The sequence below is a fragment of the Carcharodon carcharias genome, chromosome 2, assembly GCF_017639515.1.
Source record: "Carcharodon carcharias isolate sCarCar2 chromosome 2, sCarCar2.pri, whole genome shotgun sequence".
Classification (NCBI taxonomy): Eukaryota; Metazoa; Chordata; class Chondrichthyes; order Lamniformes; family Lamnidae; genus Carcharodon; species Carcharodon carcharias.
In genome coordinates, this window is record NC_054468.1 from 124,154,982 (window position 1) to 124,299,160 (window position 144,179).

Below are 144,179 nucleotides of genomic sequence, written 5' to 3' on the forward strand. Positions count from 1 at the left end.
TCTTAATTTTCAAGTATCTTGGGAAGTTATCTAAGTCTTCTACAGTGACAACAGAAACAAAATACCTGTTTGATATGTCCACCATTTCCGGGTTTTCCATTATCAATTCCCCAGACTCAGCCTTTGGAGGACCAACACTAGCTTTAGTTACTCTTTTCCTATCTAAATGCTTGTAGAAACTCTGTTTTTATATCACTAGTTAGCTTTCACTCAAAGTGCAGAAATCTCCAGCGAGTTAGAGGGCTGGAAGCGTTGACAGAATAGGACAGGCAAGGTCATGGAGGGATTTGAAAACAAGGATGAAAATTTTAAAACAGGGAAATTGGTTCCAAGTCCAACAACGCAGGTCAGTGAGCACAAAAAGTGTTGGATGAACAAGAGTTAGTTTGAGTTTTGGATGGCCCAAGTTTGTAGGGATGTAAAGTGGGAAGCCAGCAGGGACAGGAAAGGAATTGTCAAATTTAGAAGATGAGAGTCTCAATAGAAGCTGAACTGAAGCCAGGGTGCGGTTGCAGCATGGTACTGAAGTGGAACTAGGCAATCCTGGTGATAGACAGGGTATGGGGTTGGAAGCTTAACTCAGGAACAAGTAGAAGGCTGAGGTTGCAAATAAAGTCTGACAACAATGATAATAAAGAACAGTTTGTGGACCAGAAGAGTATATCTTGTTACATGCAAGTAAAAAACATATCTAACCTAATTCTGTGTGGGACTCCACAAAATCCAAAATGTCAGCAATCAAAAATTGGCAACTGCCACCTTTATAAAATGAACAATTAAATGGGATTTTAGAAAATCTTAAAAAGAAAAAAGTTTACCTATTTAAAACATTAATGTTATAGGTAACCTAGATTATTGCTTCAAGGTGCTGTAAAATAGGACTAGAGCACTTGTGAAAATGAGTGAAAAGTAAATTTAAAAAGTAACCAGGAAAAACAGTTAAATATTTGAATAATTTCTCAGCCAAAACATTTGGGATTTCTAAAATACAGTAATAAGATAATGTTCATGAATGTTAAGCTTCAATGGACCAGCCCTATTTTTATGCTGCTGATAATGATCATTTACAAAGCATATTGAGAACCTCTGGTGGCAATAAGGAAGATTACATAAAATACCTCATGACATTACAGTGAGTGAGGCTCTCTTGCCACCAGCATCTCTACTGCTTCTCAATCTCATTCTACTGCTGCTGCAAATGAATCTCAGACACAATGAGCTGGTGAGGACAGACAAGAAGTTGGTTGATAGAGGGAGCAGAGAGAGCAAAAAAAAGTCAAGGAATCAGGTTTATTATAAATTTTAAAAACAATTATAAAAATACAAGATGTTCAAATCATCATAAACCAATGGCCCCAATATATAGCATAAAATTGTATCATCCTTTAATTTAACAGAAGATCCATAACTAAACATCAAAGAGCCAGCCAGGCACAATGGGTCAAATGGCCTCCTTCTGTGCTGTTTCATTCTATAATACAGAAAAAGTTGTATCAAGTGTGTGTTTTGTCTGACTGGCCTGTATATCAGCAAATATTGTCACATTTGCATCTGAATTACATCAAAACTCACTTTCATATAGCAGCCAGTCACAACTAATCTGGCCGAAACTATCCTACTGAGACACAGGAACAATATGAGAAACTAATAAGGATACAAGAAAACAACAGGACAAGCAATTTATTTTCCAAGTTGTTTTCCCCGGGCTTTATACTTCTCCACCAAGTTGAGAAATGGCTTTGGAAATAAAGTTTGAAATTATTAAAACAACTTCAAAGTGTTCAAGAAGTTTGGCAGCTGTATTTTTAACTCTGTTTTCTGTGGTTGAACTGCTTGTCGCAATGTTTTCCATAGGAGCCCTGTGCTAAATAGAGAAGCCCAAGCATTAGATTTCTACTGGTTCCCAGATGTATTACTATTGGCAAGAGACGAGTAGAATGCTGCTCCCTTGATGCATCTGTGTGCAACCTAGGGGTGCAATTGTCATGATGGACAGCAAGATTGACCATTCACAGAGCATCCAAGGACTTAGTTTTCATAAGGCCTGCACCACCAAAGGACTTAAAGCTTACTACGACATCTGCCACCAAAAATAATTGCAGTAATATCAATGGGAACACCATCACCTCCACACTTTCCATCAAGTTGAACTGGATTTGGATCACCAGTGTTTCACAGTCTCTGAAATTCTCCACCCAACAGCATTTTGGGAACACCATTTCCAAAATGGCTGTAGCAATGGAAGGAAAAGGCAACATTTCACCAGAACAAAAACAGAATTACCTGGAAAAACTCAGCAGGTCTGGCAGCATCGGCGGAGAAGAAAAGAGTTGACGTTTCGAGTCCTCATGACCCTTCGACAGAACTTGAGTTCGAGTCCAGGAAAGAGCTGAAATATAAGCTGGTTTAAGGTGTGTGTGTGGGGGGCGGAGAGATAGAGAGACAGAGAGGTGGAGGGGGTTGGTGTGGTTGTAGCGACAAACAAGCAGTGATAGAAGCAGATCATCAAAAGATGTCAACAACAATAGTACAATAGAACACATAGGTGTTAAAGTTAAAGTTGGTGATATTATCTAAACGAATGTGCTAATTAAGAATGGATGGTAGGGCACTCAAGGTATAGCTCTAGTGGGTTTTTTTTTATTTTATATAATGGAAATAGGTGGGAAAAGGAAAATCTTTATAATTTATTGGGAAAAAAAAGAAGGGGGAAACAGAAAGGGGGTGGGGATGGGGGAGGGGACTCACGACCTAAAGTTGTTGAATTCAATATTCAGTCCGGAAGGCTGTAAAGTCCCTAGTCGGAAGATGAGGTGTTGTTCCTCCAGTTTGCGTTGGGCTTCACTGGAACAATGCAGCAAGCCAAGGACAGACATGTGGGCAAGAGAGCAGGGTGGAGTGTTAAAATGGCAAGCGACAGGGAGGTTTGGGTCATTCTTGCGGACAGACCGCAGGTGTTCTGCAAAGCGGTCGCCCAGTTTACGTTTGGTCTCTCCAATGTAGAGGAGACCACGTTGGGAGCAACGAATGCAGTAGACTAAGTTGGGGGAAATGCAAGTGAAATGCTGCTTCACTTGAAAGGAGTGTTTGGGTCCTTGGACGGTGAGGAGAGAGGAAGTGAAGGGGCAGGTGTTGCATCTTTTGCGTGGGCAAGGGGTTGTGCCATAGGAGGGGGTTGAGGAGTAGGGGGTGATGGAGGAGTGGACCAGGGTGTCCCGGAGGGAGCGATCCCTACGGAATGCCGATAAGGGGGGTGAAGGGAAGATGTGTTTGGTAGTGGCATCATGCTGGAGTTGGCGGAAATGGCGGAGGATGATCCTTTGAATGCGGAGGCTGGTGGGGTGATAAGTGAGGACAAGGGGGACCCTATCATGTTTCTGGGAGGGAGGAGAAGGAGTGAGGGCGGATGCGCGGGAGATGGGCCGGACACGGTTGAGGGCCCTGTCAACGACCGTGGGTGGAAAACCTCGGTTAAGGAAGAAGGAGGACATGTCAGAGGAACTGTTTTTGAATGTAGCATCATCGGAACAGATGCGACGGAGGCGAAGGAACTGAGAGAATGGGATGGAGTCCTTACAGGAAGTGGGGTGTGAGGAGCTGTAGTCGAGATAGCTGTGGGTGTCGGTGGGTTTGTAATGGATATTGGTGGACAGTCTATCACCAGAGATTGAGACAGAGAGGTCAAGGAAGGGAAGGGAAGTGTCAGAGATGGACCACGTGAAAATGATGGAAGGGTGGAGATTGGAAGCAAAATTAATAAATTTTTCCAAGTCCTGACGAGAGCATGAAGCAGCACCAAAGTAATCATCGATGTACCGGAGAAAGAGTTGTGGAAGGGGGCCGGAGTAGGACTGCAACAAGGAATGTTCCACATACCCCATAAAGAGACAGGCATAGCTGGGGCCCATGCGAACCCACCGACACCCACAGCTATCTCGACTACAGCTCCTCACACCCCACTTCCTGTAAGGACTCCATCCCATTCTCTCAGTTCCTTCGCCTCCGTCGCATCTGTTCCGATGATGCTACATTCAAAAACAGTTCCTCTGACATGTCCTCCTTCTTCCTTAACCGAGGTTTTCCACCCACGGTCGTTGACAGGGCCCTCAACCGTGTCCGGCCCATCTCCCGCGCATCCGCCCTCACTCCTTCTCCTCCCTCCCAGAAACATGATAGGGTCCCCCTTGTCCTCACTTATCACCCCACCAGCCTCCGCATTCAAAGGATCATCCTCCGCCATTTCCGCCAACTCCAGCATGATGCCACTACCAAACACATCTTCCCTTCACCCCCCTTATCGGCATTCCGTAGGGATCGCTCCCTCCGGGACACCCTGGTCCACTCCTCCATCACCCCCTACTCCTCAACCCCCTCCTATGGCACAACCCCTTGCCCACGCAAAAGATGCAACACCTGCCCCTTCACTTCCTCTCTCCTCACCGTCCAAGGACCCAAACACTCCTTTCAAGTGAAGCAGCATTTCACTTGCATTTCCCCCAACTTAGTCTACTGCATTCGTTGCTCCCAATGTGGTCTCCTCTACATTGGAGAGACCAAACGTAAACTGGGCGACCGCTTTGCAGAACACCTGCGGTCTGTCCGCAAGAATGACCCAAACCTCCCTGTCGCTTGCCATTTTAACACTCCACCCTGCTCTCTTGCCCACATGTCTGTCCTTGGCTTGCTGCATTGTTCCAGTGAAGCCCAACGCAAACTGGAGGAACAACACCTCATCTTCCGACTAGGGACTTTACAGCCTTCCGGACTGAATATTGAATTCAACAACTTTAGGTCGTGAGTCCCCTCCCCCATCCCCACCCCCTTTCTGTTTCCCCCTTCTTTTTTTTCCCAATAAATTATAAAGATTTTCCTTTTCCCACCTATTTCCATTATATAAAATAAAAACCCACTAGAGCTATACCTTGAGTGCCCTACCATCCATTCTTAATTAGCACATTCGTTTAGATAATATCACCAACTTTAACTTTAACACCTATGTGTTCTATTGTACTATTGTTGTTGACATCTTTTGATGATCTGCTTCTATCACTGCTTGTTTGTCGCTACAACCACACCAACCCCCTCCACCTCTCTGTCTCTCTATCTCTCCGCCCCCCACACACACACCTTAAACCAGCTTATATTTCAGCTCTTTCCTGGACTCGAACTCAAGTTCTGTCGAAGGGTCATGAGGACTCGAAACGTCAACTCTTTTCTTCTCCGCCGATGCTGCCAGACCTGCTGAGTTTTTCCAGGTAATTCTGTTTTTGTTTTGGATTTCCAGCATCCGCAGTTTTTTTGTTTTTAACATTTCACCAGAGATTACTTTAAAAACCAGAAACCTGTGCGCTGTATAATCTACTACAACTGCAGTCACCAAGAACCAAGGAAATACCTCACGTGAAGAGAAAAAGATTCGGGCAAAATCAGTTCAAGCAAAGTCTTAACATTTTGTCATCCTATGAGTGGTTGTAGAAGGTTTTTTATTTCACTCGAAAGCCAAAAACAGCCATTAAACATTATAAACTTCTGGAAAGGCTATTCCTCACATTTGGAAAAAGGATTCCCAAAAAGAGCTGCGAATTTAACCATAAATAAACAAAATGTTTTACTAATATCAAGTACTGTTGCAGAGATAAATAATGACACAAATATGTTTAATCTTTTCTTGAATTTGATAAATTTGTCCCCTTCACAATTAAAATCCTCACTTTCAACAAATAGGCAGAGAATTTTTTTATCCACTTATATAAATTACCTGATAGAGGAAACATAACTTACATCCCAGGACCAACCTTTATCACTTACATCCCACAAGTCTGCCAGTTAATTTATTCAAAAAATAAAACCACACTACAGAATTTGTTTTTAAATATAGCCACTGTAACAACTTACTGAAATCTTTGTGGCAACATAGCTTTAAAACTTCAGATTCGATCCTGCACACATGCTCATATTATTTTTCTTCATACGGTTGAAAGCAGATTCACTTGGGTGGATCTTTTTCCTCTGCACTTGACTGATGAACACTATCATAGCCCAATTTTTGTCGGTAGAACTTGAGGATCTCTGAACTTGCTTAAATCTGGGTTTACCCTTGGAAAATCCACAAAGCTCTGGAATTTAAGGCTTAATGGATAAGCTCAACAAATCTCCCTCCCAGCTTCAATTTTCTGGCTTTCCGCTGAATCCTTAGGTTTTATCTAGGTTAAAGGTATCAATTATAGTCTTCAAAATTTCAACAGGCCCAATTTTAACAACCTTTTGTGGAATAAGTTCCAGATTTCAACTATCCTTTGAAAAAGTACTTCCTAATTTCACTCTAAAATGGCCTCACAATAACTTTAAATTATGCCACCTTGCTCTGATTCCCCAAGTAGAGAAAATAAGGTTGGTGGAAAGAAGCCATCATATTCATTTATTTGAATTTTTTTTAATTCACTCATGGGATGTGGGCTTCACTGTCTGGGCCAGCATTTATTACCCATCCCTAAATGCCCTTGAGCAGGTGGTGGTGAGCTGCCTTCTTGAACCACTACAGTCCATGTGGTGTAGGTACACCCACCATGCTATCAGAAAGGGAGTTCCAGGATTTTGAACCAGCGACAGTGAAGGAACGGCCATATATTTCCAAGTCAGGATGGTGAGTGACTTGGAGGGGAACTTCCAGGTGGTGTTTTTCCCATTTAGCTGCTGCCCTTGTCCTTCTAGATGGTAGTGGCCGTGGGTTTGGAAGGTGCTATCTAAGGAGCCTTGGTGAATTCCTGCAGTGCATCTTGTAGATGGTACACACAGCTGCTACTGTACATCAGTGGTGTAGGGAGTGAATGTTTGTGGATGTGGTGCCAATCAAGTAGGCTGATCAAAGGTGACCTGACCTTGATCGGATCACCTCTCAAACATGGCCTTTAGTTTGGGAAATAATTAAACCTGTTCTGACGGTGCAACCCTTAAGCCCGGGCATATTGCAAAACTGCACTGTAACGCCTCCAAGATCTATATATTTGTTCCTACATTTCAGTACCCAAACTGAACACAGTACACAAGATGGAGTCTAACCACGGCCTCGTAAAACTGAAGCATCACATCCTCACTTTTGAATTCCAATCACTTGAAACAAAGGCGAACATTTGATTCGGCCTTTTGATTACTTTTTAAATTCCTGGACACCAGCTTTTAGTGATTTTTGTGCATGGGCACCCAAATCCTTTTGCTCCTCCAGATCATTGTGCCTCACTGGTAACAAACTAGTATTTGTCTTCCTCAGATTCAAAATGCCTCACATTTCCCCACACTGAACTTCATCTGTCATAGTTTTGGCCACTGACGTTGAAAAGTGAGACATGTTGCCAAAGCTTTTTGTCTTTCACTCATCAGGACAAACACAAGAATGCCAAATTTCAAATAATATTAACTTACGCCGCAGGAGAAAAGGGTGCTGATTGGTTGGCAAGTTGACTCTGTTTTAACCCTACCCCCAAGTTGTTGATAAAATCTGGTTCGAGACTGAGAACATTTTGTTTAAAATTTGAGATTTAAGACACTTGCTCAATGAATAAGACTACAAGATTCCACAATTGTTAAACAAACAAAAATAAATTTTACTATACAAGGTCACACAGAAAACAATTTACAATATCTTATACTCTAACATGCAGGCTAAGTGAGTTACATGTGAATTAACAAGCCGACTGCGGTGGAACACACCACAATATACAATAAATGCAGATACGACCAAGGAGTCCATTGATTTCTCAACAACCCACCCAGATGTCAATAACAAGGTGAGTCAACCAGTCGCGCTGAAAACTTTGTCTCATGAGGGATTCCAATCTTTACCTTCAAAGGATCTTGCCTTGAATTCTCTCCAAAAGTCGCTCCAACTCAGCTGGCACCAATGATGGTCCACCTCGCAGGGTTTAAACTTGTCCCCCAAAACTCCATTCCCCTGGATTCCTGAGTCTGCACCCAAGCACAACTTCAGCTTTTTGGCCACTCCAATCTGAACACTACTGCTCCAAAAGGGTACCTTTGCCCCAAGAGCCCGCTGCATGGAGTCACCAACCTTCAGGTGCCTTCTTGGATTTTCACAGCTTCTTCCAAGCCCTCTTCAATTACCGGGGCTTCCCTTCAGCCTTCTTTGCTTAAAAAGTCTGTTATCCGCAGCCTTTAACCTATTTGGAGCTTTTTCTCTGCTCCTCTCTTTTTAACTGAACTGGGACTCCTTCCTGTCCCTGAACCCCCTCTGGGACTCTTTTGCTACCTCTCCCTGCCTCCTACCTCCTTTGCGATCTGTCCCTTCGGAACCCTTACATAAGTTTAACAACTTCATTTAGGCACTCAGTTCATTTCAGAATCTTTCTTCCATGGTCACTTACTGGTCTCCCCTTTGGCACCTCTGCCTGCCCCTCTCCTTGCCCCCTGCCTGGGACTCCTCTTGTTGATGGCAGTCAGCTCCTGGTCATCTGACCTGGGTTTTTGCACAGGCATCATGGGCCCAAGTAACTTAAAAATGTTGATCTCGCCATGTGCCACCTGTTCCCAGTTTGATAATGTGCAAAAGCTCCAATGCCCAGCTGGAGTTGAAGTTCCTGATCTCTGCTCTCAACATTAAGGCAAGTTTGACTTCCATAACATCTTTCCCTTGAAACAAAACAAGCTTCACTACAGTGAAGGTTTCTTTTTAACAATGCCTTTACAATATCTTTACTAGTGCCTAATATCCTTCCAACAGATAGCTTATTGCATCAAAGACAGATAACCTTTTCATTTAGTTACACAATTACACATACCGTATTATAGAGTAATAAAGATTTAACCAAAACAAAAGCCAAGTCAGAATACAAGAACTTAAACATCATAGAATTCTAACTCCGAACCTGTCTTTTTTCCTACAACCTTTTTTTTAAAAAGATCTGAATAGAACACCAATAATAACATGGTTTTTGGCCATAATCTTATCATAGTCAACCAAAGGACGTGAAGATACTCAGCTCCCAACCTCATTATAGCCTTAGTTCAAACATGGACAAAAGAGCTGAGGGGTGAGGTGAGAGTAACTGCCCTTGATATCAAGGCTTTTGTTCTGGTTAAATCTTTCTTACTTTATAATACGTTATGTGTAATCATGTAATAAAATGAAAAGGTTATCTGTCTTTGATGCAATAAGCTATCTGTTGGCCAAGTGTGGCTTCAAAGAGCCCTGGGAAAACTGGAATCAATGGGAATCAGGGGAAAACTCTCCACTGGTTGAAGTCATACCTTGCACAAAGGAAGATGGGTGTTGTAGGTCAATCATCTCAGTACATCACTGCAGGAATTCCTCAGGGTAGTGTCCTAGGCCCAATCATCTTCAGCTGCTTCATCAATGACCTTCCTTCCATCATTAAAGTCAGAAGTAGGGATGTTCACTGATGATTGCAATGTTCAGCACCATTTGCAACTCTTCAGATACTTCAGCAATCCATATCCAAACGCAGCAAGACCCGGACAATATCCAGGCTGGGGTTGACAAGTGGCAAGTAACATTCACATCACGCAAGTGCCAGGCAATGGCCATCTCCAACAAGAGAGAATCTAACCATCTCCCCTTGACATTCAATGGCATTATCATCACTGGATCCCCTACTATCAACCTGGGGCTTACCATTGACCAAAAACTGAACTGGATAACCCAATAAATACTGCAACTTTAAGAGCAGGTCAGAGGCTAGGAGTCCTACAGCAAGTAACTCACCTCCTGACTCCCCAAAGCCTGTCCACCATCTACAAGGCACAAGTCAGGAGTGTAATGGAAAACTCCCAGGAGTGTAATGGAAAACTCCCAGGAGTGTAATGGAAAACTCCCAGGAGTGTAATGGAAAACTCCCAGGAGTGTAATGGAAAACTCCCAGGAGTGTAATGGAAAACTCCCAGGAGTGTAATGGAAAACTCCCAGGAGTGTAATGGAAAACTCCCAGGAGTGTAATGGAAAACTCCCAGGAGTGTAATGGAAAACTCCCAGGAGTGTAATGGAAAACTCCCCACTTTCCTGGATGAGTGCAGCTCTCACAACACTGAAGAAGCTGGACACCATCCAGGACAAAGTTGCCCACTTGATTGGCATCCCTTCCACAAACATTCATTCCCTCCACCACTGACACACAGTGGCAGCAGTGCGTACCATCTACAAGATACACTGCAGGAATTCGCCAAGGCTCCTTTGACAGCACCTTCCAAACACTTGACTGTTACCATCTAGAAGGGCAAAGGCAGCAGATACATGGGAACACCACCACCACCTGGAAGTTCCCCTCCAAGCCACTCACTGTCATGAAGGGATTAATGTCTTTAATGTTATTGGGAAATATATTTTTAAATAGAGTTTAGTGGTATCTGGGCCTATATGTGTTATGTGTGTGTGTCTTAATTGGATTAAAGCCAGCTAGTCTAGAGACTTTGATGTATAAAAAGTAGGTTTAAAATGGTAATTAGATAAAAATGGGGAAGTTTAGAAAAATAGGTGTCAAGGGGGCAATTTGCATTTTTTAATGAAGCATTCAAAAGGATGGGTGAAATATTGTACCTAGCTAGAAGACACCAAGCAACAAGTTTATATTTTCAGCTTACTAAAAAAATTGGCGGCAGGGACTGGTGGCAAAGGGGGAGAAGTATGGACGAAGGCAGGGACCCGAGGGTGGGATGGTGAGGTAGGAACCCGGGGGATGGAGGGGTTGAGGGGGAGTGTGGTGAGGTACCGGGGGTGGAGGGGGGGGGGGGAGTGGGGGGTTGAGGGACCGGGAAGAAGGGGGCTTGGTGGGGGGTGGGGAAGGGGGAGGTCTGGGGGGCGGAGGAACAAATCCAGGGGGAGCCAGGAGCGCAGTGAGGAAATGCGGCGTCGCCTGCACCTACCCGCAGGATCCCGGCCATTTTCTCAAGCAGGACTTTGAAATCTTGTTGCGGCAGGTCAGGGTAGAGCTGGTCCTTGAGCATTTGCTCAGTGATGCCCGGGCTGTGATAGTAGATGAGCTGAGCCAGGCCGCCCAATAAGCCGCTGAGGGACTTGGAGCACTGCTCCGCCATGATGCCCTGACGTCACGGGTTGACACGGACTAACCCTCCGCCGACCTTTCACTTCTGCTGATCACTTGAGTCTTGCATCTGCCTGCAGCGCCCCTGCGGGTTCAGAACGGCAACTGCAGCGACCCTGCCCCGAAACTCAGCCGCTGTCAACAGCACAAACTCTGCCTGGGATTAGCATCCAACAGTAAAATGAGTAAAGCAGATCGCAAAACTTGCTTTTATTCCTGAAGCCCTCTTTGGGCCGAGGGGCCTTTTTCTGTGCTGTAGACCTCCGTGACTCTATAAATGAAAAGGGATGTCACTTTTAAATAACATCTAACCTTACGTGATAACACGGAAAATGTCATTTTAGTGTAGTTTTTATGCAGCAAGTTGATCTGGAATGCAGTGCCTCAAACAGCAGTGAAAACAGAATCAATGGTAACATTCAGACTTAAAAGGATAAAGAAGTTCCGCGGGTACAGGGAAAGGGTAAAGGCGTAGGATTAATTGGATAGTTCTTTCAAAGAGGCACAGACACAATGAGCTGGATGGTCTCCTTCTATGCTGTAAAACTCTATGATTCTATGTTATGACAATCCAGCCTAAGCAACAAACAACACAGGCATGGTAACGATGTTTTAATTGACTTCTTTTGAGAATAAGACCGTAAGATGTAAGATCCCATCGAGTCTGCTCCGCCATTCAATGAGATCATGACTGATCTGATAATCCTCAATTCTACTTTCCTGCCTTTTGCCCATAACCCTTGATTCTCTTGCTGATTAAAAATGTCTATCTCAGCCTTGAATATAGGTAACAACCCGGGGGGAGGTGATGGTGTAGTGGTATTGTTGCTGGACTAGGGTAATGCTCTGGGGACCTGGGTTTGAATCCTGCCACAGCAGATGGTGGAACCTGAATTCAATAAAAATCTGGAATTAAAAGTCTAATGATGATCATGAAACAATCGTTGGAAAAACCAATCTGATTCACTCATAGCCTTTAGGAAAGAAATCTGCCATCCTTACCTGATCTGGCCTACATGTGACTCCACACCCACAGCAATGTGGTTGACTTTTAAATGCCCTCTGAACTAGGTAATAAATGCTGGCCTGACCAGCAATGCCCACATCCCATGTATGAATTTAAAGAAACAGTCCGCTACAGTAAAGAATTCCACAGATTCACTACCCTCTGAGAAGAAACTCCTCCTCATCTGTCTTAAATGGATGACCCCTCTCTCTCAGGTTATGCTTTCTGGTCCTAGACTCCTCCACCACCTCCCCCCCCCCCTCCCCCCCAACACAAGGGGAAATAACCTCTCAGCAACCAACCCTGTCAAGTCCCCTAAGAATCTTATATGTTTCAAAAAGGTCGCCTCTCATTCTTCTAAATTCCAATGAGTACAGCCTAACCAACTCAACCTCTGCTCATAAAAAAATCCCTCCATTCCTTGGATCAACCTAGTGAACCCTCTCTGGACTGCCTCCAATGCCAATATGTCTTGCCTTAGATAAGGGGACAAAAATTGTTCACAGTATTCTAGGTGTGGTCTAACTAGTGCCTTGCAAAGTTTTAGCAAGAATCCCCTATTTTTATACTCCATTCCCTTTGAAATAAAGGCCAACATTCCATTTGCCTTCCCTATTACCTGCTGAACTTGTATGCTAAATTTTTGTGATTCGTGTACAAGGACCCTCAAATCCCTCTGTGCTGCAGCTTTCTGTAGTCTTTCTCCATTTATCTAATATTCAGCTCCTATATTCTTCCTGCCAAAGTGCATAAGCTCACATTTTCCACATTATATTCCATCTGCCAAGTTTTTGTCCAGTTACTTAACCTGTCTATATCCCTCTGTAGATTATTTGTCAACCTCACCACTTGCCTTCCCATCTATTTTTGTGTCATCCACAAACTTGGTGATAGCACATTCACTTCCCTCATCCAAATCATTAATATATCAAAACATAGGATCATAATTCACAGAAATGAACAAAAACCAAGCATTTGCACAAACTAACAATAACCAAGGTTACTAATAAAAATTGCAGCACATCCACGTAGGCACCTGTGAATTATAAATTTAATAAAGCATCAGTCACCACTGAAGCAAGACATTCATAGAGCAAGGAGCACTAACAACAATTTATACTTGTATAGTACTTCACATGAGCATTATAAAACAAAGTATGAATCCAAGCGACATATGGAGATGTTCAGTCAGATGCCCAAAAGCTTGGTCAAAGAGATGGATCTTAAGAAGTGCCTTAAAAGAGGATCGTAAGGTAGAGAGGCAGAGATGTATGGGGAGGGAATTCCAGAGCTTAGACCCCAGGCAACTGAAGGCACAGCCACCAATACTGGAGCAACAATAATTGGGAATGCCCAAGAGGCCAGATATCTTAGAGGGTTGTAGGGCTGGAGGAGATTACAGACATAGTGAAGGAAGAGGCTAATGAGGAACTTGCAAATAAGGATCAGAATTTTAAAATCAAGATGCTGCTTTACCAGGAGCCAGTGTAGGTCAGTGTTATGACATGGCAGATGATGTGTGCCAGGCAAACCAAATGCACAAGGGAAACTTGGCCATGTTATCACAACAGCTTTGTGATTTGTATTTATTATGAGAACCAGAGAAAAGTTATGGTGCAGAAAGAAGCCATTCAGTCCATCACTTCTTTGTTGGCCAGAAAAGGATGAAAAAGAAACAAGAATGGAATTCCACTAACCCCTTGACTATAAGCTCTCATCATGGTTTTTAAAGTTAGATGCTGCCTTTCCAAAGCACCTTGTGACTCAGGATGGTAAGCTGTTGAGTTAAACCATTTTATCCCCAAACTATTCATCACTTGCTTAAACAGCTATGACATGAAATTTGAACCCTGATCTAATTGTATTTCTTTTGGCAAACCATATCTTGTAAAAAGTTTAGTCAACTCTTCCACAATTCTCTTTGCTGCAATATTTCGCAAAGGTATCATTTCTGGAAACCTTGTAGACACATCCATTATTGTCAGTGTGATGACTGTCACGTTAAGATTAGGCCAACTGAGTAGGGGTCATGTGATTTGTTCAACCAATGTGTGGCTAGCACAGGAGAATAAATTCTAGGGAGGGGTTTCCTTTGAAAAGAAGGTTGTATGAGGGGGGAAGGGGGCTGTATACAAGGAGCCCCGGAAGCTCTCGTGTAACTAAAGTTTGTTTGACTAAGAAGCTTCCCAGAGTGTGTTTCTATGGTCAACAAGTACTGATTTCCACTTTTAGTCTTAGGGAGGGGTCCTACACAATCAGTCAGGACCCTAGTAAAAGGTTCCTCAAATGCTTGAACTGGAATTAAAGGTTCCGGTTTAATAATTGTTTGTGGTTTCCCTGTCACCTGAAATGTTCTACAGAATTTGACTACAGCTTTATGCAATCCAGGTCAATTGAAATGTTTTTGTATTTTAATATCTTTACCTGCTCCACCCAGTACAAATGGAAATACTTGCCCTTCACATACAAAATCTTTAAACATTTCTGCAACCTGCTCTTCAGAACTCTCTTGGGTAAATTGTGAACACATTTCCAATTCTTTACTAATCATTGATTCTTCCTGCTTTACCTGTACACAAACTATTGGCTTTTCCTGTGCCTGGATCTCAGATCCCACTATACTTTTACTTCCAGAACTTTTCTGTGTTCCAGGATTTTCCCTGTAGCCTCCAACACATTGACTTTGTGTGCCCAACCTTATTATACTTCCAATTCCTTTTCATGTTTTCTTTCTCTCTCCTGTCTTTCTGCTTGCTCCCTTTGAAATGGCCTTTCCTGTCCTTTTCCTTTTCGTCTGCCTCTAGCCTTTTCAATTCCAGGTTTTTTCAATTCCATTGCTTGTTCATGTTCCAGCTTCTTCATTTGAAACTGAAGTCTCACTACCTCCAGCTGTGACTCACTGATTTCAAGTATGCCCTCCAACTTCAAATGCTGTGCTATCACTTCAATTATGTCTGATTTCTTTTCCCCTACATGTAACCTCAACTGCAACTTATCCATCAATTCTGTTAACTTACCTTTAGATAACTTTTGTAACCCAGTCAGAGTTATATCTACTTCCAGAGAAGTTTGAGCCATGGATAAAGCCATTTTCGCAGTCTCGCCACTTTAAAATCCCTCACACCAACTCCTGAATTCAAAATGGTTCTCGTACTCGTAGCCTTAAGATTCACCAACTCCAAACCAATCAAGGAATTTCAACCATCCCAGTTGAGCCCCCAGTTTTGTTATGATGTGGCAGATGTTGTGTGCCAGGTGGACCAAATTCACAAGGGAAACTTGGCCATGCTAACACAATGGTTTTGCAATTTGTATTTATTATGAGAAGATGTGTGCACTGAATTCAAAAGTAATAAGTCCACTAAGACCTTTAGAGATTTTAAAAATTAAATTATTTATTAACAAAATAAAAGATTTCAAGCACATCCATGAGGCTACAATTACTTAATACTGTAACAACTCCTAAAATTCCTAATTAACCTGACTCCCAGTAACAAACCCCCTTTAAGGCAATAGTCCAAAATAGGTTTTAAAGTTTTTAAAAATGAAAGTTAACTTAGTACCCACTTGACAGTGGAATTTCAAATGGCTTTCTCCAACTTTTACTTGGCACAACAGATGTATGCACAAATGGCCGGAGGCTTCTTCAAGGCTGTTTCACACGCTCCTATTAAATCTTACATGGCCCCTAATATGGCCTTTCATTCGACTTTATATATGTTTCTCTTGCTTTAATATGTAAATTCCATTGTTCCATATATCTTTGGAGCTGTACCTTTCCCATAATATAAAAACTTTCATATTCCCAAAATTGTCAGTAACCTTTGGGAAAAATAAACACTCTGCTTAGCCTTGCTTATCTGGCTAGTTGTAAACAGACTAATATCCCTTTGAAATCCAAACAATCCCTTCACTTATCTAAAAATGCAAATTCCCTTTACACCTCACATGCTAAGACAGCATCCATGTTTACTCATTAGCACTTCAAGTACATTTCTATACCTAGCTTCTTTTGATAATTTCAGCCATGCCGTATACCTGACTCCAAATGTAATTAAATCACACACAGTACCATCTACGCTCACACCCATAAACCTACTTTACAACAAACCAGAGAAATATTATGAAAATTATTATATCCAGTGTCAGTCAGTGATAGGGGAATGAGATTTGCTGTGAGTCAAAACATGGGCAGCAGAGTAAAGTTTACAAAGGGTAGAATGTGAGAGACCAAGTAGCAAATTAATTAATTAATACAGCATTGAACTAAAACTTAACGGAGCAGTAGATACACAGATCAATTCACAGACCAGCAGGCAGACCCAAAAATCAATAAATGAATGAAGCAGCGGGCAGCAATTAACTAACAGAACAGTAAGTACCAGACAATCAATATAGTGCTACAGGAGCTGGCACCAGTGCATTAATAATAAGTTCATGTCGCAGCAGGCACACCAATAAATTAATGGAGAAGGGGCACACAAAAGATCAATCGTATAAGAGAAAGTCACACCAACAAGTTAATAAATATATGGAGCAATGTGCACCATTAAATTAATTAATTAATGTTGAAACTGCAGGCCCCAATGAATTTATGGGTTTTGTTTTGTATTTGTTGTCAGTATATGCTGGTAACACTGGGCAGAATCTTGCCCTTGGATGGCGGGCAGGCCCCACCGGCTTGGCAGCGGGTGGGCAGCTGACCCCCACCACTGAAACGGGGCCTGCCGCCATTTTAAGTGGGCGGGCCAATTAAGGCCCACCCAGCAGCATCCCCGACGGGAAGCGCTATGCGCTTCCAGTGGGGGGAGGGATTCCCTATCTGTCTAAGTGCATGAAAGAGTGCACTTCTCCCTGAGGCAAAGTCCTGTCTCAGGGGTAATACTGACAGTGGTTAAAAATTTTAAAAATAGAAACATTAAAAAATTGTCCCCCTCATGTGACAATGTCACACGAGATGGGACATGTTAATAAAGAACACATAACTTTATTATTTTTGTACAAAACGGACATGAAACTTCATCCCACCAGTGGATGAAGTTTCATGAATAATCAGAAGTCCGCTGGGGCTCCTGGCCTGCCCGCCAGCCAGGCAGGTCTTTAAGTACTTTAACTAGCCTGTCAATGGCCTCAATTGGCCATTGACCGGTCGGCGGGCGGACAGCTGATTTCGCTGTCCACCTGCCTTCCTAAATATTTAAATGGCCTGGGATGACATCGGGGATTCCTCCAATGTTATCCCGCATCATTTTCCCCTCAGTGACAGGGCCCCGCCCCCAAATTGCCGAGGGGAAAATCCTGGCCACTATTATGGTTGCAAATCTTTAATGCTCTGGTTGGCTTCATAAATCATGAATCAGGACATTAAGGGTCAACCACATAGAGTGGGACTAGAGATATTTGTTGGTCAGATCAGATAAAAGTGGGAGATTCTCTTTCTTGAATGACATTAGTGAAATGGTTAGGTTCTTACAACAACCCAGGTGCTTTAGTGGTCATTTTTCTTGAACAAGCCCACAAATTACCAGATTGATTGAATTTAGTTCACAAGCTGTCATGAGCAGATTTAAACTCATGGCCTCTAGTTTGCTACTCCAGAACCATTACATTACACTACCATATACTTAACAAATCAAATTAATGGAAAACAGGCACTGGTGAATTCATAAATTAATGGAGCATTGACCCCACAAACAAATCAATCAGGAACGCACCAGCATATTAATAAAGTTATATAACAGCACATCACTGAATTAACACAAAAAAAAATACTGCAGATGCTGGAAATCTGAAATAAAAATCAAAAATACTCAGCAGATCAGGCAGCACCTGTGGAGAGAATCGGAATTAATTTTTCAGGTCCATGGACCTTCATCAGACTGATGAACAGTCATGAAACTGAAATGTTAACAGTGTTACTCTCCATAGTTGCTTCCTGACCTGCTGAGTATCTCCAGCATGTTCTGTATTTATTTCAAAGTGTAAGTTTAATGTCATTGCCATTTCCTTATTCCTCATTATAATTTCTCTGGTCTCAGCCTCTAAGGGAGTCACATTTCTTTCACTACCTTTTTAAAATTTGCAAAAGCTCTCATCACCTGCTTTTATATTTCTTGGCAGTTTACTCATTGCTGGACATTTCATCAGATGAAATCCCACTTCTCAATGCCCACCTTAACACTCCCACCATCACTCACCCAATGTGTCCATCCTCACTGTGCCCGGTCTTCCCTCTGTAAATGCAAAGCCAACAATTTGTGAATTAACTTGATGATTGTTCACTCTCCAACAGCCTTTTATTTCCCAGATTCTGTATTTTTATATCAAATATATGAAAGTATTTAACAAAAATGAAAGCCCCATAATTTTCTGATGCCCAATGATTGATTCTGCAGGGTAGCTGACAGCAGCAGTCTGGAGATTAATCTTCAAATCCGAGAGACTCCAGGCCATTTAGGAGGGATGGTAACCCTATTATAGTTGTCCTCTTTTGGGCAAAGAGGTCACATGACTCCCACCAACACTCTCAATTAGTGAAACTGTTAGAAACATGTCCTCCTCTTTCAAAATTTGGAATGACAGTACACTATTTGGACACTTGGGATTTTTTTAAAAAGGTCATAAGTTCACCTTTGGAATGTGAAGAAGCATGCCTTTGCAAGAAATCACCTCACCAGCATGGCACTTGGGTGGGGAGAGTTGTGTGCTTGTTTCAACAGAAATTACTTTAATTGATGAAAAAACTGTTTAAAGGCAAAGGCCACGTAACTGAAGTCACCTGATGTAAAGTTTTGTCTTTTTTTAAGTTCTGAACTGTTTTTTGAACTCAGTTTGGAATGGACTGAGAAAGTGAAGCTGTCCAGCTCGCACTCTCCTTGTCTTGCCTGAAATAGAGTGGTTATCAATATCCAGCTCAGAATCCTCATCTCAGTGATACTTGTCTGCCTTTGGAAACCTGAGAGGCTGAGACCAGAAGGATTGATTTAGCTCCATTTTCCTCCACGCCAAACTCCATTGGTGAGAACCTCCAGTTCATCAGTTGGAATTAGCTATCTGGCTTCACATGAGGGAGCTCCAGATTGAAACCCTGTGAACTTTATCCTTTGTTTCATAAAGTATTTTCTTCAACAGCCCATCTCTGCAAAGACTCTACCTGTTTGTCCTTTGTTTGTGTGTGTGTGTGTGTGCATGTATGCTGGGGAATTTTAAGAGGGATAGATAGTTAGACTTCCAGATTCCAAATTATGTGTTAACCAGTTCTTGTGACTTGTTTAAAAATGAAGTTTTGTTTTATTATAAATCAATCCTTCTGAGTTTATTGAAAGAAGCCTGGTTATTGTCTCTTTTATTGCAGTCTAACAGTAGTGATGGTAAATCATTGGCCATTTTGGTGAGTGAATTAAACTTTTAAACTAATGGTGTGACCTCGGAAAGAGTAGATAAACTGCGCTCACCTCCCATCCCAGTCGTAATGAAACAGATGTACATAACGTTTATTTTAATCTTAAATGTTCAGGAAATATTTTTGTTTTTAACCATCGTTTGAAATATTAAATGAAAACAAAGTGCTGGAAAAACGTGGCAGGTCTGGCAGGATCTGTAGAGAGATTAACAGAGTTAGCGTTTTGAGTCAGACTTGTTCAGAACTGAAGAGTGGCAGAAATGTGATGGGTTTTATGCTGTTAAAAAAGGGGAGAAAGACAGGTGGAACAAAAGGGGAGGTCAGGGATAGGTTAGAGGATGGGGAGATTAAATGACAAAGATGTCATGGAACAAAAGGCAAAGGAAATGGTAATGGTTGTAGTAAAGGCACAAAGCATTGGACCAGAGTAGGTGTTAATAGCAGCATAAAGGTCAGTGTTGTCTGACAACAAAATATGAGAAAATATGAGATACAGATTGGCACATAGGGAAAAAAATACAAAATGGAGGACAGAGTTCACAGTCTGAAGTTGTTGGACTCAATGCTGAGTACAGAAGGCTGTAAAGCGACTAATCAGAAGATAAGGTGCTGTTCTTCAAGCTTGCCTCGAGCTTCACTGGAACATTGCAGCAGGCTGAGGATAGAAAAGTGAGCATGAAAGCATGATGGTGAATTGAAATGGCAAACAACTGGAAGGTCAGGGTCAGGCTTGTGAACTGAACAGAGGTGTTGTGCAAAGTGGTCACCAAGTTTGTGTTTGGTCTCCCCAGTGTAGAGCAGACCACATTGTGAGTAACAAATACTGTAGACTAAATTGAAAGAAGTACAGATAAATCGTTGCTTCACCTGGAAGAAGCATTTATGGCTTTGGACATTGAGCAGGGAGAAGATAAAGGAGTAGGTGTTACACCTCCTGCAATTGCATGAGAAGGTTCCATAGGAAGAGAATGAGGTTTTGATGTGATAAAGGAGTGAACAAGGGTGTAGCGGAGAGAATGGCCCCTTGGGTATGCTGACAGGGGAGGGGAGGGGAAGATGTGTTTGGTAGTGACACCATGCTGGAGTTGGCAGAAATGATGGAGGATAATCCTTTGAATATGGAGGTTGGTGGAGTGGAGGGTGATGATAAGGGAACTCTACCATGGTCCTGGGAGGGAGGGGAAGAGTTATGGGCAGAAGTGTAGGAAATTGGTTTTTTGATGATGCTGTCAATCACAGAGGAGGAGTGGGGGTTGGAATGTTTGCTTGAGGAAAAAAGAAGATATATCAGAAGCACCAGAGTGGTACATAGCATCACCAGAATAATTGTGATGGTGACGAAGAAACTGGGAGAATGGAATGGAGTCCTTACAGGGAGCAGGGTGTCAGGTGTAGTCTAAGTAGCTGCGGGAGTACGTAGGCTTGGAATGAATATTAGTAGTCTATCCCCAGAAATAGAGACAGGGAAGTCAAGAAAGGGAAGGGAAATGTCAGAGGTGGATCATGTGGAGGTGAGGAATGGGTGGAAAGTGGAAGTAAAGTTCCAGATGAGAGCCAGAAGCAGCACTGGTACAATAATCGATGTACCAGAAAAAAACTTGTGGAAGGGGGTCTGACTAGGACTGGAACAAGAAACATTCCACATACCCCACAAAACGACTGGCAATAAGGCCCACGTGGGCCATGGCCACACCTTTTTGGAGGAAGTGAGACGTTAAAGGAGAAATTGTTCAATGAGAGAACAAGTTCAGCTAGGCAGAGGAGGGTGGTGGTACTATTTGTGCCTCTGTTAAAGGAAGAAGTGGAAAGCCCTCAGACAAGGCCTGGTGGGGGATGGAGGTGCATAGGGATTGGATATCCATAGTAAAGAGGAGACAGTTGGGGCTAAGAAATTGTTGAAATGACGTAGGGTGTTGGAAGAATCATGAATGTAGGCGGGAACATTCTGGGCAAGGGGAGAAAAATGGGAAAGGAACAGGCCGAAATGATGTATCAACCAGGACTATCCTGTTTGAGGATTTTGGGAATGAGGTAGAAGTGGGCTGCACGGGTATGGGGGACTATGAGGATGGATGACGGGGATGGGAGCCTGAGAGGGAATTCAGATAGGAGAAATAAATACCTGGCAATGCGAAATAGAAACAAAATTGGAAGGCAGCAGAAACAAATGCCAGCATCAAATAGAGTCAAAATACAGAATAATGTTAAAAAGGCAGAATTAAAGGCATTCCATCTGAATGCACACCACAAGGTAGGCGAATTGATGGCACAAATAGAACTAAATGGGTATGATCTAAATGCCATTAAAGAGATGTGGCTGCAAGCTGACCAACATTGGGAATTAATATTCAAGGATATTTGGCATTTAAGAAGGATAGGCAAAAAGGAAAAAGTAGGTGGGGTAATGCTGATAATAAGGGATGAGATCAGTACATTGATGAGAGAGGATCTTAGACTTGAAGAACAAGTTGTAGAATCTGTTTAGGTGGAGCTAAGAAACAGCAAGTGGCAGCAAACATCAGTAGGGTTGTTTATAGGCCACCAAACAATAGTGGTGTTACAAGGCACAGTATAAATCAGGAAAATAGAGGTGTATGTAACAAGGGTAATGCAATAATCATGGGGGACTTCAATCTCCATTTAGACTGGGTAAATCTGATGAGCATTAATGCTGTGGAGGATGAATTCTTGGAATTAATACAAGATGGTTTTCTAGAGTAGTATGTTGAAGAACCAAATGAGGGAACTGGCTATTTTAGATCTACTATTATGCAATTGGAAAGAGCTAATTAATAATCTTGTAAAATAACATTTAGGGAAGAGTGACCATAATATGATGGAATTTTCCATTAATTTTGAAAATTATGTAATTTAATTCGAAACTATAGTCTTAAATCTAAACAAAGGAAACTATGAAGGTATGAGGGGCAAGTTCAATCCAAATCTAAATGGATTGGTAAATACATTAAAAGGTATAATGGAAAGCTGGAAATAGCTAGTACTTAAACAATTAATACCATGGTTTACAACAAATATGCATTATTTTAAGGCACAAAACCCCAATAGAAAAAGTGAGTCAACTGGAGGCTAACAAAAAAAAAAGTAAGCTCAAGGACTGGAAGCATTTTAGAATTCAGCAAAGGAGGACCAAGAAACTGATAAGGAAAGGGAGAATAGAATATGAATGCAAACTAACAAGTAACATAAAAATGGTCTGTAAAAGTTTCAAAGGGATGTAAAAAGGAAAAAATTAGCAAAGACAAATGTGGGTCCATTACAGACAGAGACAGGAGAATTTATGATGGAGAATAGGGAAATGGCAGAGAAACTAAACATTTACTTTGTATCCATCTTCACAGAGGAAGATACAAGGAATCTCCCAGAAATAATAGAGAATCAAGGGACTAATGAGAATGAGGAACTGAAAGAAATTAGTATGAGTAAAAACTAGTACTAGAGAAATAAATGGGACTGAAAGTAGATAAATCCCATGGACCTGATGATCTATATCCCAGGATGTTGAAAATGGTGGCTATAGAGACAGTGGATGCATTGGGAGTCATCTTTCAAAATTCTATCGGTTCTGGGATGATGTCTGCAGACTAAAAGGTTGCAAGTGTAACCCCACCATTTAAGAAAGGAGGGAGAAAGAAAACAGGGAACTACAGAACTGTTAGCCTGATGTCTGTGGTAGGGAAAATATTAGAATTCATTATAAAGGATGTGATAACTGGATAGTTAGAAAATAATGATCTGATTGGGCAGAGCCAACATGGATTTACAAATGAGAAATCATGTTTGACAACCCTGTCATGAGTTTCTTGAGGATGCTACTAGCAGAATAGATGAGGGAGAGCCAGTGGATGTGGTGTATTTGGATTTTTAGAGAGCTTTCGATAAGCTCCCACACAGGAAGTCGGCAAACAAAATTAGAGCACAGAGGATAGGAGGTAATATTGTGCCGTTGTTTGACTGTTGTTAATGGACAAAAAACAGACAGTAGGAATAAACAGGTCACTCTCAGGTTGTGACTAGTGGCGCACTGCAAGGATTAATACTTGGGCCCCAGCTGTTCACAATATATATCAATGATTTGGATGCGGTGGACAAATGTAATAATTCCAAGATTGCAAACGGCTACAAAACTAGGTCTGAATGTATGTTGTGAGGTTGATGCAAAGAGACTTCAAGGGGATTTGGACAGGCTTAGTAAGTGGGCAAGACAGTGGCAAATGGAATATAATGTGGTTAAATGTGAGTTTATCCACTTTGGTAGTAGGAATGGTGTTGCAGAGTATTTCTTAAGTGCTGAAAGATTGGAAATGTTGATGTCCAAAAGGACCTGGGTGTCCTTGTTCATAAGTCGCTGAAAACTAACATGCAGGTGCAGCAAGCAATTAGGAAGGCAAATTGTATGTTGGCCTTTACCGCGAGGGTTTCAGTATGGGAGTAAAGATGTCTTGCTTCAATTGTATAGAACCTTGGTTAGAGCGCACCTGGAGTATTGTCTACAGTTTTGGTCCCCTTACCTAATGAAGGATATACTTGCCATGAGGGGAGTGCAGCAGAGGTTCACCAGACTAATTACTGGAATGATGGACCTGTCCGAAGAGGAGAGATTGAGGAGACTGGGCCTGCGTTCACTAGAGTTTAGAAGAATGAGAGGCGATCTCATTGAAATTTACAAAATTCTCAAGGGGCTAGATGCGTAGATGCAGAAAGGCTATTTCCCTGGGCTGTGGGGCAGAGTTGGAGGGCGGGGAGGAGGTGGGGATGGGGGTCTAGAACCAGGGGGCAGTCTCAGAAGAAGAGGCAAGCCATTTGGGACTGAGATGAGGAGGAATTGCTTGGAATTCTCTACCCTTGAGGGCTGTGGAAGCTCAGTGTACATATCAGATAAAGAGCGATAGATTTCAAGATACTAAAGACATCAAGGAATCTGGGGATATTTGTAATTTGGACTCCATTGCTATCTCAATGGTGATATCTTGAACATGAACTGTTTATTGTTAGTCTTTAACTATTTACAGATCCCAGGTTACTGTCTTGCATGGTGTTGTTACCATTTAAGTAGGCTGCTTTCAGAGTGTTCTCTCTAGACTGTTCTCTGAGTCTATTACCATGTGACTCTACACATCATACTGTGGGCGATGCTATTCCCCAGTCCCACATTAGTCCTTGCTCTTCCGAGCACCTTTACATTACAATGGTATGCGGGCAGTACAACATCCCCTGTTTGTCATGAAATAAAACTTTTCTTTCCAACAGAGTATACCTATTTGTAATACAATTTTTACTTGTCTCAAGTCTCTGACTTCATAAATTCAGACAGCCTTGAAGCTTAAAAGTTCTTCTACATCATGGCCTGTCATGTTTGGAAGAATGGTAGTAGTCCTCTGTGTTTCTGGTACTTGGTTATCTCCTTTTGACTTGCTTTTTGCATTTCTTTGAGTTACATTTCTCTTTATTAACAACTCGTCTGCTTTTTTTGGACACTGTGAGTTTGTCCCATTCCTTCCGAAGGGAATGTGCCCTGCATTCATTCCTAGAGTGGCAATGAACTTTGTTTTTGCATGGTGTCCGCCATGTTCTTGCTGGATGTATACTTTTTGCAAATGGAACCTTAATTGCCACTTGTCTCACAATTTCAACCAAACATTTGTTTGCTATTTTATTTTCTAATCCTTTTGCAAGCTTATGGATCTTCTCATTCAGCTCAGCTTTTTCTTCTTCTAGTGCTTTGTGCTGTAGTGTCAGAGTTACATTTTCCTATCTCATTTCTGTCTTTTCTTTCTCTGTCTGCAACAGAACTTTGTCATTGTTCTTCATTTTGGATTCACTGTTGGCCAGGTCTGCCTCCAGTGAAGTTGAAACTTGTTTCAACTCTAATTGTGCAATCCATGGCTTCATTAACCACTCACAGTTTGGAAAGTTTGATGGCTTCCTTTCAATGCCTCCTCTTTTCCAATCAACTGCTTCTTCAGCTCCTCAGTCTCTTTCTTGTAGCTTTCAGCTTCCTCCTGGAATATTGAGCATTGCTGAGTTGGCTCCTCAGTTTGTTCAGAGTGACATTAAATTAATTTTCCGGAGGAATAAACTTTGTCCTAAGGAATTTGAGTAGCGCGAGGCCTTCCTGTTCTTGGCAAAGCTTGCTTGCTTCATCTCGACCTTTCCCGCAATTCAGCATACTGAATGGGCCTGACCACTCCTTGAGTTTCTTCTGCTGTGCCTCCATTCTGCTGTTGAAGACAGTCTTCATTTCTGATTCCTTTTGCATTTGATTTTGAAGGACAATCAATTGTTCATTTTTTTGTTGACCTCTTGCCAACTCAGTATGGGCTTCAGTGCAAACTTTTTTTTATTTGTTCATGGGATGTGGGTGTCACTGGCTAGGCCAGCATTTATTGCCCATCCCTAATTGCCCTTGTTCAGAGGGCATTTTTTTTAAGAGTCAGCCACACTGCTGTGGGTCTAGAGCCACATGTAGGCCAGACCAGGTAAGGAGTACAGCAGATTTTCTTCCCTAAAGGACATTAGTGAACCAGCTGGGTTTTTACAAAGATTGACAATGGTTTCATGGTCATCATTAGACTTTTAATTACAGATATTTATTGAATTTAAATTCTCTCATCTGCCACGGTGGGATTCAAACCCAGGTCCCCAGTGCATTACCCTGGGTCTCTGGATTACCAGTCCAAACCACTACGCCACTGCCTCCCCCCCATTGTTTCGTTGCTACTGATAATTCCAATGTAGATTTTTCTGAAGTAATATTAGCATCCTTTTTAACTCTCCATGTTTTTCCATGGCTACATATTGATTCTTCATGGAGTCTTTCAGGGTTGCAACTTCTTTGTGTGCCTTTTCTGCCTGCTGTTGTACATTTAGTTGAGTTTTCCCAACTTCTGCTTTGATTTGCCAACTGTGGAATTGAGGGTCATTATTTCCTCCTGGTACCTTTGTGTCGTCTCTGAAATTTTTTTGTTCAGACCTCGAACAGCTTGGTTCATTGAAGACTTCAGTTTATCGTGCATTTTCAAAGGTATGTACACAGCTTGAATCTTGCACTTCAAATCTTCCAGTTCAGCTCTGATGCGAACATTTTCTTGTAGAACAGCTTCATTTACTTTTTGCACATTTTGCTTCTTTTGAGTTACCTCAGATAGCTTTCCTTCATCCATAGCAATCTGAAACTCCTCACTGCTATCTGTCTCCCTTACTTGGGGTCTTTTGGCTCTCTCTCACTGGGGCTGTCTGTCACCCTCTCTCTGGGGTTTTTTGTTACCGTCTCCTGGGGTCTTTTGTTGCCCTCTCTCTGGGGTCTTTTTTTGCTCTCTCTCTGGGTCTTTTTTGCCCTTGGAGCTTTATTGAAAGTTGCCCCTCTTCTGGGCCTCTTGTTGCCCTTGGAACTTTAATGGGAGTGTGCTGGACTTTCTTCTAGGGTCTGCACTCTCCACAACTTGAAGTTTAAAATATCTATCAAAGCCTTTTAATATCTCACTAAATTATGTTGTTGAGTATTGATCCATACATTGGCTGTGGAGTTCTTCACCACCAAATGAATCAAATATGAATAAATACTTGACGACTTGTACTTCTTCTGATCCCTTATTTAATCTTGTAGTTCCTCTGTAAATTAAAAATTGTCTTCCCCAAGACTGCCACTCTTGGGTCTGGTTTAGCCCTTCCCATAGCACAAATGCATCAAATTTGCTGTCTATGGCTGTTATTAAAGTTTAGAAGTTTTACTCCTGCTCCTTTGCTCCAGTGGAGGCTGTACAGGAAAGATGTGCGGAGGAGCTGCAGTCAGTGACAGAACAAAAACAGAAACAGAAATACCTGGAAAAACTCAGCAGGTCTGGCAGCATCATTGGAGAGGAGCACAGTTGACATTTCGAGTCCTCATGACCCTTCAACAGAACTGTTCTGTTGAAGCGTCGTGAGGACTCGAAACGTCAACTGTACCCCTCTCCAACGATGCTGCCAGACCTGATGAGTTTTTTTTCCAGTATTTCTGTTTTTGTTTTTGTTTTCAATTTCCAGCATCCCCAGTTCTTTGCTTTTATCTCTGCGGTCAGTGACAGTCCTGGGAACAAGTGACTTGATTTGGTGGTTTGGTGGGAGGTAGGAAGGAAAATAAGAACAAAAAAACTGCGGATGCTGGAAATCCAAAACAAAAACAGAATTACCTGGAAAAACTCAGCAGGTCTGGCAGCATCAGCGGAGAAGAAAAGAGTTGACGTTTCGAGTCCTCATGACCCTTCGACAGAACTTCGAGTCCAAGAAAGAGTTGAAATATAAGCTGGTTTAAGGTGTGTGTGCAAGTTCTGTCGAAGGGTCATGAGGACTTGAAACGTCAACTCTTTTCTTCTCCGCCGATGCTGCCAGACCTGCTGAGTTTTTCCAGGTAATTCTGTTTTGGTAGGAAGGAAAAGCTGAGAATTGGCGCTCGGCCTCTGCAAGGCAAAGGTTGGGACACCAAAGAACAACAGCACCCCCCCACCCCGCTTGTCAGCAAGGTTACCTTCCCCTATCCTCCAACAGCATAAAACCCATCACATTTCCACCTCTCTTCAGTTCTGAGGGCATCACGTTGGACTCGAAGCGTTCACTTTGTTTCTCTCACCACCGATACTGCCAGACCCGCTGCGTTTTTCCAGCACTTTTCTGTTTTCATTTTAAATCTGCAGCATCTGCATTATTTTGCTGTTACTTTAGTGTTTGAAATAATAATTTTGCGAACAAACTCCTCACTATTGCCGCCCGGCTTCTGCTCAGACAGCCGCTGACGTCACAGGGGCAGAGTGGGGTCCTGACGGCTTCTGGAAGCTTCTCCGCCTCAGAGACGCCGGCTCTGGAGACAATCGACAGCCACCGCGCCGCAATCCACCGCCATCCGCCCTGATCCGCCATCCTGCCGAGCCCCAGCGCCATGCTCGAGAAAAGCGCCAGTAAAGGCCCGAGCAACACGGGCAAGGGAGTTTACCAGGACCGTGACAAACCCGCTCAGATCCGCTTCAGTAACATCTCGGCCGCTAAAGGTGCGAGAGCCCGACAGGGCAAGAAGATCCGGAGGGGAGGAGGATGGAGGGGGAAGGAAGGGGCGAGGGGGATGGGGAGCGGATTGGGACGGAGATGGAGAGGGGGGAGAGGGTGCGGGGAGGAAAGGGGCCCGGGGGGAGAAGAAAGGGGCTGGGGGTCCTGGGGGGGGGGCGTGAGGGGAAGAAAGCGGCCGGGGCTGCGGAGAAGAAAGGAGGGTGGAGGGGGAGGGGTGGGGAAGAAAGGGGAGGGGTGGGGAAGAAAGGGGAGGAGGCGGGGAAGAACGGGAGAGGGAAGAGAGGGGGTGGGGGGAGGGTGCGGGGAAGAAAGGATCGGGGGAGGGTGCGGGGAAGAAAGGATCGGAGAAGGAGGGTGCGGGGAGGCGGAGGAAGGAGGAGGGTGTGGGGAGGCGGAGGAAGGAGGAGGGTGCCAGGGTGGGGTGGGGAGGCGGAGGAAGGAGGAGGGTGCCAGGGTGGGGAGGGGGGGGGGTGATGAAGGAGGGTGAGGGGGGGGCGGGGTGAAGAAGGAGGGTGAGGGGGGGGGCGGGGTGAAGAAGGAGGGTGGGGGGGGGGCGGGGTGAAGAAGGAGGGTGGGGGGGGGCGGGGTGAAGAAGGAGGGTGAGGTGGGGGCGGGGTGAAGAAGGAGGGTGCGGGGAGGGGGGGGTGAAGAGGGAGGGTGCGGGGAGGGGGGTGAAGAGGGAGGGTGCGGGGAGGGGGGTGAAGAAGGAGGGTGGGAGGGGGGTGAAGAAGGAGGGTGGGGGGAGGGGGGGTGAAGAAGGAGGGTGCGGGGAGGTTGGGGGGGAGGAGGATGCGGGGAGGGTGGGTGAAGGAGGGAGGTGGGGGGGAGGAGGAGGAGGGTGGGGAAGAAGGAGGGTGCATGGGTGGGGAAGAAGGAGGGTGCGGGGGGAGGGGGGTGGGGAAGAAGGAGGCTGCAGGGCGGAGGGGGTGGGGAAGAAGGAGGGTGTGGAGAAGGGGGGTGAGGAGGGTTGGGGAGGAGGGGCAGGGAAGGAGGAGGGTGTGGGAAGGAAGGATGGAGACGGGCTGAGGAGTGAGGGGGGAGGAAGGAGAATGGAGAGGAGGTGGGGCGAGGAAGGGGGAGAAGGGAGAGCTGAGGGTGGGGCAAGGGGTAAGGAAGGAGGGAGGGGTGAGGGTGGGGCAAGGGGGTCAGGGGGGTGGGGTGAGGGAGGGGAGGCGATGGGGGGAGGAGGAGGTGTGGGAGACGATGGGAGGCGGAAGGGGTGTGGGGGGTGAGGGGAGCGGGAGTGGAGTGAGGAGTGAGGAAGGGGAGAGAGATGGATGAGGGAGGGGGATGGTGATAGAGGAGCGAGGGGTGAGGAGGGGGATGGTGGAAGGGGGAGGGGTGGGGGACGGAGGGCAGGAAGGGAAGAAGAAGGAGGGCATGGGGGAAGGAGGAGGGTTGGGGGAAGGAGGGACGGGGGTAATTGGAAGGGGAGTTGGGGTCGGAAATGGGAGGGAGTGGAAGGGCAGGAAGGGGAGGGGGCAAGTGGAAGGGGGAGGGGTGTTGGAGAGGATGGGGTGGGCAGTGGATTGGGGGGTTGAAAGTGGAGCGGAAGGGTGGAGGAAAGTGGAGCGGAAACGGTTGGGGGGAAGGGGAGTGGAAGAAGACCCGGTGAGGGGGAGAGGGGACCCTGAACAGCGGATGGTGGGGCAGAGGGAGAGGATCCAGTGATTGAGGGGGTGGACAGCGGAGGAGAGGACTTGAGGGATGGGTTGGAGGGACAGCAGGGGCCTGGGGTGTGGGGTGAATGGGAGAGTGAGACGACGCTGGGGAGGGGAGAATCCCCTCACGTTGGGGTGAATCTGGTGGGGCCAAGGGTGAGCGACAGGTATGTGGGGGCAGAGGATGAAGATGGTTCTGTTGTCCAACCAGTGATCCAGGCGCAGGGATCATTCCCTGTTGTGATTGTTGTGTCAGCTCCACATATACAGTTTATCTTATTTTGAGAGTCACACTTTTTATCTGGAAGCAATCAGGCATTAGTTGAAACAGTTCCCTAACCGTCACGCACTGAACTATGGAGGATTGACGCATATTTTCTGTATTTCCCCTGGGAATGGCAATATTCTGTACAGTGGCATTGTCACGTCAATACATTTGGATGTTGGCTTTTTATCTGTGGTGGATTTTTAGCTTGAGTTTTGGAAGCAGATTCCACCTTAGTAAAATAAGGTTTAATAATATAAAGAGGGATAAGCTATTTAAGTTTTACAAAATGTGTTTCTTTTTCAGCTGTTGCAGATGCCATAAGGACAAGTCTTGGCCCAAAGGGCATGGATAAAATGGTACAATCATGTTGCGTTTATAATTGAAATATGTACATTGTCATCCAATATGTCCTTTTCATCTCTGTTTTGTGTAAGCTAATGTTATTTTTCCCCCATAGATTCAGGATGGTAAAGGTGATGTGACAATTACCAATGATGGAGCAACTATTTTGAAGCAAATGCAGGTTTTGCACCCAGCGGCAAAAATGGTAAATGTGGTGAAGCTACTCTGTTTTAACTGTTATAAGACCTACTAGACTTTCTTAAATTGATGTCCTGGAGCAATTACTAGAAAGTGTTTTTCTAATCCAACAGCAGTTCCAATGTTTTGATTTCTCATTTATTTGATCTTAAATATTCATTTGTCTCACCTTTTAATAAACAGTTGCCATTCCAAATTTGCAACACTTCCTTGCATATTATCTAAAAGTAGTTTCTTTTCTTTGACTTAAGCTGGTAGAGTTGTCAAAGGCTCAGGATGTGGAAGCTGGTGATGGGACCACTTCTGTTGTGGTAATTGCAGGAGCTTTGCTTGACTACTGTGCTAAACTGCTTCAGAAAGGTATGTATTACAATTAATTCATCAGTGCTGACTCTTAATATAAACTTAAATGTTGGGATGAAGCAAGTCCATCAGATTGAATGCATGGGATATATGGCACAGATGCAGGCCATTCGGCCCAACCAGTCATTGATGGTATTTATGCTCCACTCAAATCTCCTCCCATCTTTCCTCCTCTAAATCTACCATCTTAACCCTCTTCTCCCTCAGGCTTGTCTAGTTCCCCTTTAAGTAGGAACAGGAGTAGGCCTGCTTCAACATTCAACTAGATCATGATTGGTCATCTACCTCGTTGCCTCTTTCCCGCACTATCTCCATATCCCTTGATGTCATTAGTCTCCAGAAATCTATCGATTTCTGTCTTGAACATGCTCAATGATTGAGTTTCCACAGACCTCTGGAGTAGAGAATTCCAAAAATTCACCACCCACTGAGTTAAGAAATTCTTCCTCATCTCAGTCTTAAATGACCTACCCCTTATCCTGAGATTATGTCCCCTGGTTTTAGACTCACCAGCTAGGGAAAACATCTTACCTACATCCACCCAGTCATGCCCTGGAAGAATTTTGTAAGTTGCAGTGAGGTCACCCCTCCTTCGAAATTCTAGAGAATACAGGACCTGTCTCCCCAACCTCTCTTCATACGACAATCCCAACATCTCGGCTTAATCTGGTGAACCTCTGTTGCGCTTCCTCTGTGGCAGATATATCCATTTTTAGATAGGGGGACCAAAACTCTGCACAATATTCCAGGTGAGGACCCATCAAGGCTCTATATAACTGCAGCAAGACGACATCTTTACTCCTGTGCTCAAATCCCCTTGCGATGAAGGCCAACATACCATTTGCTTTGATTGCTTGCTGCACCTGCATGCTAACTTTTGGTGACTCATGAACAAGGACACACGCACTTCCCAACCTCTCACCATTTAAGAAATATTCTGCCTTTCTGTTCAAGAAAAACTGCTTCCCATGACATTGGCCATTTTCTCCATTTCTCTCGCCCACTCTAACCTATCTCCCTCAGAACTTTTGGGCTTTCTTTTCTCTGTTCCAACTTCAACTGACCTTCTGACAGGTGGAAGGTCTTCTACCTGGCTATGGTCTGATGTCAACTCCTATTTTGTTCAGATCGCTACTGAGCACTTAGACAGCACCAAACTATTACTAATCACCTTTGTTGTGGAGCTCTATTGCCATTTCGTCCTGCCTAAGCAACACTACTGTCCAAGCCTTGTTCTTTAACTTAACACTGGCTGTTTCTATCTTTTGTCCAAAATAGTAAAACCAGACTCTTTTTCCCCATTTTCTGGCTCTTTGTCTATGTGGACCTTTTCGCATGTTTATATAATCCAACAATATTCTATTTAAGCATTGCTGAAAAAAGATAGCAATGCTGTGTCCATGTGCTCATTTGACATTGCTAGCTGATTCACCAACGTTCCACTTAAGAAAGCCATAGATAGTTGTTTGGTAGTACAGAACTTGCGTATTGCTGAAAAAAGAGACGTGTCAAAGACTTCTGTCTTGCACTCATCAGGACACTTGGCAAGAATATTGATGCAAGGGGAAAGCAACAATTTATACTCTATTTGAAGAGAATGCTGATTGGTTGGCAAGTGGTGGTGCTGGTAGAGGTGTTGCTATGGGGAATGCACCAGTGATGGTGACTGACAGTTAACTGCCAAGCATTGTTTGAAATTTAAACCAGGCAGCTTGACCCTGAATGGTCAAGACATTCCCTGAGGAATGAATCAGCGAATGGCTGTCACTTATTTTGTTTAGCTGAAACAGGCACAATGTGTGTAGATGTTTTTTCTGTCTGCAAGAACAGGGTCCTGTGTATTAATATATGTAGCTTCCAGTACACGCAATGCACCACACTGTGAGCCTGACTGACGATCTTAAATTGGTTTTCAGCGTCATTCTTAACACACATTGGGCGTTATTTACTAAATAATCCTATCGTGGAATCACATCTAATGTCGGACACGGTTTTGAGTTTTGTAAGTACGGGTTGGTTGGGTACGGTCTGTACCTTGCCCATTTCGAACAGCAGCTGGAACATGCTGTTTGATACAATCCGCCAGCCTTTAGGCCATATGACCTACATATCTGGCACCACATTGAAGTTATGAACTCGATAACTCGCGCAGTTAAGTTCAGTTTTATTGACACCTTGTATGCCCAAAGAGGTAGTGTTACCATGAGATCCGCTCTAGGCCCGGCTCTCGCAAACTTATTTGTTGGGATCCATGAGAAGCATGTCTTCGATGGAATGACACCTAACCCCTTACCTCTCATGTTTCTGATATGTGGATGATAGGTTATCTATATTTAAATCTGCCGCTGCATGTAATAATTTCCTTACGTGTTCATGGGCTCCATCCTGTGCTCAAACTCACCTTTGAAATGGAGCAGTCAAATGAACTGCCCTTCCTTGATGTGCTAGTTGAGAAATCTGCCAGGGGTTCTCTACCAAGGTCTACCGCAAGCCTACCTTCATTGGTCAATATAAGCTTTGGGATTCTTGTAGTTCCACATGCTGCAAGATTGGTCTTATAGTCAACCTTGTAATTAGGGCCTGAGCGTTTGCTCACCATTCAAGCTTGACACTGAAATAGGCGCATCAAAGACATCCTGCAGGATAATGGATACCCTGATCAGATTGTTTCGTGCTGTATATCACACAAACTCATGAATGGGTCTAAAGCTGTCACTTTCTGCCCTGAAACATGCCTATCTACCTCAGATTATCCTGGAAGGGCATGGTGCCTCAGAAATTTGAGCAACAGGTGTTGCTAGCTATTTCATGCTGCTACTATGCAGTAGCAACACAAGTGATTTTCACCACTAACAGGATGCTGCCGTCGACCCAAAAAGATGATCTGCCTATCACACAAATGAGTAACGTGGTATGTGAATTTCAGTGCCAGTGTGATGCTAGGTATGTAGGCTGTTCATCCCAGAGACTGGCAGATCATATCAAACAGCATGCCCTAGCTGCTGTTTGCAACTGGCAAGGTACAGACCATAGCCAACCAGCCTATGCTTGCAAAATTCAAAACAGTGTCCAATACTAGATGTAATTGTGCAATTGGACAACATGTGCTGAATAATCCTCTGCTGAGAATTACGCCAACAATCAATTTAAGATTCAATCGGGCTCGCAGTGTGATGTGTTTGCGTGTTCTGGAAGCTACATATATTAATACATAGGGCCCTGTTCTTTGCAGACAGACAGAGCACGTACACACATTGCACCTGTTCCAGCTAAACAAAATAAGTGACAGCCATTCGCTGTCTCATTGCTCAGGGCAATGCTTTGACCAAGCTGGGAAAAGTTGCCTGGTTTAAATTTCAAACAATACTTGGCAGTTAACTGTCGATCACCAGAAATTGATGCATTCTCCATTGAAATGCCTCTGCCTATCAGAGTCCATTTGCCAACCAGACAGCACTCTTCTCATAGGGTATAAATTGTTTTTCGCCTAATGCTGGTATTCTTGCCAAGTGTCCTGATGAGTGCAAGACAAAAAGCTTTGACATGTCTCTTTTTTTCAGCAATACTCCAGTTCTGTACTGTCAAACGGCTATTAATATTCTATTTAGCAGCTTGTTGATAATCCAACTAATTATTTCTCTCTGTGATTAAAGTATTTGCTATTTCTACACCTTGCATCCTCCCACACCCCTTCTATTTTCCTTTCACTCTACCAAATGCTTGCTTGTCTTTTAGTACACAGCTTTAAGAGTACACACCTGGCATTTCTCTTTCTAAATGCTGACCTTATTTCCGGCATTTTCATTGTTGATTTTGATTATTTTCATATTATTTTTCCGAAAATTCATACTGCAGCTTCTCCATATAGGAAGATTGGATGTGCAAGTAGTTTTAATCAATTATTTTTTATTTTTTACAAAATTGATTGATCAATTATCTGTTAAAGGAATCCATCCTACAATCATATCCGAGTCTTTCCAAAAGGCCCTGGAAAAGGGCGTTGAGGTGTTGAATGGCATTGCCCAACCTGTGGAACTAAGTGACCGGGAATCTCTCCTGAATAGTGCTACCACTGCTCTCAGCTCCAAAGTAAGGGCACTTTTAATTGTGTGATTCAAACTGTTGATTTCTACAATATTAATGGGCTATGCTACATAGTATATAAAGAATATTGTACATCATTGGCAATATTTTCAATATAAATGTGTATTAATTATTTAACATATTGCAAATATTTACAAATTTATATCTGAACTTTAACTTAGAGTGTGGGTGCTGTACAAATTGTTGCACCTCAAACAAATTTCTCTCAGCTGATCAGAATGACGTGCAGATTTATTCAGTAGCATTCACTTATGAACTTAAGAACGTTTATTTTGGAAAATCTCAAATGAAATCACTCAGAAAAATTTTATCAGAGATCCATAGCCTTTACTATGTCCTATGTACTCAGTCACTTAATGTCTTGTGAAATGAACTGAAGTGACTTCTGTGATGTTGTGGACAAGGATGGGGAGCAGGGTTGTTCACTTTTGGCTGAAGTTGCTTGCAAGCCCTTAAATCTGTCTCTTGCAATCAGGTACTGGAGTCCACTATGGTTGAAGATGAAGGATCTTCATGTTAGTTGCTTGTTTTCATCTGCTCAACTGGATTTAGTAGGACTAGATCATTGGCTGTGCCTTTGGTTTTTAGCATACTGTGTGGGAACGCTGCTTATACCTTGATGGTGATGGAGGAGTGAGGATTGTTCAAGCCCATGAGCTTACCGATTGTGGTGGCATGCTATTCTGCTGCTGGTGATGGCCCAAGCTTATGTGTGCCCACTTTTTTCTTATATTCGTTCATACAAGGGCATTGCTGTCTAGGCCAACATTTATTGCCCACCCCTAATTGCAATTGTTCAGAGGGCATTTAAGAGTCAACCACATTACAACCAGGTAAGGACAGCAGATTTCCTTCCCTAAAAGAACATTAGAGAACCAGATGGGTTTTTTTGGCAATGGTTTCATCAGACTTTTTTTATATTGGATTTCAAATTTTACCATATGCCATGATGGGATTCGAACCCAGATCATTACCCTGGGTCTCTGAATGACTAGTCCAGTGACAATTCCACTACGCCACTGCCTCCCCTAAAACTTTTCATCCATCATTAGCCTATTATACTTCATGCCAAATGTCATATGATGAAGGATTTCCTCACTCGAAATTCTGTCTTCACAGGGAGAATGTTGTGGACAGACGTAACTGAGTAATGTAGATTGGTGAAGTAGGTTACATCCTTATGTTGGCTCCCTCATCCAGGCACAGGCAAAGTTTAGCAGATGCATCCTTAGTGGTGGTTCTCCTGGGCCACTGTGGAACCTAAATTACTCCATTTAGAGTACCTTCTATGCCCCTGCTTCCCTCCGGGATTAGTCTTTAGTGTGGAAGATTCCTGACTTGTCAGTTGGATGGAAGAGATTGGGTAGTAGTGATCAACAAGAGATTTCCTTGGGATTGTTTAATATCCCAAACTATTGATTCATGAGACTTAGTGAGTTTGCAGTTCATGTTGAGGACTCCTAGAGTAGTCCCTGCCTAATTGTATATCAATGTCCCCATCTCTGATGGGTATGTCCTACTGCTGGAACAGAATACACCCAAGGTTGGTAATGGTGAGTTTGGAACATTGACTGATAGCCATACTAAAGAATCTTATATATGTCAAGCTGTTGTTTGACCAGTCTGGAGGACATTCCTAAAAAAAATTTGGGCATCAATGGCTAAATGATAGAGAAGAACATTTGGAAAGGTTTGATTGGACCGAGAATGCCTAAATGTTGTTTTACTACAATGATTTTTTGCTGAGAGGCATGCCTGAATTTAAGGTATTTTTCAATCTGATAGTGAAGGGTTCAGGTATGTGATAGAGGAGAGACAGGCTAGAGAGCCAGATAATAATTGAGAAACAAGTTGGACAGAGAGAAGGGAAGAAGAAAATTAACATGTAATATGCTTATTTTCAAAATGTAAGCTATAACAATGAGCAATCCCAGATGTGTGAAAGTACTGAAGGAAAATATTGATGTTAATAAAATGCTACCACTAGCTTTCTGCACTGACTAACTGATTAGTTTCTACTGAATACGCTCACTGTTCTGACAAGACACTGAGTTGAAAGTAAACTGTGCTTTTATTTTATAGGTTGTTTCTCAGTATGCCAGCCTTCTTGCTCCAATGAGTGTTGATGCAGTAATGAATGTAATTGATCCTGCAACTGCCACTAGTGTGGATCTCCGAGATATCAAAATTGTCAGGAAACTAGGGTAAGAACAAATATCCATGTATGTTAATAATTTATATCTTGAATCTTATAACTTAAAAATGATCTCTGAGAACTTTAAACAAACAAAATACTGCAAGTGCTGGAAATATTCAGCTGGTCAGACAGAATCTGTGGGTAGAGAAAGTTCATATTTCAGATCAATAACCTTTTGTGATGACTGATCTGGGGCATGCGTTTTTTGAACGTGATAGGAGAATCTGTTTTAATCATTATTTCATTTAGCAGTTTCATTGTGATTTTAATTGACCTCCATCTAGTTTGTTTGAAAATGAGTATCATTACGGATAGGGGAGAGAGGCAACAATGAACTCCTTTATTTTTCTCGTCTGTCCATAATAGGACAGAAATAGGTTGTGGCATGTTTCCCCAAACACACTGTTTTGTGAGGTCAATTTTTTAAAGTAACTTACAGCAAGTTCTCTAGGGTTAAATCAGAAGTATAGTTTATTTGCGCATTCAAACCTGGGGAATGGTTGCAACTTCATACATACAGGAGGAGGAGTTTTTATATCTATGAATAACTTAAATAAAAAGCACTACAGATTTGGATTTCAGTTCATGGTGATCGCCAGAGTCTGGTGAAGGTTCCATCACGGAGAAGCTATAGCAGGATTTTGCAGAACCCTTGAAGCTGATGGTGACGCAGCAGATGCGGTTAACATATAAAAACTTGGTTTGTTCGGTAGTCAATGGCAGGAATCTTGCAGAGAAGCAGACTTGATGCAGACTGTTGGTCAGCCTGGAGTCCTGTTTTGATGTTTGTAGGCTGGCGTTGTGAATCTGGAAATGTAATATTAAAACTTTTCAAAGGCCAGAAGCTTAGGTCATGTGATACCCATTAATGAGTCAGTTGCAGGCTAATGAACAGTTTCTATGCCTCTGGTCAAAACTCATTGTTCACCTTAGGAGATAGACAGTGGCTTTAAGTATGGCTGCAGGTATAAGGAATTTCAATAGCTTCTCCTTTGTTATAAGACCAGGCTGGGGAGACACATCATCTGCTGGTCGCTTGTTTGGGGGAGACGCATCCTCTGCTGGTCCCTGGTTTGAAGAGACGCTTTGTCTGCTGGTCTCTGGTTTTGATGATTGTAGTGTTTCCCCTCAATGAAAGGCATGAGATTCCACAAGGATGGGGGTTCAGCTATTTTCCTGTAACTGATGTTTGAAATTTACTGTAACCAACCTGTGAATCATGTGACCTGTAGCAACCATCTTTTGGTTCAGCAAAGTCCATTTTTTGAACAAGCGAAACAGTATGGTTTGATTTAACAGTTTGTGATCTCGTGTCTTGGGGACATGATAGTACTTTCAGTGCTAGAGCTTTTTTTTATTAATTCGTGGGATGTGAGCATCGATGGCAAGGCCAGCATTTATTGCCCATCCCTAATCGCCTTTGAGAAGGTGGTGATGAGCTGCTGCAGTCCATTCAGTGTAGGTGTAGGGAGTTTGAGGACTTTGACTCAGCAACTGTGAAGGAATGGTGATATAGTTCCAAGTCAGGATGGTGAGTGGTTTGGAGGGGAACTTCAAGCTGCTGATGTTCCCATGCATCTGCTGCTCTTAACCTTCTAGATGGTAGTGGTCGTGGGTTTGGAAGGTGATGTCTAAGAGTTTTGGCAAATTCCTGCAGTGCATCTTGTAAATGGTACACACTGCTGCCACTGTGCATCAGTGTGCCACTGTGGTGGAGGGAGTGAATATTTGTGGATGAGGGGGGGCCAATCAAGTGGGCTGATTTATCCCGGATGCTATCAAGCTTCTTGGATGTTGTTGGAGCTGCACTCATCAAGGGAAGTGGAGAGTACATTCCATCACACTCCAGATTTGTGCCTTGTTGATGGTGGACAGGCTTCAGGGAGTCAGGAGGTGAGTTACTCACCACAGGATTCTTAGCCTCTGATCTGCTGCTGTAGCCACAGTATTTATATGGCTAGAACAAAAACAAAAATAGCTGGAAAAACTCAGCAGGTCTGACAGCATCTGCAGAGAGGAACACAGTTAACGTTTCGAGTCCGAATGACTCTTCTTCAGAACTAAGGAAAAATAGAGAAGAGGTGAAATATAAGCTGGTTTAGGGGGTGGGGAGGTGGGACAGGTAGAGCTGGACAGAAGGCCAGTGATAGGCAGAGATTGCCAAAAGATGTCATAGACAAAAGAACAAAGAGGTATTGACGGTGGTGATATTATCTAAGGAATGTGCTAATAGGGACATTAAGGGTAGAAAGCAGGATGAGCAAGGTACAGATAGCCCTAGTGGGGGTGGGGTGGGGAATCGAAATAAGCTAAAAGGTAGAGATAAAACAATGAATGGAAATAAATTTTAAAATAATGGAAATAGGTGGGAAAAGAAAAATATATATAAATTATTGGAAAAGGGGGGTCGGAAAGGGGATGGGAATGGAGGAGAGAGTTCATGATATTCAGTCTTAATATTGAAGTTCAACAACTTTAGATCATGAACTCTCTCCTCCATCCCCACCCCCTTTTCAACCCCCCCCCTTTCCAATAATTTATAATTTTTGTTTTCCCCACCTATTTCCATTATTTTTAAATTTATTTCCATCCATTGTTTTATCTCTACCTTTTAGCTAATTTCGATTCCCCCACCCCACCCCTACCCTACCCCCACTAAGGCTATCTGTACCTTGCTCGTCCTGCTTTCTCCCCTTAATGTCCCTTTTAGCACATTCCTTAGATAATATCACCACCGTCAACACCTCTTTGTTCTTTTGTCTATAACATCTTTTGGCAATCTCCACTTATCACTGGCCCTCTATCCAGCTCTACCTGTCCCACCCCACCCTCCAAACCAGCTTATATTTCACCTTTTATTTCCTTAGTTCTGATGAAGAGTCATTCGGACTCAAACCGTTAACTATGTTCCTCTCCGCTGATGCTGTCAGACCTGCTGAGTTTTTCCAGCTATTTTTGTTTTTATTCTAGATTTCAGCATCCACAGTATTTTGCTTTTATCTTAGTATTTATATGTCTAGTCCAGTTCAATTTCTGGTCAATGGTAACCCCCAGGATGTTAGTGGGGGATTCAGTGATGGTTAGATTCTCCCTTGTTGGAGATGCGCATTGGCTGGCACATGTGTGGCATGTATGTTACTTGTCACTTGTCAGCCCAAGCCTGGATATTGTCCAGGTCTACCATGCTGCTTTTTTTCCATATAACAGAACTGAACATGGGCAGGAGTGTACAGGCCAGGTGCCAAGCGTAATCTCTGTCTGCTGAATTAGCTGGTACACGTTTCAATTATCTTTGTGGACTGAGTGATTGAAAGGTTTATGCTGCATTCCATCCACTGACCTTGAAGTCTAGGCAGGAGTACTAGAGACTAACCAGCTAAAACTGTATGTTTTTTTTTTGTCAAGCTAGTTTGTTAATCAACAACAGTTCCCTGGAGTACAGCAGTCCACTCTGGCTCAGTTGGTGAATTACTGTGTCTGCCACAGCAGGTTTACTTGCTTTTAAGCTTTTGTCATTTAATATGTCTTGTGAATCACCTTGACCCCAAAGATAGTCGTCTTACTTTGACTTACAATCAGCAACCAGGTAGTTGTATGTTAAAACTCTGGTGAGCACGGGTACCCCTCACTCAGAGGCAACAGTTAACAGGAAATCAGTTTTCATAAGTGGCATTTGTGTATTTTAAAAATATTTGCAAGCCTCTTTATAATCTTTACAATAAGTAATCTAAATCTGCCTTGCAGCGGAACTATTGATGACTGTGAATTGGTGAATGGACTGGTTCTGACTCAGAGAGTAGTTAATACAGGTGTAAGCCGAGTGGAAAAGGCTAAAGTTGGGCTCATCCAGTTCTGTTTGTCTGCTCCAAAAACTGATGTAAGTATGTTTTTTTTGTAGTTTGGTTACAGAATTAAACCATGATCAGCCTTCAGTTTCTTAAATTATAATTGCTTTAATATTCAGAGATGTCAATTTTAAGTTTGAAAAGCAGAATTCAGTTGTGAAAATGCTATACTGTGTGAGACACCCGGGTACAGTTGAGGTGTGAATTGAACAATTATTGCATTAATAGTACAGAACTTGAGTATTGCTGAAAAAAGAGACATGCTATCGAAGCTTTTTGCCTTGCACTCATCAAAACAGCTTGCAAGATAAACCAACAGTAAAGGGAACAACAACTTATACTGCATGAGAAGAGTGTGCTGACTTGTTGGCAAGTGGACTCTGGTAGAGGCATTGCCATGGAGAATGCAGCAGAGAACAGTTAACTGCCAAGCTTTTGTTTAATTTCAAACCAGGCAGGTTGACTCTGGTCAAGGCATTGCCATGGGGAATGTACCAGAGATGTACAAGGACGTTCTTACATGCAGCTGTGGATTCGAATATAGCAAATGTATCATCTACGTACAGGAAATATGCAAGGGATAGGAGGTTGGGTGTCATTCCATCGAAGATGCGTTTTTCATGGAAACCAACAAAGATGTTTGTGAGAGCCATGGGATCCCCTCTCGGTTAGGGGGGGGGGTTTAAAGAGATTGGCTGAAAAATTAGAGGGAAGATGAGGAAAAATGTATTCAGTCAGTGGGTTGTGGGAGCCTGGAACTCACTGCCTGAAAGGGTGGTTGAGGCAGAAACCCTCAACTTACTGGATATGCACCTCAATGCCTTAACCTTTAGGGCTACGAACCAAATGCTGGAAAGTGGGATGAGGCTGCATGGCCCATTTTTTTGGCTGGCGCAGACACAATGGGCCAAGTGGCCTCTTTCTGTTCCATATACTTGATGATCTTGCGAACTGTTCTGATAAGTGCAGGGTGAAAAGCTTTGATAGCATGTCTCATATTTCAACAATTCCCAAATGATTGTATTGTAGTAAATGCCCCCATTTTGCCAGAAAAAACATGGTAATAATTTTGTCAGCCTCTCCATTGTTCTCAATGTCCAAAACTGCTGAACCTTTCCCACATATGCTTGGCTTATACTATCCAAGAACTCCTGATAGATACATATCAAATGGCACTTTATGGGGAAGGCTGACAATCCAAAAACCTCTGCTGAATTAAAACAGCAGCCCCGTGCTTGTATGCGGTATGGCTTGTTAAGGTGCATGAAACATCAGTTCCTGCATCTGCTCCAGCTGACTGCTCATTTTCCATTGGAGTGGCTCTTTGTGCAGTTTACACTTCCTTCTTGTTAAATATAACTCCTTTATTATTTAGATAATTTCCTAATAAAGATAAATCTCACATAGTACAGATGCTGAAAGCACTAAAATTATATCTAAGTGGGATATTCTGACCCTAATAAGAGCTAGAGTGAGTCTTTACAAAGCCATGAATGTGAGCTAGTCTTGGCCTTTACATACTGATCATCTGTAGCCTTAAATACTAATTCCGTAATCCCCTCGAACTACAACTTTGTGAAAAACATGCATATTTTTCTGGTTGCCCTTCTCTCCAGTCCTCACTGCCCTTATAAAGAGTCTTTAACATAGTAAAATATCCAAAGGTGTTGCACAGGAGCGTTCGGAAACACAATTTCACACCAAACCACTAAAATGTTATGTAAATACATGTTAATGATTACTCTGCATAATATGTACTTGTACATCCCTTAAGTTTACCACTTATTTTATGAGGCTCAAGAAGTATGCCAGATGACATGCATTTGATGTCAGTGCATACCCAGCAATCTTATGCCTCATAACCTTTGAATCTGTACCATGGATCTTATATCACACTCGCAATTTATGTTCCAAGTTTTATTATATTTAAAGCATTAAATTTCTCTTACATAACACCCCTGGTATAGTGAGTTGGTTGGAATAAGGTACTTGCCAAAGTTTCAGACAATTTAATGGTTGGTATTCTCAGTTGAAGTTTTGTCCAGTAACCACCTGTTAAGTATTAAATTTGGTATGTGGCAGGTGCATTTCATTGAAATATTTTTCTTTGTACTGCTCTGGAGTGTCAGCCGATATTTTGCGCTGAAATCTTTGGAGTAGGATTTGAACCCACGGCCATTCAAATGAACAGGCACATTAAGAGCAGGAGTAGGCCATTCAACCCCTCGATCCTGCTCTGCCTTTCAACCCCTCGAGCCTGCTCTGCCATTCAGTAAGATCATGGCTGATCTGATTGCAGTCTCAATGCTGCTATCCTGCCTACCTGCTGATACCCTTGTTAAGAAAGCATTCAATGACCCTGCCTCTGCCATTCTTTTGAGAAGAGTGTTCCACAGATTCACAAACCTCAGAAAAATTCTCCTCATCTTCATCTTAGATAGGAGACCCCTTATTTTTAAACTGTGTCCTCTAGTTCTAGTCCCGCACACAAGGGGAAACATCCTTTCAGCATCCACTTTATCAAGTCCTGTCTGGACCTTATATGTTTCAATAAAATCATCTCTTGTTCTTCTAAATTCCAATGGCCCAACCTGTCCAACCTTTCCTCATAAGATAACCCTTTCATCCTAAGAATCAATCAAATGAACCTTCTCTGAACTGCTAATGTAATTATGTTCTTCCTTAAATAAGGAGACCAAGACTGTACATAGTACTCCAGGTGTGGTTTCATCAATGCTCTGTACAACTGTTGCAAAACATGCCTACTTTTATATTCCGTTCCCGTTGGAATAAATGATAACATTCCACTTGTCTTCCTAATCACTCGCTGTACCTGCATACTAACTTTTTGTGATTCATGTACCACGACACCCAGACCCCTCTATACTGTAGAGTTCTGCAATCTCGTTGTTTAGATAATATGCTGCTTATCTATTCTTCCTGCCAAACTGGACAAGTTCACATTTTCCCGTGTTATTCTCCATCTGCCCAATTTTTGTCCACTCACTCAACCTATCTATATCGCTTTGAGAGCCCTTATATCCTGTTGACAACTTACTTTCCTACCTATCTTTGTGTCATCAGCAAATTTAGGATCTGTACATTTGGTCTCTTCATTCAAATCATTGATACAGATAAATAATTAAGGCCCCAGCACTTAACTCTGTGGCATTCCACTCGTTACATTTTCCTAGCCCAAAAATAACCCATTTATACCTGCTTTGTTTCCTGTTAGCTAACCAGTCCTCTGTCCATGCTAATATATTACCCTCACACCATGAGCTCTTCCTTTGTGTAGTAACCTTTTATGTGGCATCTTGTCAAATGCCCTCTTGAAATCTAAGTACACCAGATCCACAGGTTCCCCTTTATCCACATTGTTTGTTAGTTCCTCAAAGAAATCAAATTAGTAAAGCGCGATTTCCCTTTCACAAAACCATGTTGACTCTGCCTGGTTGCATTGAGATTTTCTAAGTGCCCAGGTATAGTCTGCTTAATAATAGATTCCAGCATTTTCCCTCTGACAGATTTTAAGCTAACTGGCGTGTAGTTTCCTGCTTTTTGCCTCCCTCTTTTGAATAGAGGAGTGACATTCTATTTTCCAATCTGATGAGACCTTTCCAGAATCTAGGTAATTTTGGAAAATTGAAATCAATGCATATACTATTTCAGCAGCCACTTCTTTTAAGACCCTAGGACGAAGTCCATCAGGACCTGGGAACCTGTCCGCTTTTAGTTCTAATAATTTTCTCGCAACCTTTCCCTGGTCGTTGTTATTGTTTTCTTTCTCCCTCCTTTCACCTCTTGATTGATAGTTATTTCTGGGATGTTATTTGTACCCTCTACAGTGAAGACAGATGTAAAATACTTGTTCAATTCATCCTACATTTCCTTTATCTTTTATTAATTCCCCCGACACACGAGGACCAATGCTCACTTAGTCTTTCCCTTTTTAAATACCTATTGAAACTCATATCTGTTCTTGTTTCATTTCTAGCTAGCTTGCTTTCATATTCTAATTTCTACCACCTCATTCTTTTGATCATTCTTTGCTGTTTCTATTTTCTGTGCAATCTCCTGACCTGTCACTAATTTTGGTGGAATTGTATGCTTTTTCTTTCTTTAACTTACTCAGTTAGCCACAGCTGGTGTGTCCTCTCCCTTGAGTTTTTCTTTCTCACTGGTATGTATCTTTGCTGAGTATTATGAGATATCTCCTTAAATGTCTGCCATTGCATCTCTACTGACCTATCCCGTAGCCTAATTTCCCAGTTCACTTTTGCCAGCTCTGCCTTCATACCCTCATAATTGCCCTTATTTAAATTTAAAACATTAGCCTTAGACCCACTCTTCTCTCCCTCAAACCGAATGCGAAATTCAATCATGTTATGATCACTGCTACTGAGGGGCTCCTTTGCTACGAAGTCATTCATTAAATCTTGTTTCGTTGCACGTTGCCAGATCTAGAAAGGCCTGCTCTGCTTGGCTCCAAGCAACCATCCTGAAAACACTGTGGACTCCTTTTCGACGCTATCCTTGCTAATCTGATTCGTCCAATATATATGTAGATTAAAATCACCTATAGTTCTTGCCGTACCTTTGTCACAAGCCCCCCATTAATTCTTCCTGTATACGTCATCCTATCGTGTGGTGATTTAGGGAGCTGATAAACTACCCCCACAAGTGACTTCTTACCGTTACTATTTTTTAACTCTACCTAAACTGATACTACATCTTGATTTTTCGAACTCAGGCTACCCTCTCTAATGTACTAATGCCATCCTTAATTAGTAGAGGTACCCCTCCACTTTTTCCTAACTCCCGTCTCTCTGAAGTGTGATGTGGGATTGAATATTCACGTTGCAGCCATGTAATGACTATCGGATCATACGTATTTATTTCTATTTGCACTCCAATTCATCTGTTTTGCAAATATTATGGGCTTTTAGATACAGGGCCTTTACTTCTGTTGTTTTACTATTTTTGCAGCCTCTAACTTTATGTACTGGCTCACTATTAAGTTTATACTCTGTCCCTTCCTGCTATGCTCTGATTATATATTCCCTTATTGCAACCTTGCTCTCTTGCCTTGTTTTCTCTCTTTAATTTATCGCTTTTCCCAAACTTTATCCCTCAACTCCACTATTTAGTTCAGAGCCCCCTCTACTGCCCTAGTTATACAGCTCGCCAGAACACTGGTCCCAGTACAGTTCAGGTGAAGACCATCCCAGTAGTACAGCTCCCACTCTCCCTAATATTGGTGCCAGTGCTCCATGAATTAAAACCCATTCCTCCCACATCAGCCTTTGGGCCACACATTTAGCACTAATCTTATTTACCCTACGCCAGTTTGCTCGTGGCTCAGGTAATAATCTAGATATTATTACTTATGAGGTTCTGTTTTTTAATTTAGCCCCTACTTGTCTATGTTGTTGATACCAATGTGGACCACAACCACTGGATCCTCCCCCTCCCTCAGCAAATTCCTCTTCAGCCCTGAGCAGATTTCCTGAACCTTGGCACTGGCCAGGCAACATAGCCTTCTGGACTCATACTCTTGGCAGCTGAGAACTCTGTTTGTCCCTCTGACTACTGCTACATTCTTATTAATTCCCCTTTTTGAATGGCTTCCTATTCCATGGTGCCGTGGTCAGTTACTCATCCACCCTGCAGCCCCTGCTTTTGTCTATACAAAATCAGAAGACCCTATCTGAAGGGGTGTGATGGCCATCTGGAATAAAGTGTCCAGGTAACTTTTCCCTCTGATGCAATGTGGTGTCCTCAGCTCGGCCTCCAGCGCAATAATTTTGAGCTGAAGCTCCTTAAGCCGCAAGTGCTTACTGCAGAGTTGTTTACCCTGGATCACATGGATTCTAGGAGCTCCCACATTCTGTAGTTGAAACACATCATCTGTTCTGCCAAATCTATTATGTTAATTTATTATTTTTCTTCGTAATTTATAATTAATAAACTCTGCTGTTCCCAATAAGCTTTACTACTGCTAGCAAACCTTACTACTACCACCTTCAGACCCAAGAAAAAGTTACTGTGTATGAGAGCAGGAACTTCTTGTAATTTTTACTTTATTCTGTAGATGGAAAGTCAAGTCGTTGTTTCTGACTACGCTCAGATGGACCGTGTATTGCGTGAGGAGAGAGCCTACATTTTGAACTTGGTGAAACAGATCAAAAAAGCTGGATGCAATGTTCTATTGATACAAAAATCAATTCTCAGGTAATTGTTTGAGTCAGGCATGAACCTTTGCTGTACAAATGATTGTTGATGTGATGTGGTGTGCTAGTCTAGCAAGGTATAATGCTATGGAGCAGTATAGTATATGTACTCGTGCTGCACCTTATCTATCTGGATAACTGATTTTTGGTCGTAGGACATTTATGGTATGTTACACATTTACACAGCTGGCCATGCTAATTTTTCATTAAAATTCCAATAGTAGATCATTCTGATCACGTAGACACCATTTATGGGAACTTGGAGATTGCGTAAATTGAGTAAAATACAATTTGGCATACTTGAAATTGGTCTTTGGTGAGTGACATTTCAAATTGAACATTAATTAGAGCCTAGAAGGGGCAGTTAATTAACAAAATGACTTCTCACTCTGTCTTATAAGATTTGTACTGTAGAGCAGTATGGAAGATCCATGTCTAAATGCCAGCAGAGTAATTTTATTCAGTTTCAACCTACCTCTGAATTGATGCAAGTCCGATGTGCAAACTATTCATAGAGTGAGTATTTCACAAAGATCATGAAGGTTGCTGATGTAGAAAGTGCCTGGAAGTGGCCTGTATTTACCTGGGAGTGGTTAATACTGATGCTGGGTGTCAGAAACATCTGTGTTCTTTCTTAAGCAAGATATTTGAGTGCAAAAAAAGGAACAAGATGTCACCTTTTTTTTTGTTTTGTTTCATTTTTATTCCTCTAACCATGTATTCACGTAGCTTTGAAATGTTTTGCTCCTTCAGTTTTGGCCATCCCAGTCAGCATTATACGACGTAGGAGCAGAAGTAGGCCATTTGGCCCATCGAGCCTGCTCCCCCATTCAATGAGATCATGGCCAATCTGTTAATCCTCAACTCCACTTTCCTGCCTTTTCCCCATATCTCTTGATTCCCTTATTGATTAAAAATCTGCCTATCTCAGCCTTGAGTATACTTAACGACCCAACCTCTACAGCCCTCTGTGGTAAAGAATTCCTCAGATTCACTACTGTCTGAGGGAAGAAATTCCTTCTCATCTCTGTCTTAAACGGGTGACCCCTTACTTTGAGATTATGCCCTCTGATCCTAGATTCTCCCACAAGGGGAAGTAACCTCTCAGCATCTATCCTGTAAAGCCCTCTAAGAATCTTATGTTTCAATAAGGTTGCCTCTCATTCTTCTAAACTCCAATGAGTACAGGCCCAACCTATTCAACCTCTCCTCATAAGAAAATCCCTCCATACCCCGGATCAACCTAGTGAACCTTCTCTAGACTGCCTCCAATGCCAGTATATCTTTCCTTAGATAAGGGGACCAAAACTTCACAGTATTCTAGATGTAGTCTAACCCGCGCCTTGTATAGTTTTAGCAAGGCTTCCCTATTTTTATACTCCATTCCCTTTGAAATAAAGGCCAACGTTCCATTTGCCTTCCCTATCACCTGCTGAATTTGTGATTCATGTATGAGGACCCCTAAATCCCTCTGTGCAGCAGCCTTCTGCAGTCTTTCTCCATTTAAATAACATTCAACTCCTCTATTCTTCCTGCCAAAGTGCATAATCTTACATTTTCCCACATTATATTCCATCTGCCAAGTTTTTGCCCACTCACTTAACCTGTCTCTATCCCTCTGTAGATTTCATGTCATCCTCACCGCTTGTCTTCCCACCTATTTTTGTGTCATACACAAATTTGGCGAGAGTACATTAACGTCATTAATGTTTGTTACAGGGATGCACTTAGTGACCTGGCCCTGCACTTCCTCAATAAGATGAAGATTATGGTGATCAAAGATATTGAGAGAGAAGATATTGAGTTCATCTGTAAGGTACAAGAGGCTTTTGAAATAGTTGTGTGACGAAATTTAGATTTATTTACAAAATTGACATGCTATCAGTTTTAATTTCTAGCCTCTAATAAGATGATCGTTATTTAAAATTCATTAAATATTTATTTTGTTTGTAGACTCTTGGCATAAAACCAGTTGCCCATGTTGAACAGTTCATGCCAGATATGTTGGGCACTGCAGAGCTGGCAGAAGAAATCCGTTTGAATGGTTCTGGCAAACTGATCAAGGTAATAATGAACAATACATTTGGTAGTGAGCAGCAGATTTCTTTCAAGTGCTTCCACTTTATATAAGCTGCACTGAAGATTCAATATTGGATATAATTGTTACCTAATTACACTTTTATTGTAGATTACTGGCTGTGCAAATCCGGGAAAAACTGTATCCATTGTAGTACGTGGCTCTAATAAGTTGGTAATGGAAGAGGCTGAGCGTTCCATTCATGATGCTCTCTGTGTCATTCGCTGCTTGGTAAAGAAAAGGTAATTTTTCCATATTACACTTATTCTAGTAAACATTAATTGGGATTTTTTTTTACTTTTGGTCAATTTTTACATTCAACTCATTTCAACAGAGGGAGTATTTCCAGTGTATAGCCAATAGTAGGGCAGGTGTTCGTGTTTAAACATGAGGCTGAAGTTTAAAAGCATGCCTTCTGAAAAGTGAACCATTTTATCAATAGTGAGAATTATTTCGTTATTTTTTGCACTTGTGTTTTATTTTAATTCTGCACATACATCTGGACATTTTTGGATTGATGCAAGTGCTGCTATTTAAAATTGTATTTTAGAAATTTATGGTTTCTCCCAGTGCCATAGAAAATTGATGCTCTGGCTACTTGATTTCTCTTGACTGACAACAAAATTTGGTGATCAAGGAGACAGAATGCTTTTGTTTTGATTTTTCTGCAATTTTCAAGTTCGTGGGAGATCACACTATGAAATCTTGAGAATTCTTAGTTGACCCTACACTTTTTTTTAAAAAAAACTTGGTGTGAATTGAGAAAAAGCTGTCTGGCCCGTTGAACACTTCATGTAAAATTTACACGACCATTGATTCTACCCAGCATAATTAAAGGAGGATAAGTTTGGGAACATACTCCGAATGAAGCATACTATTTGTCCTGATGAGCACAATGACGGAATCAAGACTTTATAAAACAAATTATTGCATAATCCATTGAATGAATATCTTTTAACAGGGCTTTGATTGCTGGAGGTGGCTCTCCTGAGATTGAGCTGGCACTACGTTTAACTGAATACTCCCGTACTCTTAGTGGTATGGAGGCATACTGTGTACGTGCATATGCTGATGCACTAGAAGTTATCCCATCTACTTTGGCTGAAAATGCAGGTCTTAATCCTATTTCCACTGTCACAGAGCTGAGGAATAGACATGCACAAGGAGAGAAGACGGCAGGAATTAATGTCAGAAAGGTGAGATTTACATTCCTAGTTCATCTGCAAGTGTTTGTTGCTTGTATATATTGAAGAAAAATGTTTGCCAGCAGAATCTGTGCGTTGTTGTTTTACAGATTCACAGAAGGCCATTTGGCCTATCGTGTCTGCATAGACTTTCCGTATGAGCATTATGACTCTGCCATTCACCTGCCTTTTCCCTGCAAACCTGCACATTGTTTCTATTTAAGTAATCATCTAATACCCTCTTGAATGCCTGGATTGAACCTGCCTCCACCACATTCTCTGGCAGTGCATTCCAGACCCGAACCACTCGTTGTGTGAAAAAGTTTTTTCCCCAAATTGCGTTTGCTTCTTTTGCAAATCACTTTAAATCTGTGTCCTCTTGTTCTCGATCCTTTTACGAGCGGAAACAGTTTCTCCTTAGCTACTCTGTCCAGACCTCATGATTTTGATCACCTATTAAATCTCCTTTCCAAGGAAGAGCAGTCCTAGCTTCTCCAACCTGTCTTCCTAACTAAAATTTCTCATCCCTTGAACCATTTTTGAAACCTCTTCTGTGCACTCTCCAATGCTTCACATCCTAAAGTGCGGTGCCCAGAACACTATCCAACTGAGGTCTAACTAGTGTCCTGTACAAGTTCAGCATAACCTCCTTGCTCTTGTACTCTATGCCCCTATTAATAAAGCCTAGGATACTGCATGTTTTATTAACTGCTCTCTCTCCACCTGTTCTGCCACTTTTAATGACCTATGCACATATACACCCATGCACCCAGGTCCCTCTGCACCTGCACACCCTTTAGACTTGTACCCCTTATTTTATATTGTCTCATCATGAAACTCCTACCAAATGAATCACCTCACTTCTCTGCATTGAACTTCATCAACCACCTGTCTGCCCACTCCACCAATTTGTCTATGTCCTTTTGAAGTTCTACACTGTCGTCCTCATAGTTTGCAATGCTTCCAAGTTTTGTATCATCTGTAAACTTTGAAATTGTTCCTTGCACATTAAGATCTAGATCATTAATATATATCAGAAAAGGCAGGGGTCCCAGTATTGACCCCTGGGGAACTCCAAACATTTCTCCAGCCTGAAAAATATCCATTAACCTTTACTTGCCTGTTTTCTATTACTTGGCCAATTTTGTATCCATGTTGCTACTGTCCCTTTTATTCTATGAGCTATAACTTTTCTCAAGTCTGTTGTGTGGCACTGTATCGAATGTCTTTTGGAAATCTACGTACACAACATCAACAGCATTCCCTTCATCAACCCTCTCTGCAACCTTTTCAAAAAACTCCAGAATGTTAGTTAAACATGATTTTCCCTTAAGAACTCCATGCTGGCTCTTCCTAATCAACCCACATTTTTCCACGTGACTATTAATTCTATCCCAAGTAATTGTTCCTAGAAGCTTCCCCACCACTGAAGTTAAACTGACAGGTCTGTATTTGCTAAACTTACCCTCACAACCTTTTTGAACAAGGGCGTAATGTTTGCAATTCTCCAGTCCTCTGGCACCTCCTGAGTCTAGGGAAGACTGAAAGATTATGGCCAGTGCCCCTGAAATTTCCACACTCACTTCCTTCAGTATCTTTGGATGCATCTCATCTGGTCCTGGTGCGTTGTCATCTTTAAGTACCGATTAGTTTATCCAATACCACCTCCTTATCAGTTTTGAACCCTTCTAGTGACAGAGTTTCCTCCTCTGTCACCATGGCCTGGGTAGCATCTGCTTCCTTGGTAAAGACAGATGCAAAGTATTCATTGAACACCTCAATCATGGCCCCTTCATCCATGTGTAAATCCCCTTTTTGGTCCCTAATTGGCCCTACTTCTCCTTTTACCACATTTTTACTATTTATGTGCTTATAGAATTCCCCTTTATGTTGGCTGCCAGTCTTTTCTCATAATCACTCTTCACTTCTCTTATTTGCTTCTTCACCTCTCCTCTGAACTTCTGTGTTCAGCTTGGCTCTCAGTTGTATTTTCTACCTGATACCTGTCAAGCATACTTTTTCATCTTTATCTTAATTTCTATCTCCTTTATCATCCAGGGAGCTCTGGATTTGTTTAACCTACCTTTCCCTTTTGAGGGAATATACCTTGACTGTGCCCAAACCATTTCTTCTTTGAAGGTGGCCCATTGTTCAGCTTTAGTTTTTCCTGTCAACCTTTGGTTCCAGTCTACCTGGCCCAGCTCTGTTTTTGCCCCATTGAAGTCTGCTCTCCCCCAGTTAATTATGCTTAAGCTGGATTGCCTATTGCCCTTTTCTACCATCATCCTAAATCTTATGATATAATGATCACTGTCTCCTAAATGTTCCTCCACTGACACTTGATCTACTTAGTCCATCTCATTATCAAGATCCAGGTCTAGCAGTGCCTCCTTTCTTGTTGAACTGGACACATATTGCTGTAGAAAATTCTTCTGAACACAATATTGGACCTCTTACCCCTCTCTGCCCTTTCCACTACTACTATCCCAGTCTTTATTTGGGTACTTGAAGTCCCCCACTACAACTACTCTATAATGTTTGTGCCTCTCTGTAATATCCCTGCAGATTTGTTCCTCTACATCCTTCCCACTAGTTGGTGACCTATAGATTACACCGAACGATGCATCGCACCCTGTTTATTCCTTAGCTGTAGCCAAATTGATTCTGTCCTTGAACCCTCTGGGACATCCTCTTTCTCCAGCACTGCGATGCTCTCCTTAACCAATATAGCCACACCTTGTTTTCTGCCCAATCTTTCCTAAACACCTTGTACACAGAATTTTTAACACCTACTCCTGCCCTTCCTTGAGCCAGGTCTGTTATCACCACATCATAATTCTGCATGGGAATCTGCACCTGTAACCAATCTTATTTACTATACTCCGTGCATTCACATACATGCAGTTCATTACATGTAATCATTACTTTCTCCCTTACTCCGACTCTGCCTATTAACTTAGTATTCTTTATTCTAGTGCTATCTGTCTCCCAGTATTTTGTGCACCTTGGTATTTTATTTTTATTTTTCAGGGTGGTATTTCTAACATTCTGGAGGAGCTGGTTGTGCAGCCTTTGCTGGTCTCCCTCAGTGCCCTGACACTAGCTACAGAAACAGTTCGTAGTATCTTGAAGATCGATGACGTGGTAATTTCTAAATTATGTTTGGGGATGGGGTGGGAGTGAGAATGGACCTTTGTGCTCTGTTATAGTGTTCCTGAAATCATAATTTTCTTAACGATAAAATAAGCAGCAAAAAAATCTAATATCAGCAATGTAGAAGTAAAAGATTTTTTTTGTTATTTTTATTAATTACATGCACTAGTTATTAATGCTGTTCAAGGTTTGACATTTGTATTGTTATCAGACCAAAATATTTTTCATGTAAATTTATCCCTGCCTTGCCAAGGTATATTTAGTAATTTGGGTTACTTTTTTTCCAGGTTAATGCACGATAAGTTCAGTCATATGTTCAACAGAAGTGAGTGAGATGTCTTGATTCCACAAGCACTCATCTGCTATGCCAACTCGTGAATGAGCACAGCCTTTCTGATGTTCCATAAATGTATCACTGCAGAGTCATCACATTTGTGTTTCCTAACTGTAGTAATACTTTAACTTAATAAAATGTTGAAAGTTTGAATTTCAACTTTGTTTGATTCATATTTTCCTTTGTGCATTTATGTTCTTGTATACCAGTAACTATATTTTTAATACTCCATTTAACCATTGGATTACATTGGATATATGGCACAGAAACAGGTCATTCAGCCCAACCAGTCCATGTCAGTATTTATGCTCCACTCGAGTCTCCTCATTTATTCTCATCTAAATCTACCATTGGAACCCTCTATTCCTTTCTCCCTCAAATGCTTGTCTAGCTTCAACTTAAATGCATCTAAACTATTTGCTTCAACCACTCCCTCTGGCAGTTACCACTTTTTGGATAAAGTTTTTTTTATTCCCCTTTGGATTTCTTGGCTGACTATCTTATATTGATGGCCTCTATCTATGCTATTTCCCATCAGAGGAAGAATGTTAGTTGTATACACTCTATCAAAATCTTTCAGAATTTTAAAGACCGTTATTAGGTTACCCCTCCCTTTTTTTCAAGAGTAAAGAGACCCAGCCTGTCTACTCTTTCCTGATATGTATACCCATACATTTCTGGTATCATCCTTCTCTGTATCCTCTTTTAGAATATGATGACCAGGATGATGGTCAAACAGAAGTTTGATACAGTTTTGAGGATACATTTACTACTTCTTCAATTCCATCCCTAGAAATAAAACCTAGTGCTTGGTTTGCTTCTTATGGTCCTGCTAACCTGTAGAGTATTTGTACTCCAGAGATCTTTGTTCTTCTACCCCTCCTAGACTTGCACTTCTGAGCAATAAGTGACTTCCCTATTCTTCATGTCAAAATATACCAGCTCACATTTCTGTTTGAACTTCATTTGCCAATTATTTTCCATTCTGCCCATGTTTTAACTGCTGATTAGATTTCAGAAAGACATTTGAAGGATTCAGTCACAGTCCACTAAACTTTTGCTTGACATTGAAAGTACGAACATTGACAGGTAATTCATTGTGAATACATTTAAGAAGAATGAGGTGCTTTTTGGGGTTAATGCTCAAAAAATTTTAGCTTGTTGGCAGAGGTCTTGCTTAATTCTCTTTACATGCACATTCTGGATGATATTTAGAGCATGAATTCCACATATTTCCTGAACAACAAACCTCATTCAATTACCTTCCTCACAACATGGTTTCTGGAAAAGTTTATCATAGTAGTGCTTTTGTCAGTAATGTAATCTTTCTAATCTCTTGCTAATCTCAAAAACTATTCCTCCAAACCAAGTGTCCTGGGAGGAAAATTGAGCCAGTGGCAAGGGAGTTGAGATTAGGACACCTACCAAAAATAGAGGAAATTGTACCTTGTAACTTATTGTAAAGGCATTCGAACAGCACAGTCTGGTTGTGGGAATTTGTGGAAATAGTTGCTTGGTGGTACATAACTTGAGCATTGCTTTAAAAAGGGACATACTGTCAAAGCTTTTTGTCTTGCACTGGCCAGGACAGACACAAGATTGCCAAATTTCAAAGGGAACAACAATTTATACTGCATGAGATAAAGGGCTGCTGATTGGTTAGCAAGTCAGCTCTGGTCGCAATGTTGCCATCATTAATGCACCAAGGAGCTATTGTTTCCCCTTGCTTTTTTGTTTATCCAAAAAGGATGCAATGTCTGGACATATTCCTTTTGCCTGCAGAGGACAAGTCCTGCATATAAATATGTAGCTTCCAGCACATGTGAGCTGTTTTGTGATCCCAGCTGTAATCTTAAAATGGTTGTTAGTGTAATTCTTAGCACACTTAGGATTGTTCAGCAAGTGCTGCCCAATCGTGTAATCACATCTAATATTAGACATTATTTTCTGTGTTTTGCAACCAGGAATATGTCCAGCATTACACCTTTTTTCCTGAATAAACAAAAGTATGGGGGCACAATAGCTCCCTGGTGCATTTAGCAGGCCAACATTGGTAGGTCAGCTCTGGTCACCTTTTCTCATGCAGTATAAATTGTTCCCTTTGGCATTCTTGCATTCGTGCTGATGAGTGCAAGACGAAAAGTGGTGACGGCATGTTGCTTTTATGGTCAAATTTATGGAAAGTTGGAGCTGGTTGTTGATAGCCCTGTGTTTGCACATTGTGCTATTGATGGGTTGGCTTGTATTTGAGGAAGAATGGTGGACAGATTTCACATGCACATATCTCATTTTCGAGAGAGGTGGCTAACCATTGCTCAGTTCCAAGTTTGGAGAACATCAGAAAATATTTTCTTGCTATAGAGGGAGTGCAGCAAAAGTTTACCAGACTTATTCCTGGGACTGACATATGAGGAGAGATTGAATCGGTTAGGATTATATTCACTGGAGTTCAGAAGACTGAGGGGGGATCTCATAGAAACATATACAATTCTAATAGGATTAGATGGGGTAGATGCAAAAAAAATGTTCCCGATGGTGGGAAAGTCCAGAACCAGGGGGTCACAAACTGAGGTTATGGGATAGGCCATTAAAGACTGAGATGAGAAATTTCTTCTTCCAGAGTGGTGAGCCTATGGAATTCATCACCACAAAAAGTAGTTGAGGTGAAAACATTATGTTTTCAAGAAGGAATTAGATATAGCTCTTGGGGTGAAAGGGATCAAAGGATATCAAAGGGGAGGAAGCTGGAGCAGGCTCTTGAGTTGAATGAGCAGCCATGATCGTAATGAATGGCAGAGCAGGCTCGAATGGCCTACTCCTGTTCCTGTTTTCTATGTTTCTATATCTGAAGTGCAATTTTTTTGTGCAAGGGAGTGGAAGAATGTAGTTTCTTCTTCACTAAACGAGTTTTTTTACATTTAGCATGCTGTTGAAAGATTGCAAGTGGACCATGTGCTTCCTTCTGAAAATTGGAAGAGCAGCAAAAACTCTCAGGACCAATTATTTATTGGGAAAAACGTGAGAACATGTGTGGAGCCAGTCTTGACTGGGAATAATGTGGCAAAACCAACAAGAAGTTATATTTAAAAAATGGCATGCACATTCATTTCAGAGAACTAAACTTGAAAAATGTAAATGCTGAAACTTAGAACCTAAAATACGACCATGATCTTGAAATATGACACTTGTCGCATCGATAAGGAATTGTGCGTGGCAGACAACCCTTATCTCAGTCTGTAAATTATTGGATTTTTAATTATTCCTTATTTCGCAATTTTGTAAAACGATAGGAGGCATATCTATCCAAGTATACTAAAACATAGTTAATGATAATAGAATAGTTTAAATGGGTTACAGGAAAAAAATTGAAGTTACTCCAAATAGTAATTAAAACTGAGTACTTAGTGCTTGTGGCTGAATTTGTGGGAGGGCTGACAGTTTTGGGGGTGCATTGTTGAGTGTTGCCCAGTTGAGTTGCTGAAGGTTAGGTGATATTTTGCTGACTGCAGTAGGGGCGGTGCAAGCTCTCAATGCTCAGCAATAAAAGCAGCAACAGGAAACGCTGAGTAGCCGGTTGTGGGGAGAGACCAGCGGAGGAGCGATGCCGAGGAGTGGGGCTCGGTGCCGTGCAGCCTGACTCGCTCGGATTTTAAAAATTATTTTAATTGGACCGAATGGCTTGTCGTATTCTGCAGCCTGGCCGGGCCGGCCTCGCCAGATGCTGTTTGCAGGCGGTCGCCAGAACCTTGTTGCTGAGCCGGGCCCGCTGCTGCTCGGGGCGCGCGGCCCGGGGATCCGGACCTGAACCCGGCGGCGGTGACCATGGCAACAGGGCCCAGGCGGCGCGTGAGCGAAGGAGCAGCTCCGGGATCGCGGCGGCCCAGAGTCCTGGGACCGGCACCGGCACCGAGCCCCAGCTACAGCAGCCAGACGCTGGGCGGGAGAGTGAGCGGAGCCGGGCCGCCGCGGTAGACGCCAGGAGGCTGCTAACTCTGGCCTATCCAGAGCGGTGGCCGCTCTCAGGTAGGAACCGATACGCGGGGCGAAGGAGCGGGTAGTCGGCGCAAGACGCCCCCGGGCCCGGTACTAATCTATGGAGTCGCAGCCCAGGACCGGGTGAGGATGGAGAGATTTCCCCTGTCATCACCCGGGGAAATCGCTTCATCCAAAATCTCCGGGGGCTCCGGGTGAAATATTCCCGCAGATCAGCTGCTGAACCTCATTACCCAGACCCCCCGCCCCCATCCTCTCTGCCCCACCCCCCCGCCCCCATCCTCTCTGCCCCACCCCCCCGCCCCCATCCTCTCTGCCCCCCCCATCCTCTCTGCCCTCATCCTCTCTGCCCCCCCTCTGCCCTCATCCTCTCTGCCCCCCCTCTGCCCTCATCCTCTCTGCCCCCCCTCTGCCCTCATCCTCTCTGCCCCCCCCACCCTCATCCTCCCTGCCTCCCCCTCCGCCCTCATCCTCCCTGCGGCCTCCCCCTCCACCCTCATCCATCCCTCATCAGCCCTCATCCATCCCTCATCCACCTCCCCCTCCGCCCTCATCCATCCCTCATCCGCCTCCCCCTCCGCCCTCATCCATCCCTCATCCGCCTCCCCCCCGCCCTCATCCATCCCTCATCCGCCTCCCCCTCCGCCCTCATCCATCCCTCATCCGCCTCCCCCTCCGCCCTCATCTATCCCTCATCCGCCTCCCCCTCCGCCCTCATCCATCCCTCATCCGCCTCCCCCTCCGCCCTCATCCATCCCTCATCCACCTCCCCCATCTGATGAGGATTGGCTGATGTTAAATGTTCAAGGAAGAGAAACCCCATCTGTAGAAAACCCACTAAGGTCAATTGTGGCTCTGTTTGTAGCACTTTTGCCTCTGAGTTAGAAGGTTGAGAATTTGAGTCTCAATCCAGAGACTTGAGCACAAAAAGCAAGGCAGTACAACACTGTCAGAAGTGCTGCTATTCGGATGACGTGCTAAAGTGAGGACTGCTGGCCTCCTCAGGTGGATGTAGAAGGTCCCTTGGCACTATTCTGATGAAGAGCTGGGTATTATGCCCAGTGTCCTGGACAATATATATCCCTCCATTCGACGTCACAAAAATAATTGATCTTGTCATTATCTCATTAATGTTTGTGGGAGTTTGCTGTGTGCAAATTGACTGCCGTGTTTCCTACATTATAGCAGTGACTATGCTTCTAAAGTACTTCATTGACTGCAAAGCCCTTTGAGACATAAGTTTCTATATAAATGCGAGTCTTTTTGCACCCCCCACCCCCCAATTCACTGTGTACAATTCATTGGTTCTCTCTTTGTTTTCAACAAAGCCAGTGATTGAAATCTCCAGTCCTGTACATAAGTTGCACAAACCAATTGGAAAATGCTATAGAATAGGGTGATTTGGAGCTACCCATCCCCAGCCATGTTGTTCTGAACAAAGAACAGAGAAAAGTACAGCACAGGAACAGGCCCTTCGGCCCTCCAAGCCTGCGCCGATCATATTGCCCGTCAACTAAAACATTTTGCACTTCCGGGGTCCGAATCCCTCTATTCCCATCCTATTCATGTATTTGTCAAGCTGCCTCTTAAACACCACTATCGTACCTGCTTCCACCACCTCCTCTGGCAGCGAGTTCCAGACACTCACTACCCTCTGCGTAAAAAACTTACCCCACACATCTCCTGTATAGTTTTCTCCTCTCACCTTAAATCTATGCCCCTTAGTAATTGACTCTTCCACCCTGAGAAAAAGCTTCTGACTATCTACTCTGTCCATGCCACTCATAATTTTGTAAACTTCTATCAAGTCGCCCCTCAATCTCCGTCGCTCTAGTGAGAACAATCCGAGTTTCTCCAACCTCTCCTCATAGCTAATAACCTCCAGACCAGGCAGCATCCTGGTAAACCTCCTCTGCACCCTCTCCAACGCCTCCATATCCTTCTGGTAATGTGGCGACCAGAGTTGCACGCAATATTCCGTGTGTAGCCTAACCAAGGTTCTATACAGCTGCAGCATGACTTCCCAGCTTTTATACTCAATACCCCTGCCAATGAAGGCAAGCATACCATATTCCTTCCTGACTACCTTATCCACCTGCGTTGCCACTTAGTGACCTGTGGACCTGTACACCCAGATCCCTCTGCCCCGTCAATGCACTTAAGGTTTCTGCCATTTACTGTAGAATTCCTGCCTGTATTAGACCTTCCAAAATGCATTACCTCGCAGTTGTCTGGTTTAAGTTCTATCTGTCATTTCTCCGTCCAAGTCTCCAACTGATCTATATCCCGTTGTATCCTTTGACAATCCTCTTCACTATCTGCAACTCCTCCAACCTTAGTGTTGTCTGCAAACTTACTAATTAGCCCAGTTACATTTTCCTCCAAATCATTTATGAGAGAGACCCTGTGAGAGGATGTGGGCCAGTTTCTTTTCATTTATATTCATTATTCTGTGTATAACACAAGTGACAGAAGAGCAGCATTTTCTCAGTACTCTGTCTTTTCAGCTTTATTCACAGGATACCCAGTTCTGAAGGCTGCAAATGGAAACTGAATAAAAAGCATGTATTTTTAATATTGCTGGTATAATTCTGCTTGAGGTGTTGAACCTAGGGAGTTGGTTCCTGGCCTTTATCTGCAGCCAGTTCTCAGTAATAAATTGTCGGTTAGTCCACTTCCTTATCTTGGCAGTTCAGTTGACCTGCCCTTGTATTGCCCTGATATCTACAGGTTTGCATTGTTTTTTCTCCCCAGCTGCTGTGGGCTTCTTGGGTGTGTCCAGCTTGGTGACCATGTCTGCGCCGTTCTTTCTGGGAAAGGTTATCGATACCATTTACATGAATCCCGCAGGAGGAGATGTGCCAGGGAGCCTGACCTCACTCTGTGCCATATTGAGTGGTGTTTTTATATGTGGAGCTGCTGCCAATGCTGCCCGTGTCTACCTCATGCAGATATCAGGTAAACGAAGGGGATTTGTCAACGTTTGTACATTCATTGTTGTGTAGGTAAATATAGTAGATAGTGTGTGCACAGCAAAGTTTCACAAGTGTAAAGTTGTATTGAATTTACAGCACAAAAGTAGGCCATTCAGCCCATCTGGTAATAAAATACTGAAAATTTGAAATATAAACAGGAAATGCTGGAAAAGCTCGGCAGCATCTGTGGAGAGAGAAACAGAGAAATATTTTGTGTCCATATGACTTCTTCAGAGCTGAAGAGAGGTAGAAATGGGTTTTATGCTGTTGAAGAGAGGAGGTGGAGTAAAATAGGACATCAGGGATAGGTTGGAGCTCAGGACAGATTAAATGACAAAGATGTCATAAACAAAAGACGAGAGTGGTAATGACAATGTTAAAGACTAAGGCAGATGTTAGTGGCAGAAAGGTCAGATAGCACAAACTGTGAATAGCAGAACAAGGGTCAGCATTTTCTGAAAGCGAAACATGAGAACAAGTTGCAGACTAGGCTTTGTGGGGACAATACAAAATGGAGGAGAGAGTTCATGGTCTGAAGTTGTTGAACTTAATATTCAGTCCGGAAGGCTGTAAAGTGCCTAGTCGGAAGATGAGGTGCTGTCCCTCCAGTTTGTGTTGAGCTTCACTGGAACATTGCAGCAGGCTAAGGACGGACATGTGGGCATGAGAGCAGGGTGGTGTGTTGAAATGGCAAGCGACAGGGAGGTCTGGGTCATGCTTGCGAACAGACTGAAGGTGTTCCACAAAGCGGTCACCCAGTCTGCTTTTGGTCTCTCCAATGTAGAGGAAACCACACTGGGAGCAGCGAATGCAGTAGACTAAATTGAGGGAAGTGCAAGTTTAATGCTGCTTCACTTGAAAGGAGTGTTTGGGCCCTTAGACGGTGAGGAGGGGGGAAGTAAAGGGGCAGGTGTTGTACCTTCTGCGGTTGGATGGGAAGGTGCCATGGGAGGGGGTTGAGGTGTAGGGGATAATGGAGGAGTGGACCAGGGTGTCCCGGAGGGAATGATCCCTGCGGAATGCCGTTTGGGGGGTGGGGGCGTGGTGTGTGTGTGTGTGTGTGTGTGTGTGTGTGTGTGTGTGTGTGTCTGTGTGTGTCTGTGTGTGTCTGTGTGTGTCTGTGTGTGTGTGTGTGTGAAGGGAAGCTGTGTTTGGTGGTGGCATCATGCTGGAGTTGGTGGAAATAACGGAGGATGATCCTTTGAATGCAGTGGCTGGTGGTGTGATAAGTGAGGACATATCACCCCACCAACCTCTGCATTCAAAGGATCATCCTCTGCCATTTCTGCCAAGCCCAGCGTGATGCCACCACCAAACACATCCTCCCTTCATCACCCCCCCCCCCCCTCCCAACGGCATTCCGCAGGGATCATTCCCTCCGGGACACCCTGGTCTACTCCTCTATTATCCCCTACACCTCAACCCCCTCCCATGGCACCTTCCCATCCAACCGCAGAAGGTATAACACCTGCCCCTTTACTTCCCCCCTCCTCACCGTCCAAGGGCCCAAACACTCCTTTCAAGTGAAACAGCATTTTGCTTGCACTTCCCTCAATTTAGTCTACTGCATTCGCTGTTCCCAATGTGGTTTCCTCTACATTGGAGAGACCAAACGCAGACTGGGTGACCGCTTTGCGGAACACCTTCGGTTTGTCCGCAAGCATGACCCAGACCTCCCTGTCGCTTGCCATTTCAACACACCACCCTGCTCTCATGCCCACATGTCTGTCCTTAGCCTGCTGCATTGCTCCAGTGAAGCTCAACGCAAACTGGAGGAACAGCACCTCATCTTCCGACTAGGCACTTCACAGCCTTCTGGACTGAATATTGAGTTCAACAACTTTAGATCATGAACTCTCTCCTCCATCCCCACCCCCTTTCCGATTCCCCTTTCTCTAATAATTTTATATATATCTATCTTTTCCCACTTATTTCCATTATTTTTAAATGTATTTCCATCCATTGTTTTATCTTTACCTTCTGGCCTATTTCGATCCCTTCCCCCCCACCCCACCCCCACTAGGACTATCTGTACCTTGCTCGTCCTGCTTTCTACCCTTAATATCTCCTTTAGCACATTCCTTAGATAACATCACCACCTTCAACACCTCTTTGTCCTTTTGTCTGTGACATCTTTTGGCAATATCACTGGCCCACTATCCAGCTCTACCTGTCCCATCCCCCCTTAAACCAGCTTATATTTCACCTCTTTTTTTTCCTTAGTTCTGATGAAGAGTCATATGGACTCAACGTTAACTGTATTCCTCTCCGCAGTTGCTGTCAGACCTGCTGAGTTTTTCCAGGTATTTTTGTTTTTGTTTTGGATTTCCAGCATCTTCAGTTTTTTGCTTTTATCTTATTGTTTAATGTGGTTTGGGATGCCCAAACACAGAAAATGTACAATATAGATACATACTTGTTCTTTTTAATAGAAATTCATTGTTCAGTGAAACCAGTGGGTATAACTTAAGAGCGTATCTGAATTATACTTCATGTAAAACTGGATGGTTTCATGCAGCAATTTCAGTTTACTTCATGCAAAATAATTTCCTTGCTGATTGACTCCCTATAGCTTTATTTGGCAAAATAAAGTTTTATAATACAGTTTTTTTAGAAACTCAGCTGTTCACAAATTGTTTAAAATGTGATATAATTTGATTATTTTGGCTTAATTGCATTGTAAAGTGTCAGCTTGGCCTTGTGGTAGCACACATGGCTCTAAGTGAGCTAGTTGTGTTTACGTGGGAAGGAGTTTTGCATCAATTAATGTTGAAAGGCACTGCAAAATATCCAGCTATTAGACAGAATTTCTGTAGTCTTAGGACTTGAGTTAGCCACTAAGCTTGAGTTTCTTTTGATAGCCTCTCTGCTGTAGGGAGGTTGTATACCTGATGGTAAGAAGTTTACAACATCAAGGCGTATGATAGCAGAACCTGTGAGAGGCAGTACTGCAATCAATGTGGAACCAGTCTGGTAAATGTAAGTAGGCACAGGACAAGGTAGATGGGGTAAGAAGTAAAAATCTTCAACAGGGCTGGTTGACTTGGGCACACAGTGCTGATTAGAAAAGGGAAAATTAAAAAAGAAAGTTCTTAAATAACAGAACAAAGCGGAAATGATGAAAGAGGGACAATTCAAAATTCCAGACCCTGAGTTTAGAATGTATTGAAGGTACATCACTGTATAATTGCAGTTGTTTTTATTTAGCAGTGTGAGAGAGCAGAATCTTGATGAAATATTCCCTTGCATACAGAAATCTGCAGACTCAGGAATATGCAAAGTGTTCGCAATAAAGCCATGTGAGAACTGGGGAGTGGTGGATTGGCTGGGAGTTAACCGACAGGTGACTGAAATGGTGCACTCAAGAAGGGAGAAGATATGAAATTTCCCGTGACTATCTGTAAGGTCAGTCTAATGCTCATGCTGTTTGTGTGTCTATTACAGGGCAGCGGATTGTCAGACATTTGAGGGCAAGATTATTTTCTTCGATTCTGTGCCAGGAGATTGGGTTTTTTGATAAGACCAGAACAGGAGAGCTGATAAACCGACTCTCATCTGATGCTGACCTGCTTGGGCGCTCAGTGACCGAGAACCTGTCTGATGGGCTAAGAGCTATTGGCCAGGCAGCAGCTGGTGTTGGCATGATGGTGCGTAAAGGCGGTGAAAAGGCTGATGAGCAAACATTGTCACATTTCTGCATTGGCTAACTTGCCATTAACCTTCCTTTTTTAAAAACATTTTTATGCGCATTCTATTTCGAAGGAGTTTACATCTCCAAGGGCAGTTGTCATTGCCATTCGGTATTGATTAACCCTGAAGCTTGTCACTTGGGTTTTGTGTCCATCTATGTGAATGTGAAGTCATTGGTTTTATAGTTTGAGATTGTGGTCTTTGTGAGTTTGTGTGATGTCTGTGAGTCCAAGAGCTGTGTGGCAGCATGCAACAGGAGCATGTTGCGTATGTTTCTATTCGATAGTTCTGGTAAATTTAAATGCCTTGCGTGTCTCTTGCCGCCTCCCCTGCCCTCCCCAGCCAATCTCACCTGAAGATTTGGAATCCAGCTGGTGAAGGTTACGTACACGCCAGCAGCCACGTCCTAGACTAGACTGCTTATTGGCTATTTTCCTGTGTAGAACATCACAGCCAAGCTTCATCCTGTTCTCGCCTGATACCCACAGCCACACTTGCCGGCAGAAATTACTGAATTGTTAATTGGGGTTAGAAGATGTCGTTGTCTCCCTTCCCCCTCAACCCAGAGGCACTGGAACAATTGCAGCACCCCAAATGTTCCCCTCACTGAGATCAGATAACTAAACACAGATCAGGACTTGAACCTCAGTCCTATAGGTGCGTTTACCTGTAAAATTATCAAACGAATTGAGTTTGTAATGCTAGGCAGAAATGATATCCATTTGAGTCTGAAACCTTGGACGGAGGGGTCGTGATAGGTCTTGAGTAATAGCTTTGTATTTCTGGCTGAGTTAAAACTAGTCAGCATCTGAATGCTTCAGTCCCAGATCAGTCTTCAGAAATTTACAAATTTGGTTGTCCGCTTTAGGGTGTAATTATGTATCTAACACACTTTTCATTTGAAGATTTAAGTTATTTGGGGATTAAAGTGGAATGAATTGAATGTAAATGGTTGAGGTGCATTATCAGTGTTTCACTGTACCTGGCTCTCTCTCATCCACAACGTTTAGATTTTAAAGAATGTAGTTTGTGATAAATTGATGGAACTTGATCATTTTTAATATTTTGTAATGTCATCAAGTAACCACAGTGCTTGTTGTTAACTTCATTTCCCCCTTTTTGTTTGAATAGCTTTACGTGTCACCTCAGCTGGCTATGTTTGTCCTGGGCATTGTTCCTCCACTTGCTGTCCTTGCAGTGTTTTATGGTAGATACATTCGCAGACTTACAGGAGTGACCCAAGATTCACTGGCTGCTGCAACACAGGTAATGTACAGTGTTACCATTTCTTGACCTGTTAGCGTTGGAAGGCATTATAATTGCGGAATAAACACAGATGGCAAGGGCCTTCAATCCTTAAGTTTATCCACTTAGAAAATCTGCAGTTCCTTCGTCACACCAGCCAACAGGTTATATAAATATCACCAGAGTTTTTGTCACTAGTGCTGTTAGGGAGGGAGTTCCAGGATTTTGACCCAGGGAAGAACAATGTCCTGTACATGAGGTAAGGAAAGCCCCCACTGGAGAGCTTTGCACTAATCGATCAGAGATTGATTAGTCAACAACTCCATTACTATTATATCATGTGGCTTTCAATATGACAGGAGGTGAACTGGATGGTCTGTGATCTTTACATCCAGCAATTCCTCTTCAGCTGGTGACCTGTGTTGGCTTCAAACTCGGACGATCCGATTGCCAGTTTTCAGGATAATGCTGATTGAGTTACAGGACTCCCTTCCCTCCCCAGCCACTCATAAATCTGAAGGATATGAAATTTGCTTCGACATTGATCATCTGGTGTGGAGATGGCTTGGGCTTTTGATGTCATATTCCCAAGCTAGTTTTCAGAACGCAGTTCTAGAGCCAAACCTTAAGAAAATACAAACCATCCAGAGGCCAGAAAGGAAACTTATCTCATAGGTCCAGAGGGTGTTATTACCATATTTCTGAAGTGAACTGATAAAAAGCTACTGGTTGAAGCAATCAAGGGTTGGCCTAGGCGGGCTCATACTGGAGTAAGCTACACAGTTATCTATAACCTGCCAGTCCTGTGCCAGCTCTTACCCGAGGACTGGAGGCCCCAGTCTCAAACTTTGCCTCCTGTACTTTGAGTTGCGTTTGCAACTGTTGATGTTTGAAAGTACAAACTTGTGTTTATTAAATGAAGAAAATTAAAACAGTGTTATGGTATGGCAGGTGGTATTTGCCAGGCTGACCAAATCCACAAGGAGAAATTGGCCACGCTGTCACAAATATCTTGCAATTTGTATTTATTACGAGAAGACTTGTGTACTGAAGTCAGAAGTAATGAGTCTACTACCACCATTAGAGATTTTAAAGATTAAATTAAAACATTAACAAAAGAAAAAACTTATACACCCAAGATTACAGTTATACAGGCCCCAAAATTTCTACTTAACCAGATTCCAAACTGCACACCACCTTTAAGGCAACAGTACAAATAGATTCCAAATTTATAAAGTCATCCAGCAATTTTACCACAAGCACCCACTGGACAATGGACTTCCAAGGGCTTTTAACATAACTTTGGTTACTGGAACAGCAAACTTCTGCAGAGCAACTTGAGGCTTTTTTCCCCGAAGTCTGTTTTACACAGTCACCTTTCAAGATCTCACACGGCCACACCTCACAGAACCTTCCATCCTTCTTTAAATATATTTCTCCCTTTTTGATCTGTAAATCCCATTGTTTCTACTTGTCTTTAGAAATTACTTTTCCCAGAATATAAAAATCTTTCAAGTTCTCATGATGGCCAGTACTTTTGGGACAAATCAACATCATAACCTTGCCTTATTTATCTCGTCAGTTGTAAAAATCTTATCGTGTCCCTTTTGAAAATCAAACACTTCCACTTATCTAAAAATGCAAAATTCATTCACATTGTCTCTGCTAAGACTTCGCCCTAGCTTTACTCATCTCCATTTCAAATGCTTGTTTTACACCTCACTTCTTTGATAATTTAAACCTTGCAGTCTAACCGTTTCTAGTTTAATTAACTTAGCCCCACACACACAACCATATATGAACACACACACAAGCCTGCTTTAAAATATCCTACAATAATATTAAGAAAAATCTAGTTTCTTGACAACAGCTTAATAAATGGCAGTAGTTCACTGACTTTGTCGTATCAGTCGTAAAGCAAATAAAAGTTGCATGAGCTTTGCATTCCCCTATGGTCACTTTAGGTTCATGATTGCAAAACTAATCCCATTAGTGTGGTTTGAAACAAGCAATTGCCTGCAGAGCTCCCAATATTCCAGCCTTTGTGCCTCGAAGCAGAACTCTCAGTTGGTTCTGTCTTGATTGTCAGTGAAACCTGGGTTCTGCTTTAACCAAGAAATGGACAGTGATGCAAGGTGCACCTCATGGCTAAGGTTGTGGCCCATGTGAGAGATGAGAGTGTAAAATACTTCCAATGCAGTATTGAGGGGACTGCTGCATTGTTGCAGTCTTTCAGATGAGGTGTTAAACTGAGGCTCTTGTGTGTACTCCTGGGAAGATGTAAAATATCCCATAATACGATTTCAAACAAGCAGGGAATTTTCACCCCCATATCCTGGCCAATATTTATTCCTCAACAAACACCACTAAAACAGATTACAGTGTCAATATTATGTTGCTCGTTGTGGGATTTTGCTGTGCAGAAATTGGTTGCTGCATCTCCTGCATTACTACAGCAACCACACATCAGCATTTTTGAATTGGCTGTAAAGTGCTTTGGGACTTCCTGAGCTCGTGAAAGGCGCTATATAAATGCAAATGTTCTTTTTAAAAGTAAAATTAATTTTTGGCTCTGCTGTTGAGGTGAATAGTATCTTGCCTCTTAGTCATTACCTTGGAGACGTTAACCAAGCTGCTTACAAAAACAAAGTGCTGGAAAAACTCAGGTCTAGCAGCATCTGTGGAGAGAGAAACAGAGTTAACGTTTCAAGTCCGTATGACCCTCCTTCAGAGCTGAAGAGAAGTGGAAATCTGATGAAATTTATACTGTTTAAGCTGGATGGAGCAGGTGAAGCTGGATAGAAGGCTAGCGATTGGTGGTCACAAAGGAGAGATTCATAAAAATGTCTTGAACTAAAGGACAAAGGGAGTGTTAATGGTAGTGGTAAGGGCTAAAAAAGGTGCTGATCATGGCAAAGGTAAGAAAGCAGAATGTGATAATAGCAGAACAAGGGCCAGCACTCTGAAAACAACATGAACAAGTAACAGATGGCCCTTTTGGGGGTGGCGAGGGGGTGTGGTGGGGGCAAAATGGATAGAAAATGGGATGGAAGGGGGAATAAAAAAAGGGAATAAAACTATGAATAAATAAAAATAAGTGGATAAAAGATAAAAATGAATGTCGAGTAAAGGGTATTAAAAAAGGGGTGAGGATAGAGGGAAGAGTTTATGGTCTGAAGTTGTTGAACTCAATGTTAAGTCCAAAGGCTGTAAAGTGCCTAATTGGAAGAAGAGGTGCTGTTCCTCCAGTTTGCGTTGGCCTTCACTGGAACATTGCAGCAGGCCAGGGACGGACATGTGGGCATGAGAGCAGGATGGTGTGTTGAATTGGCAAGCGACAGGGAGGTCTGGGTCATGCTTGCAGACAGACGGGATGTGTTCTCTCTCCTTGACCTCTCTGTCTCCATTCCTGGTGATAGACTGTCCACCAATATTCATTACAAGCCCACCAACCCCCACAGCTACTTCGACTACACACACCCTGCTTCCTGTAAGAACCTTATCCCATTCTCTCAGTTCTGTCGTATCTTTTCCGATGATGCAACATAACAAAACGGCACTTCTGACATGTTTTCCTTCTTCCTTCACCGAGGTTTCCCACCCACTGTGGTTGACAGGACCCTCAACCATGTCTGACTTATCTCGCATGCCTCTGCCCACGCACCTTCCCCTCCCTCCCAGAGCCGTGATAGAGTCCCCCTTGTCCTCACTTTTCACCCCGCCAGCCACCTCATTCAAAGAATCATCCTCTTCCATTTCTGCCACTACCAAACACATCTTCCCCTCTTCCCCCTTGTCAGCATTCCGTAGGGACACCCTGGTCCACTCCTCCATCACCCCCAACACCTCATCCCCCTCCCATGGCACCTTCCCATGCAACCGCAGAAGGTGCAATACCTGCCCCTTTACCTCCTTCCTCCTCACTGTCCAAGAGCCCAAACACTTCTTTCAGGTGAAGCAGTGCTTCACTTGCACTTCCTTCAATTTGGTCTACTGCATTCACTGCTCTCAATGCGGTCTCCTCTGCATTGGGGAGACCAAACGCAGACTGGATGACTGCTTTGCAGAACACCTTCGGTCTTCTTTATCCCCCCCTTCTATCCCATTTTCTATCCTTTTTTCCCCACCACTGCCCCCTCACCATTCCCAAAAGAGCCATCTGTTACTTGTTCATTTTGTGTTATTCGGAGTGCTGGCCCTTGTCCTGCTATTATCACATTCTTCTTTCTTAACTTTGCCATTATCAGCACTTTTTTTAGCCCTTACCACTACCATTAACAGTCCCTTTGTCCTTTAGTTTATGACAGCTTTGTCAATCTCTCCTTTGTGCCCACATATCGCTGGCATTCTATCCAGCTTCACCTGCTCTATCCCCCTTAAACAGTATAAATTTCATCAGATTTCCACACTTCCCTTCATTGCAGGAGATGTTGCATAGTCTGTGGCTCAGTTCCACATTCACAAGTTGTCAGGCTGGTTGTATATCCCCATTTGCTTAGTGACACCTTTGAACGACCTACACCAGTCTTAAGTCTGTTAAGGCATTTCCAAGTTGCCCAGTTGCTGTTAGACCTGCTGAGTTTCTCCAACATTTTCTGTTTTTTGTTTCAGATTTCCAGCGTCCGCAGTATTTTGCTTTTATCTAAGTTGTTCACTTCCTTCACTAAGAGGAATTGTGAACGTATCTGGCCAATCAGGGAGGTGGTGGCGTAGTGGTGTTATCACTGGACTGGTCTGCCAGAGACCCAAGGTTATGCCCTGGGGACCCAGGTTCAAATCCCACCATGGCAGATGGTGAAATTTGAATTCAATAAAAATTTGGAATTAAAAGCCTGATGACCATGCCATTGTTGTTAAAAACCCATCTGGTTCACGAATGTGCTGGCCTACATGTGACTCCAGACCTACAGGAATGTGGTTGACTCTTAAAATGGCCTTTGAACAAGAGCAATTAACGATGGGAAATAAAGCCATGAATTAATAATTTTTAATAAATGATCATTTCATGACTAATGGGAACTACAGGATGTAAATTGCATTGCTAAGAGGGAAGTAATCTGTAATCTAGTGGACTATTCTAAACTTTTAATGGATGACCTGAGATCATCTAATTGGCAATGGAAGCAGTGCTCTTGGTTTATCTTCAAAGACTCCTGGTCCCAAACAAATGTAAACTATAGGCAGCCACTATCCTGCATTTCAGTATCAAACCCCTTGAACATCCTCTCCTTCAAAAAGACATCAGAAAATCTTCCGCAGCAAGCAATCACAGGAGACAGTTTAGCAATTACTGTATCACAATACTGCAATAGCTGCAAATGCCTACAGAAATGTGAAGTGTCGAGATTGTTCAGATCCCTGCATCTCACAGCTATGTTACATTAATCCAAAAGCAGTTTTGTTTTAGAAACAGCTAAGAGAAAGTTATCTTTTTTCTTGAGATGCGTTGTTAGTAACTTTGTATCCAAAGGGTATCTGCTGTAGACTGGTGGTAGAGTAGAACGGTGGGCTCACCTTGCTAACTGTTTGTCGCCTCCATTTTCCCTCTCCTTTCCTGAGAAGGTGTATGGTTGCAGTGTACTTGTATATCCATCCTGGCTAGTGAGTCAGCTGTGGGGTTTGTCCTGATTCCATGCCAGTGGATTGTTGAATAGATGCAGGACAAGGACTCTAAGCTTTGCGTCTACCCTTCTCAGGACTGGCAACTCTTTGGCCAGCTGGGGAACTCTCTCCCAGCACTTTGGCTGAAGTCTCAGAATTGTTACAGTGCAGAAGGAGGCCATTCAGTCTATCATGTCTGCATCGGCTCTCCAAATGAGTATTATGACTCAGTGCCACTCTCCTGCCTTTCCCCCATACCCCTGCACATTGTTTCTATTCAAATAATCATCTGATCTTGAATGCCGCAATTGAACCTGCCTCCACCACACTTCCAGGCAGTGTATTCAGACCCAAACCACTTGCTGTGTGAAAAAGTTTTTTCTCGCATCGCAGTTGCTTCTTTTGCAAATCACTTTAAATCTGTGCCATCTCATTCTTGATCCTTTTACAAGTGAGAACAGTTTCTCCCTATCTACTCTGCCCAACCCCCCTCATGATTTTGAACACCTCTATCAAATCTCCTCTTAGCCTTCTCCTCTCCAAGAACAGTCCCACCTTCTCCAATCTATCTTCATAGCTGAAGTTTCTCATCCCTGGAACCATTTTTGCAAACCTCTTCTGCATTCTGTCTAATGTGTACACATCCTTCGTAAAGTGTGGTGCCCAGAACTGTACACAATACTGCAGCTGAGGCCTAATGAGTGTCCTATACAAGTTCAACATAACCTCCTTGCTCTTGTACTCTATGCCCCTATTAATAAAGCCTGGGATACCGCATGCTTTATTAACTGCTCTCTTCACCTGTCCTGCTACCTTTAATGACTTATGCACATATACTTCCTCAGTTCATGCACTTCCTTTAGAGTTGTATCCCTTATTTTACGTTGTCTCTTCATGCTTTTCCGACCAACATGAATCGCCTCACACTTCTCTGTATTGAGCTTCATCTGCTACCTATCTGCCCACTCCAACAACTTGTCTATGTTCTTTTGAAGTTCTACACTGTCCTCACAGTTTACAATGCTTCCAAGTTTTGTATCATTCGTAAACTTTGAAATTGTTCCCTGCACACGAAGATCTAGATCATTAATATATTTCAAAAAAGGCAAGGATCCCAATACCAACACTTGGGAACTCCACTACAAACCTTCTTCCAGCCTGAAAAATATTCATTGACTATTACTCGCTGTTTCCTGTTACTCAGTCAAGTCAGCTAATGCTGCAGGGATTAAACCTGGGACTTGGTGGTGTAGTGTGTGGTGTAGCTCCCAACAGATGCTCTCTAGTCTTCTGATTCTACTTTAAGTGTATAATTACCCTGACTTTCACCAACCCATTCACAGCTTGCTGAAGAGCGCATTGGAAACATAAGGACAGTCCGTGCTTTTGCCAAGGAAGACTCTGAACTGAGAACATACACTGAGAAGATCAGCCAAGTGCTGCAGCTTGCCAGGAAAGAAGCAGTGGCCCGGGCAGGATTTTACGGGGCAGTAAGTAAAATGTTATTTGGACTTTGGGTTTTTTTCTTTTACCCTTTTATCACCTTCTTTCTCTGAAGTAGTGCACCCTGGCTCCCGATGTCCAGAGAGTGTTAGTTCCAACATTTCTAGAATCCTTTTTCAAAATATTCCACAGTATCTTGTTCTGAAAAATGATAGAAGACTGTCACTGTAAACTTGATATTGGGTTTTGACTACCACAGAATAAAAGAACCAATGTAGATATACTCACAGAAGTTAAGCTTGGCCAGCTCTATATAGTTGAAAATAGTTTGCAAATAATGTGCTAAGCTATGATGTAACTGCCCGGAAGGAATGAACCAGCAGGTGCTCTTTTCAGTAAAAAGTTAGGGCTGTGGGGTGGCCTGAATTGAATAGGTTGGCTCCTTCCCACTGGACATGTTTTGAAAACAAATGTGCTACATTAGACTGATATGTGATATATGTGAGTGAAAATGGTTTTTAAATCTCCTGCATACAATGACAAAATTTATTCAGTGTCAAAAGAATTGACATAAATGTTTATTTTTATGATAGTTCTTGGTGTTGGGAAGGAAATGTGCTTCACTGAATTCATTAACCCTGAGTAGATCAACTCACACTGATTGTGAGCACTGAGAGGATAGCACCTACTCCAGTGTAGAGCTGCCAATGTATGTGGATTGGAGTAGGGAGTTACAAAGAGAGGTAGACAGAGTGACCAAGTAGGCAAAACCTGTGGCAGTAGCAGATGGAGCTCAGTGTGGCATTTTTGGAGCTAGGATAAATCGGAATGTTTTCTTGGCAACATGTGGGAGCTTTGGAGAAATGAGATTTGGGTGTACAGGTAGAAGTAACTAAAAACTAGTACACAGACACACCAGTACCTCTCTTGCTTTTGTACCTATGTATGCTCATTCTCTTACTTGAAGTGTTCTTTCAAAGCGCACACTAAGCTTTATTTATTTCTCTTGCACTATTGTAGTCAAATCGATTGGTTTATAAATGCTGTCCACCCCCACCCGCCCTCTTCGTCACTAATCTTCAGTAATTAATCACCTGAACTGATGGTTCAGCATTTATGTGCATCAGAGTCTGTAGTTGCTACTCATCAGCTGATGTGCAGGGCGCAGGAAGATTTCAGTGTCTATCTGCTTTCAGTGGTTATTTTTGTCCTGTCACTGTTCTAGTAGTGCTGCAGTAGATTGCCTAGACTCACATGATGTGCAGAGGTTTCAGCTGGGCAGCCCTGGAATCGCACCAAATACTTTGAAAGCATTCAAATGATCCACATTCAGTTCTCACTACTCATCTTCAAGTTCCATTGTTTATGCCAACAATATGCTTGCAGTCATTTGATCTGCATTCCTAACCATTCACTGCCTGAAAAGGCACATGAGGGTTTTCTGAGGTGATCAGGTGGAGGGCTATGTGCTAAAGGGAAACATTGGTCGCCGCAGGGTTGTTGATAAAAAATATTTTACCGCCTTTGAGTCACCTTGGGCGCCCAGAGCACCTACAGGTGGCCATTGTACAATTCTCACATCCTCACAGCTGTTTCCCCCCCCCCACCCACCATATATCAAGATTGACTGCTAAGCATGATTTAGTCTCTCAGATACTAGCCATCCTCTGATAGCTTTGTCAAGAAACCTTTTATTTATGTTTAAATCTGTACAGCAATTTGACCACTGGGTGGCATAACGTGGAGCCAGCTGCTGGGAATACTGGTGGTGTTTGGAGTGGAAACGCTAATACTGAAAGATTTATTTTTCTGTTTCAGGCCGGTCTGACTGGAAACTTGATTGTTCTGTCTGTCCTCTACAAGGGAGGCCTGATGATGGGTGAGGCCTACATGACAGTGGGAGAACTCACCTCTTTTATGATGTATGCCTTCTGGGTAGGAATAAGTATTGGAGGTAAATTTCCAGCTTTAAGGATTGAGAACTTGGTTAAGGAAGTATTTTTCTTTGAAATGTATTTTGTTTTCAGGATGCGAGTGTTACTGACAAGGCCAGCATTTCTTGCCCATCTTAACTGGGGGAGAGTGGTGCTTGACCTTGGGACATGTAGTTTCTGTGGCTGGAATTGCTTTTGTGCAGGTACATCATGCTATTTTAAATCAGATGAGTATTTGCCAGGGGGGGTTTTATTTTTAACATCATTCCATGAGTGGGGTAGAACTCAGTTGGTGTGTCTCAGCTGACTATACAACAGCCAGGGGTAGGAAAGCAAATTACCTGAGTATAAATAGTCTGGATCCAAGTTGCTGGCGACAAGCAGAGAATTAATTCTGCCTTTTTTCTTCAGCCAATATTCAGTTAAAGGCCTTTGTGTTTTTATCTTCTTGGCTGCTGTATGAAGGTTTTTTTTTGAGAAATGGATGTCACTGGCAAGGCCAGCATTTATTGCTCATCCCTGGTGATGGTGATGATGATGAGCTGCTGTCTTGGACTGCTGCAGTCTGTGTTCTTTGTCGCAATTTGATACAAATAGATATAAGTATGGACTGTTTGGGCCAGATGGCTTGTTCCTGTCCTGTATGTCCTATGTAATATGTATGTAACTGAGTGCCTTCTGTTACAGCCACGTAAGAAAGGTTTAAAAAAAATGACTCCTCTGTAACAGGGTTAATTGTGAATTCGAAAGGATGGAGGTATTTACTCACTGTCTGTGCTTAATCATTTACCTGCTGATTGCAAATAAACTAGTCTGGCAGGCTTTTTTGAGTTTTAGACCAAAAGGGGTTAGTTTTCATTGAGTTAGAAACCCACTCAGAACAAGATACAAAAATATTCAAAAAGGTAAATCCTTGCGTTTCAACTTTCGCAACCCATACATACGCATGTGCGCGCACAGAAGCATTCAGAATTACAAGCTATGCAGTAGGTAGTTACTTTCTTAGCCGAATTAAAGTTCAAAGCTAAAAGGTTAAAAAAAAGACAGTTCACTGTTTTGAGTCCTTTGTTGGTATTTGTGGCTGAGGCAGAAATTTTTCACAGCCTTGGGCTTCAACTCCACTGAATTTTTACATCAAACTGCAATTGCCGGAGACAATTTCTTTGTTAAAAAATAAAAGCAAAATACTACAAATGCTGGAAATCTGAAATAAAAACAGAAAATGTTGTAAAATCTCAGCATGTCTAGCAGCATATGTGGAGCAAGAAACAGAGTTAACATTTCAAATTCAATATGACTCTGTGGAACTGGAGAGCGGTAGAAGTGTGATGAATTTTATGCTGTTGAAAAGGGGGGCTTGGGGCAAGTGGAGCAAAATAGACAGTCAGGGGTAGGTTAGAGGGCCGGAGAGATTCTCTATCTCTGTGCTGGATTTTTAAACTGTAAGGGATAAGGTCTTAACTTGGGAAAGATGAGAAGGGAGCTTGTTACTGCTTTGGTGGCTCCTCCAGACAACTCCTCTTAGCTACTTGCATGCTGTATTAAAGAGAAATTTTTAAAATAGTTATTTCAGTCACATAACCTCTCTCCCCATAATGGTTTCAAAAGGTATTTGTTTAGCTGATGTCTGAACTGACTGTGACTATTGTTTCATGGCTGGAATGATTAGATTCTGTCAAGCATCAGCCATTGACTCCTGAATATCCATTATCCATCTTGATTAAATAGGAAGAATATCTTTTAATGTAGTTATTGTCCCAGTAGCCTTTCTGTCTCCACTAGAGAGGTAGTATTTTGGAAATGCAAATGTGAGGTCCAGTACAGTTTTCAGTAAATCCTTTTTGAAGTAGTTCTTGACATCCACCGGTGTGAAATTCCATGGGGATGTCTAAATTGTAATTCACAGTGGAACTTTCCAGAAACTGGTCAACTTGCAATACCAGGTGATTTGTGGTGGCCATCTTAAGTCAGTGCCCTGTTCTTAAAAAGCTGTTTTTAAACAGTTCAATATGTGTTTGATCAACTGGTGAAATTACAGATTGGTATCACTCATGCATAAGTCATATCATCATGACACTTACTTCAAAGAGCCAATCAGGCTTGAGGCTGACATCACATGTAGGCCAGACCAGGTAAGGACGGCATTTTTGCATCCCTAAAGAACATTGGTGACCCGCTTGGGCTTTTACGACAACCTGGCAGCATCATGGTCACTTTTAAAATGTTGCACTGAACTCAAATTCTCAAACTGTCGCGATGGGGTTTGAACTCCTGATCTCTGGATCATTAGTTCAGGTTCCTAAATTGCTAATCCAGTAACATAATCGTTATACCCTAGTACCCAGGTTCCTGGAGATGTTAAACCTTACCAAAGTTGCACATTCCTGCAAGTGTCATAAGTGGAGAATAGATTTATGTTTGAGTTCAAGTGCAATTCAGTTGGAAACCAGATGTTTTTAAAGAATAAATATTTTATTCATTATCTCTCCATTCCCACTGGCAAACTTGCTTCAGCAGTTGTCAGTGCTGAACTTCTCACTCACTGCTGCCACTCCTAAGATCAGGGCACTCTGCTACTGAGGAGGATTCCATCCAGCCTTGGTGAGACCTAACAGTATCTCCCATGGGCAGCTGGGCTTCCCACTGCCAATCCTGTGCTGGAATTAACACCGGACACACTTGGCATTGATGGATTCTCTTGATTGAATCATAAGTTGACCATTAATATTTGTTGTTGTTTACTGGGCAGTTTGTAAAGGTTGTTCAATTCTATTTTGTCCTTTTCTTTTCCAGGCCTCGGCTCTTTCTACTCTGCATTAATGAAGGGTCTCGGAGCAGGAGGGCGATTATGGGAACTGTATGAGAGGAAACCAGAGATGGCATTGAACGGTCAGTTGCTTTGTCCATTTGAAGGCTCCATCCAAACCATGTTTGTGAAATCTTTCGCTAGGGCGCTGTGTATAGATGGTCCCTGGCACATGCTGTTCGCTCAATATCGCCAACTCCCCCACCCCTGGCATTGCTGCTCACACTCCATGACACTCTTTGCCAACATGTCAGCAAATTTAGAATAGGACTTATGATTGGGGTCAGTGATTCTCATTGATGTCAGTGAACAGGATTCTGAAACCAATTTTCAGATGAGCAGTGGAGGCCTTGAATCTATTCAAGGCTGAGTTGGATATAGATTTTTGATAGGTAAAGGAGCCAAGCAGGAAAGTGGAGTTGAGACCACAACCAGTTCAGCCATGATCTTATTGAATGGTGGAGCAGGCTCGAAGGGCTTAATGGCCTACTCTTGCTCCTAAGTCCAATGTTTCTGTTTGTGCATGATAATAAAACGTGAAGAACAGTGGAAACTAACAGTGCAGTCAAGGACTGAGTTGTGAAAATGAGCAGTCAGGTGGCAGATGACATCTAACACTGACCATGCAAAGTATTGAAATAATGGGTCATGTGGGGACTATTCAAATAGAATAGACGAATAGGGTGTTGGAGCAGACTCCATCCTGTCAGCATCCAGATGCTGAGGTCATTTAGGAAAATAACCAGGATATTGCTGGGCCTTGCAGCCTGAGTGGTGGATGTGTGTCTGCTGAGTTATTGCTAATGCTTGGCAATAGAAGGCCAGCATGCAACAGGCCCAAAGGGCAAGTTTAAAAGTTGTTTTTCCCCATCTTAACGTTGATTAAAGCTGAGACAACCAGCATGTGTCAAAAGCAGCTCACAGCTTATTTGGGAGAAAACAGGGAGCGATGTCCTTACCTTTCGCCAAAGACTTTGGTTATTCAGGGACTTTGCTGACATTACAATTTTAGTTCTGTTATGGGATAAACTGGTTAAGACACGGTGCAGGAGTGCAGCATTTCCAGCATCGGGTGAGGACACCTCTAACCCTTTACTCATTCATTCAAGCCCTCCCTTGCATTTTTGGAGGATGAGCTAAAGGTCTGAGTTAGCTTCCAAAGAAGTGTGTCTCTCTTATAAGATTCCCTGCCGACTGCGCCCGTCCCCAGCCCGATTTGTCTGTGTGTCACCAAGAGCAGAATGTTCGGATAACCAATGCGCACTGTTAAATTTCAGGTTTGTAGAATCTCGCTAACTTATACTTGTGGTTGCAGTTTGTTTTTAATATCTACTTCTGTTTTGGTTTTAGAAGGTGTGGTTTTGCAGCCTGATCAGTTTCTGGGAGCCATCGAGTTCAGCGGAGTCAAGTTTGCCTATCCAACCCGGGAAACGCTGGTGTTCAACGGGCTTGACCTGTCTATCCCAGCAGGCTCAGTGATGGCTGTAGTCGGACCCAGTGGTTCAGGAAAATCAACACTAGTATCGTTGTTACTCAGGCTGTACGACCCTGTTTCGGGTAAGTTAGAATAGCCTGCAGCATTTTAATTAGCTAACAATTTTTCCATGTTTCCTGGAGAGATCCTGATGGATGATTTGAGCTGGGTTGCCACTGCTGACTGTCCCTGCGTGCGCTGAAAGTAATACAATGGTCCAAAGTTTAAAGCAGTAATGATTTATCATTGGCAATGTTTCTGTTTCAGGCACTGTCGCTGTTGATGGCCATGATGTGCGGAGCCTCAATCCAAACTGGTTGCGGAAGAGCATGGGCATTGTGAATCAGGTAAAACTGGTACAAGGAATTGGTTAAAACCTGGGTACGAGGAGAGGGGGAAAAATAGGATAGCAAGAATTAGGTAGAACTCAGCTTTATTCCGAGTCACTGGGCTTTATTGTTGTGTTTATTTTGTTTGGTTCCCAGGAGCCAGTTCTGTTCTCCTGCTCAATTGCAGAGAATATTGCATATGGCACAGCACAACCCTCCCAGCTGACAATGGAAGACATTGAAAAGGCTGCTAAGATCGCCAACGCCTATGATTTCATTCGCAGCTTTCCCAAGGGCTTCCAAACAGTGGTTGGGGAGAAAGGCATCTTACTCTCAGGTGAGCTAACCAGGTTGGTGTATCTCACCTGCTCTCTGGGACTACATGGTAACGATCTCCACTCCTCTGGCTAACATTGTCCTGTCTCTTTACCAGGTGGTCAGAAGCAGAGGGTTGCTATTGCTCGAGGTCTGCTCAAGGTGAGGCGCTTGTCCTGGATTTTGACTTTTTTCTTATTCTTCAGATAGCACCTGAAGGCCATGCAGGAGGCCTCCCTTCCCCACCCCCGCTTTCATACAGCCCCCAATAGGTCAATAGGACCTCAATAGGTCAGCTGAAGGTATGGGAATATAATATTTGAGTGAACACTTTATAAAAGTGAGAAATTCAGACTGGCTTTGAGGTGAATTTTGCAATTTAGACCTTTATAGTCCTCTGAACTTATCTTCAAACTTCTGATTCTCCTCAAATCAATGACTTGCTTTGTAACTTCAGGTGTCTCTTCCTAATTGTCGACTTTGCATGCGAGGTGGTTCCCTTCTGATAGCAGGCGTGTCTAAATATTGTGGAGAGTATTGCGAGAGTTAATCAATAGTTACACTTCTTTATATTCCTTTTTAGAATCCTAAAATCCTACTGTTGGACGAAGCCACCAGGTGAGAGATTACAAGAACTTGATGTTGACAGAATTTCTTACATTTTTTTGGCAAATTTCTACAACACAATTTGTAAACCCAACAATAAAGGGAATTAATTGAAATAACATTTTTGAATTGTCTTTAGAGTTCTAAAGGTTCTTCACAATTGGGGGTCAATCCCAAGTTTGAAGTAGGTGTTGCAGGGCATAGCTGAAGAGAGAGTTGGAAAGCTTGGTTCAGTAGAGAGCTGTATAAAGGAGGGATTTACAAAATAGTGCCAGAATATTGAGTTGGATAGCTTAAGGGTCTGCTACTGCTGAGAGTGGAAGGAAGGAAGACTGCACAGAAGAAAGGGAAGAGCAAGGGGTCCGAGCAAGGATGCTGATGTTCAGGAGGTTGCAGAGGGAGAGTGGAGGCAAGTTGGAATGGTTATGCTGAGACAGGAATCATTGGATATCAGTGAGGCCAAAGCAAGATGTGCATAGTGCAGTCTTGGATCAGCTGTGACAGATCTAAGGTGGAGCTTAAGAGGCTAGAAGTCTTTGGAAATATTGAGCCCGAAGGTGATGAAGGCATAGTTGAGGGTTTCAGTGATAATGTGAGTTAGACAGATAAGAGCTGCCCTTCAGAGGGCAGAAGCAGACTTAATTTAGTAATGGATTAGAATCTGGTTTCAAAGTTTAACTTCCAGTCGAACAATGCACTAAGGCTGAGAGACTTCAGGTTGGATCGAAGCGAGGGGCAAGGAAATAGGGTGAACTTGGGGGCTAAGGTGGAAGCTAAATAGCTGTGCTGCTGTTAAATAATTCTGGTACAACCACAACTTGATGCCAGACGAGTCACCTGACAAGGATAGTGATGGAAAACAGGTGAAGTATCCTTAATCCAAAATCCTTGGGGCTGATTGCGTTTTGGTATTCGGATATTTTCAGTTTTTGGGTGTGATATAGGGTTCATAGTGTTGATGCACTCTGTTGGAAGGATTTCTGAATAGTTCCAGCTTTGTCTGCCTCATTGACACTAGCTTTTGTTTCACAAGTTTGTCTTTTATATTTTGTCATCTTGGGTCACAGACTTAACACAAAAGGTTGGTGAGCTTCATGTTGGCCCACGTTAGGGCCCGTTCAAAAAATGGTTTGGTTTTTGGATAAAAACAAAAAACTGCGGATGCTGGAAATCCAAAACAAAAACAGAATTACCTGGAAAAACTCAGCAGGTCTGGCAGCATCGGCGGAGAAGAAAAGAGTTGACGTTTTGAGTCCTCATGACCCTTCCACAGAACAGACCCTTCTGTGGAACGGTCATGAGGACTCGAAACATCAACTCTTTTCTTCTCTGCCGATGCTGCCAGACCTGCTGAGTTTTTCCAGGTAATTCTGTTTGTGTTTTGGTTTTTGGATGTGTTTGGTTTTCAGATGTACGGTTAAAGGATATTCAACTGTGTTGAAGTTGCATTCTCCATATTATTTGCCAATAAAATCCTGGCAGTTACTCACCATTAATATCCACACGTGGCAATCAGTCTCATTTATTCAGTCATTGAATAATTTAAAGTTGCCCAACATCATTCAACTGAATGCTGTGGATTATTTAAATTAGTATAATAAGTTACAGGTTTTGTGGAATAAAAACTGTTAAATGTATTTAATGTATTCTTATACACCCTGTTAAAAAGAATACATTTTTGTAACTGCAGGACTTCAGTAATGTTAACAGGTGATTCTAAATTATACTTGTTTCACTCTTTAACTCCTGAAAGACTGGTTTTAAATTTCATTAGGACCATACTAGGCAAATAATTGTGTCTGTACTTTTTGCCTTGCTCATCTTGCTTTTAATTTTCTTTTCACCTCAGTGCACTGGATTCAGAGAACGAGTATCTGGTGCAGGAAGCTTTGGACCGATTGATGCAAGGAAGGACAGTGCTGATCATTGCCCATCGCTTGTCAACTATTCAGAATGCTGATGCTGTTGCTGTCCTTGACCAGGGTAGGATAGTTGAGTGTGGCACCCACCTGCAACTCCTTGCAAATTCTGAGGGATTATTTCGAAAACTTATGGATAAACAGACATTTTTACAAGACAGTCAAAGACTTGAAAGTTTAAAATGTGCCTAAACTTTACCCCTCCGGAAAAAAAAAACTACATCAAGACCAAGACAGACAAGAAATGCCTTGGGTTCTGATTGACTGACTGCAGAACTGATTGTTAAGTAGATTTTAAGCCTGCAATTCTGCACAGAGGGTTCAGGACCTCAGCTGTAGCACTGAAGTAGATGGTGAAAGGTATCAGATGTGTGCTAGTATGAATGAGGATGCCCAGTTCAACCTGGATCACAATCCATACATCTGATTGGATCAGCACCTCCGTGGCCTTGGATCCCTTGACACATCTTCAGTTTGAGCTCTCGCATGAGGAAAGGTCAAGAGCGACTCTGGGAGAGCAAGGAAACAAACTTTTCAATGGCCAAAGTTTCTCTCCTCCACACAGTTTTAAAAACCTTCTAATATAATTTTGAGAGCTGTCTTAAAGGACAGGGGGAGCCTCACATTTGTTAAGTAACTTTCCCCACATGATACAAAAGATACCAAATTCCTTTGTGACAATGAAGTAAAACATTTGAACTGGTTGGTGAAATTTACTACTGTACAGTCTGTGTATTTTGTGAAACTAAGAAGTATAGCAAAATGTGTACAATTGATAGAGATGTTTAACTAAATAATCAATCGTGGGTGTTTATAAATCGATTTTAAATCGCTTCAGAGATACTTGATCCTTAGATCCATGGTATCATTTTTTACAGCAAATTAAAAATATGACCAATTTATAACCCATTTCAAATTGAGTCTTTATTTTATCTATCTTGTCTGTACTAATTTTCTTCCTTCCTTGCTCCCCTACTAACCCCCCAACAATAGAGGGAGAATATTCATCACATACAATTTCAGCCAAGACCTTGAATTAAGTGAAATTCAGACAATACTAGGCAGGAATTTCTCCCTGCAGCCTTCTCTGAATGTGACCAGCAAAAGGACAAAGAAGCATACAATCACACCCCAATGATGGACTCATGACTGAGCTCATGGGCAACTGACAAATAAATTGACAGCTACCAGATGTTTTCTATGAACTACAGAGATGTCCTTCAAATGAGCTTCCGATCAGAGGCATGTGTTAAGCTTCAGCAACTGCCCACCTGTAGTCTGTATAGATTAACTGATCATTTGTCTCGCTTGCAGTTTATGGGATCTTGCTTTGTGCAAATTGGCTGCTGCACTTCAGAAAGTGATTTAGAACAGAGGGCAGGAGACAACTTTCATGCAGAGTTACAATGGAATTCACTTGCAGGTTGGAATCATAGAATCCTACAATAGAGAAAGAAGCCATTCAGCCCGTCATGTTTCTGCTGCCTCTTTGAAAGAACTGTTCAATTTAGTTTTCACCCCCACCTTTTCCCCATAACCTTGCAGATTTGTTTTCCATGCTGAAGAGGACTGCAGCTTTTGAAATGTGGCTTTAGTGAAGGATCCTTAGACTAATAATAATCCTTAGAATAATGAGACCACATCTGGTATACTGTGTACAGTATTGGTCACCTTATTTAAGGAAGGATGTAAATGGATTGGGAGCAGTTCAGAGAAGGTTTACCAGACTAACACTTGGAATAGGCGAATTGTCTTATGAGGAAAGGTTGGACAGGCTAGGCTCGTATCTGCTGGAGTTTAGAAGAGTAAGAGGCGACTTGATTGAAACCTATGAGATCCTGAGGGGTCTTGACAGGGTGGATGTGGAGAGGATATTTCATCTTGTGGGAGAATCAAGAACTAGGGGTTACTATCTAAAAATGAAACACAGATGAGATGCAATTTTTTCTTGCAGAAGGAGCTCTTGCTGAAAAGGCAGTGGAAGCAGACAATATTTTTAAGGCAGAGATGGATATATTCTTGATAAGGGGGTGATAGGTTATCGAGGGTAGGCGGGATGCAAATCTGAGGTCACTATCAGATCAACCATGATCTTATTGAATGGTGGAGCAGGCTCGAGAGGCCGAATGGCCTACCCCTGCTCCTTGTTCATTTGACAGAGTGAAGAACCAAGGAATTTGTCCACAGGAAAACCTAGAGTCCAGCATCTCATGGGCTTTTAGCTGAACTGAAGAAGCAGAAATTTCGAAAGTATGACCACTAGAAAAAAGTGATGAGAGTCTCGAGTTCATGGCAAAAGAAGGTGAAACATCAAGAAAGATCAGATCAGAGAAGGACTGGATGGGTGGACAACAGAAACTGGACAGAGGGAGGAATGACAGCAGCATGCAGAATTGAAGCGAACAGAGCGAGATGCTTATGGCCCCTCATGGGCTATAGCTAATTATGGATGGATGGAGTATTGTGTCCAGTTCTGTGCACCGCACTTTAGGAAGGGCATGAAAGCTTTAGAGAGGGTACAGAAAAGATTTACAAGAATGTTCCAGGGATGAGAGACTTCAGATATGCAATAGATTGACAAAGCTGGGGTCATTCTCCTTTGAGAAGAGGAAGTTTAATAGAGGGATTCATAGTTAGGAGGGGTCTGGCCAGGAAGTTTCAGAGGACGTTTAATAGAGGGATTCATAGTTAGGAGGGGTCTGGACAGAATAGAAAGACAGAAACTGTTCCTGTTGGTGGAAGGGATGAGAACCAGAGCAGACAGATTTAAGATGTTTACTTCTTTTGCCAATGCTGACCTGAAGGAATAATGTTTTCACGCTGCAAGTGGCTAGGATCTGACTTGGTCTAGATCTTCAAAAGAGAATTGGATAATTATCCAAAGAGAGAAAATTTGCAGGGCTGGGTGGGGGGAAATGCAGGGGAGTGGGACTAGATTTGTTGCTCTTGGACATCCAGCACACTCAACAGGCCAAATGGCTGTTTTCTGTGCTCAACCGTTCCATGACATACAACACAATAGTTATAGATATCTCAGTAAAGTAGCTTTTAGATTTAAATAAAAATAAAATGTTGGAAGTACTCCGCAGATCAGGTAGCAGGGTGGAGAGAAAAAGAATCAATGTTTTAGGTTTGTGACCTTTCATTATTTAAGATTATACTGCCTCTCCAAATTGTTCCCCTCACAAAGTACATCACTTTACACTTATCTGCATTAAATTGCACATACCTGCCCTTTCCACCAGTCTGTTTCATCCTAAAGCCTAAAATGCTTGTTTTTTACAATGTTGCTAACATGGAATCACACAAATGATACAGTGCAGAAGCAGGCCATTCAGCCCAACATGTCTGCATCAGCTCGCCAAATAAGCAATTCACCTCGTGCCATTCCCCTGCCTTCTCGTAATGCTGCAAATTCTTCCTTTTCATATGATGGGAGTGCCATGATTGAACCTGCCTCCACCACGCTCTTAGGCAGTGTATTCCAAACCTTAACCACTCGGTCCGTGAAGACGTTTTTCCTCATGTCACATTTTTCTTTTACCAATTACCTTAAAATCTGTGCCCTTTCATTCTCAATCCTTTCACGAGGGAAGTTTCTCCCTATCTTCCCTGTCCAGACCCTTCAGGATTTTGAATGTCTCAATCAAATCTCCTCTCCGCCTTCTCTTCAAGGAAAACAGCCCCAACTTCTATAATCTAACTTCATAGCTAAAGTTCCTCATTCCTGGAACCATTCTTGTGAATCTTGTCTGCACTCTCTAATGCCTTCACACCCTTCCGAAAGTGTGGTGCCCAGAACTGGACACACTACTCCAGCTGAGGCTGAACTAGTGTCCTTTACAAGATCAACATAACCTCCTTGCTGCTGTGCTTTATGCCTGTATTAATAAAGCCCAAGATACTGTATGCTTTATTAATCACTCAGCCTGTTCTTACAGCTTCAATGATTTATGCACATGTACACCTAGGTCCCTTTGCTCCCATACCCCCTTAAGAATTGTACCCTTTATTTTGTTTCGTCTCTCCAAAATCAAAGGTATGGCTGTTAAATTTGCTGATGATACAAAGATAGTAAAGTAAGTTGAAAAGAGGACAAAGGGATAAAGCTAGGTTAAGTGAGTGGGCAGAACTTTGGCAAATGGAAAAAATGTGGGCAAAGTTGAAATTGTCCATTTTGGGAGGAAGAATAAAAAAGAAGCATATTAGCTAAATGGTGAGAAATTATAGAGCTCAGGTTCAGAGGGATCTGGGTGGCTTAGTGCATGAATTTCAAAAGGCTAGTATAGCAAGAAATTAGGAAAATTAATAACATGTTATCATTTATTGCAAGGGGAATTGAATACAAAAGTAGGGAGGTAAAAGCAAAATACTGCAGATGCTAGAAATCTGAAACAAAAACAGAAAATGCTAGAAAAACTCAGCAGGTCTAACAACATCTGTGGAGAGAACTTCCCTTCCTTTCCTTGACCTCTCTGTCTCAATTTCTGGTGATAGACTGTCTCCCAATATTCATTACAAGCCAACCAACTCCTACAGCTCCTCACACCCTGCTTCTGGTAAGGACTCCATCCCATTCTCTCAGTTCCTTTGCCTCTGTTGCCTCTGTTCTGATGATGCCACTTTCCAAAATGATGCTTCTGACATGTCTTCCTTAACCAAGGTTTCCCACTCAGAGTGGTTGACAGTGCCCACAACCGTGTCTGACCATCTCCCGCATCTCTGCCCTCACACCTTCCTCTCCTTCCCAGAACCACTTTTCACCCGACCAGCCTCTGTATTCAAAGAATCACCCTCCACCATTTCCACCAAATCCAGCATAATGCCACTACCAAACACATCTTCCCTTCACCCCCCACTGTTGGCACTCTGTAGGGACCATTCCCTCTGGGACGTGCTGGTCCACTCCTCGATCACCCCCAACACCTCATCCCCCTTCCATGGCACCTTCCCATGCAACTGCAGAAGATGCAACACCTGCCCCTTTACTACCTCACTGCCCACTGTCCAAGGGCCCAAACACTTCTTTCAGGTGAAGCAGTGCTTCACTTGCACCTCCTTCAATGTGGTCTACTGCACTCACTGCTCCCAATGTGGTCTCCTCTACATTGGAGAGACCAATCGCAGACTGGGTGACCAACTTGCGGAACACCTCCGGTCTGTCTGCAAGCATGACCCAGACCTTACTGTCGCTTGCAATTTCAACACACTACCCTGCTCTTATGCCTTCATGTCCGTCCTTGGCCTGCTGCAATATTCTAGTGAAATCCAACGCAAACTAGAGAAACAGTACCTCCTCTTCCAATTAGGCATTTTACAGCCTTCCAGACTTAACATTGAGTTCAACAACCTCAGACCACAAACTCTCTCCTCCACCCTCACCCCATTTTTCAATATTCATTTTTATTTTTAAATTTTTATCCACTTATTTTTATTTTTTATTTATTTTCATTTTTATTCATTGTTTTATCCCCACCTTTTATCCTATTTTCTATCTTTTCCCCCACCCCCAAAAGGGTCATCTGTCACTTGTTCATGTTGTTCTTTCCAGAGTGCTTACCCTTGCCCTGCTTTTATCACATTCTGCTTTCTTAACTTAATGCTACTATCAGCACCTCCTTTAGCCAGTACCATTATCATTAACACCATTTTATCCTTATGTTCATGACATCTTTGTAAATTTCTCCTTTGCCTCCACCCATCGCTGACCTTCTATCCAGCTTTACCTGCTCCACCCCCTTTAAACAGTATAAATTTCATCACATTTTTACTTCTCTTTAGCTCTGAAGAAGAGTCATACGGACTCGAAACTTTAACTCTGTTTTTCTCTCCACAGATGTTGTTAGACCTGCTGAGCTTTTCCAGCCTTTTCTGTTTTTGTTACAAAAGTAGGGAGGTCATGCTTCAGTTGTACAGGACACTGGTGAGACCACATCTGGAATACTGTGTACATATTGGTCTCCTTAAGGAAGGATGTAAATACATTAGAAGCAGTTCAGAGTAGGTTCACTAAGCTAATACCAGGATGGGGCAGGTTGTCTCATGAGAAAAGATTGGACAGGCTAGGCTTGTATCTGCTTGAGCTTAGAAGAGTAAAGGGCGACTTGATTGCAACATATAAGATTCTGATGGGTCTTGACAGCGTCGATGTGGAAAGGGTATTTCCACTTGTGGGGGAACGTAGAACTGGGGGGGGGGGGTCACTGTTTAAAAATAAAGGGTCACCCACTTAAGACAGCAATGAGAAGAAATATTTTCTCTGAGAGGGTCATGCTTCTTTGGAATTTGCTCCCTCAAAAGGCAGTGGAAGCAGAGTCTTTGAATGTTTTCAAGGCAGAGATTGATAGATTCTTGATAAACAAGGGTGTGTTGGTTTACCGGGGGTAGGCGGGAGGTGAGAGTCAGATCAGCCATGATCTTATTGAATGGTAGAGCAGGCTCAAAGAGCTAGGTGGTCTACATCTGTTCCTAGTTCGTATGTATATAAGAGCAGAAAAACATAAGAAATAGGAGCAGGGGTAGACCATTCAGCCCCTTAAGCCTGCTCCGCCATTCAATAAGATCATGGCTGATCATTTTGTGTTTCAATTTCCACATTCCCATCCAACCCCGAGAGCCTTTGATTCCCTTGCCTCACAAAAATCTATCCACCTCTGCCTTAAAAATATTCACTGACTCCGCCTTCACCACATTCTGAGGCAGAGAATTCCAAAGTCGCACAACAGCTGAGAGAAAAAAATTCTCCTCATCTCTGATCTAAAAGTGCAACCCCTAATTTTAAAACAGTGTCCCCTAGTTCTGGACTCACCCACAAGAGGAAACATCCTTTCCACATCCACCATGTCAAGGCCATTCAGGATCAATCAAATCACCCCTCACTCTTCTAAACTGGATGGAAACAAGCCCAGTCTGTCCAACGGTTCCTCATAAGACAACCCACTTATTCCAGGTATTAATCTAGTAAACCTCCTTTGAACCACCTCCAATGCATTTACATCCTTCCTTAAAAAAGACCAAAACTGCACATGTGATAAAGGATAGCATTCCATTAGCCTTCTTAATTATTTGCTGTATCTGCATACTAGCTTTTTGTGACTCATGCACTCGAACACCTAGATCCTTCTGCACCTCAGAATTATGCAGTTGTTCTCCATTTAAGTAATAGTCTGCTTTTTTGTTCTTCCTGCCAAAGTGAACAACTTCACATTTTCCCACATTAAACTCCATTTGCCAGATCTTTGACCACTCATTCAACCTATCTATAGCCATCTGCAACCTCCTCATGTCCTCTTCACAACGTATTTTCCTACCTATTTTTGTATCATCTGCAAATTTAACTACCATGTCTTTGCTCATCTAAGTCATTGCTGTAAATTGTAAAAAGTTGAGGCCCCAATACAGACCCATGTGGGATTCCATTCGTCACATCAGAAAAAGACCCATTTATGCACACTCTCTGCTTTCTGCCAGCCAGCCAATCTTCTATCTATGCTAATATGTTATCCACTACACCATGTGCTTTTATTTTCCATAATAATCTTTGCTGTGGCACGTTATCAAATGCCTTCTGGAAATCCAAATACAATAGGTCTAAAGGGTCCCCTTTATCCACTGCTTATGTTACTCCTTCCAAGTTCAAAAACTTCCAATAAATTGGTTAAACATGATTTTTCCTTTCACAAAACCATGCTGACTCTTCCATATTGCCTTGAGCTCTTCTAAGTGCCCAGCTATAACCTCCTTATTGATTCTAATAACTTCCCCATACAGATGTAGAGCTAACTGGCCTATAGTTTCCTGTTTTCTGCCTCCCTCCCTTCTTGAATAGAGATGTTATATTTGCTACTTTCCAACCTGATGGAACCTTTTCAGAATTTAGTGAATTTTGGAAAATTAACACCAGCGCATCGACTACCTCATCAGCCACCTCTTTTAAGACCCTCGGATGTAGTCCATTGAGACCCGGAGACTTGCCAGCCTGCAGCTCCATCAATTTGCTCGGTACCGTTTCCCTAGTGATTACAATTTCACCAAGTTCCTTTCTCCCGTTCACCTCCTGATTTGTAATTATTACTGGAATGTTTTTTTTTTATCCTCGATGTTAGTAATACAGAAGCAAAATATTTGTTCATTTCTTCCGTTATCTACTATTAACTCCCCACTGTCACTCTTGAGAGGACCAACACTCACTTTACTTACCTATTTCCTTTTTAAGTACCTGTAGAAATTCTTGTTATCCATTTTTACATTTCTAGCTAGCTTCCTCTCATACTCTAATTTCTTTCTCCTGATTAACCTTTTAGTTATTCTCTGTCATTCTTTATATTCTGTCCAATCATCTGTCCTCCCACTCATCTTTATGGAGTTATATGCTTTTTCCTTAAGTTTGATGCTTTCCTTAACATCTTTAGTTAACTGCAGATGGTGGGTCCTCCCCTTAAAATTTTTCTTTACAGTAGAATGTACTTATTCTGAATACTCTGAAATATCCCCTCAAATGTCTGCGACTGCTTCTCTATTGATCTATCCCCTAGCCTAGTTTCCCAGTTCACTTGAGCGAGCTCAGCTTTCATCCCCACATAGTTGCCCTTATTTAGGTTTAAGATACTAGTCTTTGACCCACTCTTCTCCCTTTCAAACTGGATGTAAAATTCAATCATACTGTGGTCGCTACTACCTAGGGGTGCCTTTACTCTGAGGTCATTAATTAATCCTGTGACGTCACACAATACCAAGTCTAATATAACCTGCTCTTTGGTCCGTTCCAGAACATGCTGCTCTAAGAAACTATCTCAAAAGCATTCTGAGAACTCCTCATCCGGGCTATTGCTGCCAATCTGATTTTTCCAGATATGTGTAGATTAAAATCACCCATGATTATTGCCATCCCTTTATCACAAACACGCACTATTTTCTCTTGAATACTTTGTCCTACACTGTGGCCATTGTTAGGGGGGCTGTAGACCACTCCCACTAATGACTTTTCCCCACTACTATTCCTTATCTCCACCCAAACCAATTCTACATCCTGATCTCCTGAATCAAGGTCATCTCTAACTATTGCACCAATACCCTCTTTGATTAATAGTGCTACCCCTCTACCTTTACAATGTTTCCTATTCTTCTTGAATGTCATGTACACATCAATATTAAGGACCCAATCTTTGTCGTCCTGCAGCCACATCTCCGTCATTGCTATCAGATCATGTTAATTTACATCAATGTGGGCCATCAATTCATTTACTTTGTTATGAATGCTCCGTGCATTCAGATAGACAGCGTTCAATTTTGTCTTTTTTTTATCTTTGTGACATCTAGTCTTGGCTGTTGATGTATTGTTAGGGTTTTGCTCTGTCCCTTCCTACCATTCTCTGACCCTCATTTCTCATATTACAATTTTGCTCTCCTGTCTTGGCTCTACATCTTGAATTGATACCTTTAACCAAGCTTGATCTCTTACCCCTCTTGTTTAGTTTAAAGCTCTCTCTACTTCCCTAGTTATGTGATTTGCGAGGACACTCATCCCAGCACAGTTCACGTGTAAACCATCCCAACGGTACAGCCCCCACTTTCCCCAGCACTGACACCAGTGCCCCACAAACTGGAACCCACTTCTCCCACACCAGTCTCTGAGCCACGCATTCATCTCCCTAATCTTATTTGTCCTATGTCAGTTTGCACATGGCTCAAGTAATAATACAGAGATTATTACTTTTGAGGTTGTGCTTCATAATTTGGTAACTGGCTCCTCATACTGACTTTGCAGAACCTCCTTTCTAGTTCTACCTATGTCATGGGTACCTACATGGACCACAACAACTGGATCCTTCCCTTCCCAATGCAAGTTCTTCTCCAGCCTTGAGCAGATGTCCCAAACCCTGGCACCAGTCAGGCAACATAACCGTCTGGACTCTCGCCCTTTGCTGCAGAGAACAGTGGCAATCCCCCTCACTATACAAACCCCTACTGCCAATACATTCCTTTTTGCTCCCCCAACTTGAATGGCTTCCTGTACCACAGTCCATGGCCTGCCAGCTCATCCACCTTGCAGACTTCACTTTCATCAACACAAGTTGTGAGCACCTCAAACCTGTTTGACAATTGCAAAGTCCTCCACTACTGTCTGCTCGGTCCCATTACCTGCCTCACTGACAGTCACATCCTCCTGTCCCTCACTGCTGACCCTATACTAAAACGTGTGACTGTCTTCTGGAACAAAGTATCCAGGTATTTCTCTCCCTCCCTTATGTTGCGCAGTGTCTGCATTTTGGCCTCCAGATCAATAATAATGATCTGGAATTCCTAAAGCTGCTTACACTTCCTGCAGATGTGTTTGTCATGAATCACTTTGGCATCCAAAAGCTCCCACATCTCACAGCTTCAACATAACACTTGTCCCGCCATTCTAACTTGTTATTTAATTTACTTCAATGACTTTCTTCCTATGTATGCTACAATTTACTGTGTTTATTGAATGCTAACAGTACTGACAACTAAGGTTATATGCTTCGTAACAAAGTATGTATTTGTGCTCTTTTGTCCTCTGTCGCCGCTCTCCTTGTGCTCTTTTATTCTGTGTCTCTGTTGCTCTCCTCGTGCTCTTTTGTCCTGTTTCTCTGCTCTCCTCGTGCTCTTTTATCCTGTATCTCTGCCGCTCTCTTTTATCCTGTCCTCCGCCGCTCTCTTCATGATCTCTTATCCTGTGTCTCTGTCGAACTCTATGTGCACTTTTATCCTGCGTCGCCGCTCTCCTCGTGCTCTTTTATCCCGTGTCACTGTCACTCTATTCATGCTCTTTTATCCTGTGTCTCCGGTCTCCTTGTGCTCTTTTATTCTGTGTCTCTGTTGATCTCTTCGCGCGCTTTTATTCTGCGTCTCTGTTGTTCTCCTCGAGCTATTTTATCCTGTGTCTGCTCTCTATACGCTTTTTTATCTTGTAAGTTCATAAGTCTGTTGTGTGGCATCATATCAAATGACATTTGGAAGTCTATGTAGACCACATCAACCCTCTGTGTTACCTCGTCAAAAAACTCCCAGGTAGTAAAACACCATTTCACGTAATTTTGTTTAGCTTGCGATAATTTCCAAACATCAAAATGGTATTTACTGAAATGGGTGATGTTGTGCTCGGTGTATTTACTGAGATGGTGATGTTGTGCTCGGAGTATTTACTGAGATGGTGATGTTGTGTTCGATGTACTTACTGAGACGGTGATGTTGTGCTCGGTGTATTTACTGAGATAGTGATATTGTGTTCGGTGCACTAACTGAGACGGTGATGTTGTGCACGGTGTATTTACTGAGACGGTGATGTTGTGTTCGTTGTATTTACTGAGACGGTGATGTTGTGTTCGGTGTATTTACTGAGACGGTGATGTTGTGTTCGGTGTATTAACTGAGACGGTGATGTTGTGTTTCGGGTATTTACTGAGACGGTGATGTTGTGTTTGTTATAATAACTGAGATGGTGATGTTGTGCTCGGTGTATTTACTGAGACGGTGATGTCGTGTTCGGAGTATTTACTGAGACGGTGATGTTGTGCTCGGGGTATTTTCTGAAACGATTTTCTGTTCGTTGTATTTACTGAGACGCTGATGTTGTGTTTGGTGTATTTACTGAGAGGGTGATGTGGTGTTCGGTGTATTTACTGAGACGGTGATGTGTTCGGTGTATTTACTGAGATGGTGATGTTGTGCTCGGTGTATTTACTGAGACGGTGATGTTGTGTTCGTTGTATTTACTGAGACGGTAATGTTGTTTTCGGTGTATTGACTGAGACGGTGATGTTGTGCTCGGTGTATTTACTGAGACAGTGATGTTTTGTTCGTTGTAAAAACTGAGACGGTGATGTTGTGCTCAGTACCTTTACTGAGACGGTGATGTGGTGTTCGGTGTATTTAATCAGACGGTGATGTTGTGCTCTGTGTATTTACTGAGACGGTGATGTTGTGCACGGTGTATTTACATAGACGGTGATGTTCTGCTTGGGGTATTTACTGAGACACTGATGCATTGCTCGGTGTATTTACTGAGACGGTGATGTTGTGCTCGGTGTATTTACTGAGACGGTGATGTTGTGCTCGGTGTATTTACTGAGACGGTTCTGTTGTGTTCGGTGTATTTACTGAGACGGTGATGTTGTGTTAGGAGTATTTACTGAGACGGTGATGTTGTGCTCGGTGTATTTACTGAGACGGTGAAGTTGTGCTCGGTGTATTTACTGAGACGGTGATGTTGTGTTCGGTGTATTTACTGAGACGGTGATGTTGTGCTCGGTGCATTTACTGAGACGGTGATGTTGTGCTCGGTGTATTGACTGAGACGGTGATGTTGTGTTCGGTGTATTTATTGAGACGGTGATGTTGTGCTCGGTGTATTTACTGAGACGCTGATGCTTTGCTCGGTGTATTTACTGAGACGCTGACGCTGTGCTCGGTGTATTAACGGAGAAGGTGATGTTGTGCTTGGTATATTTACTGAGACAGTGATGTTGTGCTCAGTGTATTTAGTGAGACGGTGATGTTGTGCTCGGTGTATTTACTGAGACGGTGATGTTGTTTTCGGTCAAATTAGTGAGACAGTGATGTGTTCGGTGTATTTACTGAGACGACGATGTTATCCTCAGTGTATTTACTGAGACGGTCATGTTGTGCTCGGTGTATTTACTGAGACGGTGATGTGTTGTTCGGAGTATTTACTGAGACGGTGATGTTGTGTTCGGTGTATTTACTGAGACGGTGATGTTGTGTTCGGTGTATTTACTGAGACGGTGATGTTGTGCTCGGTGCATTTACTGAGATGGTGATGTTGTGCTCGGTGTATTTACTGAGACGGTGATGTTGTGTTTGGTGTATTTATTGAGACGGAGATGTTGTGCTCGGTGTATTTACTGAGACGCTGATGCTTTGCTCGGTGTATTTACTGAGACGCTGATGCTGTGCTCGGTGTATTAACGGAGAAGGTGATGTTGTGCTCGGTATATTCACTGAGACGGTGATGTTGTGCTCAGTGTATTTAGTGAGACGGTGATGTTGTGCTCGGTGTATTTAGTGAGACGGTGATGTTGTTTTTGGTCAATTTAGTGAGACAGTGATGTGTTCGGTGTATTTACTGAGACGACGATGTTGTGCTCAGTGTATTTACTGAGACGGTGATGTTGTGCTCGGTGTATTTACTGAGACGGTGATGTGGTGTTCGGAGTATTTACTGAGACGGTGATGTTGTGCTCGGGGTATTTTCTGAAACGATGTTCTGTTCGGTGTATTTACTGCGACGCTAATGTTGTGTTTGGTGTACTTACTGAGATGGTGATATGGTGTTCGGTGTATTTACTGAGACGGTGATGTTGTGCTCGGTGTATTTACTGAGACGCTGATGCTGTGCTCGGTGTATTAACAGAGAAGGTGATGTTGTGCTCGGTGTATTTACTGAGACGGTGATGTTGTGCTCAGAGGATTTACTGAGACAGTGATGTGCGTTCGATGAATTTACTGAGACGGAGATGTTGTGTTCGGTGCATTTACTGAGAGGGTGATGTTGCGTTCGATGAATTTCCTGAGATGGAGATGTTGTGTTCGGTGAATATACTGAGAGGGTGATGTTGTGTTCGGTGTATTTACTGAGACGGTGATGTTGTACTCGGTGTATTTACTGAGACGGTGATGTTGTGCTCGGTGTATTTACTGAGATGGTGATGTGGTGTTCGGAGTATTTACTGAGATGGTGATGTTGTGCTCGGGGTATTTTCTGAAACGATGTTCTGTTCGGTGTATTTACTGAGACGCTGATGATTTTAGTGAATTTACTGAGATGGTAATGTGGTGCTCGGTGTATTTACTGAGACGGTGATGTTGTGTTCGGTGTACTTACTGAGACGGTGATGTTGTGCTCGGTGTATTTACTGAGAGGGTGATGTTGTGTTCGGTGTATTTACTGAGAAGGTCATGTTGTGCTCGGTGTATTTATTGAGACGGTGGTGTTGTGCTCGGTGTATTTACTGAGACGGTGATGTTGTGCTCGGTGTATTTACTGAGACGGTGATGTTGTGCTCGGTGTATTTACTGAGACAGTGATGTTGTGTTCGATATATTTACTGAGACAGTGATGTTGTGCTCGGTGTATTTACTGAGACGGTGATGTGGTTGTTCGGAGTATTTACTGAGACGGTGATGTTGTGTTCGGTGTATTTACTGAGACGGTGATGTTGTGTTCGGTGTATTTACTGAGACGGTGATGTTGTGCTCGGTGCATTTACTGAGATGGTGATGTTGTGCTCGGTGTATTTACTGAGACGGTGATGTTGTGTTTGGTGTATTTATTGAGACGGAGATGTTGTGCTCGGTGTATTTACTGAGACGCTGATGCTTTGCTCGGTGTACTTACTGAGACGCTGATGCTGTGCTCGGTGTATTAACGGAGAAGGTGATGTTGTGCTCGGTATATTCACTGAGACGGTGATGTTGTGCTCAGTGTATTTAGTGAGACGGTGATGTTGTGCTCGGTGTATTTAGTGAGGCGGTGATGTTGTTTTCGGTCAGTTTAGTGAGACAGTGATGTGTTTGGTGTATTTACTGAGACGACGATGTTGTGCTCAGTGTATTTACTGAGACGGTGATGTTGTGCTCGGTGTATTTACTGAGACGGTGATGTGGTGTTCGGAGTATTTACTGAGACGGTGATGTTGTGCTCGGGGTATTTTCTGAAACGATGTTCTGTTCGGTGTATTTACTGCGACGCTCATGTTGTGTTTGGTGTACTTACTGAGATGGTGATATGGTGTTCGGTGTATTTACTGAGACGGTGATGTTGTGCTCGGTGTATTTACTGAGACGCTGATGCTGTGCTCGGTGTATTAACAGAGAAGGTGATGTTGTGCTCGGTGTATTTACTGAGACGGTGATGTTGTGCTCAGAGGATTTACTGAGACAGTGATGTGCGTTCGATGAATTTACTGAGACGGAGATGTTGTGTTCGGTGCATTTACTGAGAGGGTGATGTTGCGTTCGATGAATTTCCTGAGATGGAGATGTTGTGTTCGGTGAATATACTGAGAGGGTGATGTTGTGTTCGGTGTATTTACTGAGACGGTGATGTTGTACGCGGTGTATTTACTGAGACGGTGATGTTGTGCTCGGTGTATTTACTGAGATGGTGATGTGGTGTTCGGAGTATTTGCTGAGATGGTGATGTTGTGCTCGGGGTATTTTCTGAAACGATGTTCTGTTCAGTGTATTTACTGCGACGCTAATGTTGTGTTTGGTGTATTTACTGAGATGGTGATGTTGTGCTCGGTGTATTTACTGAGACGCTGATGCTGTGCTCGGTGTATTAACGGAGAAGGTGATGTTGTGCTCGGTGTATTTACTGAGACGGTGATGTTGTGCTCAGTTTATTTACTGAGACGGTGATGTTGTGCTCGGCGTATTTACTGAGACGGTGATGTGCGTTCGATGAATTTACTGAGACGGAGATGTTGTGTTCGGTGCATTTACTAAGAGGGTGATGTTGCGTTCGATGAATTTACTGAGACGGAGATGTTGTGTTCGGTGAATATACTGAGAGGGTGATGTTGTGTTCGGTGTATTTACTGAGACGGTGATGTTGTACTCGGTGTATTTACTGAGACGCTGATGTGGTGCTTGGTGTATTTACTGAGATGGAGATGTTGTGCTCAGTGTATTTTCTGAGAAGCTGATGTTGTGTTCGGTGTATTTACTGAGACGGTGATGTTGTGCTCAGTGTATTTACTGAGACGGTGATGTTGTGCCCGGTGTATTTACTGAGACGGTGATGTTGTGCTCGGTGTATTTACTGAGACGGTGATGTTGTGTTCGGTGTATTTACTGAGACGGTGATGTTGTACTCGGTGTATTTACTGAGACGGTGATGTTGTGCTCGGTGTATTTACTGAGACGGTGATGTTGTGCTCGGTGTACCTACTAAGACGGTGATGTTGTGCTCGGTGTATTTACTGAGACAGTGATTTTGTGTTCGGTGTATTTATTGAGACGGTGATGTTGTGCTCGGTGTACTTACTGAGACGCTGATGTTGCGTTTGGTGTATTTACTGAGATGGTGATGTGGTGTTCGGTGTATTTACTGAGACGGTGATGTTGTGTTCGTTATAATAACTGAGATGGTGATGATGTGCTCGGTGTATTTACTGAGACGGTGATGTGGTGTTCGGAGTATTTACTGAGACGGTGATGTTGTGCTCGGGGTATTTTCTGAAACGATTATCTGTTCGTTGTATTTACTGAGACGGTGATGTTGTGCTCAGTTTATTTACTGAGACGGTGATGTTGTGCCCGGCGTATTTACTGAGACGGTGATGTGCGTTCGATGAATTTACTGAGACGGAGATGTTGTGTTCGGTGCATTTACTAAGAGGGTGATGTTGCGTTCGATGAATTTACTGAGACGGAGATGTTGTGTTCGGTGAATATACTGAGAGGGTGATGTTGTGTTCGGTGTATTTACTGAGACGCTGATGTGGTGCTTGGTGTATTTACTGAGATGGAGATGTTGTGCTCAGTGTATTTTCTGAGAAGCTGATGTTGTGTTCGGTGTATTTACTGAGACGGTGATGTTGTGCTCTGTGTATTTACTGAGACGGTGATGTTGTGCCCGGTGTATTTACTGAGACGGTGATGTTGTGCTCGGTGTGTTTACTGAGACGGTGATGTTGTGTTCGGTGTATTTACTGAGACGGTGATGTTGTACTCGGTGTATTTACTGAGACGGTGATGTTGTGCTCGGTGTATTTACTGAGACGGTGATGTTGTGCTCGGTGTACTTACTAAGACGGTGATGTTGTGCTCGGTGAATTTACTGAGACAGTGATTTTGTGTTCGGTGTATTTATTGAGACGGTGATGTTGTGCTCGGTGTACTTACTGAGACGCTGATGTTGCGTTTGGTGTATTTACTGAGATGGTGATGTGGTGTTCGGTGTATTTACTGAGACGGTGATGTTGTGTTCGTTATAATAACTGAGATGGTGATGATGTGCTCGGTGTATTTACTGAGACGGTGATGTGGTGTTCGGAGTATTTACTGAGATGGTGATGTTGTGCTTGGGGTATTTTCTGAAACGATTATCTGTTCGTTGTATTTACTGAGGCGCTGATGTTGTGTTTGGTGAATTTACTGAGATGGTGATGTGGTGCTCGGTGTATTTACTGAGACGGTGATGTTGTGTTCGGTGTATTTACTGAGACGGTGATGTTGTGCTCGGTGTATTTACTGAGAGGGTGATGTTGTGTTCGGTGTATTTACTGAGAAGATGATGTTGTGCTCGGTGTATTTATTGAGACGGTGGTGTTGTGCTCGGTGTATTTACTGAGACGGTGATGTTGTGCTCGGTGTATTTACTGAGACGGTGATGTTGTGCTCGGTGTATTTACTGAGACAGTGATGTTGTGTTCGATATATTTACTGAGACAGTGATGTTGTGCTTGGGGTATTTACTGAGACACTGATGCATTGCTCGGTGTATTTACTGAGACGGTGATGTTGTGCTCGGTGTATTTACTGAGACGGTGATGTTGTGCTCGGTGTATTTACTGAGACGTTGCTGTTGTGTTCGGTGTATTTACTGAGACGGTGATGTTGTGTTAGGAGTATTTATTGAGACGGTGATGTTGTGCTCGGTGTATTTACTGAGACGGTGAAGTTGTGCTCGGTGTATTTACTGAGACGGTGATGTTGTGTTCGGTGTATTTACTGAGACGGTGATGTTGTGCTCGGTGTATATACTGAGACGGTGATGTAGTGCTCGGTGTATTAATGAGACGGTGAAGTTGTGCTCGGTGCATTTACTGAGACGGTGATGTTGTGCTCGGTGTATTTAATGAGACGGTGATGTTGTGTTCGGTGTATTTATTGAGACGGTGATGTTGTGCTCGGTGTATTTACTGAGACGCTGATGCTTTGCTCGGTGTATTTACTGAGACGCTGACGCTGTGCTCGGTGTATTAACGGAGAAGGTGATGTTGTGCTTGGTATATTTACTGAGACAGTGATGTTGTGCTCAGTGTATTTAGTGAGACGGTGATGTTGTGCTCGGCGTATTTACTGAGACGGTGATGTTGTTTTCGGTCAAATTAGTGAGACAGTGATGTGTTCGGTGTATTTACTGAGACGACGATGTTATGCTCAGTGTATTTACTGAGACGGTCATGTTGTGCTCGGTGTATTTACTGAGACGGTGATGTGTTGTTCGGAGTATTTACTGAGACGGTGATGTTGTGTTCGGTGTATTTACTGAGACGGTGATGTTGTGTTCGGTGTATTTACTGAGACGGTGATGTTGTGCTCGGTGCATTTACTGAGATGGTGATGTTGTGCTCGGTGTATTTACTGAGACGGTGATGTTGTGTTTGGTGTATTTATTGAGACGGAGATGTTGTGCTCGGTGTATTTACTGAGACGCTGATGCTTTGCTCGGTGTACTTACTGAGACGCTGATGCTGTGCTCGGTGTATTAACGGAGAAGGTGATGTTGTGCTCGGTATATTTACTGAGACGGTGATGTTGTGCTCAGTGTATTTACTGAGACGGTGATGTTGCGTTCCGTGTATTTAGTGAGACGGTGATGTTGTTTTCGGTCAATTTAGTGAGACAGTGATGTGTTCGGTGTATTTACTGAGACGACGATGTTGTGCTCAGTGTATTTACTGAGACGGTGATGTTGTGCTCGGTGTATTTACTGAGACGGTGATGTGGTGTTCGGAGTATTTACTGAGACGGTGATGTTGTGCTCGGGGTATTTTCTGAAACGATGTTCTGTTCGGTGTATTTACTGAGACGCTGATGTTGTGTTTGGTGTATTTACTGAGATGGTGATGTGGTGTTCGGTGTATTTACTGAGACGGTGATGTTGTGTTCGGTGTCTTTACTGAGAAGGTGATGTTGTGCTCGGTGTATTTACTGAGACGGTGATGTTGTGCTCGGTGTATTTACTGAGACGGTGATGTTGTGCTCGGCGGATTTACTGAGACAGTGATGTGCGTTCGATGAATTTACTGACACGGAGATGTTGTGTTCGGTGCATTTACTGAGAGGGTGATGTTGCGTTCGATGAATTTCCTGAGATGGAGATGTTGTGTTCGGTGAATATACTGAGAGGGTGATGTTGTGTTCGGTGTATTTACTGAGACGGTGATGTTGTACTCGGTGTATTTACTGAGACGGTGATGTTGTGCTCGGTGTATTTACTGAGATGGTGATGTGGTGTTCGGAGTATTTACTGCGATGGTGATGTTGTGCTCGGGGTATTTTCTGAAACGATGTTCTGTTCGGTGTATTTACTGCGACGCTAATGTTGTGTTTGGTGTATTTACTGAGACGGTGATGTTGTGCTCGGTGTATTTACTGAGACGCTGATGCTGTGCTCGGTGTATTAACGGAGAAGGTGATGTTGTGCTCGGTGTATTTACTGAGACGGTGATGTTGTGCTCAGTGTATTTACTGAGACGGTGATGTTGTGCTCGGTGTATTTACTGAGACGGTGATGTTGCATTCGATGAATTTACTGAGACGGAGATGTTGTGTTCGGTGCATTTACTGAGAGGGTGATGTTGCGTTCGATGAATTTACTGAGACGGAGATGTTGTGTTCGGTGAATATACTGAGAGGGTGATGTTGTGTTCGGTGTATTTACTGAGACGGTGATGTTGTACTCGGTGTATTTACTGAGACGCTGATGTGGTGCTTGGTGTATTTACTGAGATGGAGATGTTGTGCTCAGTGTATTTTCTGAGAAGCTGATGTTGTGTTCGGTGTATTTACTGAGACGGTGATGTTGTGCTCAGTGTATTTACTGAGACGGTGATGTTGTGCCCGGTGTATTTACTGAGACGGTGATGTTGTGCTCGGTGTATTTACTGAGACGGTGATGTTGTGCTCGGTGTATTTACTGAGACGGTGATGTTGTGCTCGGTGTACTTACTAAGACGGTGATGTTGTGCTCGGTGTATTTACTGAGTCAGTGATTTTGTGTTCGGTGTATTTATTGAGACGGTGATGTTGTGCTCGGTGTACTTACTGAGACGCTGATGTTACTTTTGGTGTATTTACTGAGACGCTGATGCTTTGCTCGGTGTATTTACTGAGACGGTGATGTTGTGCTCGGTGTATTTACTGAGACGGTGATGTTGTGCTCGGTGTATTTACTGAGACGGTGATGTTGTGTTCGGTGTATTTACTGAGACGGTGATGTTGTGCTCAGTGTATTTACTGAGACGGTGATGTTGTGTTCGGTGTATTTACTGAGACGGTGATGTTCTGCTTGTTGTATTTACTGAGACGGTGATGTTGTGTTCGGTGTATTTACTGAGACGGTGATGTTGTTCTCGGTGTATTTACTGAGACGGTGATGTTGTGTTCGGTGTATTTACTGAGACGGTGATGTTGTGTTCGGTGTATTTACTGAGACGGTGATGTTGTGCTCGGTGTATTTACTGAGACGGTGATGTTGTGCTCGGTGTATTTACTGAGACGGTGATGTTGTGTTCGGTGTATTTACTGAGACGGTGATGTTGTGGTCGGTGTATTTACTGAGACGTGATGTTGTGTTCGGTGTATTTACTGAGACGGTGATGTTGTTCTCATTGTATTTACTGAGACGGTGTTGTGGTGTTCAGTGTTTTAACTAAGACGGTGATGTTGTGTTCGGTGTATTTACTGAGGCAGTGTTGTTGTACTCGGTGTATTTACTGAGACGGTGATGTTGTGATCGTTGTATTTACTGAGACGGTGATGTTGTGCTCGGTGTATTTACTAAGACGGTGATGTTGTGCTCGGTGCATTTACTGAGACAGTGATTTTGTGTTCGGTGTATTTATTGAGACGGTGATGTTGTGCTCGGTGTACTTACTGAGACGCTGATGTTGCGTTTGGTGTATTTACTGAGATGGTGATGTGGTGTTCGGTGTATTTACTGAGACGGTGATGTTGTGTTCGTTATAATAACTGAGATGGTGATGTGGTGTTCGGAGTAATTACTGAGACGGTGATGTTGTGCTCGGGGTATTTTCTGAGACGGTGATGTTGTGCTCGGGGTATTTTCTGAAACGATTATCTGTTCGTTGTATTTACTGAGACGCTGATGTTGTGTTTGGTGAATTTACTGAGATGGTGATGTGGTGCTCGGTGTATTTACTGAGACGGTGATGTTGTGTTCGGTGTATTTACTGAGACGGTGATGTTGTGCTCGGTGTATTTACTGAGAGGGTGATGTTGTGTTCGGTGTATTTACTGAGAAGGTGATGTTGTGCTCGGTGTATTTACTGAGACGGTGGTGTTGTGCTCGGTGTATTTACTGAGACGGTGATGTTGTGCTCGGTGTATTTACTGAGACGGTGATGTTGTGCTCGGTGTATTTACTGAGACAGTGATGTTGTGTTCGATATATTTACTGAGACAGTGATGTTGTGCTTGGGGTATTTACTGAGACACTGATGCATTGCTCGGTGTATTTACTGAGACGGTGATGTTGTGCTCGGTGTATTTACTGAGACGGTGATGTTGTGCTCGGTGTATTTACTGAGACGGTTCTGTTGTGTTCGGTGTATTTACTGAGACGGTGATGTTGTGTTAGGAGTATTTATTGAGACGGTGATGTTGTGCTCGGTGTATTTACTGAGACGGTGAAGTTGTGCTCGGTGTATTTACTGAGACGGTGATGTTGTGTTCGGTGTATTTACTGAGACGGTGATGTTGTGCTCGGTGTATTTACTGAGACGGTGATGTAGTGCTCGGTGTATTAATGAGACGGTGAAGTTGTGCTCGGTGCATTTACTGAGACGGTGATGTTGTGCTCGGTGTATTGACTGAGACGGTGATGTTGTGTTCGGTGTATTTATTGAGACGGTGATGTTGTGCTCGGTGTATTTACTGAGACGCTGATGCTTTGCTCGGTGTATTTACTGAGACGCTGATGCTGTGCTCGGTGTATTAACGGAGAAGGTGATGTTGTGCTCGGTATATTTACTGAGACAGTGATGTTGTGTTCGGTGTATTTACTGAGACGGTGATGCTGTGTTCGGCGTATTTACTGAGACGGTGATGTTGTGCTCCGTTAATTTACTGCGACTGTGATGTGTTCGGTGTATTTACTGAGACGACGATGTTGTGCTCAGTGTATTTACTGAGACGGTGATGTTGTGCTCGGTGTATTTACTGAGACGGTGATGTTGTGCTTGGTATATTTACTGAGACGGTGATGTTGTGTTCGGTGTATTTACTGAGACGCTGATGTTGTGTTCGGTGTATTTACTGAGACGGTGATGTTGTGCTCGGTGAATTTACTGAGATGGTGATGTTGTGCTCGGTGTATTTACTGAGACGGTGATGTTGTGTTTGGTGTATTTATTGAGACGGAGATGTTGTGCTCGGTGTATTTACTGAGACGCTGATGCTTTGCTCGGTGTACTTACTGAGACGCTGATGCTGTGCTCGGTGTATTAACGGAGAAGGTGATGTTGTGCTCGGTATATTCACTGAGACGGTGATGTTGTGCTCAGTGTATTTAGTGAGACGGTGATGTTGTGCTCGGTGTATTTAGTGAGACGGTGATGTTGTTTTCGGTCAATTTAGTGAGACAGTGATGTGTTTGGTGTATTTACTGAGACGACGATGTTGTGCTCAGTGTATTTACTGAGACGGTGATGTTGTGCTCGGTGTATTTACTGAGACGGTGATGTGGTGTTCGGAGTATTTACTGAGACGGTGATGTTGTGCTCGGGGTATTTTCTGAAACGATGTTCTGTTCGGTGTATTTACTGCGACGCTAATGTTGTGTTTGGTGTACTTACTGAGATGGTGATATGGTGTTCGGTGTATTTACTGAGACGGTGATGTTGTGCTCGGTGTATTTACTGAGACGCTGATGCTGTGCTCGGTGTATTAACAGAGAAGGTGATGTTGTGCTCGGTGTATTTACTGAGACGGTGATGTTGTGCTCAGAGGATTTACTGAGACAGTGATGTGCGTTCGATGAATTTACTGAGACGGAGATGTTGTGTTCGGTGCATTTACTGAGAGGGTGATGTTGCGTTCGATGAATTTCCTGAGATGGAGATGTTGTGTTCGGTGAATATACTGAGAGGGTGATGTTGTGTTCGGTGTATTTACTGAGACGGTGATGTTGTACTCGGTGTATTTACTGAGACGGTGATGTTGTGCTCGGTGTATTTACTGAGATGGTGATGTGGTGTTCGGAGTATTTACTGAGATGGTGATGTTGTGCTCGGGGTATTTTCTGAAACGATGTTCTGTTCGGTGTATTTACTGCGACGCTAATGTTGTGTTTGGTGTATTTACTGAGATGGTGATGTTGTGCTCGGTGTATTTACTGAGACGCTGATGCTGTGCTCGGTGTATTAACGGAGAAGGTGATGTTGTGCTCGGTGTATTTACTGAGACGGTGATGTTGTGCTCAGTTTATTTACTGAGACGGTGATGTTGTGCTCGGCGTATTTACTGAGACGGTGATGTGCATTCGATGAATTTACTGAGACGGAGATGTTGTGTTCGGTGCATTTACTAAGAAGGTGATGTTGCGTTCGATGAATTTACTGAGACGGAGATGTTGTGTTCGGTGAATATACTGAGAGGGTGATGTTGTGTTCGGTGTATTTACTGAGACGGTGATGTTGTACTCGGTGTATTTACTGAGACGCTGATGTGGTGCTTGGTGTATTTACTGAGATGGAGATGTTGTGCTCAGTGTATTTTCTGAGAAGCTGATGTTGTGTTCGGTGTATTTACTGAGACGGTGATGTTGTGCTCAGTGTATTTACTGAGACGGTGATGTTGTGCCCGGTGTATTTACTGAGACGGTGATGTTGTGCTCGGTGTATTTACTGAGACGGTGATGTTGTGTTCGGTGTATTTACTGAGACGGTGATGTTGTACTCGGTGTATTTACTGAGACGGTGATGTTGTGCTCGGTGTATTTACTGAGACGGTGATGTTGTGCTCGGTGTACCTACTAAGACGGTGATGTTGTGCTCGGTGTATTTACTGAGACAGTGATTTTGTGTTCGGTGTATTTATTGAGACGGTGATGTTGTGCTCGGTGTACTTACTGAGACGGTGATGTTGAGTTCGTTGTATTTACTGAGACGGTGATGTGGTGTTCGGTGTATTTACTGAGACGGTGAAGTTGTGTTCGGTGTATAATACTGAGATGGTGATGATGTGCTCGGTGTATTTACTGAGACGGTGATGTGGTGTTCGGAGTATTTACTGAGACGGTAATGTTGTGCTCGGGGTATTTTCTGAAACGATTATCTGTTCGTTGTATTTACTGAGACGCTGATGTTGTGTTTAGTGAATTTACTGAGATGGTGATGTGGTGCTCGGTGTATTTACTGAGACGGTGATGTTGTGTTCGGTGTACTTACTGAGACGGTGATGTTGTGCTCGGTGTATTTACTGAGAGGGTGATGTTGTGTTCGGTGTATTTACTGAGAAGGTGATGTTGTGCTCGGTGTATTTAGTGAGACGGTGGTGTTGTGCTCGGTGTATTTACTGAGACGGTGATGTTGTGCTCGGTGTATTTACTGAGACGGTGATGTTGTGCTCGGTGTATTTACTGAGACAGTGATGTTGTGTTCGATATATTTACTGAGACAGTGATGTTGTGCTCGGTGTATTTACTGAGACGTTGATGTGGTTGTTCGGAGTATTTACTGAGACGGTGATGTTGTGTTCGGTGTATTTACTGAGACGGTGATGTTGTGTTCGGTGTATTTACTGAGACGGTGATGTTGTGCTCGGTGCATTTACTGAGATGGTGATGTTGTGCTCGGTGTATTTACTGAGACGGTGATGTTGTGTTTGGTGTATTTATTGAGACGGTGACGTTGTGCTCGGTGTATTTACTGAGACGCTGATGCTTTGCTCGGTGTACTTACTGAGACGCTGATGCTGTGCTCGGTGTATTAACGGAGAAGGTGATGTTGTGCTCGGTATATTTACTGAGACGGTGATGTTGTGCTCAGTGTATTTAGTGAGACGGTGATGTTGTGCTCGGTGTATTTAGTGAGGCGGTGATGTTGTTTTCGGTCAATTTAGTGAGACAGGTGATGTGTTTGGTGTATTTACTGAGACGACGATGTTGTGCTCAGTGTATTTACTGAGACGGTGATGTTGTGCTCGGTGTATTTACTGAGACGGTGATGTGGTGTTCGGAGTATTTACTGAGACGGTGATGTTGTGCTCGGGGTATTTTCTGAAACGATGTTCTGTTCGGTGTATTTACTGCGACGCTGATGTTGTGTTTGGTGTATTTACTGAGACGGTGTGGTGGTGTTCGGTGTATTTACTGAGACGGTGATGTTGTGCTCGGTGTATTTACTGAGACGCTGATGCTGTGCTCGGTGTATTACAGAGAAGGTGATGTTGTGCTCGGTGTATTTACTGAGACGGTGATGTTGTGCTCAGAGTGATTTACTGAGACAGTGATGTGCGTTCGATGAATTTACTGAGACGGAGATGTTGTGTTCGGTGCATTTACTGAGAGGGTGATCTGGTGCTCGGTGCATTTCCTGAGATGGTGATGTTGTGTTCGGTGTATTTACTGAGACGGTGATGTTGTGCTCGGTGTATTTACTGAGACGGTGATGTTGTGCTCGGTGTATTTACTGAGACGGTGATGTTGTGCTCGGTGTATTTACTGAGATGGTGATGTTGTGTTCGGTGTATTTACTGAGACGGTGATGTTGTGCTCGGTGTATTTACTGAGACGGTGATGTTGTGTTCGGTGTATTTACTGAGACGGTGATGTTGTGCTCGGTGTATTTACTGAGACGGTGATGTTGTGCTCGGTGTATTTACTGAGACGGTGATGTTGTGCTCGGTGTATTTACTGAGACGGTGATGTTGTGCTCGGTGTATTTACTGAGACGGTGATGTTGTGCTCGGTGTATTTACTGAGACGGTGATGTTGTGCTCGGTGTATTTACTAAGACGGTGATGTTGTGCTCGGTGTATTTACTGAGACGGTGATGTTGTGCTCGGTGTATTTACTGAGACGGTGATGTTGTGTTCGCTGTATTTACTGAGACGGAGATGTTGTGTTCGGTGTATTTACTGAGAGGTGATGTTGTGTTCGGTGTATTTACTGAGACGGTGATGTTGTACTCGGTGTATTTACTGAGACGGTGATGTTGTGCTCGGTGTATTTACTGAGAAGGTGATGTTGTGCTCGGTGTATTTACTGAGACGGTGATGTTGTGTTCGGTGTATTTACTGAGACGGTGATGTTGTGCTCAGTGTATTTACTGAGACGGTGATGTTGTGCTCGGTGTATTTACTGAGACGGTGATGTTGTGCTCGGTGTATTTACTGAGACGGTGATGTTGTGTTCGGTGTATTTACTGAGACGGTGATGTTGTGCTCGGTGTATTTACTGAGACGGTGATTATGTGCTTGGTGTATTTACTGAGACGGTGATGTTGTGCTCGGTGTATTTACTGAGACGGTGATGTTGTGCTCGGTGTATTTACTGAGACAGTGATGTTGTGTTCGGTGTATTTACTGAGACGGTGATGTTGTGCTCGGTGTATTTACTGAGACGGTGATGTTGTGCTCGGTGTATTTACTGAGACGGTGATGTTGTGCTCGGTGTATTTACTGAGACGGTGATGTTGTGCTCGGTGTATTTACTGAGACGGTGATGTTGTGCTCGGTGTATTTACTGAGACGGTGATGTTGTGTTCGGTGTATTTACTGAGACGGTGATGTTGTGCTCGGTGTATTTACTGAGACGGTGATGTTGTGTTCGGTGTATTTACTGAGACGGTGATGTTGTGCTCGGTGTATTTACTGAGACGGTGATGTTGTGCTCGGTGTATTTACTGAGACGGTGATGTTGTGCTCGGTGTATTTACTGAGACGGTGATGTTGTGTTCGGTGTATTTACTGAGACGGTGATGTTGTGCTTGGTGTATTTACTGAGACGGTGATGTTGTGCTCGGTGTATTTACTGAGACGGTGATGTTGTGCTCGGTGCATTTACTGAGACGTGATCTTGCCTTCGGTGTATTTACTGAGACGGTGATGTTGTCCTCTGTGTATTTACTGAGACGGTGATGTTGTGCTCGGTGTAATTACAGAGACGGTGATGTAGTCCTCGATGTATTTACTGAGACGGTGTTGTGGTGTTCGGTGTATTTACTGAGACGGTGATGTTGTGCTCGGTGTATTTACTGAGACGGTGATGTTGTGTTCGGTGTATTTACTGAGACGGTGATGTTGTGCTCGGTGTATTTACTGAGACGGTGATGTTGTGTTCGGTGTATTTACTGAGACGGTGATGTTGTGCTCGGTGTATTTACTGAGACGGTGATGTTGTGCTCGGTGTATTTACTGAGACGGTGATGTTGTGTTCGGTGTATTTACTGAGACGGTGATGTTGTGCTCGGTGTATTTACTGAGACGGTGATGTTGTGCTCGGTGTATTTACTGAGACGGTGATGTTGTGCTCGGTGTATTTACTGAGACGGTGATGTTGTGCTCGGTGTATTTACTGAGACGGTGATGTTTTGCTCGGTGTATTTACTGAGACGGTGATGTTGTGCTCGGTGTATTTACTGAGACGGTGATGTTGTGCTCGGTGTATTTACTGAGACGGTGATGTTGTACTCTTTGTATTTACTGAGACGGTGATGTTGTGTTCGGTGTATTTACTGAGACGGTGATGTTCTGCTCGGTGTATTTACTGAGACGGTGATGTTGTGTTCGGTGTATTTACTGAGACGGTGATGTTATTTTCGGTGTATTTACTGAGGCGTTCATGTTGTGTTTGGTGTAATTACTGAGACGGTGATGTTTTGCCTGGAGTATTTACTGAGACGGTGATGTTGTGCTCGGTGTATTTACTGAGATGGTGATGTTGTGTTCGGTGTATTTACTGAGACGGTGATGTTGTGCTCGGTGTATTTACTGAGACGGTGATGTTGTGTTCGGTGTATTTACTGAGACGGTGATGTTGTGCTCGGTGTATTTACTGAGACGGTGATGTTGTGTTCGGTGTATTTACTGAGACGGTGATGTGGGGCTGGAGTATTTACTGAGACGGTGATGTTGTGTTCGGTGTATTTACTGAGACGGTGATGTTTTGCTCGGTGTATTTACTGAGACGGTGATGTTGTGCTCGGTGTATTTACTGAGACGGTGATGTTGTGCTCGGTGTATTTACTGAGACGGTAATGTTGTGCTCGGTGTATTTACTGAGACGGTGATGTTGTGCTCGGTGTATTTACTGAGACGGTGATGTTGTGTTCGGTGTATTTACTGAGACGGTGATGTTGTGCTCGGTGTATTTACTGAGACGGTGATGTTGTGCTCGGTGTATTTACTGAGACGGTGATGTTGTGTTCGGTGTATTTACTGAGACGGTGATGTTGTGCTCGGTGTATTTACTGAGACGGTGATGTTGTGCTCGGTGTATTTACTGAGACGGTGATGTTGTGCTCGGTGTATTTACTGAGACGGTGATGTTGTGCTCGGTGTATTTACTGAGACGGTGATGTTGTGCTCGGTGTATTTACTGAGACGTGATCTTTTGTTCGGTGTATTTACTGAGACGGTGATGTTGTGCTCGGTGTATTTACTGAGACGGTGATGTTGTGTTCGGTGTATTTACTGAGACGGTGATGTTGTGTTCGGTGTATTTACTGAGACGGTGATGTTGTGCTCGGTGTATTTACTGAGACGGTGATGTTGTGCTCGGTGTATTTACTGAGACGGTGATGTTGTGCTCGGTGTATTTACTGAGACGGTGATGTTGTGCTCGGTGTATTTACTGAGACGGTGATGTTGTGCTCGGTGTATTTACTGAGACAGTGATGTTGTGTTCGGTGTATTTACTGAGACGGTGATGTTGTGCTCGGTGTATTTACTGAGACGGTGATGTTGTGTTCGGTGTATTTACTGAGACGGTGATGTTGTGCTCGGTGTATTTACTGAGACGGTGATGCTGTGTTCGGTGTATTTACTGAGACGGTGATGTTGTGCTCGGTGTATTTACTGAGACGGTGATGTTGTGTTCGGTGTATTTACTGAGACGGTGATGTTGTGCTCGGTGTATTTACTGAGACGGTGATGTTGTGCTCGGTGTATTTACTGAGACGGTGATGTTGTGCTCGGTGTAATGACAGAGACGGTGATGTTGTGCTCGATGTATTTTCTGAGACGATGTTGTGGTGTTCGGTGTATTTACTGAGACGGTGATGTTTTGCTCGGTGTATTTACTGAGACGGTGATGTTGTGCTCGGTGTATTTACTGAGACGGTGATGTTGTGCTCGGTGTATTTACTGAGACGGTGATGTTGTGCTCGGTGTATTTACTGAGACGGTGATGTTGTGCTCGGTGTATTTACTGAGACGGTGATGTTGTGTTCGGTGTATTTACTGAGACGGTGATGTTGTGCTCGGTGTATTTACTGAGACGGTGATGTTGTGCTCGGTGTATTTACTGAGACGGTGATGTTGTGCTCGGTGTATTTACTGAGACGGTGATTTTGTGCTCGGTGTATTTACTGAGACGGTGATGCTGTGTTCGGTGTATTTACTGTGACGGTGATGTTGTGCTCCGTTTATTTACTGAGACGGTGATGTTGTGTTCGGTGTATTTACTGAGATGGTGATGTTGTATTCGGTGTATTTACTGAGACGGTGATGTTGTGTCGGTGTATTTACTGAGACGGTGATGTTGTGTTCGGTGTATTTACTGAGACGGTGATGTTGTGCTCGGTGTATTTACTGAGACGGTGATGTTGTGTTCGGTGTATTTACTGAGACGGTGATGTTGTGTTCGGTGTATTTACTGAGACGGTGATGTTGTGCTCGGTGTATTTACTGAGACGGTGATGTTGTGCTCGGTGTATTTACTGAGACGGTGATGTTGTGTTCGGTGTATTTACTGAGACGGTGATGTTGTGCTCGGTGTATTTACTGAGACGGTGATGTTGTGCTCGGTGTATTTACTGAGACGGTGATGTTGTGCTCGGTGTATTTACTGAGACGGTGATGTTGTGCTCGGTTTATTTACTGAGACGGTGATGTTGTGTACGGTGTATTTACTGAGACGGTGATCTTGTGCTCGGTGTATTTACTGAGACGGTGATGTTGTGCTCGGTGTATTTACTGAGACGGTGATGTTGTGTTCGGTGTATTTACTGAGACGGTGATGTTGTGCTCGGTGTATTTACTGAGAATTTGATGTTGTGCTCGGTGTATTAACTCAGACAATGATGTTAGGCTCGGTGTATTTACTGAGACGGTGATGTTGTGCTCGGTGTACTTACTGAGACGGTGATGTTGTGCTCGGTGTATTTACTGAGACGGTGATGTTGTGCTCGGTGTATTTACTGAGACGGTGATGTTGTGCTCGGTGTATTTACTGAGAAGGTGATTTTGTGTTCGGTGTATTTACTGAGACGGTGATGTTGTGCTCGGTGTATTTACTGAGACGCTGATGTTGTGTTCGGTGTATTTACTGAGACGGTGATGTTGTGCTCGGTGTATTTACTGAGACGGTGATGTTGTGCTCGGTGTATTTACTGAGACGGTGATGTTGTGCTCGGTGTATTTACTGAGACGCTGATGTTGTGCTCGGTGTATTTACTGAGACGGTGATGTTGTGTTCGGTGTATTTACTGAGACGGTGATGTTGTGTTCGGTGTATTTACTGAGACGTTGATGTTGTGTTCGGTGTATTTACTGAGACGGTGATGTTTTGCTTGATGTATTTACTGAGACGGTGATGTTGTGCTCGGTGTATTTACTGAGTTGGTGATGTTGTGCTCGGTGTATTTACTGAGACGGTGATGTTGTGCTCGGTGTATTTACTGAGACGGTGATGTTGTGCTCGGTGTATTTACTGAGACGGTGATGTTGTGCTCGGTGTATTTACTGAGACGGTGATGTTGTGTTCGGTGTATTTACTGAGACGGTGATGTTGTGCTCGGTGTATTTACTGAGACGGTGATGTTGTGCTCGGTGTATTTACTGAGACGGTGATGTTGTGTTCGGTGTATTTACTGAGACGGTGATGTTGTGCTCGGTGTATTTACTGAGACGGTGATGTTGTGGTCGGTGTATTTATTGAGACGGTGATGTTGTGCTCGGTGTATTTACTGAGACGGTGATGTTGTGCTCGGTGTATTTACTGAGACGGTGATGTTGTGCTCGGTGTATTTACTGAGACGGTGATGTTGTGCTCGGTGTATTTACTGAGACGGTGATGTTGTGTTCGGTGTATTTACTGAGACGGTGATGTTGTGCTCGGTGTATTTACTGAGACGGTGATGTTGTGTTCGGTGTATTTACTGAGACGGTGATGTTGTGTTCGGTGTATTTACTGAGACGGTGATGTTGTGTTCGGTGTATTTACAGAGACGGTGATGTTTGCTCGGTGTATTTACTGAGACGGTGATGTTGTGCTCGGTGTATTTACTGAGACGGTGATGTTGTGTTCGGTGTATTTACTGAGACGGTGATGTTGTGTTCGGTGTATTTACTGAGACGGTGATGTTGTGCTCGCTGTATTTACTGAGACGGTGATGTTGTGCTCGGTGTATTTACTGAGACGGTGATGTTGTGCTCGGTGTATTTACTGAGACGGTGATGTTGTTGTCGGTGTATTTACTGAGAGGGTAATGTTGTGTTCGGTGTATTTACTGAGACGGTGATGTTCTGCTCGGTGTATTTACTGGGACGGTGATGTTGTGTTCGGTGTATTTACTGAGACGGTGATGTTGTGCTCGGTGTATTTACTGAGACGGTGATGTTGTGCTCGGTGTATTTACTGAGACGGTGATGTTGTGCTCGGTGTATTTACTGAGACGGTGATGTTGTGCTCGGTGTATTTACTGAGACGGTGATGTTGTGTTCGGTGTATTTACTGAGACGGTGATGTTGTGTTCGGTGTATTTACTGAGACGGTGATGTTGTGCTCGGTGTATTTACTGAGACGGTGATGTTGTGTTCGGTGTATTTACTAAGACGGTGATGTTGTGCTCGGTGTATTTAACTGAGTCGGTGAGTTGTTTTCGGTGTATTTACTGAGAGGTGATGTTGTGCACGGTGTATTTACTGAGACGCTGATGTTGTGTTCGGTGTATTTACATAGACGGTGATGTTGTGCTCGGTGTATTTACTGAGACGTTGATGTTGTGCTCGGTGTATTTACTGAGACGGTGATGTTGTGTTCGGTGTATTTACTGAGACGGTGATGTTGTTTTCGGTGTATTTACTGAGACGTTCATGTTGTGTTCGGTGTATTTACTGAGACGGTGATGTTTTGCTCGGTTTAGTTACTGAGACGGTGATGTTGTGCTCGGTGTATTTACTGAGACGGTGATGTTGTGTTCGGTGTATTTACTGAGACGGTGATGTTGTGCTCTGTGTATTTACTGAGACGGTGATGTTGTGCTCGGTGTATTTACTGAGACGGTGATGTTGTGCTCGGTGTATTTACTGAGACGGTGATGCTGTGCTCGGTGTATTTACTGAGACGGTGATGTTGTGCTCGGTGTATTTACTGAGACGGTGATGTTGTGCTCGGTGTATTTACTGAGACGGTGATGTTGTGTTCGGTGTATTTACTGAGACGGTGATGTTGTGCTCGGTGTATTTACTGAGACGTGATGTTGTGCTCGGTGTATTTACTGAGACGGTGATGTTGTGCTCGGTGTATTTACTGAGACGGTGATGTTGTGCTCGGTGTATTTACTGAGACGGTGATGTTGTGCTCGGTGTATTTACTGAGACGGTGATGTTGTGCTCGGTGTATTTACTGAGACGGTGATGTTGTGTTCGGTGTATTTACTGAGACGGTGATGTTGTGCTCGGTGTATTTACTGAGACGGTGATGTTGTGCTCGGTGTATTTTCTGAGACGGTGTTGTGTTTTCGTTGTATTTACTGAGACGGTGTTGTTGTGTTCGGTGTATTAACTGAGACGGTGATGTTTTTTCGGTGTATTTACTGAGACGGTGAGGTAGTGCTCGGTGTATTTACTGAGACGGTGATGTTGTGCTCGGTGTATTTACTGAGACGTGATCTTGCCTTCGGTGTATTTACTGAGACGGTGATGTTGTGCTCTGTGTATTTACTGAGACGGTGATGTTGTGCTCGGTGTATTTACTGAGACGGTGATGTTGTGCACGGTGTATTTACTGAGATGTGATGTTGTGTTTGATGTATTTACTGAGACGGTGATGTTGTGCTTCGTGTATTTACTGAGAAGGTTATGTTGTGCTCGGTGTATTTACTGAGACGGTGATGTTGTGTTCGGTGTATTTACTGAGATTTTGATGTTGTGCTCGGTGTATTTACTGAGACGGTGATGTTGTGTTCGGTGTATTTACTGAGATTTTAATGTTGGGCTCGGTGTATTTACTGAGACGTTGCTGTTGTGTTCGGTGTATTTACTGAGACGGTGATGTTGTGCTCGGTGTATTTACTGAGACGGTGATGTTGTGTTCGGTGTATTTACTGAGACGGTGATGTTGTGTTCGGTGTATTTACTGAGACGGTGATGTTGTCTTTGGTGTATTTACTGAGACGGTGATATTTTTCCTGGTGTATTTACTGAGACGGTGATGTTGTGCTCGGTGTATTTACTGAGACGGTGATGTTGTGTTCGGTGTATTTACTGAGACGGTGATGTTGTGCTCGGTGTATTTACTGAGACGGTGATGTTGTGCTCGGTGTATTTACTGAGACGGTGATGTTGTGCTCGGTGTATTTACTGAGACGGTGATGTTGTGTTCGGTGTATTTACTGAGACGGTGATGTTGTGCTCGGTGTATTTACTGAGACGGTGATGTTGTGCTCGGTGTATTTACTGAGACGGTGATGTTGTGCTCGGTGTATTTACTGAGACGGTGATGTTGTGTTCGGTGTATTTACAGAGACGGTGATGTAGTGCTCGATGTATGTTCTGAGACGGTGTTGTGGTGTTCGGTGTATTTACTGAGACGGTGATGTTTTGCTCGGTGTATTTACTGAGACGATGATGTTGTGTTCGGTGTATTTTTACTGAGACGGTGATGTTGTGCTCGGTGTACTTACAGAGACGGTGATGATGTGGTCGGTGTATTTACTGAGACAGAGATGTTGTGCTCAGTGTATTTCTGAGACGGCGATGTTGTTCTCATTGTATTTAATGAGACGGTGATGTTGTGGTTGGTGTATTTACTGAGACGATGCTGTGGTGCTCGGTGTATTTACTGAGATAGTGATGTTATATTCGGTGTATTTACAGAGACGTTGATGTTGTGCTCGGTGTATTTACTGAGACGGTGATGTTGTGCTCGGTGTATTTACTGAGACGGTGATGTTGTGCTCGATGTATTTACTGAGACGGAGATGTTGTGCTCGGTGTATTAACTGAGACGGTGATGTTGTGTTCGTAGTAATTTACTGCGACGTGTTGATGTTGTGTTCGGTGTATTTACTGAGACGGTGATGTTGTGCTCGGTGTATATACTGAGACGGTGATGTTGTGTTCGGTGTATTTACTGAGACGGTGATGTTGTGCTCGGTGTATTTACTGAGACGGTGATGTTGTGTTCGGTGTATTTACTGAGACGGTGATGTTGCATTCGGTGTATTTACTGAGACGGTGATGTTGTGTTCGGTGTATTTACTGAGACGGTGATGTTGTGCTTGGTGTATTTACTGAGACGGTGATGTTTTGCTTGGTGTATTTACTGAGACGGTGATGTTGTCCTACGGTGTATTTACTGAGATGGTGATGTTGTGTTCGGTGTATTTACTGAGACGGTGATGTTGTGCTCGGTGTATTTACTGAGACGGTGATGTTGTGCTCGGTGTATTTACTGAGACGGTGATGTTGTTCTCGGTGTATTTACTGCGGCGGTGATCTTCTGTTCGGCGTATTTACTGAGAAGGTGATGTTGTGCTCGTTGTATTTACTGAGACGGTGATGTTGTGCTCGTTCTATTTACTGAGACGGTGATGTTGTGCTCGGTGTATTTACTGAGACGGTGATGTTGTGTTCGGTGTATTTACTGAGACGGTGATGTTGTGCTCGGTGTATTTACTGAGACGGTGATGTTGTGTTCGGTGTATTTACTGAGACGGTGATGTTGTGCTCGGTGTATTTACTGAGACGGTGATGTTGTGCTCGGTGTATTTACTGAGACGGTGATGTTGTGTTCGGTGTATTTACTGAGACGGTGAAGTTGTGCTTCGGTGTATTTACTGAGACGGTGATGTTGTGCTCGGTGTATTTACTGAGACGGTGATGTTGTGCTCGGTGTATTTACTGAGACGGTGATGTTGTGTTCGGTGTATTTACTGAGACGGTGATGTTGTGTTCGGTGTATTTACTGAGACGGTGATGTTGTGCTCGGTGTATTTACTGAGACGGTGATGTTGTGCTCGGTGTATTTACTGAGACGGTGATGTTGTGCTCGGTGTATTTGCAGAGACGGTGATGTTTTGCTTCGTGTATTTACTGAGACGGTGATGTTGTGCTCGGTGTATTTACTGAGACGGTGATGTTGTGTTCGGTGTATTTACTGAGAGGGTGATGTTGTGGTCGGTGTATTTACTGAGACGTGATGTTGTGTTCGGTGTATTTACTGAGACGGTGATGTTGTGCTCGGTGTATTTACTGAGACGGTGATGTTGTGCTTGTTGTATTTACTGAGACGGTGATGTTGTGTTCGGTGTATTTACTGAGACGGTGATGTTGTATTCTGTGTATTTACTGACATTTTAATGTTGTGCTCGGTGTATTTACTGAGACGTTGCTGTTGTGTTCCGTGTATTTACTGAGACGGTCATGTTGTGTTCGGTGTATTTACTGAGACGTGATCTTGCCTTCGGTGTATTTACTGAGACGGTGATGTTGTGCTCGGTGTATTTACTGAGACGGTGATGTTGTGCTCGGTGTATTTACTGAGACGGTGATGTTGTGCTCGGTGTATTTACTGAGACGGTGATGTTGTGTTCGGTGTATTTACTGAGACGGTGATGTTGTGCTCGGTGTATTTACTGAGACGGTGATGTTGTGTTCGGTGTATTTACTGAGACGGTGATGTTGTGCTCGGTGTATATACTGAGACGGTGATGTTGTGGTCGGTGTATTTACGGAGACAGATGTTGTGCTCGGTGTATTTCTGAGACGGTGATGTTGTGCTCGGTGTATTTACTGAGACGGTGATGTTGTGCTCGGTGTATTTACTGAGACGGTGATGTTGTGTTCGGTGTATTTACTGAGACGGTGATGTTGTGTTCGGTGTATTTACTGAGACGGTGATGTTGTGCTCGGTGTATTTACTGAGACGGTGATGTTGTGCTCTGTGTATTTACTGAGACGGTGATGTTGTTTTCGGTGTATTTACTGAGACGGTGATGTTGTGTTCGGTGTATTTACTGAGACGTGATGTTGTGCTCGTTGTATTTACTGAGACGGTTATGATATGTTCGGTGTATTTACTGAGACGGTGATGTTGTGCTCGGTGTATTTACTGAGACGGTGATGTTGTGTTCGGTGTATTTACTGAGACGGTGATGTTGTGTTCGGTGTATTTACTGAGACGGTGATGTTGTGCTCGGTGTATTTACTGAGACGGTGATGTTGTGCTTGGTGTATTTACTGAGACGGTGATGTTGTGTTCGGTGTATTTACTGAGACGGTGATGTTGTGCTCGGTGTATTTACTGAGACGGTGATGTTGTGCTCGGTGTATTTACTGAGACGGTGATGTTGTGCTCGGTGTATTTACAGAGACGGTGATGTTGTGTTCGGTGTATTTACTGAGACGGTGATGTTGTGTTCGGTGTATTTACTGAGACGGTGATGTTGTGCTCGGTGTATTTACTGAGACTGTGATGTTGTGCTCGGTGTATTTACTGAGACGGTGATGCTTTGCTCGGTGTATTTACTGAGACAGCTGATGTTTGCTCGGTGTATTTACGGAGACGGTGATCTTTTGCTCGGTGTATTTCCTGAGACGGTGATGTTTTACTCGGTGTATTTTCTAAGACGGTGATGTTATGTTCGGTGTATTTACTGAGACGGTGATGTTGTGCTCGGTTTATTTACTGAACCGGTGATGTTGTGCTCGGTGTATTTACTGAGACGGTGATGTTGTTTTCGCTATATTTACTGAGACGGTGATGTTTTGCTCGGTGTATTTACTGCGACGGTGATGTTGTGTTCGGTGTATTTACTGAGACGATGCTGTTGTGTTCGGTGTATTTACTGAGACGATGATGTTGTGTGCGCTTTATTTACTGAGACTGTGATGTTTTGCTCGTTGTATTTACTGAGATTTTGATGCTTTGACGGTTGTATTACGGGAGAAGGTGATGTTGTGCTCGGTATATTTACTGAGACGGTGATGTTGTGCTCAGTGTATTTACTGAGACGCTGATGCTGTGCTCGGTGTATTAACGGAGAAAGTGATGTTGTGCTCGGTATATTTACTGAGACGGTGATTATGTGCTTGGGGTATTTACTGAGACGGTGATGTTGTGCTCGGTGTATTTACTGAGACGGTGATTATGTCCTCGTGGTATTTACTGAGACGGTGATGTTGTGCTCGGTGTATTTACTGAGACGGTGATGTTGTGCTCGGTGTATTTACTGAGACGGTGATGTTGTGCTCGGTGTATTTACTGAGACGGTGATGTTGTGTTCGGTGTATTTACTGAGACGGTGATGTTGTGCTCGGTGTATTTACTGAGACGGTGATGTTGTGCTCGGTGTATTTACTGAGACGGTGATGTTGTGCTCGGTGTATTTACTGAGACGGTGATGTTGTGCTCGGTGTATTTACTGAGACGGTGATGTTGTGTTCGGTGTATTTACTGAGACGGTGATGTTGTGCTCGGTGTATTTACTGAGACGGTGATGTTGTGTTCGGTGTATTTACTGAGACGGTGATGTTGTGTTCGGTGTATTTACTGAGACGGTGATGTTGTGTTCGGTGTATTTACTGAGACGGTGATGTTGTGCTCGGTGTATTTACTGAGACGCTCATGTTGTGCTCGGTGTATTTACTGAGACGGTGATGTTGTGTTCGGTGTATTTACTGAGACGGTGATGTTGTGCTCGGTGTATTTACTGAGACGGTGATGTTGTGCTCGGTGTATGTACTGAGACGGTGATGTTGTGCTCGGTGTATTTACTGAGACGGTGATGTTGTGCTCGGTGTATGTACTGAGACGGTGATGTTGTGCTCGGTGTATTTACTGAGACGATGATGTTGTGCTCGGTGTATTTACTGAGACGGTGATGTTGTGCTCGGTGTATTTACTGAGACGGTGATGTTGTGTCGGTGTATTTACTGAGACGGTGATTTTGTGCTCGCTGTATTTACTGAGACGGTGATTTTGTGTTCGGTGTATTTACTGAGACGGTGATGCTGTGTTCGGTGTATTTACTGAGACGGTGATGTTGTGCTCGGTGTATTTACTGAGACGGTGATGTTGTGTTCGGTGTATTTACTGAGACGGTGATGTTGTGTTCGGTGTATTTACTGAGACGGTGATGTTGTGTTCGGTGTATTTACTGAGATGGTGATGTTGTGCTCGGTGTATTTACTGAGACGGTGATGTTGTGCTCGGTGTATTTACTGAGACGGTGATGTTGTGCTCGGTGTATTTACTGAGACGGTGATGTTGTGCTCGGTGTATTTACTGAGACGGTGATGTTGTGTTCGGTGTATTTACTGAGACGGTGATGTTGTGTTCGGTGTATTTACTGAGACGGTGATGTTGTGTTCGGTGTATTTACTGAGACGGTGATGTTGTGCTCGGTGTATTTACTGAGACGGTGATGTTGTGTTCGGTGTATTTACTGAGACGGTGATGTTGTGCTCGGTGTATTTACTGAGACGGTGATGTTGTGCTCGGTGTATTTACTGAGACGGTGATGTTGTGTTCGGTGTATTTACTGAGACGGTGATGTTCTGCTCGGTGTATTTACTGAGACGGTGAAGTTGTGTTCGGTGTATTTACTGAGACGGTGATGTTGTTCTTGGTGTATTTACTGAGACGGTGATGTTGTGCTCGGTGTATTTACTGAGACGGTGATGTTGTGCTCGGTGTATTTACTGAGACGGTGATGTTGTGCTTGGTGTATTTACTGAGACGGTGATGTTGTGTTCGGTGTATTTACTGAGACGGTGATGTTGTGTTCGGTGTATTTACTGAGACGGTGATGTTGTGCTCGGTGTATTTACTGAGACGGTGATGTTGTGCTCGGTGTATTTACTGAGACGGTGATGTTGTGTTCGGTGTATTTACTGAGACGGTGATGTTGTGTTCGGTGTATTTACTGAGACGGTGATGTTGTGTTCGGTGTATTTACTGAGACGGTGATGTTGTGTTCGGTGTATTTACTGAGACGGTGATGTTGTGCTCGGTGTATTTACTGAGACGGTGATGTTGTGCTCGGTGTATTTACTGAGACGGTGATGTTGTGCTCGGTGTATTTACTGAGACGGTGATGTTGTGCTCGGTGTATTTACTGAGACGGTGATGTTGTGCTCGGTGTATTTACTGAGACGGTGATGTTGTGCTCGGTGTATTTACTGAGACGGTGATGTTGTGCTTCGGTGTATTTACTGAGACGGTGATGTTGTGTTCGGTGTATTTACTGAGACGGTGATGTTGTGTTCGGTGTATTTACTGAGACGGTGATGTTGTGCTCGGTGTATTTACTGAGACGGTGATGTTGTGCTCGGTGTATTTACTGAGACGGTGATGTTGTGCTCGGTGTATTTACTGAGACGGTGATGTTGTGCTCGGTGTATTTACTGAGACGGTGATGTTGTGCTCGGTGTATTTACTGAGACGGTGATGTTGTGTTCGGTGTATTTACTGAGACGGTGATGTTGTGCTCGGTGTATTTACTGAGACGGTGATGTTGTGCTCGGTGTATTTACTGAGACGGTGATGTTGTGCTCGGTGTATTTACTGAGACGGTGATGTTGTGCTCGGTGTATTTACTGAGACGGTGATGTTGTGTTCGGTGTATTTACTGAGACGGTGATGTTGTGCTTCGTGTATCTACTGAGACGGTGATGTTGTTTTCGTTGTATTTACTGAGACAGTGTTGTGGTGTTCGGTGTATTTACTAAGACGGTGATGTTGTGTCGGTGTATTTACTGAGACGGTGATGTTGTGCTCGGTGTATTTACTGAGACGGTGATGTTGTGGTCGGTGTATTTACTGAGACGGTGATGTTGTGCTCGGTGTATTTACTGAGACGGTGATGTTGTGTTCGGTGTATTTACTGAGACGGTGATGTTGTGCTCGGTGTATTTACTGAGACGGTGATGTTGTGTTCGGTGTATTTACTGAGACGGTGATGCTGTGTTCGGTGTATTTACTGAGACGGTGATGTTGTGTTCGGTGTATTTACAGAGATGGTGATGTTTGCTCGGTGTATTTACTGAGACGGTGATTTTGTGCTCGGTGTATTTACTGAGACGGTGATTTTGTGTTCGGTGTATTTACTGAGACGGTGATGTTGTGCTCGGTGTATTTACTGAGACGGTGATGTTGTGCTCGGTGTATTTACTGAGACGGTGATGTTGTGCTCGGTGTATTTACTGAGACGGTGATGTTGTGCTCGGTGTATTTACTGAGACGGTGATGTTGTGTTCGGTGTATTTACTGAGACGGTGATGTTGTGCTCGGTGTATTTACTGAGACGGTGATGTTCTGCTCGGTGTATTTACTGAGACGGTGAAGTTGTGTTCGGTGTATTTACTGAGACGGTGATGTTGTTCTCGGTGTATTTACTGAGACGGTGATGTTGTGCTCAGTGTATTTACTGAGACGGTGATGTTGTGTTCGGTGTATTTACTGAGACGGTGATGTTGTGCTCGGTGTATTTACTGAGACGGTGATGTTGTCTTCGGTGTATTTACTGAGACGGTGATGTTGTGTTCGGTGTATTTACTGAGACGGTGATGTTGTGTTCGTTGTATTTACTGAGACGGTGATGTTGTGCTCGGTGTATTTACTGAGACGGTGATGTTGTGCTCTGTGTATTTACAGAGACGGTGATGTTGTGCTCGGTGTATTTACTGAGACGGTGATGTTGTGCTCGGTGTATTTACTGAGACGGTGATGTTGTGTTCGGTGTATTTACTGAGACGGTGATGTTGTGCTCGGTGTATTTACTGAGACGGTGATGTTGTGTTCGGTGTATTTACTGAGACGGTGATGTTGTGTTCGGTGTATTTACTGAGACGGTGATGTTGTGCTCGGTGTATTTACTGAGACGGTGATGTTGTGTTCGGTGTATTTACTGAGACGGTGATGTTGTGTTCGGTGTATTTACTGAGACGGTGATGTTGTGCTCGGTGTATTTACTGAGACGGTGCTGTTGTCTTCGGTGTATTTACTGAGACGGTGATGTTTTTTTCAGTGTATTTACTGAGACGGTGATGTTGTGTGCACTTTATTTACTGAGACGGTGATGTTGTGCTCGGTGTATTTACTGAGATTTGATGTTGTGCTCGGTGTATTTACTGAGACGATGCTGTTGTGTTCGGTGTATTTACTGAGACGGTGATGTTGTGTTCGGTGTATTTACTGAAAGGGTAATGTTGTGTTCGGTGTATTTACTGAGACGGTGATGTTGTGCTCGGTGTATTTACTGAGACGGTGATGTTGTGCTCGGTGTATTTACTGAGACGGTGATGTTGTGCTCGGTGTATTTACTGAGACGGTGATGTTGTGCTCGGTGTATTTACTGAGATGGTGATGTTGTGCTCGGTGTATTTACTGAGACGGTGATGTTGTGCTCGGTGTATTTACTGAGACGGTGATGTTGTGTTCGGTGTATTTACTGAGACGGTGATGTTGTGTTCGGTGTATTTACTGAGACGGTGATGTTGTGCTCGGTGTATTTACTGAGACGGTGATGTTGTGCTCGGTGTATTTACTGAGACGGTGATGTTGTGCTCGGTGTATTTACTGAGACGGTGATGTGTTCGGTGTATTTACTGAGACGGTGATGTTGTGCTCGGTGTATTTACTGAGACGGTGATGTTGTGCTCGGTGTATTTACTGAGACGGTGATGTTGTGCTCGGTGTATTTACTGAGACGGTGATGTTGTGCTCGGTGTATTTACTGAGACGGTGATGTTGTGCTCGGTGTATTTACTGAGACGGTGATGTTGTGCTCGGTGTATTTACTGAGACGGTGATGTTGTGCTCGGTGTATTTACTGAGACGGTGATGTTGTGCTCGGTGTATTTACTGAGACGGTGATGTTGTGCTCGGTGTATTTACTGAGACGGTGATGTTGTGTTCGGTGTATTTACTGAGACGGTGATGTTGTGTTCGGTGTATTTACTGAGACGGTGATGTTTTGCTCGGTGTATTTACTGAGACGGTGATGTTGTGCTCGGTGTATTTACTGAGACGGTGATGTTGTGCTCGGTGTATTTACTGAGACGGTGATGTTGTGCTCGGTGTATTTACTGAGACGGTGATGTTGTTTTCGGTGTATTTACTGAGACGGTGATGTTGTGTTCGGTGTATTTACTGAGACGGTGATGGTGTGTTCGGTGTATTTACTGAGATTGTGATGTTGTGTTCGGTGTATTTACTGAGAATTTGATGTTGTGTTCGGTGTATTTACTGAGACGGTGATGTTGTGCTCGGTGTATTTACTGAGACGGTGATGTTGTGTTCGGTGTATTTACTGAGACGGTGATGTTGTGCTCGGTGTATTTACTGAGACGGTGATGTTGTGTTCGGTGTATTTACTGAGACGGTGATGTTGTGCTCGGTGTATTTACTGAGATGGTGATGTTGTGCTCGGTGTATTTACTGAGACGGTGATGTTGTGCTCGGTGTATTTACTGAGACGGTGATGTTGTGCTCGGTGTATTTACTGAGACGGTGATGTTGTGTTCGGTGTATTTACTGAGACGGTGATGTTGTGTTCGGTGTATTTACTGAGACGGTGATGTTGTGTTCGGTGTATTTACTGAGACGGTGATGTTGTGTTCGGTGTATTTACTGAGACGGTGATGTTGTGTTCGGTGTATTTACTGAGACGGTGATGTTTTCCTCGGTGTATTTACTGAGATATTGATGTTGTGCTCGGTGTATTTACTGAGACGGTGATGTTGTGCTCGGTGTATTTACTGAGACGGTGATGTTGTGTTCGGTGTATTTACTGAGACGGTGATGTTGTGCTCGGTGTATTTACTGAGACGGTGATGTTGTGCGGTGTATTTACTGAGACGGTGATGTTGTGCTCGGTGTATTTACTGAGACGGTGATGTTGTGTTCGGTGTATTTACTGAGACGGTGATGTTGTGCTCGGTGTATTTACTGAGACGGTGATGTTGTGCTCGGTGTATTTACTGAGACGGTGATGTTGTGTTCGGTGTATTTACTGAGACGGTGATGTTGTGCTCGGTGTATTTACTGAGACGGTGATGTTGTGTTCGGTGTATTTACTGAGACGGTGATGTTGTGCTCGGTGTATTTACTGAGACGGTGATGTTGTGCTCGGTGTATTTACTGAGACGGTGATGTTGTGCTCGGTGTATTTACTGAGACGGTGATGTTGTGGTCGGTGTATTTACTGAGACAGTGATGTTGTGTTCGGTGTATTTACTGAGACGGTGATGTTGTGCTCGGTGTATTTACTGAGACGGTGATGTTGTGTTCGGTGTATTTACTGAGACGGTGATGTTGTGTTCGGTGTATTTACTGAGACGGTGATGTTGTGTCGGTGTATTTACTGAGACGGTGATGTTGTGTTCGGTGTAGTTACTGAGACGGTGATGTTGTGCTCGGTGTATTTACTGAGATGCTGATGTTGTGTTCGGTGTATTTACTGAGACGGTGATGTTGTGTTCGGTGTATTTACTGAGACGGTGATGTTGTGTTCGGTGTATTTACTGAGACGGTGAAGCTGTGTTCGGTGTATTTACTGAGACGGTGATGTTGTGCTCGGTGTATTTACTGAGACGGTGATGTTGTGGTCGGTGTATTTACTGAGACGGTGATGTTGTGCTCGGTGTATTTACTGAGATGGTGATGTTGTGCTCGGTGTATTTACTGAGACGGTGATGTTGTGCTCGGTGTATTTACTGAGACGGTGATGTTGTGCTCGGTGTATTTACTGAGACGGTGATGTTGTGTTCGGTGTATTTACTGAGACGGTGATGTTGTGTTCGGTGTATTTACTGAGACGGTGATGTTGTGTCGGTGTATTTACTGAGACGGTGATGTTGTGTTCGGTGTATTTACTGAGACGGTGATGTTGTGCTCGGTGTATTTACTGAGACGGTGATGTTGTGTTCGGTGTATTTACTGAGACGGTGATGTTGTGTTCGGTGTATTTACTGAGACGGTGATGTTGTGTTCGGTGTATTTACTGAGACGGTGATGTTGTGTTCGGTGTATTTACTGAGACGGTGATGTTGTGCTCGGTGTATTTACTGAGACGGTGATGTTGTGCTCGGTGTATTTACTGAGACGGTGATGTTGTGCTCGGTGTATTTACTGAGACGGTGATGTTGTGTTCGGTGTATTTACTGAGACGGTGATGTTGTGTTCGGTGTATTTACTGAGACGGTGATGTTGTGCTCGGTGTATTTACTGAGACGGTGATGTTGTGTTCGGTGTATTTACTGAGACGGTGATGTTGTGCTCGGTGTATTTACTGAGACGGTGATGTTGTGTTCGGTGTATTTACTGAGACGGTGATGTTGTGCTCGGTGTATTTACTGAGACGGTCATGTTGTGCTCGGTGTATTTACTGAGACGGTGATCTTGCCTTCGGTGTATTTACTGAGACGGTGATGTTGTCCTCTGTGTATTTACTGAGACGGTGATGTTGTGCTCGGTGTATTTACTGAGACGGTGATGTTGTGCTCGGTGTATTTACTGAGACGGTGATGTTGTGTTCGGTGTATTTACTGAGACGGTGATGTTGTTTTCGGTGTATTTACTGAGACGGTGATGTTGTGTTCGGTGTATTTACTGAGACGGTGATGTTGTGCTCGGTGTATTTACTGAGACGGTGATGTTGTGTTCGGTGTATTTACTGAGACGGTGATGTTGTGCTCGGTGTATTTACTGAGACGGTGATGTTGTGCTCGGTGTATTTACTGAGACGGTGATGTTGTGCTCGGTGTATTTACTGAGACGGTGATGTTGTGCTCGGTGTATTTACTGAGACGGTGATGTTGTGTTCGGTGTATTTACTGAGACGGTGATGTTGTGCTCGGTGTATTTACTGAGACGGTGATGTTGTGCTCGGTGTATTTACTGAGACGGTGATGTTGTGCTCGGTGTATTTACAGAGACGGTGATGTTGTGCTCGGTGTATTTACTGAGACGGTGATGTTGTGCTCGGTGTATTTACTGAGACGGTGATGTTGTGCTCGGTGTATTTACTGAGACGGTGATGTTGTGTTCGGTGTATTTACTGAGACGGTGATGTTGTGTTCGGTGTATTTACTGAGACGGTGATGTTGTGCTCGGTGTATTTACTGAGACGGTGATGTTGTGCTCGGTGTATTTACTGAGACGGTGATGTTGTGTTCGGTGTATTTACTGAGACGGTGATGTTGTGTTCGGTGTATTTACTGAGACGGTGATGTTGTGCTCGGTGTATTTACTGAGACGGTGATGTTGTGTTCGGTGTATTTACTGAGGCGGTGATGTTGTGCTCGGTGTATTTACTGAGACGGTAATTTTGTGCTCGGTGTATTTACTGAGACGGTGATGTTGTGTTCGGTGTATTTACTGAGACGGTGATGTTGTGTTCGGTGTATTTACTGAGACGGTGATGTTGTGCTCGGTGTATTTACTGAGACGGTGATGTTGTGCTCGGTGTATTTACTGAGACGGTGATGTTGTGCTCGGTGTATTTACTGAGAAGGTTATGTTGTGCTCGGTTTATTTACTGAGACGGTGATGTTGTGTTCCGTGTGTTTACTGAGATTTTGATGTTGAGCTTGGAGTATTTACTGAGACGGTGATGTTGTGCTCGGTGTATTTACTGAGACGGTGATGTTGTGGTGGGTGTATTTACTGAGACGGTGATGTTGTGCTCGGTGTATTTAATAAGACGGTGATGTTGTGTTCGGTGTATTTACAGAGACGGTGATGGTGTGCTCGGTGTATTTACTGAGATGGTGATTTTGTGCTCGCTGTATTTACTGAGACGGTGATGTTTTGCTCGGTGTATTTACTGAGACGGTGATGTTGTGCTCGGTGTATTTACTGAGACGGTGATGTTGTGCTCGGTGTATTTACTGAGACGGTGATGTTGTGCTCGGTGTATTTACTGAGACGGTGATGTTGTGCTCGGTGTATTTACTGAGACGGTGATGTTGTGCTCGGTGTATTTACTGAGACGGTGATGTTGTGCTCGGTGTATTTACTGAGACGGTGATGTTGTGTTCGGTGTATTTACTGAGACGGTGATGTTGTGCTCGGTGTATTTACTGAGACGGTGCTGTTGTGTTCGGTGTATTTACTGAGAAGGTGATGTTTTTTCGTTGTATTTACTGAGACGGTGATGTTGTGCTCGGTGTATTTACTGAGACGGTGATGTTGTGCTCGGTGTATTTACTGAGACGGTGATGTTGTGTTCGGTGTATTTACTGAGACGGTGATGTTGTTCTCGGTGTATTTACTGAGACGGTGATGTTGTGTTCGGTGTATTTACTGAGACGGTGATTTTGTGTTCGGTGTATTTACTGAGACGGTGATGTTGTGTTCGGTGTATTTACTGAGACGGTGATGTTGTTTTCGGTGTATTTACTGAGACGGTGATGTTGTGCTCGGTGTATTTACTGAGACGGTGATGTTGTGCTCGGTGTATTTACTGAGACGGTGATGTTGTGCTCGGTGTATTTACTGAGACGGTGATGTTGTGTTCGGTGTATTTACTGAGACGGTGATGTTGTGTTCGGTGTATTTACTGAGACGGTGATGTTGTGCTCGGTGTATTTACTGAGACGGTGATGTTGTGTTCGGTGTATTTACTGAGACGGTGATGTTGTGTTCGGTGTATTTACTGAGACGGTGATGTTGTGCTCGGTGTATTTACTGAGACGGTGATGTTGTGTTCGGTGTATTTACTGAGACGGTGATGTTGTGCTTGGTGTATTTACTGAGACGGTGATGTTGTGTTCGGTGTATTTACTGAGACGGTGATGTTGTGCTCGGTGTATTTACTGAGACGGTGATGTTGTGCTCGGTGTATTTACTGAGACGGTGATGTTGTGTTCGGTGTATTTACTGAGACGGTGATGTTGTGCTCGGTGTATTTACTGAGACGGTGATGTTGTGCTCGGTGTATTTACTGAGACGGTGATGTTGTGCTCGGTGTATTTACTGAGACGGTGATGTTGTGTTCGGTGTATTTACTGAGACGGTGATGTTGTGTTCGGTGTATTTACTGAGACGGTGATGTTGTGCTCGGTGTATTTACTGAGACGGTGATGTTGTGTTCGGTGTATTTACTGAGACGGTGATGTTGTGCTCGGTGTATTTACTGAGACGGTGATGTTGTGCTCGGTGTATTTACTGAGACGGTGATGTTGTGCTCGGTGTATTTACTGAGACGGTGATGTTGTGCTCGGTGTATTTACTGAGACGGTGATGTTGTGCTCGGTGTATTTACTGAGACGGTGATGTTGTGTTCGGTGTATTTACTGAGACGGTGATGTTGTGCTCGGTGTATTTACTGAGACGGTGATGTTGTGTTCGGTGTATTTACTGAGACGGTGATGTTGTGCTCGGTGTATTTACTGAGACGGTGATGTTGTGCTCGGTGTATTTACTGAGACGGTGATGTTGTGCTCGGTGTATTTACTGAGACGGTGATGTTGTGCTCGGTGTATTTACTGAGACGGTGATGTTGTGCTCGGTGTATTTACTGAGACGGTGATGTTGTGTTCGGTGTATTTACTGAGACGGTGATGTTGTGCTCGGTGTATTTACTGAGACGGTGATGTTGTGCTCGGTGTATTTACTGAGACGGTGATGTTGTGCTCGGTGTATTTACTGAGACGGTGATGTTGTGTTCGGTGTATTTACTGAGACGGTGATGTTGTGTTCGGTGTATTTACTGAGACGGTGATGTTGTGTCGGTGTATTTACTGAGACGGTGATGTTGTGCTCGGTGTATTTACTGAGACGGTGATTTTGTGCTCGGTGTATTTACTGAGACGGTGATGTTGTGTTCGGTGTATTTACTGAGACGGTGATGTTGTGTTCGGTGTATTTACTGAGACGGTGATGTTGTGCTCGGTGTATTTACTGAGACGGTGATGTTGTGCTCGGTGTATTTACTGAGACGGTGATGTTGTGCTCGGTGTATTTACTGAGACGGTGATGTTGTGCTCGGTGTATTTTCTGAGACGGTGATGTTGTGTTCGGTGTATTTACTGAGACAGTGATGTTTTGGTCGGTGTATTTACTGAGACGGTGATCTTGTTTTCGTTGTATTTACTGAGAGGGTGTTGTGGTGTTCGTTGTATTTACTGAGACGGTGATGTTGTGCTCGGTGTATTTACTGAGACGGTGATGTTGTGTTCGGTGTATTTACTGAGACGGTGATGTTGTGCTCGGTGTATTTACTGAGACGGTGATGTTGTGTTCGGTGTATTTACTGAGACGGTGATGTTGTGCTCGGTGTATTTACTGAGACGGTGATGTTGTGTTCGGTGTATTTACTGAGACGGTGATGTTGTGCTCGGTGTATTTACTGAGACGGTGATGTTGTGTTCGGTGTATTTACTGAGACGGTGATGTTGTGCTCGGTGTATTTACTGAGACGGTGATGTTTTGCTCGGTGTATTTACTGAGACGGTGATGTTGTGCTCGGTGTATTTACTGAGACGGTGATGTTGTGCTCGGTGTATTTACTGAGACGGTGATGTTGTGCTCGGTTTATTTACTGAGACGGTGATGTTGTGTTCGGTGTGTTTACTGAGACGGTGATGTTGTGCTCGGTGTATTTACTGAGACGGTGATGTTGTGTTCGGTGTATTTACTGAGACGGTGATGTTGTGCTCGGTGTATTTACTGAGACGGTGATGTTGTGCTCGGTGTATTTACTGAGACGGTGATGTTGTGTTCGGTGTATTTACTGAGACGGTGATGTTGTGCTCGGTGTATTTACTGAGACGGTGATGTTGTGCTCGGTGTATTTACTGAGACGGTGATGTTGTGTTCGGTGTATTTACTGAGACGGTGATGTTGTGCTCGGTGTATTTACTGAGACGGTGATGTTGTGTTCGGTGTATTTACTGAGACGGTGATGTTGTGCTCGGTGTATTTACTGAGACGGTGATGTTGTGTTCGGTGTATTTACTGAGACGGTGATGTTGTGCTCGGTGTATTTACTGAGACGGTGATGTTGTGCTCGGTGTATTTACTGAGACGGTGATGTTGTGCTCGGTGTATTTACTGAGACGGTGATGTTGTGCTCGGTGTATTTACTGAGACGGTGATGTTGTGCTCGGTGTATTTACTGAGACGGTGATGTTGTGCTCGGTGTATTTACTGAGACGGTGATGTTGTGCTCGGTGTATTTACTGAGACGGTGATGTTGTGTTCGGTGTATTTACTGAGACGGTGATGTTGTGTTCGGTGTATTTACTGAGACGGTGATGTTGTGTCGGTGTATTTACTGAGACGGTGATGTTGTGCTCGGTGTATTTACTGAGACGGTGATGTTGTGCTCGGTGTATTTACTGAGACGGTGATGTTGTGTTCGGTGTATTTACTGAGACGGTGATGTTGTGTTCGGTGTATTTACTGAGACGGTGATGTTGTGTTCGGTGTATTTACTGAGACGGTGATGTTGTGTTCGGTGTATTTACTGAGACGGTGATGTTGTGTTCGGTGTATTTACTGAGACGGTGATGTTGTGTTCGGTGTATTTACTGAGACGGTGATGTTGTGCTCGGTGTATTTACTGAGACGGTGATGTTGTGCTCGGTGTATTTACTGAGACGGTGATGTTGTGCTCGGTGTATTTACTGAGACGGTGATGTTGTGCTCGGTGTATTTACTGAGACGGTGATGTTGTGTTCGGTGTATTTACTGAGACGGTGATGTTGTGCTCGGTGTATTTACTGAGACGGTGATGTTGTGTTCGGTGTATTTACTGAGACGGTGATGTTGTGTTCGGTGTATTTACTGAGACGGTGATGTTGTGCTCGGTGTATTTACTGAGACGGTGATGTTGTGTTCGGTGTATTTACTGAGACGGTGATGTTGTGCTCGGTGTATTTACTGAGACGGTGATGTTGTGTTCGGTGTATTTACTGAGACGGTGATGTTGTGCTCGGTGTATTTACTGAGACGGTGATGTTGTGCTCGGTGTATTTACTGAGACGGTGATGTTGTGCTCGGTGTATTTACTGAGACGGTGATGTTGTGCTCGGTGTATTTACTGAGACGGTGATGTTGTGCTCGGTGTATTTACTGAGACGGTGATGTTGTGTTCGGTGTATTTACTGAGACGGTGATGTTGTGTTCGGTGTATTTACTGAGACGGTGATGTTGTGCTCGGTGTATTTACTGAGACGGTGATGTTGTGCTCGGTGTATTTACTGAGACGGTGATGTTGTGTTCGGTGTATTTACTGAGACGGTGATGTTGTGTTCGGTGTATTTACTGAGACGGTGATGTTGTGCTCGGTGTATTTACTGAGACGGTGATGTTGTGCTCGGTGTATTTACTGAGACGGTGATGTTGTGCTCGGTGTATTTACTGAGACGGTGATGTTGTGTTCGGTGTATTTACTGAGACGGTGATGTTGTGCTCGGTGTATTTACTGAGACGGTGATGTTGTGCTCGGTGTATTTACTGAGACGGTGATGTTGTGCTCGGTGTATTTACTGAGACGGTGATGTTGTGCTCGGTGTATTTACTGAGACGGTGATGTTGTGCTCGGTGTATTTACTGAGACGGTGATGTTGTGCTCGGTGTATTTACTGAGACGGTGATGTTGTGTTCGGTGTATTTACTGAGACGGTGATGTTGTGTCGGTGTATTTACTGAGACGGTGATGTTGTGCTCGGTGTATTTACTGAGACGGTGATGTTGTGCTCGGTGTATTTACTGAGACGGTGATGTTGTGCTTCGGTGTATTTACTGAGACGGTGATGTTGTGTTCGGTGTATTTACTGAGACGGTGATGTTGTGCTCGGTGTATTTACTGAGACGGTGATGTTGTGCTCGGTGTATTTACTGAGACGGTGATGTTGTGCTCGGTGTATTTACTGAGACGGTGATGTTGTGTTCGGTGTATTTACTGAGACGGTGATGTTGTGTTCGGTGTATTTACTGAGACGGTGATGTTGTGTTCGGTGTATTTACTGAGACGGTGATGTTGTGCTTCGGTGTATTTACTGAGACGGTGATGTTGTGCTCGGTGTATTTACTGAGACGGTGATGTTGTGCTCGGTGTATTTACTGAGACGGCGATGTTGTTCTCATTGTATTTACTGAGACGGTGATGTTGTGCTCGGTGTATTTACTGAGACGGTGATGTTGTGCTCGGTGTATTTACTGAGACGGTGATGTTGTGTTCGGTGTATTTACTGAGACGGTGATGTTGTGCTCGCTGTATTTACTGAGACGGTGATGTTGTGTTCGGTGTATTTACTGAGACGGTGATGTTTTTTCGGTGTATTTACTGAGACGGTGATGTTGTGCTCGGTGTATTTACTGAGACGGTGATGTTGTGCTCGGTGTATTTACTGAGACGGTGATGTTGTGTTCGGTGTATTTACTGAGACGGTGATGTTGTGCTCGGTGTATTTACTGAGACGGTGATGTTGTGCTCGGTGTATTTACTGAGACGGTGATGTTGTGCTCGGTGTATTTACTGAGACGGTGATGTTGTGTTCGGTGTATTTACTGAGACGGTGATGTTGTGTTCGGTGTATTTACTGAGACGGTGATGTTGTGTTCGGTGTATTTACTGAGACGGTGATGTTGTGTTCGGTGTATTTACAGAGACGGTGATGTTGTGCTCGGTGTATTTACTGAGACGGTGATGTTGTGCTCGGTGTATTTACTGAGACGGTGATGTTGTGTTCGGTGTATTTACTGAGACGGTGATGTTTTGCTCGGTGTATTTACTGAGACGGTGATGTTGTGCTCGGTGTATTTACTGTGATGGTGATGTTGTGTTCGGTGTATTTACTGAGACGGTGATGTTGTGTTCGGTGTATTTACTGAGAGGGTGATGTTGTGTTCGGTGTATTTACTGAGACGACGACGTTGTGCTCAGTGTATTTACTGAGACGGTGATGTTGTGCTCGGTGTATTTACTGAGACGGTGATGTTGTGTTCGGTGTATTTACTGAGACGGTGATGTTGTGCTCGGTGTATTTACGGAGACGGTGATGTTGTGCTCGGTGTATTTACTGAGACGGTGATGTTGTGCTCGGTGTATTTACTGAGACGGTGATGTTGTGCTCGGTGTATTTACTGAGACGGTGATGTTGAGTTTGGTGAATTTACTGAGATGGTGATGTGGTGCTCGGTGTATTTACTGAGACGGTGATGTTGTGCTCGGTGTATTTACTGAGACGGTGATGTTGTGCTCGGTGTATTTACTGAGACGGTGATGTTGTGCTCGGTGTATTTACTGAGACGGTGATGTTGTGCTCGGTGTATTTACTGAGACGGTGATGTTGTGTTCGGTGTATTTACTGAGACGGTGATGTTGTGCTCGGTGTATTTACTGAGACGGTGATGTTGTGCTCGGTGTATTTACTGAGACGGTGATGTTGTGCTCGGTGTATTTACTGAGACGGTGATGTTGTGCTCGGTGTATTTACTGAGACGGTGATGTTGTGCTCGGTGTATTTACTGAGACGGTGATGTTGTGCTCGGTGTATTTACTGAGACGGTGATGTTGTGTTCGGTGTATTTACTGAGACGGTGATGTTGTGTTCGGTGTATTTACTGAGACGGTGATGTTGTGTCGGTGTATTTACTGAGACGGTGATGTTGTGCTCGGTGTATTTACTGAGACGGTGATGTTGTGCTCGGTGTATTTACTGAGACGGTGATGTTGTGTTCGGTGTATTTACTGAGACGGTGATGTTGTGCTCGGTGTATTTACTGAGACGGTGATGTTGTGTTCGGTGTATTTACTGAGACGGTGATGTTGTGTTCGGTGTATTTACTGAGACGGTGATGTTGTGTTCGGTGTATTTACTGAGACGGTGATGTTGTGTTCGGCATATTTACTGAGACGGTGATGTTGTGCTCGGTGTATTTACTGTGACGGTGATGTTGTGCTCGGTGTATTTACTGAGACGGTGATGTTGTGCTCGGTGTATTTACTGAGACGGTGATGTTGTGCTCGGTGTATTTACTGAGACGGTGATGTTGTGTTCGGTGTATTTACTGAGACGGTGATGTTGTGCTCGGTGTATTTACTGAGACGGTGATGTTGTGTTCGGTGTATTTACTGAGACGGTGATGTTGTGTTCGGTGTATTTACTGAGACGGTGATGTTGTGCTCGGTGTATTTACTGAGACGGTGATGTTGTGTTCGGTGTATTTACTGAGACGGTGATGTTGTGCTCGGTGTATTTACTGAGACGGTGATGTTGTGTTCGGTGTATTTACTGAGACGGTGATGTTTTGCTCGGTGTATTTACTGAGACGGTGATGTTGTGCTCGGTGTATTTACTGAGACGGTGATGTTGTGCGGTGTATTTACTGAGACGGTGATGTTGTGCTCGGTGTATTTACTGAGACGGTGATGTTGTGCTCGGTGTATTTACTGAGACGGTGATGTTGTGTTCGGTGTATTTACTGAGACGGTGAAGTTGTGTTCGGTGTATTTACTGAGACGGTGATGTTGTGCTCGGTGTATTTACTGAGACGGTGATGTTGTGCTCGGTGTATTTACTGAGACGGTGATGTTGTGTTCGGTGTATTTACTGAGACGGTGATGTTGTGTTCGGTGTATTTACTGAGACGGTGATGTTGTGCTCGGTGTATTTACTGAGACGGTGATGTTGTGCTCGGTGTATTTACTGAGACGGTGATGTTGTGCTCGGTGTATTTACTGAGACGGTGATGTTGTGTTCGGTGTATTTACTGAGACGGTGATGTTGTGCTCGGTGTATTTACTGAGACGGTGATGTTGTGCTCGGTGTATTTACTGAGACGGTGATGTTGTGCTCGGTGTATTTACTGAGACGGTGATGTTGTGCTCGGTGTATTTACTAAGACGGTGATGTTGTGCTCGGTGTATTTACTGAGACGGTGATGTTGTGTTCGGTGTATTTACTGAGACGGTGATGTTGTGTTCGGTGTATTAACTGAGACGGTGATGTTGTGTTCGGTGTATTTACTGAGACGGTGATGTTTTGCTCGGTGTATTTACTGAGACGGTGATGTTGTGCTCGGTGTATTTACTGAGACGGTGATGTTGTGCTCGGTGTATTTACTGAGACGGTGATGTTGTGTTCGGTGTATTTACTGAGACGGTGATGTTGTGCTCGGTGTATTTACTGAGACGGTGATGTTGTGCTCGGTGTATTTACTGAGACGGTGATGTTGTGCTCGGTGTATTTACTGAGACGGTGATGTTGTGTTCGGTGTATTTACTGAGACGGTGATGTTGTGTTCGGTGTATTTACTGAGACGGTGATGTTGTGTTCGGTGTATTTACTGAGACGGTGATGTTGTGTTCGGTGTATTTACTGAGACGGTGATGTTGTGCTCGGTGTATTTACTGAGACGGTGATGTTGTGCTCGGTGTATTTACTGAGACGGTGATGTTGTGCTCGGTGTATTTACTGAGACGGTGATGTTGTGCTCGGTGTATTTACTGAGACGGTGATGTTGTGCTCGGTGTATTTACTGAGACGGTGATGTTGTGTTCGGTGTATTTACTGAGACGGTGATGTTGTGTTCGGTGTATTTACTGAGACGGTGATGTTGTGTTCGGTGTATTTACTGAGACGGTGATGTTGTGCTCGGTGTATTTACTGAGACGGTGATGTTGTGCTCGGTGTATTTACTGAGACGGTGATGTTGTGCTCGGTGTATTTACTGAGACGGTGATGTTGTGTTCGGTGTATTTACTGAGACGGTGATGTTGTGCTCGGTGTATTTACTGAGACGGTGATGTTGTGCTCGGTGTATTTACTGAGACGGTGATGTTGTGCTCGGTGTATTTACTGAGACGGTGATGTTGTGTTCGGTGTATTTACTGAGACGGTGATGTTGTGTTCGGTGTATTTACTGAGACGGTGATGTTGTGTTCGGTGTATTTACTGAGACGGTGATGTTGTGCTCGGTGTATTTACTGAGACGGTGATGTTGTGCTCGGTGTATTTACTGAGACGGTGATGTTGTGCTCGGTGTATTTACTGAGATGGTGATGTTGTCCGCGATGTATTTACTGAGAATTTGATGTTATGTTCGTTGTATTTACTGAGACGGTGATGTTGTGCTCGGTGTATTTACTGAGACGGTGATGTGCTCGGTGTATTTACTGAGACGGTGATGTTGTTTTTGGTGTATTTACTGAGACGGTGATGTTGTGTTCGGTGTATTTACTGAGACGGTGATGTTGTGCTCGGTGTATTTACTGAGACGGTGATGTTGTGCTCGGTGTATTTACTGAGACGGTGATGTTGTGTTCGGTGTATTTACTGAGACGTTGATGTTGTGCTCGGTGTATTTACTGAGACGGTGATGTTGTGCGCGGTGTATTTACTGAGACGGTGATGTTGTGCTCGGTGTATTTACTGAGACGGTGATGTTGTGCTCGGTGTATTTACTGAGACGGTGATGTTGTGTTCGGTGTATTTACTGAGACGGTGATGTTTTGCTCGGTGTATTTACTGAGACGGTGATGTTGTGCTCGGTGTATTTACTGAGACGGTGATGTTGTGCTCGGTGTATTTACTGAGACGGTGATGTTGTGCTCGGTGTATTTACTGAGACGGTGATGTTGTGCTCGGTGTATTTACTGAGACGGTGATGTTGTGCTCTGTGTATTTATTGAGTTGGTGATGTTGTGCTCTCTGTATTTACTGAGACGGTGATGTTGTGCTCGGTGTATTTACTGAGACGGTGATGTTGTGGTCGGTGTATTTACTGAGACGGTGATGTTGTGTTCGGTGTATTTACTGACACTCTGATGTTGTGTTCGGTGTATTTACTGAGACGGTGATGTTGTGCTCCGTGTATTTACTGAGACGGGGATCTTGAGTTCGCTGTATTTACTGAGACGGTGATGTTGTGCTCGGTGTATTTACTGAGACGGTGATGTTGTGCTCGGTGTATTTACTGAGACGGTGATGTTGTGTTCGGTGTATTTACTGAGACGGTGATGTTGTGTTCGGTGTATTTACTGAGACGGTGATGTTGTGCTCGGTGTATTTACTGAGACGGTGATTTTGTGTTCGGTGTATTTACTGAGACGGTGATGTTGTGTTCGGTGTATTTACTGAGACGGTGATGTTGTGTTCGGTGTATTTACTGAGACGGTGATGTTGTGTTCGGCGTGTTTACTGAGACGGTGATGTTGTGCTCGGGGTATTTACTGAGACGGTGATGTTGTGCTCGGTGTATTTACTGAGACGGTGATGTTGTGCTCGGTGTATTTACTGAGACGGTGATGTTGTGTTCGGTGTATTTACTGAGACGGTGATGTTGTGTTCGGTGTATTTACTGAGACGGTGATGTTGTGCTCGGTGTATTTACTGAGACGGTGATGTTGTGTTCGGTGTATTTACTGAGACGGTGATGTTGTGTTCGGTGTATTTACTGAGACGGTGATGTTGTGCTCGGTGTATTTACTGAGACGGTGATGTTGTGCTCGGTGTATTTACTGAGACGGTGATGTTGTGCTCGGTGTATTTACTGAGACGGTGATGTTGTGTTCGGTGTATTTACTGAGACGGTGATGTTGTGCTCGGTGTATTTACTGAGACGGTGATGTTGTGCTCGGTGTATTTACTGAGACGGTGATGTTGTGCTCGGTGTATTTACTGAGACGGTGATGTTGTGCTCGGTGTATTTACTGAGACGGTGATGTTGTGCTCGGTGTATTTACTGAGACGGTGATGTTGTGTTCGGTGTATTTACTGAGACGGTGATGTTGTGCTCGGTGTATTTACTGAGACGGTGATGTTGTGCTCGGTGTATTTACTGAGACGGTGATGTTGTGCTCGGTGTATTTACTGAGACGGTGATGTTGTGTTCGGTGTATTTACTGAGACGGTGATGTTGTGCTCGGTGTATTTACTGAGACGGTGATGTTGTGCTCGGTGTATTTACTGAGACGGTGATGTTGTGCTCGGTGTATTTACTGAGACGGTGATGTTGTGGTCGGTGTATTTACTGAGACGGTGATGTTGTGCTCGGTGTATTTACTGAGACGGTGATGTTGTGCTCGGTGTATTTACTGAGACGGTGATGTTGTGCGGTGTATTTACTGAGACGGTGATGTTGTGCTCGGTGTATTTACTGAGACGGTGATGTTGTGCTCGGTGTATTTACTGAGACGGTGATGTTGTGTTCGGTGTATTTACTGAGACGGTGATGTTGTTTTCGGTGTATTTACTGAGACGGTGATGTTGTGTTCGGTGTATTTACTGAGACGGTGATGTTCTGTTCGGTGTATTTACTGAGACGGTGATGTTGTGCTCGGTGTATTTACTGAGACGCTGATGTTGTGTTCGGTGTATTTACTGAGACGGTGATGTTGTGCTCGGTGTATTTACTGAGACGGTGTTGCTGTGTTCGGTGTATTTACTGAGGCGGTGATGTTGTGTTCGGTGTATTTACTGAGACGGTGTTTTTGTGTTCGGTGTATTTACTGAGACTGTGTTGCTGTGTTCGGTGTATTTACTGAGACGGTGATGTTGTGCTCGGTGTATTTACTGAGACGGTGATGTTGTGCTCGGTGTATTTACTGAGACGGTGATGTTGTGTTCGGTGTATTTACTGAGACGGTGATGTTGTGTTCGGTGTATTTACTGAGACGGTGATGTTGTGTTCGGTGTATTTACTGAGACGGTGATGTTGTGCTCGGTGTATTTACTGAGACGGTGATGTTGTGTTCGGTGTATTTACTGAGACGGTGATGTTGTGTTCGGTGTATTTACTGAGACGGTGATGTTGTGCTCGGTGTATTTACTGAGACGGTGATGTTGTGTTCGGTGTATTTACTGAGACGGTGATGTTGTGCTCGGTGTATTTACTGAGACGGTGATGTTGTGTTCGGTGTATTTACTGAGACGGTGATGTTGTGCTCCGTTTATTTACTGAGACGGTGATGTTGTGTTCGGTGTATTTACTGAGAGGGTGATGTTGTGCTCGGTGTATTTACTGAGACGGTGATGTTGTGCTCGGTGTATTTACAGAGACGGTGATGTTGTGTCGGTGTATTTACTGAGACGGTAATTTTGTGCTCGCTGTATTTACTGAGACGGTGATTTTGTGTTCGGTGTATTTACTGAGACGGTGATGCTGTGTTCGGTGTATTTACTGAGACGGTGATGTTGTGCTCGGTGTATTTACTGAGACGGTTATGATGTTTTCGGTGTATTTACTGAGACGATGATATTGTTCTCGGTGTATTGACTGAGACGGTGATGTTGTGTTCGCTTTATTTACTGAGACGGTGATGTTGTGCTCGGTGTATTTACTGAGACGGTGATGTTGTGCTCGGTGTATTTACTGAGACGGTGATGTTGTGCTCGGTGTATTTACTGAGACGGTGATGTTGTGTTCGGTGTATTTACTGAGACGGTGATGTTGTACTCAGTGTATTTACTGAGACGGTGATGTTGTGTTCGGTGTATTTACTGAGACGGTGATGTTGTGCTCGGTGTATTTACTGAGACGGTGATGTTGTGCTCGGTGTATTTACTGAGACGGTGATGTTGTGCTCGGTGTATTTACTGAGACGGTGATGTTGTGCTCGGTGTATTTACTGAGACGGTGATGTTGTGCTCGGTGTATTTACTGAGACGGTGATGTTGTGCTCGGTGTATTTACTGAGACGGTGATGTTGTGCTCGGTGTATTTACTGAGACGGTGATGTTGCGCTCGGTGTATTTACTGAGACGGTGATGTTGTGCTCGGTGTATTTACTGAGACGGTACTGCTGTGCTCGGTGTATTTAAAGAGACGGTGATTATGTGCTTGGTGTATTTAATGAGACGGTGAAGTTGTGTTCGGTGTATCTACTGAGACGGTGATAATTTGCTCGGTGTATTTACTAAGACGGTGATGTTGTGCTCGGTGTATTTACTGAGACGGTGATGTTTTTTTCGTTGTCTTTACTGAGACGGTGATGTTGCATGCGGTGTATTTACTGAGACGGTGATGTTGTGTTCGGTGTATTTACTGAGACGGTGATGTTGTGTTCGGTGTATTTACTGAGACGGTGATGTTGTTTTCGTTGTATTTACTGAGACGGTGTTGTGGTGTTCGGTGTATTTACTGAGACGGTGATGTTGTGCTCGGTGTATTTACTGAGACGGTGATGTGCTCGGTGCATTTACTGAGACGGTAATGTTGTGATCGTTGTATTTACTGAGACGGTTATGTTGTGCTCGGTTTATTTACTGTGACGGTGATGTTGTGTTCGGTGTGTTTACTGAGATTTTGATGTGGGGGCTGGAGTATTTACTGAGACGGTGATGTTGTGTTCGGTGTATTTACTGAGACGGTGATGTTATTTTCGGTGTATTTACTGAGACGGTGATGTTGTGCTCGGTGTATTTACTGAGACGGTGATGTTGTGTTCGGTGTATTTACTGAGACGGTGATGTTGTGCTCGGTGTATTTACTGAGACGGTGATGTTGTGTTCGGTGTATTTACTGAGACGGTGATGTTGTGCTCGGTGTATTTACTGAGACGGTGATGTTGTGCTCGGTGTATTTACTGAGACGTGATCTTGCCTTCGGTGTATTTACTGAGACGGTGATGTTGTGCTCTGTGTATTTACTGAGACGGTGATGTTGTGCTCGGTGTAATGACAGAGACGGTGATGTATTGCTCGATGTATTTTCTGAGACGGTGATGTTGTGTTCGGTGTATTTACTGAGACGGTGATGTTGTGTTCGGTGTATTTACTGAGACGGTGATGTTGTGCTCGGTGTATTTACTGAGACGGTGATGTTGTGCTCGGTGTATTTACTGAGACGGTGATGTTGTGTTCGGTGTATTTACTGAGACGGTGATGTTGTGTTCGGTGTATTTACTGAGACGGTGATGTTGTGCTCGGTGTATTTACTGAGACAGTGATGTTGTGCTCGGTGTATTTACTGAGACGGTGATGTTGTGTTCGGTGTATTTACTGAGACGGTGATGTTGTGCTCGGTGTATTTACTGAGACGGTGATGTTGTGCTCGGTGTATTTACTGAGACGGTGATGTTGTGCTCGTTGTAATTACTGAGACGGTGATGTTGTGGTCGGTGTATTTACTGAGACGGTGATGTTGTGCTCGGTGTATTTACTGAGACGGTGATGTTGTGCTCGGTGTATTTACTGAGACGGTGATGTTGTGTTCGGTGTATTTACTGAGACGGTGATGTTGTGTCGGTGTATTTACTGAGACGGTGATGTTGTGCTCGGTGTATTTACTGAGACGGTGATGTTGTGCTCGGTGTATTTACTGAGACGGTGATGTTGTGCTCGGTGTATTTACTGAGACGGTGATGTTGTGTTCGGTGTATTTACTGAGACGGTGATGTTGTGCTCGGTGTATTTACTGAGACGGTGATGTTGTGCTCGGTGTATTTACTGAGACGGTGATGTTGTGCTCGGTGTATTTACTGAGACGGTGATGTTGTATTCGGTGTATTTACTGAGAATTTGATGTTGTGTTCGGTGTATTTACTGAGAGGGTCATGTTGCGTTTGGTGTATTTACTGAGACGGTGTTGTTGTGCTTCGGTGTATTTACTGAGACGGTGATGTTGTGCTCGGTGTATTTACTGAGACGGTGATGTTGTGCTCGGTGTATTTACTGAGATGGTGATGTTGTGTTCGGTGTATTTACTGAGACGGTGATGTTTTGCTCGGTGTATTTACTGAGACGGTGATGTTGTGCTCGGTGTATTTACTGAGACGGTGATGTTGTTTTCGTTGTATTTACTGAGAGGGTGTTGTGGTGTTCGGTGTATTTACTGAGAAGGTGATGTTGTGTTCGGCGTATTTACTGAGATGGTGATGTTGTGCTCGTTGTATTTACTGAGACGGTGATGTTGTGCTCGTTGTATTTACTGAGACGGTGATGTTGTGCTTCGGTGTATTTACTGAGACGGTGATGTTGTGTTCGGTGTAT

General features: G+C 43.4%; 3 protein-coding genes across 3 annotated transcripts in view; 2 read left to right on the plus strand and 1 right to left on the minus strand.

Annotated features, from left to right (window-relative positions):
* Nucleotides 1–11,111, minus strand: part of commd1 (copper metabolism (Murr1) domain containing 1) — a 118,197-nt gene extending 107,086 nt beyond the window's left edge. Inside the window, exon 1 of the mRNA XM_041214257.1 lies at nt 10,891–11,111. Within this exon, the coding sequence (XP_041070191.1) occupies nt 10,891–11,061 (171 nt within the window). The 5' untranslated portion in view covers nt 11,062–11,111. The remainder of the gene's footprint in view (nt 1–10,890) is intronic.
* Nucleotides 11,112–28,258: 17,147 nt separating this feature from the next.
* On the plus strand, nt 28,259–54,652 carry cct4 (chaperonin containing TCP1, subunit 4 (delta)). The gene is made up of 14 exons (XM_041214244.1): nt 28,259–28,518; nt 30,767–30,819; nt 30,921–31,010; nt 31,255–31,363; nt 35,313–35,455; nt 37,553–37,674; nt 41,412–41,544; nt 47,607–47,746; nt 49,465–49,561; nt 49,699–49,809; nt 49,934–50,064; nt 50,784–51,018; nt 54,037–54,150; nt 54,447–54,652. Exons 1-14 carry the CDS (start codon nt 28,410–28,412, stop codon nt 54,459–54,461), a joined length of 1,602 nt encoding a protein of 533 aa, XP_041070178.1. The 5' UTR covers nt 28,259–28,409; the 3' UTR covers nt 54,462–54,652.
* A 3,219-nt stretch (nt 54,653–57,871) lies between these two features.
* Nucleotides 57,872–83,732, plus strand: abcb10 (ATP-binding cassette, sub-family B (MDR/TAP), member 10). Its single transcript, XM_041217574.1, has 13 exons — nt 57,872–58,516; nt 61,241–61,444; nt 64,906–65,108; nt 66,283–66,417; nt 73,341–73,487; nt 75,259–75,394; nt 78,168–78,263; nt 79,531–79,737; nt 79,922–80,001; nt 80,140–80,320; nt 80,417–80,460; nt 80,882–80,916; nt 82,754–83,732. The coding sequence occupies exons 1-13, from the start codon at nt 58,168–58,170 to the stop codon at nt 83,013–83,015; spliced, it is 2,079 nt and encodes a 692-aa protein (XP_041073508.1). The 5' UTR covers nt 57,872–58,167; the 3' UTR covers nt 83,016–83,732.
* The last annotated feature ends 60,447 nt before the right edge of the window (nt 83,733–144,179 follow it).

Excerpts from the sequence above, each read along its gene's own strand:
- abcb10 (XM_041217574.1), top strand. The coding sequence starts at position 58,168 with ATGGCTTGTCGTATTCTGCAGCCTGGCCGGGCCGGCCTCGCCAGATGC. Across the intron at positions 61,445-64,905 it reads CTACCTCATGCAGATATCAG|GGCAGCGGATTGTCAGACAT; the intron begins GTAAACGAAGGG and ends TGTCTATTACAG. Across the intron at positions 78,264-79,530 it reads ACCAGAGATGGCATTGAACG|AAGGTGTGGTTTTGCAGCCT; the intron begins GTCAGTTGCTTT and ends TTTTGGTTTTAG.
- cct4 (XM_041214244.1), top strand. The coding sequence starts at position 28,410 with ATGCTCGAGAAAAGCGCCAGTAAAGGCCCGAGCAACACGGGCAAGGGA. Across the intron at positions 31,364-35,312 it reads TGCTAAACTGCTTCAGAAAG|GAATCCATCCTACAATCATA; the intron begins GTATGTATTACA and ends TATCTGTTAAAG. Across the intron at positions 41,545-47,606 it reads TGTCTGCTCCAAAAACTGAT|ATGGAAAGTCAAGTCGTTGT; the intron begins GTAAGTATGTTT and ends TTTATTCTGTAG.